At 37.9% G+C, this 144,179-nt stretch overlaps 9 protein-coding genes across 14 annotated transcripts in view; 4 read left to right on the forward strand and 5 right to left on the reverse strand.

Annotated features, from left to right (window-relative positions):
• Nucleotides 1–34,175: 34,175 nt before the first annotated feature.
• On the forward strand, nucleotides 34,176–37,399 carry LOC135627944 (ACT domain-containing protein ACR6-like). Of its 2 annotated transcripts, none has more exons than XM_065134412.1 (7): nucleotides 34,176–34,392; nucleotides 35,216–35,261; nucleotides 35,372–35,486; nucleotides 35,590–35,657; nucleotides 35,888–36,490; nucleotides 36,576–36,680; nucleotides 36,761–37,399. In XM_065134412.1, exons 1-7 carry the CDS (start codon nucleotides 34,319–34,321, stop codon nucleotides 37,088–37,090), a joined length of 1,341 nt encoding a protein of 446 aa, XP_064990484.1. In that variant the 5' UTR covers nucleotides 34,176–34,318; the 3' UTR covers nucleotides 37,091–37,399. The 2 variants fall into 2 exon arrangements, with proteins under 2 accessions (XP_064990484.1, XP_064990485.1); XM_065134413.1 differs by having other exon boundaries at nucleotides 34,179–34,392; nucleotides 35,888–36,484.
• Nucleotides 37,400–39,761: 2,362 nt separating this feature from the next.
• Nucleotides 39,762–41,576, forward strand: LOC103971171 (omega-hydroxypalmitate O-feruloyl transferase). Its single transcript, XM_009385130.3, has 3 exons — nucleotides 39,762–39,927; nucleotides 40,000–40,437; nucleotides 40,563–41,576. The coding sequence occupies exons 1-3, from the start codon at nucleotides 39,925–39,927 to the stop codon at nucleotides 41,418–41,420; spliced, it is 1,299 nt and encodes a 432-aa protein (XP_009383405.2). The 5' UTR covers nucleotides 39,762–39,924; the 3' UTR covers nucleotides 41,421–41,576.
• A 618-nt stretch (nucleotides 41,577–42,194) lies between these two features.
• On the reverse strand, nucleotides 42,195–42,644 carry LOC135626398 (protein SMALL AUXIN UP-REGULATED RNA 51-like). Its single transcript, XM_065131646.1, has one exon. It carries the CDS (start codon nucleotides 42,642–42,644, stop codon nucleotides 42,195–42,197), a length of 450 nt encoding a protein of 149 aa, XP_064987718.1.
• A 3,702-nt stretch (nucleotides 42,645–46,346) lies between these two features.
• Nucleotides 46,347–71,406, forward strand: LOC135627948 (protein MICRORCHIDIA 7-like). Of its 2 annotated transcripts, none has more exons than XM_065134416.1 (20): nucleotides 46,347–46,914; nucleotides 48,089–48,160; nucleotides 48,284–48,318; nucleotides 48,399–48,477; nucleotides 53,210–53,302; nucleotides 53,425–53,509; nucleotides 55,455–55,530; nucleotides 56,568–56,693; nucleotides 58,213–58,311; nucleotides 58,467–58,568; nucleotides 61,530–61,691; nucleotides 61,810–61,905; nucleotides 64,044–64,095; nucleotides 64,173–64,284; nucleotides 64,462–64,532; nucleotides 64,703–65,220; nucleotides 68,472–68,566; nucleotides 68,652–68,727; nucleotides 70,730–70,878; nucleotides 71,010–71,406. In XM_065134416.1, the coding sequence occupies exons 1-20, from the start codon at nucleotides 46,566–46,568 to the stop codon at nucleotides 71,083–71,085; spliced, it is 2,523 nt and encodes an 840-aa protein (XP_064990488.1). In that variant the 5' UTR covers nucleotides 46,347–46,565; the 3' UTR covers nucleotides 71,086–71,406. The 2 variants fall into 2 exon arrangements, with proteins under 2 accessions (XP_064990488.1, XP_064990489.1); XM_065134417.1 differs by having other exon boundaries at nucleotides 70,730–70,852.
• Nucleotides 71,407–74,109: 2,703 nt separating this feature from the next.
• On the reverse strand, nucleotides 74,110–89,229 carry LOC135627950 (membrane-anchored ubiquitin-fold protein 3-like). The gene is made up of 5 exons (XM_065134419.1): nucleotides 89,090–89,229; nucleotides 87,912–88,244; nucleotides 87,634–87,777; nucleotides 75,689–75,859; nucleotides 74,110–74,500 (listed from the first exon to the last, which is right to left on the reverse strand). The coding sequence occupies exons 3-5, from the start codon at nucleotides 87,761–87,763 to the stop codon at nucleotides 74,445–74,447; spliced, it is 357 nt and encodes a 118-aa protein (XP_064990491.1). The 5' UTR covers nucleotides 87,764–87,777; nucleotides 87,912–88,244; nucleotides 89,090–89,229; the 3' UTR covers nucleotides 74,110–74,444.
• LOC135627949 (uncharacterized) lies at nucleotides 88,860–95,574 on the reverse strand. The gene is made up of 8 exons (XM_065134418.1): nucleotides 95,131–95,574; nucleotides 92,369–92,531; nucleotides 91,839–92,039; nucleotides 90,991–91,239; nucleotides 90,552–90,702; nucleotides 90,296–90,364; nucleotides 89,674–89,839; nucleotides 88,860–89,605 (listed from the first exon to the last, which is right to left on the reverse strand). Exons 1-8 carry the CDS (start codon nucleotides 95,462–95,464, stop codon nucleotides 89,265–89,267), a joined length of 1,674 nt encoding a protein of 557 aa, XP_064990490.1. The 5' UTR covers nucleotides 95,465–95,574; the 3' UTR covers nucleotides 88,860–89,264.
• Nucleotides 95,575–110,341: 14,767 nt separating this feature from the next.
• On the reverse strand, nucleotides 110,342–115,837 carry LOC135627952 (uncharacterized). Its single transcript, XM_065134421.1, has 2 exons — nucleotides 114,336–115,837; nucleotides 110,342–112,943 (listed from the first exon to the last, which is right to left on the reverse strand). The coding sequence occupies exon 2, from the start codon at nucleotides 112,691–112,693 to the stop codon at nucleotides 110,813–110,815; it is 1,881 nt and encodes a 626-aa protein (XP_064990493.1). The 5' UTR covers nucleotides 112,694–112,943; nucleotides 114,336–115,837; the 3' UTR covers nucleotides 110,342–110,812.
• A 2,960-nt stretch (nucleotides 115,838–118,797) lies between these two features.
• On the reverse strand, nucleotides 118,798–120,339 carry LOC135585923 (protein PAL OF QUIRKY-like). Of its 2 annotated transcripts, XM_065134422.1 has the most exons (3): nucleotides 120,184–120,339; nucleotides 119,881–120,107; nucleotides 118,798–119,737 (listed from the first exon to the last, which is right to left on the reverse strand). In XM_065134422.1, exons 2-3 carry the CDS (start codon nucleotides 120,080–120,082, stop codon nucleotides 119,283–119,285), a joined length of 657 nt encoding a protein of 218 aa, XP_064990494.1. In that variant the 5' UTR covers nucleotides 120,083–120,107; nucleotides 120,184–120,339; the 3' UTR covers nucleotides 118,798–119,282. The 2 variants fall into 2 exon arrangements, with proteins under 2 accessions (XP_064990494.1, XP_009383548.2); XM_009385273.3 differs by having other exon boundaries at nucleotides 118,800–119,737; nucleotides 119,881–120,313.
• An 18,239-nt stretch (nucleotides 120,340–138,578) lies between these two features.
• Nucleotides 138,579–144,179, forward strand: part of LOC135626189 (ribosomal RNA-processing protein 8-like) — a 6,406-nt gene continuing 805 nt past the window's right edge. Inside the window, exons 1-5 of one of the 3 annotated variants that reach the window (XM_065131316.1) lie at nucleotides 138,579–138,842; nucleotides 139,229–139,290; nucleotides 141,244–141,317; nucleotides 142,620–142,721; nucleotides 142,863–142,957. In XM_065131316.1, the coding sequence (XP_064987388.1) occupies nucleotides 138,663–138,842; nucleotides 139,229–139,290; nucleotides 141,244–141,317; nucleotides 142,620–142,721; nucleotides 142,863–142,957 (513 nt within the window). In that variant the 5' untranslated portion in view covers nucleotides 138,579–138,662. Of the gene's footprint in view, nucleotides 138,843–139,228; nucleotides 139,291–141,243; nucleotides 141,318–142,609; nucleotides 142,722–142,862; nucleotides 142,958–144,179 lie in introns of all 3 variants that reach the window. The other 2 variants (XM_065131317.1, XM_065131318.1) reach the window with 2 other exon arrangements.

Consider the following 144,179-nt stretch of genomic DNA (forward strand, 5'->3'; position numbering starts at 1 on the left):
TTGGGCCAACATAATTAGGGGATAGTTGGGCCCAAGTTTAGGCTATGTTGGGCCAAGAGAAAGGCACAAACAATGACTAAACAAGTGAAACCGTCGTGGCACAATCTCCGAGACTATGTCAGGCTGTGGTATCGCTAGTCTAGAAGGTGGTACTACCTAGACACAGTCTTCTAGGTGGTGGTATCACCAAACTGGGCAGTGGTACTACTAGTCATAGGTGCCCAACAAGCCAATCACGTGAGTGATGGCATGTGTGACTTGATACAAAATCTTTTTGTTTATTATATTTTGGCATATATCACTTTATAACTATTGCATAAATGCATATATATATTGTGATGTCCTTGGATTTGTGCAATGAGAATCGGATCGTGATGAGATCATGATAATGAGATCGATTCACCTTTAAACACATATCCTAAATAATCCCGGTCATAGGTTACTCGAGAGGGACATCATGATAACCGGACAAACTGGTATGCTGTATACTCGTCCATATGATAGATGCAGCTGGTCTCATAGCTACTCGTGTAGGGACACTAGGGATACAGTATAGGTGCTCATTGGAGAATGAGTTCACTGATTGATTCGCTTATGAAGGGAAAGGGCAAGGGCAGACCAGGTAAAGCAAAGGTTGCTAAGAAAGACCCAGCAAAGGACAAAGGTCAGTGCTTCCACTATGGTAAAGATGGGCACTAGAAGAGGAACTGCAAAGAGTACCTTGCAGAAAGGGTGAAATAGAAGCTTGGAGAAGCTTAAGGTACATTCATGATCAATCTCCAATTGTCAGATTTTTGTGATAGTGCATTAGTATTGGACACCAATATTGCTTATCACATCTACAATTTATTGTAAATTCTAGCAAAGCCAAGGGGAGATTGGCGAGAGGAATATTGCATAAAGGTTTGTTTATGCAAGACACTACTCCACATATCATGAATGTAAGTGTCCAAAAGGAAACGAGATGAGATGAACAGTGCATACCTGTGGCATTGTAGGCTAGGTCACATCCATGAAAGAAGGATTCAAAAGTTGCTAAATGATGGATATCTAGATCCATTCGACTATGTGTCATATGCAACTTGTGAGCCTTGCATTCGTGGAAAACTAATCAACTCTCCATTTAGTGGAACTGGAGAGGGAGCCACTGAGCTGTTGGAACTCATACATAGTGATGTATGTGGACCCATGTCAACTCATGTCATTAGTGGTGGTTACTCTTACTTCATTACATTTACTAATGATTTCTCAAGGTATGGATATGTGTACTTAATGAAGTACAAGTCCGAGGCCTTTGAGAAATTCAGAGAGTATAAGAATGAGGTGGAGAACCAGACTGGAAAGAGTATCAAAACTCTTCGATCAGATCGAGGAGATGAGTACTTAAGTACAGAGTTTACTCAGTTCCTCAAGGACCATGGGATATTATCCCAATGGACACCTCCTTATATACCTCAGCTCAATAATGTCTCTGAAAGGAGGAATCGTACGTTATTAGACATGGTACGATCCATGATAAGTTTCGCTGACCTACCCATCTTATTCTAGGGATATGCCCTAGAGACCGCAGCTTACCTTCTGAACAGAGTTCCAACTAAGTCGGTAGTGTCTACACCATATGAGATATGGAAAGGGAAGAAGCCAGATCTTAAGGTTGTTAAGATTTGGGGCTGCCCTGCCCATGTTAAAAGACACAACCCCGATAAGTTAGAATCAAGGACAGAGTGATGCAAATTTGTGGGATACCCAAGGAAACTTGTGGGTATTATTTCTATCATCTCGAGGACCAAAAGGTCTTTGTAGCTAAGAGAGTAGTGTTCCTTAAGAAGGAACATATTCACTGATTGATTCGCTTACGAAGGGAAAGGGCAAGGGCAGACCAGGTAAAGCAAAGGTTGCTAAGAAAGACCCAGCAAAGGACAAAGGTTAGTGCTTCCACTGTGGTAAAGATGGGCACTGGAAGAGGAACTGCAAAGAGTACCTTGCAGAAAGGGCGAAATAGAAGCTTGGAGAAGCTTAAGGTATATTCATTATCAATCTCCAATTGTCAGATTTTTGTGATAGTGCATTAGTATTGGATACCAATATTGCTTATCACATCTACAATTTATTGTAAATTCTAGCAAAGCCGAGGGGAGATTGGCGAGAGGAATATTGCATAAAGGTTTGTTTATGCAAGACACTACTCCACATATCATGAATGTAAGTGTCCAAAAGGAAACGAGATGAGATGAACAGTGCATACCTATAGCATTGTAGGCTAGGTCACATCCATGAAAGAAGGATTCAAAAGTTGCTAAATGATGGATATCTAGATCCATTCGACTATGTGTCATATGCAACTTGTGAGCCTTGCATTCGTGGAAAACTAATCAACTCTCCATTTAGTGGAACTGGAGAGGGAGCCACTGAGCTGTTGGAACTCATACATAGTGATGTATGTGGACCAATGTCAACTCATGTCATTGGTGGTGGTTACTCTTACTTCATTACATTTACTGATGATTTCTCAAGGTATGGATATGTGTACTTAATGAAGTACAAGTCCGAGGCCTTTGAGAAATTCAAAGAGTGTAAGAATGAGGTGGAGAACCAGACTAGAAAGAGTATCAAAACTCTTCGATCAGATCGAGGAGATGAGTACTTAAGTACAGAGTTTACTCAGTTCCTCAAGGACCATGGGATATTATCCCAATGGACACCTCCTTATATACCTCAGCTCAATAATGTCTCTGAAAGGAGGAATCGTACGTTATTAGACATGGTACGATCCATGATAAGTTTCGCCGACCTACCCATCTTATTCTAGGGATATGCCCTAGAGACCGCAGCTTACCTTCTGAACAGAGTTCCAACTAAGTCGGTAGTGTCTACACCATATGAGATATGGAAAGGGAAGAAGCATGATCTTAAGGTTGTTAAGATTTGGGGCTGCCCTGCCCATGTTAAAAGACACAACCCCGATAAGTTAGAATCAAGGACAGAGTGATGCAAATTTGTGGGATACCCAAGGAAACTTGTGGGTATTATTTCTATCATCTTGAGGACCAAAAGGTCTTTATAGCTAAGAGAGCAGTGTTCCTTAAGAAGGAACATATTCTTGGCGGAGACAGTGGGAGAATGATAGAGTTGAGTGAGGTTGGAGAACCAAGCTCAAGCACCACTCTACAACCTGAGTCTGTTTAGGTACCTAATACACAAGTTTCAACTTTACATAGGTCTGATAGAGTATCTCATCCTCCTAAGAGATATGTGGGACATATTAGAGGAGAGGATGTTGAGGATATTGATCCTCAGACCTACGAGGAGGCTATTATGAGTATAGACTCCAGGAAGTGGCAAGAAGTCATGAATTCTGAGATGGATTCTATGTACTCCAATAAGGTTTGGAACCTAGTTGATGCGCCCGAAGGTATTGTACCCATCGGTTGCAAGTGGATCTTTAAGAAAAAGATCGGAGTAGATAGAAAGGTAGAGACCTATAAAGCAAGGCTAGTGGCTAAGGGTATCGTCAAAGGCAAGGTGTTGACTACGACGAAACCTTCTCACCCGTAGCAATGCTAAAATCCATCAGAATTCTATTGGCTATTGCAGCATACTATGATTATGAGATCTGGCAGATGGATGTGATTGCTTATACACATACTAGATATGTATATATATTTGCATGCGATGTAGATATATATTAAATATGTATATGTGTGACATGTCATATTAGGAGACCAAATTATAGAAACATCTCTCGATAATATTAAATCAGTAAACGTGAGGCAATTAGATTGACCCACGTGGCCTTCCATCGTTATGAGTAGGAACCGATTCCCGGTGTAGGTTGAGTTGGTCGAGTCCCTCGAGACTCACCTATATCGCGATTCGCTATCTTGCTTACGACATAGAGATGTTACCGGTGACCTGAGGGCATGGTATACTTGGTCGAGTCCCTCGAGGGTATATCATCAAATCAGACTCATCTTGTAACGAAGGCGTTGACTTAACCGAGCATCATGGTTGGTCGAGTCCCTCGAGGCAATGGTGATTCGGACGCCGAACAAGACGGGAATCACAAGGAGTTGTGATCGGCAAGAGTTGCCTACCTTATAGGCTTAGTGTGATTGGTCGAGTCCCTCGAGGTTACACTAAGACGCTGATTGGATCCTGATCCCCACTAGAAGTCTGTCGGAGACTTCCGTTTCACGTGCTGAGGGTGTCGCGTGACTCGTTAGTAAAATAGTGGGAGCATATTAAGATAGAAGTCCATATCTTGATAGTTTATTTCTTGTAAAATCTGCATGTTATTCATTTTTACTGCATCTTTATTTTCAGAAAATGTCGCTTTTAAATCCCTTACTGCATGGTATACTTGATGTCAACCGCCTCACTGGTCCAAATTATACGGATTGGCTCCGTAACTTGAGAATTGTTCTCACAGCGGAGAAAATCATATACGTCTTTGATACAGTGATACCTATGCCCGAAGAAGGGGCAAGCGAGGATGAGATCGCTCGTTACGTGAAGTAGATTGATGACTCCACTCTTGCTCAGTGCTATATGTTGGGCTCTATGACTCCTGAGTTACAGAGACAACATGAAAGGATGGATGCCAGATCCATTCTCCTACATGTCCGTAAATTGTTTGAGGAACAGGGAATGACTCAGCGATATGCGATATCTAAGAGCCTCTTCCGCGCTAGGATGACTGAGGGGACACTGGTTCAGAACCATGTCCTAAAGATGATTGAGTGGATAGAGAAACTCACAGGTCTAGGAATGGTCCTAGAGGATAACTTGTGTGTGGACATTGTACTTCAGTCCCTACCAGATTCCTTTTCATAGTTCATAATGGATTTTAATATAAACAAGCTTGAGGTGACTCTCCCAGAGCTCCTCAATATGTTGAGGGAGGCAGAGAGTACTATTAAGAAAGAGAAGCCAGTTCTCTACACTGGTGAGACCAGAAAGAAAAGAAAAGCGGAAAGGTCCCTTAAGAAGGGAAAGGGCAAGGGCAAACTAGGTAAAGCAAAGGTTGCTAAGAAAGACCCAGCAAAGGACAAAGGTCAGTGCTTCCACTATGGTAAAGATGGGCACTGGAAGAGGAACTGCAAAGAGTACCTTGCAGAAAGGGCGAAACAAGAAGCTTGGTGAAGCTTCAGGTATATTCATGATCAATCTCCAATTGGCAGATTTTTGTGATAATGCATTGGTATTGGATACCAATATTGCTTATCACATCTACAATTTATTGTAAATTCTAGCAAAGCCAAGGGGAGATTGACGAGAGGAATATTGCATAAAGGTTTGTTTATGCAAGACATTACTCCACATATCATGAATGTAAGTGTCCAAAAGGAAACGAGATGAGTTGAACAGTGCATACCTGTGGCATTGTAGGCTAGGTCACATCCATGAAAGAAGGATTCAAAAGTTGCTAAATAATGGATATCTAGATCCATTCGACTATGTGTCATATGCAACTTGCGAGCCTTACCTTGGTGAAAAACTGACCAACTCTCCATTTAGTGGAACTGGAGAGAGAGCCACTGAGTTGTTGGAACTCATACATAGTGATGTATGTGGACCCATGTCAACTCATGCCATTGGAGATTACTCCTACTTCATTACATTTACTGATGATTTCTCAAGGTATGGATATATGTACTTAATGAAGTACAAGTCCGAGGCATTTGAGAAATTCAGAGAGTATAAGAATGAGGTGGAGAACCAGACTGGAAAGAGTATCAAAACTCTTCGATCAGATCGAGGAGGTGAGTACTTAAGTACAGAGTTTACTCAGTTCCTCAAGGACCATGGGATATTATCCCAATGGACACCTCCTTACACACCTCAGCTCAATGGTGTCTCTGGAAAGAGGAATCGTACGCTATTAGATATGGTACGGTCCATGATGATTTTCGCTGACATACCCATCTCATTCTGGGGGTATGCCCTAGAAACCGCAGCTTACCTTCTGAACAGAATTCCAACTAAGTCGGTAGTGTCTACACCATATGAGATATTGAAAGGGAAGAAGCCTGATCTTAAGGTTGCTAAGATTTAGGGCTGCCCTGCCCACATTAAAAGACACAACCCCGACAAGTTAGAATCAAGGACAGAGCGATGCAAATTTGTGGGATACCCCAAGGAAACTTGTGGGTATTATTTCTATCATCTCGAGGACCAAAAGGTCTTTGTAGCTAAGAGAGCAGTGTTCCTTGAGAAGGAATACATTCTTGGCGAAGACAGTGGGAGAATGATAGAGTTAAGCAAGGTTGGAGAACCAAGCTCAAGCACTACTCTACAGCCCGAGTCTGTTCAGGTACCTAATACACAAGTATCAACTTTACGCAGGTCTGATAGAGTATCCCATCCTCCTGAGAGATATGTGGGACATATTAGAGGAGAGGATGTTGAGGATATTGATCCTCAGACCTACGAGGAGGCTATTATGAGTATAGACTCCGGGAAGTGGCAAGAAGCCATGAATTCTGAGATGGATTCTATGTACTCCAATAAGGTTTGGAACCTAGTTGATTCGCCCGAAGGTATTGTACCCATCGGTTGCAAGTGGATCTTTAAGAAAAAGATCGGAGTAGATGGAAAGGTAGAGACCTATAAAGCAAGGCTAGTGGCTAAGGGGTATCGTCAAAGGCAAGGTGTTGACTACGACGAAACCTTCTCACCCGTAGCAATGCTAAAATCCATCATAATTCTATTGCCTATTGCACCACACTATGATTATGAGATCTGGCAGATGGATGTGAAAACTGCATTCCTCAGTGGGAACCTCGAGGAGGAGGTGTATATGATGCAACCTGAGGAATTCGTGTCCAAGAACTGCCCAGATAAGGTGTGTAGGTTGCTTAGATCCATTTATGGACTAAAGCAAGCTTCCCGAAGTTGGAACATAAGATTTGATGAGGCAATCAGATCTTATGACTTCGTTAAGAACGAAGATGAGCCTTGTGTGTACAGAAAAGTAAGTGGGAGCGCTATCACCTTTTTGGTGTTATATGTGGATGACATCCTCATCATTGGGAATGACGTAGGAATGCTATCCACAGTAAAGGCTTGGTTATCTAGACACTTCTCCATGAAGGACTTAGGGGAAGCATCCTATATCTTGGGGATTAGAATCTATAGAGATAGATCCAAAAGGATGCTTGGCTTGTCCCAGTCCAGGTACATAGAAACCATTGTCAAAAGGTTTGGCATGGAAAATTCCAAGAGAGGTCTCATACCGATGAGACATGGGATATCGCTTTCTACGAGTATGTCTCCAAAGACTCCATAAGAAAGGGCGAACATGATATGATACCTTATGCCTCAGCAATAGGATCTATCATGTATGCCATGCTATGTACTAGGCCTGATATAGCGCATGCTCTGAGTGTCACGAGCAGGTATCAGGCGGATCCAGGCTTGGAGCACTGGAAAGCAGTAAAGTGTATCCTTAAGTACTTGAGAAGGACTAAGGATCTTTTACTAGTATATGGAGGTAATAGCCTTAAGATTGAAGGCTACACTGACTCAAGTTTTCAGTCTGATGTCGATGATAGCAAGTCGAATTCAGGGTATGTGTACACCTTGAATGGAGGAGCAGTGTGCTGGAAGAGTTCCAAGCAAGATACCATTGCTGACTCGACCACAGAGGCGGAGTACATTGCTGCATCAGATGCAGCAAAGGAGGGAGTCTGGGTGAAGAAGTTCATCACAAATTTGGGAGTCGTGCCGGGTAAGCGAGGAGCCGACTTCCTTATATTGCGACAACTATGGGGCGATTACTCAAATAAGGGAACCCGGGTCTCATCAGAAGTGTTCTGAGGAGGTTCCAATTTATCAGAGAGATCGTGACCCGAGGAGATGTAGCAGTGGAAAGAGTTTCATCCGAAGATAACATTGCAGATCCACTGACAAAGTCGTTGTCTCAGATTGTCTTTGAGCGTCACAGGGGTCTGATGGGGATCAGACACATAGGTGATTGGCTTTAGGTCAAGTGGGAGATTGCTAGTCATAGGTGCCCAGCAAGCCAATCACGTGAGTGATGGCACGTGTGACTTGATACAGAATCTTTTTGCTTATTATATTTTGGCGTATATCACTTTATAACTATTGCATAAATGCATACATATATTGTGATGTCCTTGGATTTGTGCAATGGGAATCGGATCGTGATGAGATCACGATAATGAGATCGATTCACCTTTAAACACATATCCTAAATAATCCCGGTCATAGGTTACTCGAGAGGGATATCGTGATAACCGGATAGACTGGTGTGCTGTATACCCGTCCATATGATGGATGCAGCTGGTCTCATAGCTGCTCGTGTAGGGACACTAGGGATACAGTACAGGTGCTCATTGGAGAATGAGTTCACTGATTGATCCGCTTACGGAATGCTGGATGGTTGATGATGCCTTATTGTCAGACAGCGATTCCGTAGTCCTAGTGGTGTATCTGGTCCTTAGACTTGAGACACCAAGGATGTCCTGTATGAGTGCTCCACTCTTTGATACCAGACTTATAGGTTTGGCTGTCCCAGATCTAGTACAGCTGGTCATTGGGAGTGGTAGTCGACCTTACGAGGGCTATTGAGTGTCGATAGAGGATCATCCACTCTCGGCGTCATGAGAGGAATATCCCATGTGTTCTTGCTCAGACAAATCCCTGGCCAGGGTCATTCGGGTTGAGAGAGAAAGAGTTCTCGGGAGAATCCGATTAGAGCGAGACTCGAGTAGAAACCGTATGGGTCTGACAACACCATGCTCGATATACGGTCTCTAGGATATTAGATGGATGAGGGATTATAGGTACACGGTAACTGAGGACAGACAGGTCCAATGGATTGGATTCCCCTGTATCGTTTGGGGACTACGGCGTAGTGGCCTAGTACTTCCGTAGTCGATGAGTCAAGTGAATTATTACAGAGATAATAATTCACTGAGTTAGAAGGAGTTCTGACAGGTATGACTCACGGCCAGCTCGATATTGGGCCTAGAGGGTCACACACATATGGTAGGCATTGCGATGAGTAGAGGTTCGGATATGAGATATCCGACGGAGCCCTTGTCTTATTGGATGCAGATCCAATACCCACTAGGGGAGGACCCATTAGGGTTTGACAAGGGACCTCTATAAATAGGAGGGATTCAGAGCCTCATAGGCTAGAGCCTTTGCTTGTCTTTCCTATTCTCCTCTTCCTCTCCACCTCAGAGCAGGCCTGGAGTCTTGAGGAGCATCGTCGTAACCCTGCTGTGTGGATCACCGCTAGAGAGGAGGACGCTTGACCTCCTTCACCCTCTCCTAAGGATCTGCAAGGAAACAGGGATATACGATCTCCCTAGGTAATACAATCTACTCTATACGCAGTTTTATGTTTCGCGGATTTTTCGCACCAATCTTCGCACGACGACGAACATCTTTTTGGGAATCGGGGATTTTGTTTTCTTGTTCTTCCGCTGCGCATGTGATGTCGCCCCCAAGATTTCCCAACACCATCAACCCTCCACAACCATCCAAAGCAATTCCCACAATTGCTTAAAAGATCGTCACCGAATTTCGCCATCATCTCCACTACCGCGGATCATCCTTTGATCTCTCCGTGAATTGCAACAGGTTCTTGTTTCCTACCTTACTGCTGCTGCAATTTAGTTATCCTTATTCGAAAATCCAAAAAAAAAATTGTTCCTATATTGCTGCATAAACTTTTCGTCACAAAGTTTTCATCTCTACGACGAAAGATACATTGCAGAATTCCAGCCGCATAGCACCATCTGTTTGATCTTACTACTATGCTTTTTCTATCCAAATTTCTATGAAATTTTTATGACATCTTTGACACTTCCTAACAGTGGATTTCCCTTTGGTTTCATCAAAAAATTCTCAATATAAACTACTGATCTTTTATGTCCAATCTGCTGCACTTGAATTGCAGAATTCAAGCCGCATAGCACCATCTGTTTGATCTTGCTACTGTGTTTTTTCTATCCAAATTTCTACGAAATTTTTATGACATCTTTGACACTTCCTAACAGTAGATTTCTCTTTGGTTTCATCGAAAAATTCTCAATATAAATTACTGATCTTTTATGTCCAATCTGCTGCACTTGAAAATCTATGCTACAGAAAATTTCAGCTGTATATTGTTGCCTTAACCCATCTATTTGCAATCTTTTTTGAATGAAATTTCTGATACACTTCATAGATCATCTTGGCTTCTATCTAAGATTGATATATTAAGAAATTCATCTCTAAAAACGATTTTATATTGCTGCAAATTTTCGTCGTAACCCGCTGAAATTTTTCGACGAGAATTCTGCAATCGCAACTTGCACCAATTTCCTTGCTGTTATACTGCCGAAATTTTCTTGATTAAATTAGATATCCTTGCTGTCATATAAAATGTGATTTTGCTATCAATTCCCTCCTCAATTCTCTCAAGTTTTTGGTGGAAATTACGTTGAGAAACTGTTGTTTCTTCGACGACAATTCTACTCTTACAAGACAGCACATACTTGCTGCAACTTCCACGGATTTCTGTCAAACCTTTGCTACCATCTATCACAGATCTAAAACTTTCATCCACAGCCCTAATACTCTACCAAACCACACCCTCAAACTGCACCCAAAACAGCCACAAAACAAGCCTAAACCGCAGCCTACATCCACCAATCCACCAACCTTTTCAACCATCACTTCTTTCAACCTATACATGCCTTTAACCCAACAACAAAAGAGAGATTTGGGGGCATATACTACGGCATCTAAGGAGACAATCAATGCTAAATTCAAAGCCTTGGAGGTGCGAATGGAGGATAAGATTCGGATGCTCTTTACCGAACTCAGATTGGGCCGACCACTAAGCTCGAAGAAATCATATCAAGGAGAGAGCTTTGCCCAATCACACCAAGCCCGAATAGATGACTTCCAAGGGAGGGGAGGCTATATGACTGACCCCAACTATCCATGCATGAGAGTGGACTTCCCTAGATGGGAAGAAGGAGACCCGATTGGTTGGATCTCGCGTGCGGAGCGATATTTTCGGTACCACAAAACCGCGGATGTATCTATGGTAAAAATTGCAGCTATACATCTTGAAGGGGATGCTATACAGTGGTTTGACTGGTTTGAACATACTTATGGAGTCCTTTCATGGCGACAATTCAAAGAAGGACTGCTGATTCGCTTCAGACCAACCGATTACGAGAATATTGACGAACAACTAGCAAAGATCCGACAAACCTCCACCATTCAGGAGTACCAAACCAGGTTTGAAAGATTATCTAATCAAACTTGTGATTGGTCTCAAAAACAGCTATTGAGGACCTTCATTGAGGGCTTGAAGCCGGAGATCCGAGGAGAAGTTAAAGCGCGACAACCGTATACACTTATGGCAGCCATCTCTTTTGCACGACATCAAGAGGAGCAATTGAATCATGAAGCTCGGAGGACTAGGGTCGCTCCTCAACCAGTAATATTGAAGCCCTCAGCCCCCCTACTGTCGACCAAGTCCCTACACCAAAGAGGTTAACAAGAGAAGAGCTTCGGGAGCGATATGCGAAGGGGTTATGTTGGCATTGTGACGAGCCGTGGAGTCGTGAGCATCGCTGTAGTAAAGGGAGACTTCTTATGATTGAACCAATAGAAAAAGAGGTCATTGAACATCCAGAAGAGAGCCTTGAACATGAAGAAGAAGATGCAAAAGAAGAGCCACAACCAACTGAAGTTACGGTACATGCACTAGCCGACTACCCAAACCCGGAAACGATGAAAGTTGGAGGCCTTCTCAAACAACAACCGATCACTGTTCTCATCAACACGGGTAGTTCTAATAACTTTCTAAATAGTAAGGTTACTATCTAGATGGCCTTACCTATTGAGAATTGCAGCAGGTTTGATGTTAAGGTCGTCGACGGACGGATTTTGAATTGTGATCGTAGGCGCCCGCAGGAGAAACTATTGCTGCAGGACCAAGAGATAATTGCAGATTTCTTCCTTCTCCCTCTTGATGATCATGAGGCCATGCTCACAATTAAATGGTTGACGACATTATGTGATATTTCTTGGAATTTTATGCAACTAATTATGAAATTTTACAGTAAGGAGAAACAGGTGATACTGAACGGGAAACGTGAGGGTGACATAACGACGATTTACACACAACAAATGAAGAAGGTTTTGCATAAAGCATGCAGCGGCCTTTTGGTACAACTTAAGCAGCAAACTAAGGGAGAGCCAACAAAATTTGAAGATCCAAATCTACTTCCTTTGCTTGCTGAATTTTCAGATATATTTGACGAACCGTGCAACCTACCTCTTACACGTCGACATGATCATTGTATAACAATTCTTCCAAGCAAATCTGCAGAAAATGCTCAGCCATATCAGTATCCACATCTCCAGAAGGATGAAATAGAAAGGATTGTAAAAGAGATGCTCAAAACAGGAGTTATTCGGCCATGTTGCAACCCTTACTCTTCACCGGTGCTCATCATAAGAAAGAAGGATGGAATATGGCGATTATGTGTTGATTACCGAGCTCTCAATGGCATAACCATCAAGGATAAATACCCTATTCCAGTAGTAGATGAGTTGCTAAGGGAGCACAAATCTTCACAAAGCTGGACCTTCGATCCGGGTATCATCAAATACGAGTATGCGAAGAAGACATACCGAAAACCACCTTTTGAACACACAACAACCACTATGAATTTTTGCTTTCTTCAAAAGAAGGTGGAATATCTTGGGCATATCATATCAGAGAAAGGTGTGGCAGTAGACCCCTTCAAAATTGGAGCAATGCAAAACTGGTTGACCCCGAGGAACATAAAATTGCTACATGGCTTTCTGGGTTTAACAGGCTACTACTGCAAGTTCGTGAAAAACTATGGAGAGATTAGTGCACCACTTACTTCCTTACTAGAAAAATATGTCTTCCAATGGTCGGACAGAGCCTCCACTGCCTTCGACAAACTTAAGGTAGCCATAACGACGACGCCGGTGCTAGCGCTACCAGATTTCAACCGACCCTTCATCATTAAGGCCGATGCATCTAGAGACAGAATGGGGGACGTTCTCATGCAAGATGGTCAACCACTCACATACATTAGCAAGACATTGTCTCCCCCCTATCAAAACATGTTAACATATGATAAGGAGATGCTCGCCATTGTGCACGCAGCAACGAGGTGGAGATCGTACTTGATCAAGCGATACTTTCAAATCAAGACTGACCATAAAAGCCTAAAATATCTCTTGGAGCAGAAGATATCTTCCCCCGAGCAGCAAAAATGGGTAACAAAACTTCTTGGATTTGATTATGAAATAACTTACAAAAGGTGGAAAGAGAATGTTGTTGCAGATGCGCTTTCGCAGCTACCTGAGCAAGCTGAATTTTTGGTCATTTTACTTCCAACCAGCGACTTCCTTGAGGATATTAAGATGGAATGGCAGGAAGATTCGGAGACCAGTAAGATACAAAAAAAATTAGAGGAAGCACCAAGCTCTGTGGCTCATTACAATCGGGACTCAAAAGAATTATGCTATAAGGGACGCATTGTGCTTTTGACAAATTCTACTTGCATCTTCAAGAGCAGATTTTGGACAAAGTTATTCCATATGCAGGGCACTAAATTGAAAAGGAGTACGACATATCACCCACAAACCAACAGTTAGACGAAAGTTTTAAATATATGCTTGGAGACAGCCCAAAGCCACCCACCAAATATGACTACCCAAAGAGAACTCCAAACCCAGCCAAGTGCCATTATTGATCGACGGATCGTGACTCGACGATGACGACCCACTAATGAAGTGCTAATACAGTGGGCGAACCTACCAATAGAAGATGTCACTTGGGAGAACTATGACGACTTGAAGATCAAATTCCCAGAATTCATGAATCATCAGCCTCGAGGACAAGGCTGATTTGAAGAGGGCTGGTCTATTAGGACTCTAGCTTGGAGAGTCCTAATTGAGAGGGACATTCATGTAAAACTATTAGGACTCTAGTTATGAGAGTCCTAATTGAGAGGGACATTCTGTTAGGACTCTAGCTAGGAGAGTCCTAATTGAGAGGGGCATTCATATAGGAGGTTTATTCTTAGAGAAGAATTAGGAGTTATAAGGGAATAGGAGTCTTGAGTAGGAGTCCTATTATGAGTTGGTTAGAAGTAAGAGTCTTAAGTAGGAGTCCTATTAGGAGTTAGGGTTTAGAAGCCCTATAAATAGCCATGTATTCCTTCTCTTTTCTTAAGCAATAGATGAATCTTTTCTACAGCCTTTGAGCAGCAATTTGGAGGGAGGAACCCCTATAGAGTTCCAAGGAGGCCGATCCCCTAAAGAGATCAACCCCAAGTTTAGAATCTGCAAGGGTTCTAACATACACCTTGAATGGAGGAGCAATGTGCTGGAAGAGTTCCAAGCAAGATACTACTACTGACTCGACCACAGATGCGGAGTACATTGCTGCATCAGATGTAGCAAAGGAGGGAGTTTGGGTGAAGAAGTTCATCACAGATTTGAGAGTCGTGCCGGGTAGCGAGGAGCCGATCTCCTTATATTGCGACAACTATGGGGCGATTACTCAAATAAGGGAACCCGGGTCTCATCAGAAGTGTTCTGAGGAGGTTCCAGCTTATCAGAGAGATCGTAACCCGAGGAGATGTAGCAGTGAAAAGAGTTCCATCTGAAGATAACATTGCAGATCCACTAACAAAGTCGTTGTCTCATTTTGTCCTTGAGCGTCATAGGGGTCTGATGGGGATCAGACACATAGGTGATTGGCTTTAGGTCAAGTGGGAGATTGCTAGTCATAGGTGCCCAACAAGCCAATCACGTGAGTGATGGCATGTGTGACTTGATACAAAATTTTTTTGCTTATTATATTTTGGCATATAGCACTTTATAACTATTGCATAAATGCATATATATATTGTGATGTCCTTGGATTTGTGCAATGGGAATCGGATCGTGATGAGATCACGATAAGGAGATCGATTCACCTTTAAACACATATCCTAAATAATCCCGGTCATAGGTTACTCGAGAGGGACATCGTGATAACCAGACAGACTGGTGTGCTGTATACCCGTCCATATGATGGATGCAGCTGGTCTCATAGCTGCTCGTGTAGGGACACTAGGGATACAATACAGGTGCTCATTGGAGAATGAGTTCACTGATTGATCTGCTTACGGAATGCTGGATGGTTGATGATGCCTTATTGTCAAACAGCGATTCCGTAGTCCTAGTGGTATATCTGGTCCTTAGACTTGAGACACCAAGGATGTCCTGTATGAGTGCTCCACTCTTTGATACCAGACTTTTAGGTTTGGTTGTCCCAGATCTAGTATAGTTGGTCATTGGGAGTGGTAGTCGACCTTACGAGGGCTATTGAGTGTCGATAGAGGATCATCCACTCTCGGCGTCATGAGAGGAATATCCCATATGTTCTTGCTCAGACAAATCCCTAGTCATGGTCATTCAGGTTGAGAGAGAAAGAGTTCTCCGGGAGAATCCGATTAGAGCGAGACTCGAGTAGAAACCGTATGGGTCTGACAGCACCATGCTCGATATACGGTCTTTGGGATATTAGATGGATGAGGGATTATATGTACACGATAACTGAGGACAGACAGGTCCAATGGATTGGATTCCCCTATATCGTTTGGGGACTACGGCGTAGTGGCCTAGTACGTCCGTAGTCGATGAGTCAAGTGAATTATTACAGAGATAATAATTCACTGAGTTAGAAGGAGTTTTGACAGGTATGACTCACGGCCAGCTCGATATTGGGCCTAGAGGGTCACACACATATGGTAGGTATTGCGATGAGTAGAGGTTCTGATATGAGATATCCGACGGAGCCCTTGTCTTATTGGATGTAGATCTAATACCCACTAGGGGAGTACCCATTAGGGTTTGATAGGAGACCTCTATAAATAGGAGGGATTCAGAGCCTCATAGGCTAGAGCCTTTGCTTGCCTTTCCTATTCTCCTCTCCCTCTCCACCTCAGAGCAGGCCGGAGATTTGAGGAGCGTCGTCGCAACCCTGCTGTGTGGATCACCGCTAGAGAGGAGGACGCTTGACCTCCTTCACCCTCTCCTAAGGATCTGTAAGGAAACAAGGATATACGATCTCCCTAGGTAACACGATCTACTCTATACGCAGTTTTATGTTTCGCGGATTTTGCGCACCAATCTTTGCACGACGACGAACATCTCTTTGGGAATCGAGGATTTTGTTTTCTTGTTCTTCCGCTGCGCATGTGATGTCGCCTCCAAGATTTTCTAACAGGTACCGCTCAGTGTCATACTACAGGTGGTGGTATCGCCCGTACCCTAAAATTTCGGGGGATTTAAATTTTGGCTCCATTTTTTAAGCCATTTAGGGTCTATAAATACCCTAGCTATTCCTGCATGGAGAAGCAAGAAAAGTAAATAAAAACTCTATGTTTCTAGAGTTGAAAACCCTTGTAAAGTATAAAGTCCCTCCTTCTAAAGTTTAGAGACCATTCTAAGGGAGAGTGTGAGGGAAGCTTTATAAAAAGGGGGTGTAAAGGTTCTCTCTTGAGCTTGCAAAAGGAGAATAGAGTTATAAGAAGAATATTGATCTTTGCCTATTAAAAGAAGATCATTAGTGGATGTCGGTGACCTCGATGAAAAAGGAATCGGTGGAGTGGATGTAGGTCACGACAACCGAACTACTATAACTCAATTTGCATTTACTTCTTGCAATTTACATTTACTACAAATTGCCCTTCTTTGTGCTTGTGTGTGTTAACCAGGGATGAGAGGGGTATTTATAGGCCTCAAGTGGATTCAAGCTTGAAGCCTAAAAGCATCTTATCCCTGGTTTTCGGGGTACTGGCGGTACCACTGCTTGTGCTGGGCAGTACCACCGCCTGACACCCTACCATTGGGCGATACCACCGCCTGACATAGTCTAGGAGATTGTGCCACCGATGGTTTCATCTGTTGGGTCACTATTTGGGCCTTTCACTTGGTCGAACACAGCCCAAACTTGGGCCCAATTGGCCCCTAATTGAGTTGGCCCAATTTTAATCCAATTACGCCTAAAACCTACTTCGATCTAGACAATTATTATCAAGCTGAATCAAATATTGTCCGGCACGTCATTGGTTCATTGACGCCTCATCCTTTTCTTCGATGCATTATCCTATCTTGCGGCCTATTGCCCAATCGGCCAGTTGATCTTTGCAACTCCGATTTCCTTAGTACAATTTCTACTCTTCTTGTCCCAATGCCCGATCCCATGGCCCGAGGCCTTCTATCGATATGTCGACCGATCCTCCGACTTGACATTCAATCTTCTAACGTGTTCCACTCCAGCCCAACATGATTCTTCCTACTTTAATTATCTCTCCCTGATCAAAGCTTTCTACGTCACTCAAAATGCAGATTAGACAAACACTATCAATTGGTTTAATCATCAAAATCCGAGATTCAATAATCTCCCCCTTTTTGATGATGATAACTAATTGATAACGGAGTTAACCTTAACTCCCCCTATCAATATGTCATATTGATAGAACTTTTAAATTCAGAAATCCAAACAACATGTGATCATAAAATCATGCATAATCAAAATTTCAATACATCATCCTATGCATTGTACATCATCCTATCTTCTCCCCCTTTATCATCAATAAAAGGAGAAGTGCAACTAGCAAGTTTTTCATATATAACTTCATATCATTGTATTATAAACATAATCTCAAGGTTTATCATCATGCAAGCTAGTAATTTCTTTTTTCTCTTTTGAGAAGTGTAATTTTTCACTTCCTTTGCAAGTTAGCAAGTTATGCTTCTTGAGATAGCACTTTTGTTTCTCTTGAGATTGTAAGCTAGCAATTCTTTGTGATGTTCAAGATAGTAAGTTTTACATCATTTTAGAGCATGCAAGCTAACAAATTTTACTCCCCCTTTGTCATTGTCAAGTAGAAGGGAAGAATATAATTTTATAATTCTTTTCCCTTTACATCAATTTTTAAATCATGACAAAGATCAAGTATCATTCTTAATTCAATATGTTTGTGCATCATTATAGTTTCAAATTAAAACATGCACAATTTTAAAACCTTACATTTCATCCTTACTTCATGCATGATACCAAAAATAAATCAATCATCACTATGAGCATATCATATATGATACTTAAGCATTTATGATGCATCATTTTGGGCATAACATTCACATTAAAATTTTTAAGCATTTATCACTTCATGATTGTTGGTACCAAACATTCATCATTTATTTTCTCTCCCTTTGTCATAGGCAAAAAGAAGAATCATTCAACAATGCGAGTATTTGAAAGCATGTCAAGTAAGTTTTATACTAATTTATCTAAGCTAGCAAAATTATCTCCCTTAATGTGCAAAACTTTTCCCATTACATCATTTTTCAAATTATCACATAAAATATATGAAGACAAATTATGAATATCAAGAGACAAATTATGATTCTTTTGGATAGCAAAATAAAAATCATATTAAACAATCTTGATTCGTGAGAATCTCAAGTTGTCAAGATCATGATTTATATATTAAAGAAAAATCTCAAGTTATAATTCAAAAATCATGATTCATAAAAAATATCCTCTTAAATAATATGAGAACACATAATAAGAGATCTTGATTCATAAAAGATTTCAAGATATAATTCCGAGGAATCAAAATCACGATATAGGTAAAAACTCATTCAAATTCAAATAATCAAAATCATCAAAATCACTTTCAAGATATTCAAAATGGTATAAATAACTTTATCAATCTCTTAGTGAAAAATCGATAAGATGGAGAAAAAAAATTCCAAGAAAAATGCTTTCCTCTTTTTAGTTATTTCAATTTAAGTGATTTAATTCTTACAAACATGCTCAAGTTTTTATACTAAATCAAAACATGCATTATTGTCTAAAAGCAAAGTTCATTATCACAAAGATCATCATGCATAATTTTAAAATATAAACTCATTAAGCATGATTTCAAATCATCATTACATTATTTCATCATGATTTCTTTTTAATCAAAATCATTTTGTTTGTTGTAGTAATGTATTTTTCTTCTTTTGATCAATGATTCAATCATATTATGAGATATACAAATTATAAATACAAAGGAATCATATTATGAAAGATATAACATCAAAAGTGTAACACGTAATTCTAAAACATAAGATTTTAAATCATTATGCATCATTAAATCTACAAAATGATCATTTTCAATTAAAATGATTAAGTGAATCTATGCTAGGAGTTAATATGCAATTGTCATACTCAATTTTTTATTTTTTAAAATCACTAGAAAATAAGCATGATCCCAAAATTTTTAACATTTTCATTACATCATTAAACATGTAATTTTTTAAAAAAATTACATATAATTTTTCTAAACTAAATTAAAAATAACTCATGAAAGCATCAAGTAATTTCAAAGTAAACTAAGGAGATTTTGAGTACCTTGTCATCAAAAGTCATTAAGGCGTAATTTGTCACCTCGCCTTTGTTGGTTTTTTCTTCATCTTCAGATGAACTTGATTCGTCCTAAGCTACCTTGAGTGTTTTCTTCTTCTTTTGTAGCTTCTGTTTTTTAGGTTTATTTTTATTTTTTGATTCTTATTTTAAGAATTTTTTAAGCTTTATTATGAGGAGTTCAAGGTCAACATTATCATCACTTGAGTTATCACTCAAGTGGTATTCTATTGTTTGAAGTGTCAAATCCTTCATATTTTTTAGAAGGTAGTTCTCATATTTATCATATGTCATGCAACTCATTTCGTAGGTCATCAACGACCCAATCAGTTCTTCAATGGGAAAATGGTTTTAAGTCCTTTGTTTCTTGTATTGTCGTGATTTTAGGATCCCAACTTTTTAGAAGGGATCTTAATATCTTGTTAACAAGTTTAAAATTTAAAAAATATTTACCAAGAGCTTTTAAACTATTAATGATATCCGTAAAATGGGTATACATGTCAACAATAATTTCGCTTGGCTTCATACGAAACACTCAAAATTATGCATCAAAAGATTAACTTTAGAATCTTTTACCCTACTTGTGCCTTCGTGTATGATTTCGAGTATGTGCCAAATATCAAATGTTATTTCACAAATAGACACTCGATTGAACTCATTTTTATCTAAAGTACAAAATAGAACATTCATAGCTCTATCATTTAAAGAAAAAATTCTCTTCTCTAAATCATTTCATTCATTCATTGGATTATAAGACTTTTGAAAGTTATTTTCAATGATATTCCATATATTGAAATCTAAAGAAATTAAGAAAACTCTTATTCGAGTTTTTCAATATGTGTAGTCCGTCCCATTGAACATGGGAGGACGAATGATATAGTGACCCTCTTGAAAGCCGAAAAGAGTCATTACTCTTAGTTGTTAAACCAAATGAGAAAAACCATAGCTCTAATACCAACTGTTAGGATCGAGTCAACACTAAGAGGGGGGATGAATTAGTGTAGCAATAAAATTACGTTAAGTCAAAAATCTTCATACGATAAAAACGTATCGAAAAGATGCTTAACTTGAAAGCATATAGAAGCATAGGGAAAGTAAGAATTCAGTTTGTAATATAAGGAAAAGGTATGAAGGAAATACAAATCAGATTTTTATAGTGGTTCGATCGTCGTGACCTACATCCACTCCCGATTCATCTTCACTCAAAGCCATTGCTTCCACTACCGATCTTCTTTCAACGGGCGAAGATCAACTACCCTTTTATACCCCTCTTCTCCTTTTCACATGTTTAGGAGATAACCTTTTACAAGTACTCACTCTTTCCTAAGTAGAATTATAAACTTAGAACTAGAGGATGGGATCTCTCAAGTGATTGCTATAGTGTTTTCTCACTTTTAAGCTCTCTGTGCTTATGTGTGTTAACCAGGGATGAGAGAGGTATTTATAGGCCTCTAAGTGGATTCAAACTTGAAGCCTAAAAGTGTCTTATCCCCGATTTTTGAGGTACTGACGGTACCATCGCTTGTGTTGGTCAATACCATCGCCTGGCACCCTGTCACTAGGCAGTACCACTACCTAGTCTGGTGGTACCATCGCCTAATAGTCTCTCAGAGATTGAGTTTGGGCGGTACCATCACCTGACATAGTCTAGGTTACTGTGCCACCGATGGTTCCATCTATTTGGTTACTATTTAGGCCTTTCACTTAGCCCAACACTACTCAAACTTGAGCCCAATTGGCCCCTAATTGAGTTGATATAATTTCAACCCAATTACGCCTAAAACTTACTTCGATCTAGACAATTATTACGAAGCTGAACCAAATGTTATCCGACATGTCATTAGTTCATCGATGCCTTATCGGATTCTTCGGCACATTATCCTCTCTTGCGGCCTATTGCCCAATCAGCCAATTGACCCTCATAATTCCGATTTTTTTGACACAATTTTTGCTCTTCTTGGCCCGAGGCCTTCTGTAGATATATCAACAGATCCTCCGGCTTGACGTCCAATCTTTTGACATGTTCCGCTACAACCCAACATGATTCTTCATGCTTTAAGTGTCTCTCCCTGATCAAAGCTTCCTGCGTCACTCAAAATGCAGATCAGACAAACACTATCAATTGGTTTCATCATCAAAATCTGAGATTCAACACAGTGCTAATAAAGTAAGAGGAAGCACTCCTCGGGCATGGCTAACAATCTATAAAGTGTGCTATGGATGGCTGATGATGATTGGGATTTGGGAGTAGTAGTGCAGAGCTACTGAACGTCGGGGACGAAGGTCACGCCGATGGTGCTGCTCGAGGTAGAGCTACAAGAGGCAACAACGAAGGGAGATAAAGTGGCTCCTTTGTGGGTTTCTAGTGTGTGTTCCTCGGTCGGGGTGGCCTTAAAGGACTTGAGGAGTTTTACAAGCCCTGCTTCCCAAAGTCCAACAGTAGCAACAGTCAAGGTGGAGTTTGCCTCCTTGCCTTCTGACGCGGGTGCGGGGCCGTCCAAGTAAGTGATTGAGTAAGAGCGTCGAGGGAGAAAGGGAAGAGGCAGGAATAGACACACTAACGACGAACAACCTGTGAAAGTGGAAGATGGATGTGAAGGATCTCATCGGTCCACTCCTCGACATTAGCCTTGGAAGCGAGATGTTGTGTTGTTCGACGCTGTCGCTGGACAGCTAGGAAGGGAGGAAAAGAATCTTGCATAATGCAAGGGCTCTGATATCATGATTGAATAAACGTGAAGACAAAACTTAATTAAAGTTTATTGACATGTTCTCTGTTTACATGTTCTCTCTATTGCTGTTGGAAAGGTACATATAAATAGAATATAATCTATACAAGCCAGATCGAAGAATGTGTGTTAGTTCCGAATAATAGTTGAAACTTAAGTCTTGAAACTTAACGAAAATATTGTTCTTGACATTAACATGTGAGTAGAAGCCAAAGAGAAAGTTCTTAGCTGAATGGACTTCAATCTCTGAGAATCATACGTTGTAACGTTTGCTTCTGCAACCATGCAACTGCTCTAAGGAAGAAGTATTCTGTGAAAGGCTATCTACTCTTGGCATCCAAATTCAAGAACCTAAAAGGAAAAGAAAAAAAAGGTTCTACACGAAGTGCACACAACAGTTACTACATTTATTGATATTTACATGTAGTAGTAGACACAGACTGAACAAGTGAAGAAAAGAGACAGCACACTTTCCAGCCACACTTGAGGAGAGGGCATGACAATATTCTGAAGTGAAACACATGATGCACACCAAGCTAGAAGCTGAATTTACTTGAGCCAAATGAAGAAGGAACCAAGTACTGGTAGCATCTTGGCCGTACGTCCTCCCTCTTCATTTGAGCCTCTGGGCCGGCCCCGGCGGCGGCGGCTGAGGCTCAGGCTGGCTATTGACCTGTACTACAACTCTATTCATGCTCGATGGTAGATTTGGGTTTGGACCACATGAAACCAGGCGATGCATTGGAAGTAGACCTTGCATCTCATCTTTCTGTGTTCCTACGACAGTCACAGAAGCTGTTTGTGGATGGTTGTTGGCATTGTCCAACCCATGAACACTGTTGCTCAATCTCTTCACCAGGAAGTCTTCTTCCCACTGCATTGCCAGAAGTGAGAGCCAGCAGAAGCATTACTACAATGCAAAGCATTGATCTACTCTCCATGTCTGTGATATATATGTTGGAGTTTTTGATGCATTCATACGATTGAGTTGCTGGGTTTTTATAGGGCACTGAACGTGTGAGAGAATGACAAAATAGGCAACAGTTGCCAGGGCATAAGAATTTAGGAAGCCATGGATCTCTGACTTGTCTAGTCCCGGCAACTTTAATTAGGTATATATCCCTTTCCAAGTACTTTAGAAAGATCTTATTGTCCTTCTAATCAGGTTGGAAAGCACTTCAGGTGTCACTTAGTTGAATTTTCTTTATTAAGCATACCATGATATAATTTTTGTATATGGATAAATACTACCAGACCATAATATGCAGCAGAATTAAATAAAATTACAATCAAATAAAACACGAAGATATACGTGGAAAACCCCTCCAATGTGAAGGGTAAAAATCACGGGGCAAACTAGAGATAATCCACTATGAGAATAATGAATATACAAATCTCAATCTCTTGCCCTAAACCCTAGCAACAATCACAAGAGAATAACTGGAATACAAGGATCACGTCACTGTCCACGATATCTAAAACCTCCCCAAGTAATCACAGCAAGAGTCTATTGTAGATTTGATCCAACCTGAGATGAGAACACTACTAGATGATTCAGAACAATCTCCCTGTGTTGTCCTAGTTTTCTTCCCTTTCTTTCTCTTGTTATTTTACCTTTTTCTTTTCCTCTTTGCTGCTGCGAAGATCACCACGTTGCTGGCCTTTTCTTACTAAAAAACGCAGCCATCTTCTTGCCAAAACACAACCACCACACCCCCCTTATATTGATCTAGAGTTAGGTTAAGAGGGGGTGTGGGCTGTGGGCTGATAAAGCCCACATGGGCTGAATATGAGCTGTCAGCCCAACAACCTCCCCCTTCAGCCTATAAGGGAGGCTGTCCCATGACTCCTCAATATGAAGCCATGTCGACCAGCTATCGGCATATCTCCTATCTTTCGTTTGGTAAAGTCTTTGTCAACATGTCTGCTCCGTTGTCATCTGTGTGAATTTTCTGAAGCTGCAACTGCTTCTCTTCAAATACATTTCGAATTCAATGGTATCTGAAATATATATGCTTTGACTTGGAATGAAACATTTGTTGGGAAATCATTGGGGGGCGACATCATATGCGCAGCGGAAGAACAAGAAAACAAAAATCCCCAATTCCCAAAAAGATGTTCGTCATCGTGCGAAGATTGGTGCGCAAAAAATCCGCAAAACACAAAACTGCGTATAGAGATTGTGTTACCTAGGGAGATCGTATATCCCTGTGTTCTTGCAGATCCTTAGGAGAGGGTGAAGGAGGTCAAGCGTCCTCCTCTCTAGCGGTGATCCACACAGCAGGGTTGCGACGACGCTCCTCAAAACTCCAAGCCTACTCTAAGGTGGAGAGGGAGAGGAGAATAGGAAAGGCAAGCAAAGACTCTAGCCTATGAGGCTATGAATCCCTCCTATTTATAGAGATCCCGTGTCAAACCCTAATGGGTCCTTCCTTAGTGGGTATTGGATCTGCATCCAATAAGACAAGGGCTCTATCGGATATCTCATATCCGAACCTCTACTCATCGCAATGCCTACCATATGTGTGTGACCCTCTAGGCCCAATATCGAGCTGGCCGTGAGTCATACCTGTCAGAACTCCTTCTAACTCAGTGAATTATTATCTCTGTAATAATTCACTCGACTCATCGACTACGGACGTACTAGGCCACTACGCCGTAGTCCCGAGACGATACAGGGGAATCCAATCCATTGGACCTGTCTATCCTCAGTTACCATGTACCTATAGTCCCTCATCCATCTAATATCCCAGAGACCGTATATCGAGCATGGTGCTGTCAGACCCATACGGTTTCTACTCGAGTCTCGCTCTAATCGGATTCTCCCGGAGAACTCTTTCTCTCTCAACCCGAATGACCCTAGCCAGGGATTTGTCTGAGCAAGAACACATAGGATATTCCTCTCATGACGCCGAGAGTGGATGATCCTCTATTGACACTCAATAGCCCTCGTAAGGTCGACTACCACTCCCAATGACCAGCTGTACTAGATCTGGGGACAGCCAAACCTATAAGTCTGGTATCAAAGAGTGGAGCACTCATACAGGACATCCTTGGTGTCTCAAGTCTAAGGACCAGATACACCACTAGGACTACGGAATCACTGTCTGACAATAAGGCATCATCAACCATCCAGCATTCCGTAAGCGGATCAATCAGTGAACTCATTCTCCAATGAGCACCTGTACTGTACCCCTAGTGTCCCTACACGAGCAGCTATGAGACCAGCTGCATCCATCATATGGACGGGTATACAGCACACCAGTCTATCCGGTTATCACGATGTCCCTCTCGAGTAACCTATGACTGGGATTATTTAGGATATGTGTTTAAAGGTGAATCGATCTCATTATCGTGATCTCATCACGATCCGATTCCCATTGCACAAATCCAAGGACATCACAATATATATGCATTTATGCAATAGTTATAAAGTGATATACGCCAAAATATAATAAGCAAAAAGATTCTGTATCAAGTCACACGTGTCATCACTCACGTGATTGGCTTGCTGGGCACCTATGACTAGCAACATTGGGTTCTTACATAAATGAATGACACTCTAGCTGTCACAATGCACTACATAATTTTCCTATTTCAGCCCCAATTATTGTAAAAATTCTTTCATCCATAACATTTCTTTGCATACCTCTATAGCAGCAATATATTCTGCTTTTGTGGTGGAGAGAGCAATACACCTTTGCAACCTAGATTGTCATGACATAGCTTCCCCTACAAAAGTAAGTACATAACCTGAAGTAGACTTCCTCATATCTATATCTCTTGCCATATCAGCAACTGTGTAACCTGTCAACACATGTCGTCCACCTCCAAAGCTTAAACAAACCTTAGAGCTCCCTCTGAGATATCTCAAACTCCACTTCACTATTTCCCAATGCTTTTTGCCTGGATTTGCAAGAAATCTACTAGTAACACCAACTGCATATGCGATGTTTGGCCTCGTACATAGCATTACATACATTAAACTTTCAACTGCTGAAGCATAAGGAACCTTTTGCATTTTCTCCTTCTCCTCATCACTTGACGGACTCTGTTCTGAGCACAACTTGAAGTGATATATAAGAGGAGAACCAACTGGTTTTGCATTGCTCATACTGAATCTTTCCAATACCTTCTCGATGTATTTCTCCTGTGACAACCAAATCTTCTTATTTTTCCTATCACGGGAAATCTGCATATCCAGTATTTGCTTTGCTGGCTCCATGTCCTTCACTGCAAAAGACTCACTCAGCTCCTTCTTCAATCTGTCAATTTTAGACATATCTTTCCCAAGAATAAGCATATCATCAACATAAAGTAAAAGAATAATAAAATCCTCACCAAACCATTTGATGTACACACAATAATCTGAAGTCATTTTTTTGTATCCATTTTCTGTCATAAATGAATTAAACTTTCTATACCACTGTCTTGGAGCTTGCTTTAGCCCATACAAGTTCTTCTTCAATTTGCAGACAAAGTTCTCTTTACCTTTGACTTTGAAGCCTTCTGGTTGCTCCATATAAATTTCCTCCTCCAAATCCCCATGAAGGAAAGTTGTCTTCACGTCTAAATGTTCAACCTCCAAGTCCTGGCTAGCAGCAATACCAAGAGCAACATGAATAGAAGACAATTTAACAACAGGAGAAAAAATCTCTTCAAAGTCAATACCTTTATTTTGACCAAAGCCTTTCACAACCAATCTAGCTTTATACTTTGGTTGAGAACAATATTCTTGAGTCTTCAACCTGAAAACTCACTTGTTCTTCAAGGCCTTCATTCTATTTGGTAGTAGCACCAAATCATAAGTGTGGTTCTTCTGAAGAGCATCCATCTCTTCCTGCATAGCAACTAATCACTTCTCTTTTTGCTCACTTTCAATTGCTTCCTAGTAATTCTCCTAGTAATTCTCCGATTCACCTGCATTAGTAAGCATCACATACTCATCTGTAGAGTACCTTCTGGAAGGTTGACGTTGTCTAGAATATCTTCTCAACTGAGGCTCTGCGGGAAGTTGCTCTTCAACTTCTTATTGCTCAACATGTCCTGCAGGTAGATCAACATCAGGCTCTACACTATTTTTCTGCACATCTCCCTCATTACCCTGATATACTGGAGGAGTAATTGGGTCACAATTTGCTAATCCTCCTGTAGAAGTATTGGTTGATGCATTCTTCTTCAAATCTTCAAAAGTTTGATCCTCAAAGAAGACTACATCTCTGCTTCTAAACACCTTCTGCTTTTCTGGATCCCAAAGCCTGTAACCAAAATAATCATGTGAATAGCCAAGAAAAATATATTTTTTAGACTTAACATCCAGCTTGGACCTCTCATTGTCTGGAATATGTGCAAATGCATAACAACCAAACACTCTCAAATGTCTATAGGAAACATCTTTCCCTGACCATACATGCTCTACAACATCACCATCTAGGGCTGTACATGGTGATAAGTTGATCACATCAACTACAGTCCTCAAAGCCTCATACCAAAACCTTTTAGGTAGCTTAGCCTGTGAAAGCATACATTTGATCTTTTTCATGATGGTGCGGTTCATCCTCTCTGCAATTGCATTATGCTGAGGTGTACCAGGAACTATCATCTCTTGTTAGATCCCATGTGACCTACAATAATCATTAAATAATCCTGTATACTCACCACCATTATCTGATCTTATGCATTTCGGTTGCCTTTCTATCTCCCTTTCAACCCTGGTATGAAACTCTTTGAAGACATTAATAACCTGATATTTGGTCTTCAAAGTATAGGCTCAAACGTTTCTAGAAAAATCATCTATAAAAGTGACAAAATAAAGTGCACCACTTATACCAAAAACATCAACAGATCCACCAAGAGTTTTTGTCCTCAAATGACCACATACATCTGTATAAACACGGTCTAAGGCATCTATTTTTCTAGATAAAGCAGGACTAGCAAATGAAACTCTATGTTGTTTACCTGCTAAATAATCAATACAAGGGTTCAGATGTATACCTCTGAGGTCTGGTAATATCTCTCTCTTGGAAAGAGCTTGTAGCCCCTTCTCGCTCATGTGTCCCAGTCGCTTATGCCACAACTCCATGCTGAAGTCTTTTTCTGTAGCATTTAACTGCTCACCATAAGCTTTAGCCTGCAACCTGCATAAAGTATGGCATTTCTTTCCATTAGCTATAACAAGAGAACCCTTACTGAGCTTTCATTGCCCTCTATGAAATCTGCTATCATAGTCTTCATCATCTAGCCTTCCAACTGAAATTAAATTTAGCCTCAAGTCAACCACATACCTCACATCCTTAAGCACCAACTTACAGTCAATGTTGGTCTTTAAATGGATATCACCCATGCCTATGATGTCTGCTGTGTCATAGTTGCCCATCTTGACAACACTAAAATTTCCAGACCTGTATGTAGCAAAAAACTCTCTCTGTGGTGTAGCATAATAAGAAGCACCTATGTCAATCACCCACTCAAGATCCTGACATACACAAGAAAAAATATCATTAGAAGGAGACAAAATCAAATAATCATCACCCTGCACTGTAGCTGTGATATTATCTTTTGACTCTATAAACTCCACTTCTTTTCCCTTTTTCTTGCTCTTCTTAGGTTGCTTACATTGATTCTTGTAATGTCCTTTCTCACTATAGTTATAGCAAACAATATCTTTTCTTGATCTTGACTTGCTCCTACTCATGCGTGAATTGCTTCTAGACTTTGACCTTCCTCTGTTCTTTAAAATAAGTGCTTGTGAATCATTCTGAGATGTTGCTGAACTCTTTCTTCTCAACTCCTCATTCAACAAACTGCTTGTTACTTAACTCATAGTGATAACACCATCTGGCGCAGAATTACTGAGGGAAACCACTAGTGTCTCCCAACTTTCTAGTAATGAACTAAGAAATAACAATGCCTGTAACTCATCATCAAGAGACATTTTCAAGGATAACTAGTTAGTAATACTTTGCATTTCATTCAAATGCTCAGCAATAGAAGCACCCTCTCTATATTTTAGGTTCACAAGTTTTCTGATCAAAAAGGCTTTATTGCTAGCTGTTTTTCTTTCATAGTGACTTTCTAACTTTTTCTAAAGAGAATATGTAGAAATTTCATTAGAAACATAGTGAAAGACACTATCATCAAGCCACTGTCGAATAAACCCAATTGTTTTTCGATCTAACCTCTTCCACTCATCATATGTCATAGTTGTGGGTTTTGCACTATCCCCCTACAAAGGTTCATACAAATCTTTGCAATACAAAAGATCTTTCATTCTTGGTTTTCATATCATCCAATTGTTTCCATTTAAACTAATCATGCGAGAAACATTACTGGCCTTCATATTCAAATACAAAAATTAAATCACCAAAACCCTTGCTCTGATACCAATTGATGGGGATATAAAGCGGAATAACCTTTGTATATGAACAAATACTAGTAGGCCATGATATGCAGCGGAATTAAATGAAATTACAATCAAATAGAATACCAAGATATACGTGAAAAATCCCTCCAATGTGAAGGGTAAAAACCACGGGACAAACTAGAGATAATCAACTATGAGAATAATGAATATACAAATCTCAATCTCTTGCCCTAAACCCTAGCAACAATCACAAGAGAATAATTGGGATACAAGGATCACGTCACTGTCCACGATATCTAAAGCCTCCCCAAGTAATCACAGCAAGAGTCTACTGTAGATTTGATCTAACCTGAGATGAGAACACTGCTAGATGATTGAGAACAGTCTCTCTGCGTTGTCCTTGTTTTCTTCCCTTTCTTTCTCTTATTTTTCTGTCTTTTTCTTCTCCTCTTTGCTACTATGAAGATTACCATGTTGCTGTCCTTTTCTGCCCAAAAACGTAGCTACCTTCTTGTCAAAACGTAGCCAGCACCCCACCTTATATTAATCTAGAGTTAGATTAAGAAGGAGTGTGGACTTAGGACTGATAAAACTTACACGGGCTGAATATGGGCTGTAGCCCTACAACTCACACACATGATCTTCATATTGTGATTAATGGCCAATTCATATGCACACATCAATGGAGAAACCAGTATAAAATTCCTTTCACTCTTTTTTATTTCTTTTTTTTCCCTACTCTTGCCTCATATTAAATTTCTAACATTGTTTTCATTGGAAAGGTTTTCAAGAACTACCAAGGCACTTAATGCGATTGCCTCAGTTTCTAAACAGTGATGTTCCTCATTCCTTATAGTGAGCATCAAGTGCAGTTTGTCTAAAGCTTTTAATATGTATATCCTACCTGTTCTACCTTTTATCACCATGTACATGAGATGAAAACTGCAGCCACACAAGAAGAAGCACTTTGCATTGTCTAGATCAGAGTATACAAACAACCTCAGTTGATTTAATGGACGGCACTAAAAAAGATAATCTCCTAAACATGAATAATTCCAGTTTTTGAAGTGCAACAAACACTCAAAAGCATGAACTTTGTGCTGGTTTTATGCTCTTGCCAATCCCTTCTTGTTATGTCAATTAGGGTTTGGGCAACTGTTTCTCAGATGTAATTGCAAAGGTCTTGATTTTATTCATTTCAACTATGTGGCGATCAGACTAGTTGATAGATTTTAGCTCTTTGTTCTTTAGGGTTTGAGCTCTTTGATATTCAATTTCAAACATATATATATATATATATATATATATATATATATATATATATATATATATATATTACTGTTTTCTAATCATATCATCGGTTGCTTGATTCCAAACATCTTTGTCTAAATTTTCACCTATCAGAAAGCATAGAATTATATTTTCTATCATACTGAATAGTTAATCAAGGACATGGATACCAAATCCGTGATCAAATAATTAGAATTCATTAAAAAGTCCTCATCAATCAGAAGACCCTTACCTTCTTACACTTTCCTCCAAATTGCAGATGATATGACTTGAAGAACAATAGTCTAAGAACATGTGGTTGAGAACATAAAATTCCCTCTGAGTCATCTCAAGGGGCACAAAAATGAATCATGAACAACTCGTGGGAGCATCAGATTCATGACCATAGATTAGAAAGTTAAAGAAGCACAGGTGCTTGGTGATCCTCATGCACTAATCATGTCCAGCACTAAGGAAATACCCCCCCCAACCACCCGACGCAGCACACCAACTTCTAAAGCTCCAATCCAACTTACAATGTGGAACTCCTACTTCACAATAAATGTAGTTTAAGTTTGGCTAACCCAGTCTACCAAAACCTGCACTACATATTAAATGGCAGCCCATTTGTCCCCTCACATGAAGCCTCCTTTCTCTCCAAGACGAACACTTGAGGAGGTTCGTTCACAGCAAAAGGCTCTATTCCGCTTGTGCAATGACACCTGGCCAATGGCTTGATCTACTTACCTTCCCAACTTAAGATTGCAAGTGTGCATCATCAGATCCTGGATCCAGGTGTACGAGGTTAACTATTCCCTCCATGGGTACTTCTAGGAAGGAAATAGTTGGGGGACCTCAATGTGGCGTTTCATTCATCAAACAACACAAAGTATTTACCATGTTACCTTGGGCTCTCTCTCTCTCTCTCTCTCTCTCTCTCTCTCTGAGAATACACTCCATGGAGAAAATTCAAGACTTCTGATTTCCTCCCTCCAAGAAAAGAACTCGGGAATTTTGTCTTTGTCTATCATTTTCTTCTTATTTTTTATTTTCTTTCATACATTTTGTTTTTTGTTTTTTTTCTTTTTGGATTGCATTATTTCTCTGTCTTATTTTATTTTTATATGTGATTTTACATATTATTTTTAATTTAAATATTTTTTTCCTTTCCAAGGTTGGAATCATAATGCAACAAATTTGACCATCGTTTTTATTCTTCTTCTTTTTCTTTTTTGCTGGGTTATAGTATTACTCCAGCCAGCTGAAGATTCCATACTTGATTAAAGCAAGATGGAATTGGGCCAGGGCTTCTGTTGGACTCTCATTGTCTCAAGGTGGAGAGACTCAAGAGAGCACCAAATATGATGCATGAAGAACGAAGACATTGTACAAAGTCAGTCACACTTTATTAGCACAATCCGATTCAATCGATTCATTAACATATTGATTAACCATATTAAGATGAAAATATATTATCGATTCATCAAATCATCAATCAGTTCATGAGCAGGACAAGTGCTGGCAGGATGTGGAAAGCGCAGTGCAGAGGACAACTGTTGCATGCAGATAAGTTAGGGGAGACGATCGCAACATTAATTGCCACACAAATAAGTTGATTGAAAGTGTGAATGATGCAGATGAGGGACGGACGCTAATGCATGGCAATGATGTAGAGTCTTCAAGCTCTGGTGTCCATCATCATCATGCCTTAGGAAACCTCAAATCGTAAATGTGACCGATCGATGAGGTACTTGAATTTGAATCGATCTCAAACCATTGCCAAAGATCATTTTGAATCATCTTAATTTATCTTTTAAATCCGACATAAGAAAGATTAAATCGGAGCGTTACAGTGATTCTGAATTTTAATATTTTGTCAAAGATCAATATAATCATGAGATTAGCTCAACGAAGACTACACATAATTATATATTTATAGTCTTATCTATCAAATGTCGCGGAAGGACTTATCCATGGGGAAAATCTACGTGGCCCATATTGGATGACATGGTAAGTATGTTCTTATGTTACTCATGTAAATGTCGCAGCTGGATATATAGTAGTAGTATGTGGAGGTCCTGTGGCCGAACTTTAATAGTGTGTGTGTACTAACTATGGTGTATGCTTTTAGATTTGTGTCATTGTCTCCCCTATTCCAACCTTATCTTTGTCCCAAGGTAAGGTAAATTGCATGAGAGAAGGCAGCCTCGTTAGAATCCATTTCCTTGTTCCCATAGAATACGAATCAAGTGGTCCATCTCCATGATGCCTCTCCAAAATCCTCAACCTGGAACAATATTTTGCAAGACTAGGCAGGCTTCTTAGGCTCCACAATTATATTTCTTTTTTACATGGCCAAATAGTTCCCACCGAGACAAACGAATCTGGTTTCTTTTCAGATAATTTTTCCGAGAATATATATATATATATATATATATATATATATATATATATATATGGATGATTTAAAAAATATAGGTTTTTTTTTCTGAGAGTAATTTTTATTCTTAAATTTTTCTAATATATTTTGTCTAATATATGAGATATTTTAATTACTCATATTTTTTTGTCTTTTTTTCTATGAACCTATCCATAGGATTAATCGATTCAGTTACAATATTTTTATACTGTGTTACAGTATTTTTAATAATATTAAAAATATATTGTAATACAGTTAAAAAATATTATGTTATAATAGTTATGTTATAACTGGATCGATTCATCACTGATTCAAAGAGAAAAAAAAATTGATTGATTGTAAAATCAGAACTATTTCAAGTATTGAGAAAAAAATTGTTAAAAATTTCTGAAAATAAAATATATTTTTCACAAGAATTCACCTCGTATAAATATAAATATCATATATATATATATATATATATATACATCAAAATCACTGATTACCCTCATTGGGCCGGGCCGATTGAGGCGCGTGAACTGGTCGGGTCACCGGACGCGGGAACGCTACCCCATGTTTTACCCGCGCGCCGCCACTTGCGAACGCTGATCGGTATCCTCACCCGACCTTTTGATTTCCCCTAAAACTCGAACTATTGACCAGTGGAATGGGACAAATATCACCGCCCCGCACTCGTGCAGCCATCAGCCACTCAACCAGTGGCAAATAGCCACGTCAGAAGATTGTCCTCCCTTGTGAAATGACCGAAATTTCCTCCTATTAAGCTCAGATAACTTTTTGATTATAAGCATATTTTGGGGGTTTCTACGTAATTTGATATGGAGTAAATATAAATATTAGAATAGATAGGGAAAGATGTATAAAGCCTCGAACACTTTCAGTGGAATCTACCTGACTCCATATAAATATAGTCTTCTCTTATTTACTCTCCCAGTTAAGTTCTCAGATTCTCTTGTCCACATATATGTAAGGAGAAGAGAAGCTCTCTTTTCTCTTCAATTTGGACCTGTTTGCTTCTTTTGGTTCCAAGGAGAAGCCTGGCTTTGGGGAAGATGGGGAGTTATCCAGAGGAGGAGGTGGATGATGATGAGTTTGCGAAGCTCATTAGGAGGATGAACCCCCCAAGGTGATATGAGTTTGATTACCCCCTTTGTTTCTCTCTTTTTTTTTTTTTCCTTTTGCTTTGGTTTTACTTGCCATAGTTGTTTGATTTGGGGGCTTGTCGTGGGGGTACGTGGGTTATTTCAAGGATCGAATTGGAGTTTGCTTTGAGAAGGGATGAACAGATGTGATCATTTCTCTTCTGATTCAGTGGGTTGCTTTGAGTTTTGATTCCGGGGCTATGGAGTGGAATGGTTTGGAGTTTGTCTTCAATTAGGACCGGAAACTTTATACCTCTCCCCTGTGTTTCTGTTCTCTTCTTCCTTCTATGAACGTACACGAATGTTTTATTTGTTTCCATCCTTTCTTAGGTGTGCTCGATGTTTGAATGGATTGGTTTCCTTGGGTTTTGTTGTCAGCTAGCCTTTGCAACTACAGCTCTCTTTTTCTCTATACTTCAATTTTCTGATTTAGTTATCACTTCATTTTAGCATGCGTTGTTTGAATCTATTGGCTTCTTTCAAGAATCTGCTTGTCGTCTAGATATGTTGCAATAGATTGAATTACTTGGTGTAAATTGTTTGAGTAATCCACTTTTACCTTTGCTCGAGTTCTTACTGTTTCTTGGGTATTCTGTTCTTCGAAACATATTGTGATTGGAAGGAATCCCTCTTCTGAGGCTTTTGCCTCCATCATTTTAAGCATGGAACCTTCAAAACTACATGTACCTTATTGTTGTTTGTGTCTATTCTTTTGCCTTGCTTACCTTTCTTTGAAACTTTTAACCACATGAGGAATCACTTTTCCTTCGAAAGCTCATCTGTGACATCTTTGGTTCTGGAATGCAGGGTTGTGATAGATAATGACTCTCATCACGATGCCACAGTTATTAGAGTAAGTCTGACCATTCTTGAGAGATTGAAGCTTAATCACTATCTGTGGTGATAGATATTATTGTTTGTGCAGTAGTATCTCTTAAATACTGTGTTTGTTCATTGTTTTAGGTGGATAGTGTTAACAAGCATGGGATTCTACTCGAAGTAGTTCAAGTCCTTACTGACCTGGACCTTGTCATCAGCAAGGCCTACATCTCTTCTGATGGGAGTTGGTTCATGGATGGTATGCACTCCAAATTTCAATCAGATCAAAGTAACTTGAAAGGAATCATATTTAGTTCTTGTTCATATTTCTGTGCTGAATTTTTCGTACCCGGTGTTTTCAGTGTTTAACGTGACCGACCTAGATGGAAATAAAGTGTGGAACAAAGAGATTATTTCCTATATAACAAAGGTACTTGTCATTAGTCCTTATTCTAGTTGTTAACATGTCATTTCCATTATTTTTAGTGGAACTGAGTTCTCTCTGAATGGAGGGCTTCCTTTTATTCTTCTGAACGTTTATCTGTATCAATTTGAATCATCTAAGCTTTTGAGTTTCAGATAGGATGTTGTCACAAGTACAGATTACATTCATGGCATCAAATGTATTTATTTTATGATGGTTTGTTTACATTTGTGCAGTCCTTGGAATCAGATGCTTGCTTCTTTCCCAAACTACGGAGTTCAGTAGGTATAACACCTTCAAAAGAGCAAACATTGATCGAAGTAACAGGTTCCGACCGGCCTGGCTTACTGTCTGAAATATGTGCTGTGCTTGCAACCCAGTTGTGTCATGTGGACAAAGCAGAGCTATGGACACACAACACCAGAGTTGCAGCTGTGCTTCATGTTACAGACGAGTCCACCGGGGGTGCAATAGAGGACCCCGAAAGGCTCTCCGCAATCAAGAAGCTCCTATGCAATGTACTTAAAGGTTATAATGATTCGAGGACAGGTAAGATGACCGTATCGATGGGGCTTACCCACGTTGATAGGAGGTTGCATCAATTGATGTTTGATGATAGGGACTACGAGAGGGTTGGCATGAAAGCAGAGGTAAATGATAAATCTGCACCCCAAGTGACTGTGACGGATTGTTTGGAGAAGGATTATACTGTGGTCATTTTGAGGTCTAAGGACCGGCCTAAGCTTCTTTTTGATACTATCTGTACACTCACAGACATGCAGTATGTTGTGTTTCATGGAACCGTCAGCTCAGGGAAGGAAGGAGCTTATCAAGTAAATGTCAATCTAAATTACCATCACTACTGGTTTTTATGAAATCTACATTGTATGCCACTCTTGATCTTTCACTATTGTTAATCTTCAGGAATACTATATAAGACATGTCGATGGCCTTCCCATAAGCTCAGAAGGCGAGCGACAGCGTCTGATCCAGTGCCTTGAGGCAGCTATAGAGAGAAGAGCCTCAGAAGTAATATTTAGTCTCAAAAACTGTGATGGTTGTTCATTCTATTGCATTTGGTTACTTACATTGTCTTTGGTCATGCACAGGGTCTGGAATTGGAACTGAGGACAGAGGATAGATTCGGTTTTCTCTCAGAAATCACTAGAATATTCCGAGAAAATGGCTTAACCATCAGGAGAGCAGAGATTTCAACCGAGGAAGGCAAAGTAGTAGACACCTTCTATCTTTCTGAGATGTCAGGCAACCCTATAGATGCCAAGACAATCGATTCGATACGCAGACAGATCGGGCAGACAGTCCTAAGGGTGAAGCAGAACCCTCTACTCCCATCAAAGCCGCCCGACGTGGGCAGCACCGTCAGTCTCATCTTCGGTAATCTCTTCAGGGCCTCATTTCAAAACCTTCGATCGACCTGATCCTCTACTCATGAACTCTGATTCCTACTCATGGAAGAAGATAAGCATCCAATGGTGATAATACCAAAAGGTTAGCCTGATACATTGAGAATAATGATGCAGCAGCCCCACTAGTTTCAGTTCCCCTCTTGTGCACACGATGGATCAGGATTAGAATTATATTGAAACTGATAAAAAGATGCCGTGGTAGTCCTAAATTGTAGAATCGCTCAGCTGTAAATACACATTATTTGAGCTGTAGACAGATGTACATAAATTACATGCTTTTACTTCCTGATGATTCTAAGAAGTCCAAATTTTCACTTTAAATGGACATGATTATTATGGCTCTGTTCTATCGATAAAAATTGCTAGAATTTTAACTTGGTGGTTTAGTTATTGTCTTTATATCAGAATTTAATATAGTAAAATAACATTTTCCAATAACCTTTTTGAAGCATGATAAAATGGAACTTTTTCCTCCATTATTTCTGCCCATGGCTTCTGCAGAAGGGTAGACTTTGTTCCTCTCTCAGTTCCTTCCATCCATGCTAGCTAGCTTTTTGGTTCCAAAATTACAAGCATCTCCAAACACATCAAAAATAGATGCTGAAAGATTTATTTTCTTACGTCGAAGGTTCAAATCTAAGCTCAAAAGAGCCTTACACTGGATAAAACAAAAAACATAATTCCAGCCGAGTTCTCTTTCTTTTTCTTCTGTGAATGAGAAGTACGGGATTTTGAAGTACTCTTTCTAAAGAACTCAAAGATCGCCATAATTGACTCCTCCCACAGCTTCCAGTCGGCTCATCTCGGCCCTACTCCCCACCAACCGAAGCTTCGTCACCTCACACCATAGCCACCCTTCACTGACGAGAATAAACCTGGCATGGTGCTTGATGGAACGCGTTCATCGAGGTTGAAGTCAGAAGTTGACGAGTCAATGGTCACGTCGAAGTATCGTTTAACCATCTAAAGCAGCAAGAGTCTTCAACGAGTAGACCATCTGTTGTAGAAGAGTCTGGCGCAGAGCAGGAAGCGATAACAGTTCCATGAATCTATAATGATATATTTATCATCTGAAGCATGAAGCGACCAAAGAGGTGCTTAACATAACTCAGAGAGAACTCTTTAGTCGATGAATGTTTCTTTCCCCTGTCTTGACAGTAGATGGATCTCAGACTCTTTACACGACCTCAACATACTAGCCTGTATGCCTTCGTGGGCAACAGTATCCTCTTATCCATCATCAAACATCGTTTCATCGAGAGAAGTATTTATGTACAACTAAGTGGATGTTACTCGATTCCAATTCATAAAGTGTCTATATCTTATATCGTGTGCAGCACAACTCCTATTGAACTGAACAAAATCGATCGGGCTTTACTTTTACTAAAGTCGAATTAATTTGGCTCAATTATCACTGAATTGGACTCGATTGACTCTGAACCGGTCCAATTTAGCTCAATTGTCACGGAAACCGACTGAATTGGACTCAATTGTCGCTGAACCGGACTCTAGTTACCCCTGAGCCGACAACATCTGGGCTCAATTCCGGTTGAACCGCAGAAGAGAAGTCTGGACCGGCATGATTGGGCTCGGCTTGAATTGGACAAACCATTAGACCACGCTGAGCCGGACGCGCCAGGACGCATCACGCTCTGTCCCATGAGCCGCCGCTGGTCCAGGTTCCAACGGATCAGATCGAGCGAAACACGAACTGGGTCAAGACACCGGTCCGGCTAATTGGATCCGCTCGGCTGGACCCGACTCTCTGTGGCCCGAGTCTGAACTGGGCCAGCGCCCACACCGGTCCGAGTGCATACAAGGCTGGACCAAACCGGCCCGCCACTTTTTTTATTTTTTATTCTTTTCAAATTGTATATTTAATTCAAATAATTAAAAAAATCTATACAAAAATTTGACATCAAGAAACTTAAAATAATTAATAGAAATTCACACATCATCTTGCACATAATTTAATGGGCTCTTTGAACTATAAAGACCAAACAATTTGATAAGATCAACAGTGTTTAAATCCAATTAAATAGTGTTATATTCTTATCCAACCAACAAAAATATATTCTTTCTAAAATGTATGTCATACATAATTTAGCTAGCTTGATCTTCCACTAATCAAGTTCAAAGCCTGTTAAAGGCAGAAATCGGAAAAGGATCAGAGATTACCAATCACCTAGTTCTTGTCCAAACTCCGGGTGACGTGGTTCGAGGCCCTGATTCAGAATACCACCTTCAGCCATCTCATGTACCGGTGCAGAGCCCTCTTCGCTGGCAATAAATGCTTGTCAGAATCGAGGACATGTTACTTGAGTGCATTCGATTATTTAAATCGACCAAATCTTATCAAAATTAGGTCAAGCATACTCGATCAGGTCAACCGAGTTAGGTGAATTAGATCGTGAGTAGATCGTGTCATACTCGACTGGATTCTCAGAGTCTCAAGATCTCGTCAGGCATATGAACTCCATAGAGACACGATAATAACAGGAGTGAAGATATCATAACGTTATTAGGAGGCCAACTTCACCAACCCATGAGCAAGAAAAAGAGATGCAGCAAATGTCTTATGTTTTGTTGCAAGCTAGTAGCCAACCCCAACCATATGAGCCCATAGTGTGTGATAGATTTGGCTCAAAAGATGCCGACACAGACTGTCTTTCCTTAGATTAGGTTTTGAGCTCAAAACTTGCTTCAACAACATATCCTTTCATTCTTTTTAGCTGACCAATTCTGTTAGAGATTGGCTGGATCATCTTCCCTGCTCCCTATATAAACTGGGGGGCCATTTGCTTTCTGGTTTCTCAGACTTACCAGCGGTTTCCTCAGACATCAAAATGGTGAGATTCTATCTGGTTTTCTTCGAGATTTAGATAGAGTTTTGACATGCAGGTTGTGTGTTTGGTGTGCAGATTGCAGATCTCAGGGAGAAGTTTGAGCTTACTGTGAGGCAAGGGGAACCGACGCTTGTTCCTCCGGCAGAAGAGACAGAGAAGGGGTTCTACTTCCTCACCAACCTCGACCAGAACATTGCAGTCATAGTTCAGACCATATACTGCTTCAAGTCGGAGGAGAAGGGGAATGAGATGGCGGCAGAAGTGATCAAGGAGGCGCTGGCGCAGGTCCTCGTTCGCTACTACCCGCTCGCCGGCCGACTGACGATCAGCAACGAGGGGAAGCTCATCGTGGATTGCACCAGGGAAGGCGCGGTGTTCGTCGAGGCTGAAGCAGACTGCAAGATGGAAGATGTTGGGGACATCACAAAGCCTGATCCCGACACGCTTGGGAAGCTTGTTTATAGCGTCCCTGGTGCTAAGAACATACTGGAGATGCCTCTACTGGTAGCTCAGGTCTGAGACTTGCTCTGTTACGCTCCGGCTTAAGACTGATGTCTTACATTCTCATTTCTCTCTCTCTCTCTCTCTCTCTCTCTCTCTCTCTCTCTCTCTCTCTCTCTCTCTCTCTCTCTCTGCAGGTTACTAAGTTCAGTTGCGGGGGATTCATCCTTGGGCTAGCCATGAACCACTGTATGTTCGACGGGCTTGGTGCAATGGAGTTTGTGAACTCATGGGGGGAAACGGCACGAGGCCTACCGATATCGGTGCCGCCGTTCATCGACCGCAGTGTTCTGAGATCACGTGATCCTCCTGTCATCAACTTTCCCCACCGTGAATTCTCTGAGATCGAAGACGTCTCTGATGCCACAACCTTGTACCAAGAAGAAATGCTGTACCGATCCTTCTGCTTCGACACCGAGAAGCTGGAGCGCGTCAAGAAAAAGGCCATGGCGGACGGGACGCTCGACGGGTGCACCACGTTCGAAGCTCTCTCCGGGCTCGTCTGGCGAGCCCGGACGGAGGCGTTGAAGCTGCAGCCCGGGCAGAAGACGAAGCTCCTCTTCGCCGTCGACGGCAGGTCCCGATTCGACCCCCCGCTGCCGAAGGGCTACTTCGGCAATGGCATCGTCCTCACCAATTCGCTGTGCACAGCAGGAGAGCTCCTGGGCCGCCCACTGTCCTTTGCTGTTGGACTGGTCCAGGACGCAGTGAGGATGGTCACCGACGAGTACATGCGGTCGGCGATGGATTACTTCGAGGCGACAAGGGCTCGGCCTTCTCTGACTGCTACTCTTCTGATCACGACTTGGTCGAGGCTGTCCTTCCACATCACGGACTTCGGGTGGGGGGAGCCAGTTCAATCTGGGCCTGTGACTCTACCTGAGAAAGAGGTGATCTTGTTCCTATCCCATGGGAAGGAGAGTAAGAGCATTAATGTGCTTCTTGGGCTCCCAAGCTCAGCAATGGCAAGTTTCCAAAAGCTGATGGACATATAATATGGGGAAGATGAGCCTTTCCTTCAGTTTGAAGTCGCAGTTTGAGATTGATATTACTTGATTATACATTACATATCTGTATGATGGATTTGTTGTTGTAAGAACATGAAATAATGCGATAGGTTATAAATCGTTATTATGTTTGTTGAATCTGCAGCACTTGTTTCAGTCTTTCTCGTATTTATGACTCTCTCATGCATGATTGACAGCAAATAAATCAATTCGGGTTGAAGAAGACCAAGTAGCCGGAGAACTTTGAATTCCATTAGATTGACCAAGCAAGTAACTGGCTTTACTCGAGTCTTATGGGACTTTATATCCGTCGACAAAAGATCTACTTATAACTTCATACAACCCTAAGGTGTGGAACCCAAACTCAATATCGTATCAATAATAATAATAATAATAATAATATCTTATATAAGTATAATAAAATATAAAGATAGACTTTATAAGTTTTTAATAATTACGTAATAAAGTTTGTAATGATAATAAATCTTAGATAGGTACCGATATCACATGGATACTTATGGGTCGATGACTTTTGTATACTAATTATAACAACACCGGATCCAAAGGAACTTATACATACTTTTCGATCTCAAAAATCAAATAATCTATCCTAAAGGCAAAAAAAAAATTTATTTAGAGAGAGAAAAACTACTACTAAATCATTTTGTTAACGTCACAAACAAAGGATTACCTTCACCAGAAGATAAAGCACGGTATATGATACATGGAGATGATGAACCTTAGAAAAGAGCCTGAGAGTGCTTAGAGATGGTCGGAGACGATGAGCCTTGGAGGGCTGAGAAGACGATACCCGGTGCTGTAGCATTTGGCGAAGCTGCACGTGGGCGGGGCCATCATCTCCTGGTCCATCTCGCACAAGATCTTGTTGAACACGTCGACGTCGCATGGGAGCTGCAACGGGCCAGGGCTGGTGAAGCCGTACACCATCTCGGCCTCATCGAGGAGCATCCTGAAAAGAGGGTGGTTGACGCACTCCATCCTCACCACGAACCGCTCTTTGGTAGGCCCGACGTACACCGTGAAGCAGCCCTCAGGCGCCCGTTGCCTCCCGGTGGACTTGGAGCTGTCCCATGGCTTGCTCTTGGGCGTGGCCGCCGCAGCTGAGCTTCTCCGGTGCCCGAGGGAACGACATCGCTCGAATACCTTGACGATTATGCTCTTCTTCCCCTTCCTACTCCCTAGCCTTTCCATTTCAAAGCTTCTATCAGAACAAGCATCAAATTACCTGTTCATCTCTTTCAAGACAATCAAAGAACTACTTGTTATGCTTCAAAAGCCAAGCCATTTGCACCGCGAAGATGTAAATCATGTATCTCTTGGGAACTCAGAAGCGAGTATTTAGGGTCATTGCAAGGAGGAGAAAGAAAGAACTGCACTGCACTAGATGTATGCTTTCCTCTCTCTCTCTCTCTCTATCTCTCGTAGAGCTACACCATATCCACCCTCCTCATATACGCATGCCAAAGGCTTTGGGTCCGAAACATGGTTCCTTTTCAATGTGTAGTGGACTACGAAGTTTTCATGCCCTTATTAAATACTTGTCATAATGGCATGTAAAATATTAAAACGCAGGACACATCATATTAATTCATTTGTTAGCTTTTGAGGTGTCTTCGTGCAAAGCTTAATCGAATGTCTCTCGAGAAATAAAAAAGAGAAAATGTTAATAACGATTCCCTGCCAAGCCTTTAGAATAAAATGGAACTCCTTGATCCGAACAAAATAAACATAAACTAACAATGATGAGTCGCCTCTTAGTGCCTTGACTTAATTCAGGTCAGAGAAGTGTTTTAGAATTCTAATTTTCTTACTCCAAGTTTAATTCTCTGACCAAATAAGGATCAATATTTCTGCGTGTAATGGAGTAGGTTTTCTGCTTAGTAGGTTACGTTTCATTAAACGCAATTATTGTCATATGACAGCACGTAAGGAACATTATTTATTTATTAATTTATAAATCGAAAAGAGATCTGTTTACCAAACATTAGTCAATAAAAGCAGTTCAATTGCTTAGATGAGACTAGGTGATGATGAAGTGGACCTGTACACTAGTGATTCTTACATACAAATATGACCTATATTTTGGTTTCTACTATGTTTCTTAAACCCCAAATTATATATCAAATTTGATTTTATCATATTTTGTACATTAAATCAATCATTACTAAAACTTTGAAGTGTCCAAATAAATCTACATTAAGTGGCTAGTGGTTTACTTTTGTATATTTAGAGAAATTTATTTAGCTAAATTAGGTTCAGGCATCAGATAGCCTACATGACCATTAAACCAAATAGATAAACATTTTCAATTGACTACTTTATAATTGGAAGGTGAACTGTCATGGCTTCAATCTAGTACAACAATTTATTGACAATTTTGGAGTGGGTTTACAAAAGATATAAATAAATATTAAGCACAGATGAAACCTTCCCTTGAGATATATTAATTCTTTGTCCCCCGGATCAAGTGCAAGGTACGATGGACATAATAGAGGTTAAAATTGGTTTCATCAGCGGTTCAAAGTGTCGTCTTGCGACTGACCGGAATCTCAAGATCCTTCGTGTTTCTCGTGCGGCCTTGAAATGGAGCCGAGTTTCTTATGCGACGCGGACTAGATCCCGCATTGGTCGACATTTATGGGAGGCTTTGCTTGCACGTATGCAATTCGATCGCTTCTCGTCAGCATTTCAAATTTTGACTATTTCCCATGCAATATAAATTGGTGGGCGATTGGAATTCAAATGTGCACGCGTCGCTTTTTGATTGGCGTAGGGATTATTGGATCCGAAGTGAAAGGATGTTGATAATATCATGAACTAAAGAATTCATACTGCATTTTCTTTTACTTGCATCTCAGCATGAATGAAAGGATATATTTTTTTTCTCTTTTTAATGATGTAAAATAAGAGTTTATCATAAAACGTATTAAACAAACATGGCATTTAGGAACTTGAGTGAATAATTTCCTCTAAATTCCAAGAGGTTTAGGATATGTTCTCCTTATGGTTTTCTTTCCAAGGGAAGTTTTGATGTTATAAAAGGCATGGGGAAGTTATGATGTTATATGAAGGTATTGAAACAAAATATTCGAGACCTTATGATTGATCTATTACTTAATGTAAATATAATATTATATTTAGTTAATATTGGGATTTTTTTTTTTCGTTATTTAGGTTTGATTTTATATTCAAAACAAAATAATCATACTCAACTTGTTATAATATCTTATTTTCTATTAATGCTAATTCTAGCCATCAATCCAACTTATCAAGTTTAATCCAACTTGGTTTGCTTTTCAAACCAATTATCAAGTTCTAAACTTAAATAAAAGTTTCTCCGATCTCTTAGACATTAATAGAACTAAGTTCTTTCATCTTATGTCTTAATATATATTTGAGAGTTTATTTTAAGAATTATAATGGATTATATTTTATAAAAAAAAATATTTAAAAAATTATAATGAGTTATGTTAGGGAAAAATATCATTGACGTTTTGATTAATTCGACATGATCTAGATCCGAGTTATCTAAGATATCTTCAACATAAAAATGTCGAGCTTTTTATGTACCACCAACACGATGATCAAGATTGAAAAATATTTTCTAACTCAATCCCTCTAATGCTCAAGTTAGTAATATGAGGTATATGAATGTGAATAATCAAAAGAAATCAACTCATTCTTTATGTTAAATATGAGTTTTTATATTTAGTAGTAAAGGTAAAAATGAAGCATGCATTTGCAAATCATAAAAGATAAGAATGAAATATTTTGATTATCTTTTTATCATAAATGACCGTATAAAAACTTAAAGTATAATAAGAAAGTTCTTAATTATCTTTCTAGTAATAAATGGGAAGAAGAAAATTTATGATTGTGATCTTTAAAGTTTAAGAAGATAAAACTTAAGAAGAAAGTTTATGATTATCTTTTTAGTAATAAATGTCAAAAAGAAAATTTACGATGCTTGTTTACGTGTGGGTATGTAGAGGGATGACATCACATGATGATGATATATCCAATAATGATTAGTCAATAATATATCTCGTTTTAAGTTATATTATACAAAAAAAATTTTATGATTAAATTAATATTTAATATGAATAAATGATAAGAAAGTGGAAGCATCCAACATGGACCCAACTAATTGAGATCCATGTGTCAATTTTTTATGGCTAAAAGATGTTCATAGTATCGTCCAGTGATACAATTATTCATATATTTATTTTTCATAAAATTTATCTTAAATCTCGTCAAGAATGTCTTTCTATCTCAGAATTTTCATTCCCAATTATGAATATTCAAAGTGTTTTTATCCCCATAATACTCAGAAGTTGGTAATTATAAGATTTTTCATCATCGAGAAATCATTTCAAATTTGAATAATTTGTTAATCAAATAAGCTTGTTTACGAAGAAAAATCATGTTCTGTTCTTATTGATTGTTTATTATTCTTTGTTTATATATATATATACATAATATAATATAATATATCATATGTCTATATATATATATATATATATTTATTTATTTAAGTAAACATATTTCTAATTATGGACATCCAAAAGTGTATTTGTCATCCAACAAATAACAACGACACGTTATTGTTGTTTTTTTCTACTCAAGTTTTAGTATATTTTAATAAAATTTATACTAGTTTCAAACAACAAAAATCACTTACTTTTATCTATTTCAATAATTAGTTTTTATTTTTAGATTCAAGTAAAGTTAATGGCACACAAATTATTCGCATCTCTTATATCTGAATACCAATAGGAATCCAATTTTAATATTTGTTTTATATTAAGTTCATCTTAAATCCGACTGAAGAATATTGGAATACAATGCGAATACATAAAAAAGTATGTAGTCCAAGAGAATACGCCGTCAACTCAAAGCAATGCATGGTGTTTCCGCCCACTTCCGTTTTGGTTTCTTCCACCGCCATCGCGCTCCCTGGCTCGATCTTCTATAAATGGAGCCTCGTAGAAAACGGAGCCAGTTCGCGATGCCCTCCTCTTTTTGCCGTCGTAGTCTTTTATTAGTGGTGGTGTTTATCTTGTGCTCCCTCGAACCCTAATCTTGCCCTTTACCCCTTCGCCCGTGGTGCCGATGGATTCGATCGTCAAGAAGGAGATCGTCGTGGCTACGGAGCCGCTGGACGATTCCGTGATCGATCTGAGTAGCAGTGACAGCGATTGGGAGGCGGAGGGCGACGGGCCGGCCAAGCGGCTGAGGAAACCCGATGGGATGGGGGGCCCTCTCAAGAAGTCTCGGACTGTGGGAATTCTGCCCGCCGGCTTCCTCGACCCCCTCTCGCCCGAGGAACCGCTGCCGCTGCCGCTGCTGCTACCTCAGCCACCGCGTTCGCGGTCGCCGGTGGCATTGCTCCGGTGCAAGCAGTTCTGGAAGGCGGGGGACTTCGACGAGAGTTTGAACCCTAATCCGACGCCGCTCCCAGGTTGGTTTGTTTGATATTCTTGCTCTGTTTGTCTAACCCTAATTCGACACGGCTCACTTTTTGGCTTGTTTGATTTCCCTCTCTGCGTTGTTGATCATGCATGCTACAGCATCAGCAACAGCAAAATCTCTTTCTTTTCCTCCTAATGAAGTTATGATGCGCTAGTGTTTCTCGGATGGTCGTCACCAAGTTTTGGTTGCTAGAGATGCACAACTCACATTGCAACTTGAAGAGGCTAAGAATCGAGAAAGAAAAGATCATGGTTGTCATTTGTTGATATATTGTTGAAAGATTTGGTATGCCGCTGGATCCAATAAAGCGGAGAGATAACATTGATATTAAGATTGGGGTCAATGATGTCTGGCAAATGTCTGCTTCTCGATTGGAACAAGAAATTTCGCTCAATAAATCTTAAATACAATGGAACTTAAATCAATGGTTCGATCACTCAAAGAATTTCATAATGCAGTTCTTTAACGTAGATTCTTTTATAATTTTAGCAACATTAATCATCAAATTAGTACAAACTATGCCTGGATTTGTTGTTCCAATCAACACAATATTATTATGCTCAACATTTTCAGTCTCATCAAACGTGCCTTGCCATAATGTTCTTGAAGAAATGTAAGGTTGTAACTCTTTTTATTATTGTCTATCTTCAAAGCTAATTGCGTAGAATGTTCATTTACTGATTTTATAGAAATCAATATAGAGGTTGTTGTTCCCATGGCTCAATAGACTGGATGTCTTTCACGTATAGGAAGTTATCTAGACTTTTGTTTATTGACATTTGGCATTTGTCCGGTATGGTCTTTTTGTTTAAGCATACTCATGAATTTTGGATGTTCATTCTAATTAGGATACTTCTTAGTGCTTCTACCTTGTGCAGTTATATTTTTCATGTTTACCAATCATAAATCTCATCATCTTTCTTGAAGACATATATACGTTGATATACTGTTTGCAGTTTTACACTATGTATCTTTTGCATTTTCAACATTTAGATGATGCCTTGAGTAAGTTTAAGAAATTTTGACACCGAGAAAGCTTTTTTTATTTTTTTGTTTTTTTTAAAATTGCTTATCTACTCATGCGCCTTCAGTGTTTTTTCTTGTTATTCTTGCATAATTTTGCCACTTTGGATGTTGAAATATTCTATTGGTTTCATCTTCAGGGATGGATCATGTGCGAGTTCACCCTAAATTTTTGCATTCAAATGCCACAAGTCACAAGTGGGCACTTGGAGGTACTTGTGAAGCCATTGTCACATCTTTATTTGTTTGCCTTACTGATGAAAATACTTTCACATAGATAGTCGGAGTTCTGATAATTTGTATATTGATGGTCTCTTTGGTCACTTGATGAACAGCTTTGGCTGAGCTCTTGGACAATTCTTTGGATGAGGTAACCATTGTTATTTCCTCTGTGAGATACATCTTGATAATTTTTTTTATGTTGATTAAATTGTGATTCTACTTTTTAAGGTTTGCAATGGATCTACATTCGTGAATATTGATATGCTAATAAACAAGAAAAATGGAAGCAAAATGTTGTTGGTTGAAGGTATGTATTTTGTTTTCTCTTGATAAAGAAAAAGTGACATTTGTTTGCTTAACTTCCTTATCATTTTGTAATCTCTAACAAGTAATAGATAGAAAAAGCACTAATCTTAGGTCTAATATGTTAATTCATGTATTTGATATTATTTATTTTTTGTTAAATCATTAACTAGCTATCTTAAAGCTTGCCTTATCAAATTATCACTTTTCTCTCTTTACTAACAAAATGTTCTCCCTAGAAATCTTGAAAAGTATTTGTAAGTGTTGGATATGTTCCTCTAGAGTTTAGTTATGGACGACGATTTCATCCGTATAGACAATCATAGATTTATTTGGATACTGTTTAAACAATTGATGCATCTAAATATAGAATGTGGTCGGGGTGTTCGTTAAGCCAAAAAGGCATCACGAGGAATCAAATACACCAAACTTGGTTACACAGGTAGTTTTTACCAAGGTCTTCAATTTTGAATAATATCGCCCGTATCGGGTGATACATATCGGTCGGCCAACAGACCGATACACAGATCGCCCGCTACTAGGTGGTATTATATATATATATATATATATATATATATATATATATATATATATATATTATTGCCTCGATTTCGAGGTGACATCGCATATATTTTTTACTTGTATATATATTACTTATATTTATATATATTTATATATAAATAATTTTTTTACCTTATATATATATATATATATATATATATCGAGCAGTATATCGTTCAGTATATAGTACCGTACCATATCGAGTGAATCTCGAAACTCCGGTACGGTACGATATTTCAATACTTGGTTTTTACTTTCACCTTCAATAATTAACACCTACCGGCATCTCGAATGGTTGAATTTTAAGAAATACATTGCCTTGCATAGTTGATCAAACAAGTTCACAATAAGTGAGATTGAGTATTTGTTCTTTATCAATTTTTAGCATGCTAGTCTATAATTCTTATCTTGTTTCTTCTCGAAAAGAATTGGAGCTATAAAAGATGCATTAAAACTATGGGTAATATCTTTGTTGAGCGACTTATCTAGTTGCATTATAAACTCAACCAACTAAAGTGAGGATATGACGTAACGTCTTGTGGAGGCTTCACTCCGGCTCAGCTTAATGCAATGTTCCACGCCACTGTGTAGTGGCAAAGACTTTAACAATTATGGTGAACTTAGTGTTCTCAGGTATGAATTGAGTTCGTAGCTCATGCTTTAGATCCTCCCAAGTATTCACTCTGTAGTGCCTTGTTGGATCAAATCCCATCAGGTGTTTCACTCGAGATTTCAAGTACATGGATGTGATGTACACCTTTGTTTATTCAAAATTGTTGCCCTAAAGTAATGCTACATATTAAGTTTTTGAGTTCTTTTACATCTTTGGCATCTTTATAGCAATGTGGATCAAGGTTTGCCTTACCAGTTCATATTGGTATATCGGTGAGCTATCGATATGGTACATACCGAGGTGCATCGACGGTACAGTAAAATTATCAAAAATAGCTCCAAAAATACCTAAAAAGAGTTATATTGGGGTTTTTAAGTTAGAATTAAATATAAATTTAGTATATTTTAGTAAAAATAATCTAAATTAAGAGAAATAGTTATATCTTTTTTGGGCTTTGAGGAGTAGCTTTGTGGTATATTCTAGATCATTCTTTCGTTAATATTGAATTATTTATGAAGAAATGATTTGAGTTGTTAGATTATTTTTTAAAGAACTTAAATTTTAAGATTAAATTGAATCACGTAATCAATCGATGGATGTATCTGGTTCTACAATTAGAAAGAACGATGGGACTAAATGGGTGGTGGATCGGAGTACTTGATTTTATGTATATGTATATTAATTCGATACATTTGTTGAACCTAATCTTGAAAGTGATCTCATGATAATATTGATACATCGAATGTCACTAGTGCATTAATGTGGTGATGGTCGTAGTCTGATCATCGTGCATCACGTGTCTGAGGTGGCTCCTGAGGTAATAATGATCGTGGTATGTATTGGTGCAGAGCATGAAGAATATCAGAACTTTTACTTTTGTTATTGATCTACTGCTCTGTATTAAGATTGATCACTGTATTGTTGCCCGAAGAAGTATGACCAACTACTATCGTATTTTTATTGATCATAAGATTTTTCATAATATGACAATTGTGAATATGATGAGCTTTGCTCTGTGTTCACATCGTGTAGGTTTTGTCGCATATGCTCAAAATCATCTACCGTCTTCTCCTTTCACGTATAAACTTGAACGATACCTCGTCGAGTTCTATGATTTGAATCTTGGGTGTCATGTGTAAAATACTATTCCTCGGTCTATACACCACCCTTAAATTGTATAGACAAGGTTTATAACTCCTCGATGTCATCGCCATCATCGGTCGAGGCACTACTGTTCATGTTGTTGTAATGACTCTGGATTGAGTGGGTTGTTAAATGCAATTGAGAAGGTGTCTCGTCGCCCGACTCGATTCTTTTCAATGGTGTGGCTGATGTTACTGTCTTCCCCTTTGCCTTTGCCTTTGCACATTGGGCAAACGATTGGTTGTTTTTAGTTCCTCGAGCAGTCCGACCCGGTGTTGTCCAACTCAATGTTGTCCGACTCCTTCTGCCATGTACTAATCGAGGGTGATACTGCCATATTCTAATCGAGGGTGATCTTTCTCCAATTAGGGATGTGCTTCCACTTCTATTACCTAGGTGATAAATCGTGAAGGACGTGGAGGATCTCCCACCTCATCAAGTAGAGGATCCTCTTGGTTCTTCGCTACTTCGACCCACTTTAACATCAGCTTGGAATCTTCGTTGTAGATTTGGATGTCGATGGGATTAGTCTTTGTTTCCTCTGGCTTCTTGTCCAACTTGGAATCTTCGTCTATACGATAGTCTGTTGCGGATCTTTATGTGAATCAATGCGAACGTTGACTAATTGCGTTCGTAACCATTAGAAGTTATCGTCTGCGAAACTACACGGACGACAACCTTTCTTAAATTTGGTGCATCCTCTCCAAATTATAGCCACCACTCGTCTGTAAAAAGGTATAAATAGGATTTTATTAGCATAACAAATAATTAATGTCAAATATAAATTATAATCAATATATGTGTAACTTTTCTTCACTATGATCCATACTGTAACGAGACGATACAACTATAACGTTGCAGAATGAACCAATCGTTTCTTAAAATAATTGGTCCTCCATAATAGCATTGGTAGTGTTTGATAAGAGTTGATATATAACATTTCTTAGTGTCGATAATAAATCTAATCGTGTTCTAGGACTATATCGAAATTGAGTGGTCGGATTTAGATAATTCGTTGCAAGACAAATAATTTTGTTTGTAATTTTTTTTTAAATATTGAAAAATTATGAATGAGATTTTAATTAATATGTATTTACTTACATTATGGATGTCTTGGTCCATATGAACTTTGGTTCTACTATCGACGATTTGTAAGTATTGCACGACCTTAAAATCATCTTTGAATGTTATCTTGACCTCTTTTGCTGTTATTAGCATATGTTTAAGATAAGGCATTTGAGGATGCTTGTCTATATAGACTTTATGTAGGACAACGTAAAGCAAGGTTTGCGATTTTGAATCGTACCACCTGTATCGGGTGGTATGTACCAGTCGACTCATGAATCGGTACACGGGCGGTTTGCTCGATATATTGTTTCGTGTAGTAACGGTTGAAATTTCGATCATTATCGACCTGTTTGGGGTGGTATCGGCCTGGCTGCGACGAGGTTGAGGGAGAAGCGTCGAAGAAGGAAGAAGGAGAGGGCGTTCGAAGAAGAGGGAGAAACGGGAGAACCTTGGCGCGAACTTGTGATGTGGCCTAATTGCCTTTGAGGTGGTGGCTTCGGTCTGAGGTGACATTTATGCTATCAAAATTGTGGATGATGTGGCCTAACCACCTCTTGGGTGGTGGTTTGATCGCTTAGGTGGCATAATTGTTGTCGAAGTGGTGGTTGACATGAGGTAACCACCTTTGGGGTGGCAATTCAATTGTTGAGGTGGCATAACTGATGTGGAAGTCGATGATGTGGCAGACGATGCAGCCCCCAGTACAGCATTGAGGCCAATGCTACCACTTGCGCCTAAGTCCATGTGTCGACGTTGGGAGGTCATTTTTATCCTCTATCACCCTATTAAGCCCTGTGCCACTGATGGTTTCAGGTGTTGAGATGGCTGATGCTCTCTGTCGCATGGTTTCTTCCATTATCGGTGATTATAATCTATGGTTTGAACAAAATTAAAATTGAATATTGTAAGCAAAGGAAATATAAGTAGCATACTCTGTTATAAAATAAAAGGCTAGCTTGAAGTGATTTGTGGTGTAAATGGAGAAGATGGGCAGGTGGGCTTCATCAGCCATTAAGAGGAAAACAAGGGTTATGGAAAGTGGAACCAAAATAAACTTTATGTAGAGAATATCACACTATTGACCTTAGGAATTTATGGTAGTTCTAGAGAAGATATTCTTTGTTTCTAGCAAGCAACACTTCCCAATATATTAGCTAGTTTGTAATTTTTAGTTTCCAAGTTGAAGCGTGAGGTTTCAGGTATATGCTCGAGATAGTAATTGAGCTTTTAAATTTTAATGGGTTGTCATTTTCTTTATAACTTGCTATGGTAATGCTAACTCTGCAGTACGTTGTTGTTCTGTTAATCACACATTAATTGATGAAATCGCCGAATTTATGTTATTTTGCAGATAATGGTGGTGGGATGGACCCTGATAAAATGCGGCAATGCATGTCATTGGGGTATTCTGCCAAGTCCAAGATAGCAAACACTATTGGACAGTGTGAGTATCCACCATTAATAGGAAAAGGACACATTTACCTTTGATAAAAAAAAAACATTCTTTTATCTCCTTGGTAAATGAGGATCTTTTCTTTATTTACATTGTTTATTTGGTCTCCATAGATGGGAATGGCTTTAAAACCAGCACCATGCGACTTGGCGCAGATGTTATCGTGTTTTCTCGTAGTCATGGGATAGACGGAAGAAGGTTAGCATATTTTCTTAAATCTGCACCCACAATAAGCATATGCAGTAACATTGATGAACTCGTGTACTGTTTGGATATATGTGTAGAACAGATTCATACACACTTTTGTTGTACCTACATATGGGACAATTTATGTGCTTTTACCAGGTTTCTTGGTTGCTTTCTCAGTTCTGATTATGATACTCCTGCAAACTGTAAATTATATTGTCCTGGCTAGGAAATTTGTGTTATGATGTACTTATGGAAGGAATACTAATGTTATTTGTGCCTTGACACTTGAAATCTCAATACCCTAAGTTGAGAATGTGAACAAGATGGTTCTAAGATTCCATATGGTGGGTTTCTTTTTGTACGGAAACTTAAATTACCATATTGTTGGGTAATTTAAATTGCCCCAGTGGACACAAACATATTTAAGTGGTTCACAGGAATTATATTCTGGGATTGAAGATGAATTCAAAAAGTTCTAGATATATTATGGATGATTTGGCTGGTGCAAATAAATGTTTTAGGAAGAGAAAGTTTTGCCAAGTGCCATTGTAGAGTTGAACAATCAACTGATAATATTCTCTTCCATCAGGACAATAGGGAGAATTGAGCACATAAAATTCATTGTAGCTTCTTACCCTTTGGCGAAAAAGCTTTTACTGTAACTTGGGCTACAGAAGAAACGAAAAATTTATGAACAAAATTGCAGAAATAGAAGGAAAGAAATTTAAGAAATAAATGACAATAGAAAGAAGTCTGAGAGTGAGCAAAGGTGATTTCGTACATTTTAGGCTGAAGATGTTCATGAAACAATGAAAGGGAATATGTTCATCTTTTTCTCAAGTTGAGTTGATATAATGTTTATAGAGTTGGGGAGGTTGAAGAATATGGTTTTCATAGAACTAAACTGACATTGTTCAATTGGAGTGGAGCATTTGACCGTTATCTAGGACAATTACGAGGTTATCTGTGTTGGCTGGTTTGTTGGCGGTTCAAACAAAATATTTTAAAATTATAGAACTGGAGATGAGGATGTTGAGATGGATGTTTAGTTTTACATAAAGTATGACAAGAAATATATGTTTGTGGAAGAAATATTGAGATGGATTGTGCCAAATGTATGGTGAAATGAGGTCAGTCCTTTAAGGTGGCCTTGAACATTTAAGCTAATTCAATTTGTAATCGAGGTGTTGAAAGAGGTAGTGAAAATTTGGAGAAGACATGTTAGAAACAATAAAAAAAGATGCAATGGAATGTGGAACTCAGTGTCATAGTCCTCGATTGCAGAAGGATGGAGATGGTGCCTTGTTGTCAATGTAACACATGATATATCTATTTCAGTGACATTTACTTAATGATGATAGGTTGTAGTCGGCATTTAATGTATTTACATGACTCGTGGAGATCAATAGAATCCAGTATTAATTTTGCTTATTCATTGATGTGAAGCTTAATTGTCATGTTAGTTACGTAGGAATTAATTTCTTTCCTGTTGTATGACTGTTTATTATGTATGCATGTTGTTTATAAATATGGTGTAGAATATTTTATAAATATTTTTGTGAATAATCAAAAGATTTGGTAAATATGGCAATCTAATTATGTATGTATTTGTAAATGTGAGAAACACCTATTTAGTGTCAGCATTTTAGATACCTCTTGGACTGGCTTTCACCAAGTACCAGTTTGGGAATATATAACTTGATACTGGTACAATACCATTCATCTTTAAATTTTTTAATACTGTATTCGACATTGGTAATATCCCCAGTATGCTAGTACTATTCTGGTCCTATAGATTATCGAAACTGGTACCAGACTGAATGTAAATCCTTGTCTGGTGTCATTATTTTGGTATGATAATTGTGGTACATGGTGCTTCATTATATCTTTGTTTTTGTTTAACCTTTCCATTGCTGCCTCCAATGAGACTAACCTACCCTAACTTGGCATACAGGCCCACGCAGACCATTGGAATGCTGTCCTATACTTTTCTGAGGAACACTGGGAAAGAAGATATTGTAGTTCCAATGGTATATTTAATGATGTTATATAAACAATGATATTGTTTATGATATATGATTTTACCTACATCCCTTTGTTGATACTGATCTGTATGTCCATTGATGTTTAAAATAAATGTTCTGGACATAAATTTTCCTGCATACCGAATAGATTTTGTTTGTGTGATGTCAGCCTTTGTAGATTAAGAACATGTGCTAATGCCTTAATGATTTTCACTTAAATATTTCCAAAAGAATATTCACTACAATGGCAAATCTTCTACATGTATTGTTTTTTTCCTTTTTACACAATCCATTCTAAGGTTAGCAACAGATAGTTATCACTATGGGGATTATTGCAAGCCCTTCATGCATTTTTGAGAGAAGTTCATTAAAAGTTATACTCTTGTTTGCCTCAATGGTTAAATGATGCAATGTTAATACTGTAGATGAGATAATTTTTCATTTTGTAGCTGTTTCAAGAATCAGTTGACTTTGTATACTGATAAAGCAATGGACTATTCATCGATGAAGGCCTTAATCTCTTGTAGGGAGTATGAAGCATTAAATAAGTGAAATAGAGGATTAAAGGGATTCTTGTCTGATATGTAATGAGTCCTTTGTGCTTCTGTTTATGAAAAGTAAACAATAAAAGAGAACCCATATCAACTGAAGTCTGGGGAGAAATTCAAAATAGAGAAAAAGGTGAGGAACATACTTAAACAATAGATATCATTTTGGATTTCTGCTTACTGTTGTTGCAAAGTGAGTAGCTTGATATGAATTTATTTGGATAACACAATATTATTATGGCTATGCTATGTAGAAGAATGTGCTTGAGTTGAGATAAATCATTGATGACTTGGCCTTGTTTTGATTATTTTGTTATTGAGAGCCTACTTTATCACATAATGTTATTTTCTGATGTCTTAATATTGTCCCATGGTGTGTTGGGCTTTCTGACAAATGAGATGCCATGGGATAAATCCAATGTCTGTACTTTTTTTTATCCAAGATATATTTTAGGCTTCCTTTTCAAATTAACTCATTCTAGGTTTCTTTTGCAGCTTGATTATGAGAAAGAAAAAGTCTGGAGTAAGATGTTGAGATCATCCTTAGCTGATTGGAATACAAATTTAGAGACCATCATCCAATGGTCTCCATATTCTAGTGAAGCAGATCTTCTTCAGCAGGTAAGATATACTTTTAGGGTGCCTGGACATGCATGGTTGACAATAAATAGTTTTCCTGTCAATAAACTACACCATTCATGGTTATTCTAATAATTTAATTGTATTACAATTGTTTGCTTCAGTATTGTCTTCTAATTGTTTCATGTTAGTTCTTTAAAAGCTTTGTTGATTCTTCTATGGAGCTCTTTATTTGGAGTTTGCTTTATCAGTGATATTTTGGTTGCATGAGGCTTGATGATGATTCACTTTTCTGCAACCCTTTGTTTGTATGTGGTATGTTTGAACGTCTTTGACTTTACATGGTGAATTTACAGGGCACTTAATACATTGTTTTGGACTTAACTACAACAGTTTGTGACAGGCTAACTTAAAGACTTACTTTGAAACTGTAATTTAACTGCATGGTTCTTAGTGGTTTCCACTTGTGAACACACTCAAAACGCACCTTTTATATTCGAAGTATATATTATGTCAAGCATAAAAGATCAGTGAAACTTACTGTTGGTCTATGTTAACCATTTTGTGATTCTAGAAACCATCCAAAAGACGCTAGAACTTTCAAATCAAAACTATGACTAAATTACTTTCTCAACCCATTTTCTATCAAAAAATAAGTATGACTCATACAAGTATTTGTATCCTCAAATTGACAGCTAAAACAATGATGAAAAATTTAGATCTCATTGTGTTCTCTTAATCATGGAGCAGCTAATTTTTTTCCTGGTCTGGCAACGATCTAATCAGATATAACTTCCTAACTATCTTTTTGATCTTTATATATTTCTACCTTATAATTTGAAATAGAATATTATTTGTTATGATGGATATCCGGTATGATGTATGCCAGAGAAATTATTTTCTCAAAAATTATAGAGGTTATCGATAAATTATTTGCCATATAATAGCTGTTCAAATTGAAGAATTAATAGTATATAAAATATTTGATGACATTACTTGCAATATTGTCATCGAGTTATGTTTCTAACTATAATGACGTGCGTTCCATACCTGAATGATGACCATGGTTGAAGTTGCTAAAAACAAGTTATGCTACCTCGACATAGTTGGTCAAAGAGAAAATATATTATTAGTTTTCTTTTAATCACAACCTCTCAAGATGTATCATTTGATGGCATTTATCATACGATGACAATTTTATATTGTCGGCAGAATGTTCATGTAACATTATTAAGAAATGCCAACTTACTGTTTTTTACCACTTTGGTGCTGTGGTTTTTGCCGATGTATATATGTCATTCTGGCCTAATTTTTGTTCAAGGTCTTCATTTCTTGCTTTGAATTGCCAACATTTGAGAAACTTTTGTTGGAAAAATAATTAGGTTAGTCATCTATCCTTGTGTTATATTGTTGAATATATTTCTTTTTGGAAGATTGATCATTGTTGCATCTGCCAGTTTGTATTTTACTAGTTCTTATCCTTAACAACTATGTTTCACAAAAACAGTGTACTTGTCTTTTCTATACCATATCCATATACTTCATTATTATGATGTTTCAGTTCAGTTCTGTTAAAGATCAAGGGACTCGAATAGTCATATACAATTTGTGGGAGGATGACCAAGGAGAGTTGGAGCTTGATTTTGATGCTGATGAACATGTAAGTTCAAACTATAAACTCTCCTGTCATCTCTCTCTATACATCGGAACATGTTCTGTTGTTGGTACAAGTGCTTTCAAGAGTTAGTTATCCGAACAAGTCATTGTTGCCTATATTTAGAATTGTGCACTGAATTTGAGTATTTATGATGGCAGGACATTCAAGTTAGAGGTGTTAATCGTGATGAGAAGAAGATTGAAATGGCTATGAAGTTTCCAAACTCCAGGCATTTTTTAACATATCGACACTCATTAAGGGTATTTCATGTGTTTCGATGTTTTTCATTTTTTGTGCTAAAAATGGAATCAGCTCTTAATATAATATATATAAACAAGCTCTGTTAATTTGTAAAGCTATCGGTTGTTTGACAATTGTGAGATTGTTGAAGTCATCTCAGCTGGAGACCATGGACAAAGAGAGCATGAGATGATTGTTGGAAAGATGCTTGTTTTTTTTGCAGGATTGTATGGTAATATGTTTGAGAGGAATGTCCTTTTTTCCAAAAGCTTCACTGGGCAGTGATAACCTTGATATGGGCGGTGATAACCTTGATATGGGCGGTGATAACCTTGAATAGTTTAGTTTTCCATTTTTCTTGCATGGTCGGGTGACCCTGGAGCTTAACAACAACAAAAAACTGAACGAAAACTTTTATCATCATTATAATCATTTGACCTTTCTTGTTGATGAAAGAGAATGACCTGTCCATATGCTCTTTGCTTCTCTTCTTTGTTTGAAATTTTTTCACAATCTAGAATCCTTTGTCTGTATGATGCATGCAGCATGTGCTATTGGTGGTAGCTATAGCACTGAGTTTTGTAGTATACTAGAATAGGAAACCTAATTATTAGAAATTTTTTGAATCAAGATACATAAACTAGTTCATTACATTATAGTTTGTAAAAAAATAACTGTAGCTGAAAAGAAACACTAATATTATGTTCCCAAATATGTATTTTACAGCATTATTTCAAAATATGCTAGAATCTATTTTTTATTTTGTTCGTGAAGCTGTTCTTACGTATTAATCGACTGCTACTTTGCGGCTGCTACATTTTATTGTTGTAGCTTTCTTCACTTCATTTTGTGCTGCTGTTCATTGGAATCCAAGTGTCTAGAGCAAAATATTGAAGGGTCAACTTAAAACTCTGGAATGATTCTTAACCATATAAAAATTTTGCGGTTCTTCTGTTGTGTCACATGAATGTACTTATATTTAAGTATATGGAAGTCTTTTTGGATTGGCTTGTATGTTAAAGGCCACAAATCATTGAATATGTGTTTGTCTGTTGGCTAATTCCATTTGGAGTTTGTGTTTTATTAGGAGTGAGATTGCAATAATTTGTTACATTTTTTTCGTTGTTGTGATTATCATGGACATCATGTGGATGACAAATATCTAGAAAGACATCATGTGGATGACAAATATCCAGAAAATATTTTTTTCTGGTAACATTCCCAAATTTGGTTTGAATTTGGTGAATATAACTTAGTTGTTAGTGATATGTTCTTCTAACTGAGCTTGCATGTTTACTCATTTTTGGTAAAATAATTATCGAGTCATATGCATATTGAACATATCAGTTCCTATTTTTAGGATTTTTTGCATTTAAATATGTTTTGGACTTTAACTCTTAATAAATGTTGTTTCTTGTCGTTTGTCCTTTTCTCAACTTGCATGTAATGTTGATGTTTATTGGTTTTTATCATACACAATTGGTGCAACATGGACCCATTTCTTCAACCAATTTGGAACTGCTTCCTGTCAAGCTTAGTGGTTTTATGTACAAGAAATCTTTTCAAGCATTACATTTTTAACTTTATACATTACTGAAATGAACATTCTGCTTCACTAAAAGTGGTTTGCATAATTATTCTGTGATTTTAGGTGCAGAATTGGTGTATTGACATCTCTTTGCATTTCTGAATGTTGTTCTATTCTAAGTGTCTCATCCTAGATTGCCTAAGATTCAAAATTTTAGTTTCTTCATGGTTTATGACATATTAAGGTGGATTAATATATCTTCTTAATGTTTTAGTTCTTTGTAACTTTGGCAAATGAATTACAAATTAAGTCTGTGCAATGGATTGGCTTGGCTGGTACAAATAAACAATTCAGTGTTGGGGATCATGGTGTATTGGTCACTTTCAAGTCCTCAATCTGTATCAAGGAGTTTTCTAGAAGATTAACCTGTATAATAAGTTGCATCTGACAAGGTCAGCTCAAATATGGTCAAGTCTTGGTAGGTCCAAACTCATCTAAGGCTTTAAGAAATGTAAAATTGGTTGTTCATTGCTAAGTTGATAAGGTGATCTGAAGATATTGTTGCATGAATGTTACTAGTTTAATCATGGTGTCTACAATTTAAGTTTTATGGTGATTGTCTAAGTTAAGGTTTCAAATACCATTTAGGCTTAGTTTGCATTGATTGATATTTTCTGGTTTGAACAAGGACCACAGTGGACATATAGCTGGGTGCTAATCAATATTTAATTATTATTTTCATTGATACAAGGTGATACAGGTTGTATACTACCTGGTATTTTGATACTGTACAGACTAGTATTGGATCAAAATATTAAACCTTTGTCTCAATAAAGTTATGGGTTGTTTTATTTTGTTCTTAATGGCTATGAGGATAATGAGTGTCTGCAGCAGTACAATGATGATAATTGAATTATGATGATAGTAATCAGCAGTAGTTGTTTTACTCAAGAACTGTACAGACTAGTATTGTATCGAAATATTAAACCTTGGTCTCGATATAGTTATGGATTGTTTTATTTTGTTCTTAATATCTATGGGGATACTTGCATACACTTTGAGAGCACCACCTAATGGAAAAAAATGAGTGTCGGCAGCAACACAATGGTGAAAATTGCATTATGATGTTATAAATCAGCACTAGCTGTTTTACTCGAAAACTGCTGTGCTTCTTCATTCAGATATCCGACTGCTATTTTATGTGAAAAAATTTCTTATTTCTACATAGTAGTTGTATGTGAACCCCTTATTATCCATTATTGTATGTAGTTTGTTGTCGACAGTTATGGTGATGTTAATTCCATTCTTCACAGATCTTTTGACCAATTATCTAGTATGTACAACTGTTTTAATAGTTTATCTTATGTGGTATTTGGTTGGTTAGTCTTTGCATTTTAACAGTCTTCCTATATGAAATTTAATCTGATTATGATTAACTTTCCTTTGTATGTAGAGTTATGCCTCAATTCTGTATCTTAGGCTTCCAAATGTCTTCAGAATGATATTGCGTGGCAAAGAGATTGAACACCACAATATTGTGAATGATATGATGCTAAAACAAGAGGTCACATATAAGCCTCAATCAGTTGCTGAAGGTGTTCCTAAAGATCCTAATGTAAATTTCTCGTTTGCTTTATTCTATTGACTTTACGGCCTTTTTTCCTTATAACTTTGACTTTTTTTTTTGCATTTGCTAGACATTAGACATTAATTTTACTGGTACTTTGGATTAGATGGTTGCAGTTGTGACTATTGGCTTTGTAAAGGACGCAAAAGATCATATTGATGTTCAGGGGTTCAATGTTTATCACAAGAATCGGCTAATAAAGGTGCTTCTCATTCTACTCTCCCACAGTTTTCATTTTTTACACCTGCAGCCTTGTAGTTCTATGAATTTCTTTTCCGTTGTATTGTTTTGCTATGATTTATGGATTATTCTCTGTTTGACACTTGGGTTCCCTGAAAAATAAGAAATGGTTGAATTTAAAATCAAACCTATGAACTATCATTTCATCTTCGCTATGGGATACCGACCATATTGCCTAGTACATTATGGTTCCACTAGTTTCTTGGTCTTCCTGGATAACAACCAAATGAAGATATAAGATGTGTTATAAACTTTGGGTCTTATTACTGGAATAAAAAATTATGTTGACAGAGTAAATTCTCTCTGAAGAAAATTGAGGAGAAAAGGTTGTATGTGATGGTTGTCCTGTTATTAGACCAAAAATAAATCACAACAAGTTTAACTTGTTCCAGTAAAAAATGCATGAAAGATGAATATGATGCTGGAAATGCTCTTAGAAATTAAGTGACAATAGATGAAAGTGTATGTCCATCATTGAACTTTTTTATACATTTTATTATGATATTCAGGTAACGGCATTAGTTATTAAATTCTGTATGGATATGTTAATTGTTATTCAATTTTAAAATCAACTTGATGACCTTAGAAGAAAAAAGAAGGGGGAGCGAAGGAGATGGAGGAAGAGCTTATAAAAAAAGACCATGATTTTGATGATGAAATAGAGGAGATACTACCATCTATTGATATTTGTTACACACTTTCAGTATGCCACCATTGTTGCAACCACCACCATTTAACATAGAGAAAAGAATATAAAGAGAGAAACAGGATGATAGAGACTAGCTCTTAGCCTCTTAAAAAAATAAAGTCATAATGGAGAAGAAAGATGGCTTGGTTTTAATAACTGATTTCAAATCTCATGGATGCATTTCAGGTTTGATTTCGTAATATGTACTTGCATTCCCCAAAACCTGTTGGAAGTTGGGACATTGACTTATTTCATTGTTGTGACTTCACTTGCATGGTAATTGGAGGAGCTTCTATGTCTTCACTGCTTTTGAAATTGCAAGTGGATAAAGTTATCGGCCTTTTTTAATGACATATCTATAGTTGTAATTGAATATATCATACTTATTAATGTTTTATTCAATTTATTATCTTTTATAGTTCAATTTGGTTTTCGGAAGTTAGATATCTTATGAAATATGAAGGTAAAAGAATTTTTATGCATATAACAATTTTATTTTCTCAAATTTATTATATGTATACCTTAATTTTTCTTTCTTTGATGATTTTTTTTATAATTGCTTATTTGAATTCTTAATTTGCCTGACCCTTCTGACTCGATCTTACCGATTTTACTGATCTCAACCATGTCGTCTCTAGTTAACCTGGATTTTGTCATCAATCTTGCAAATTATGAATTAAATTATGAATATTTTTTGACAGTTGAAGTTGGTTGTTGTTTATAAGTTGATTCTAGTTCATTAGCCCATTCTAGGCATTATAATATGTGTTTTCACATACCAATAGGGGCATGCCTTGCCTTGATTTGCTCTCTTTTGTTCCTATGATTCATGAATTACTATCACAATAACTTGCATATGGAACTGAGAGAATTGTACAAGCAGATATGATCATCCAGAAGAATATATGCATATCAGTGATAGGGTTGGAAGTGTGGAAACAGTTATCTGAAGTTTCACTTTTCTTTCTTTCTTTCTTTTTGGTGCAAGCTTACATGAAGTTTCACTTTGACCACATTTTTCGTGTTATCTTCCTTCACTACAATCATTATAGTGCTGCCACTTGGTTTGTTTTAATGTCGTTTGATAAGTTTATGTCATTGATGTAATTTACGAATCATTCATGTTGCACTGCCTTTGCAATTTTAATTGCTTCTAGAGATAGTAATCAATAATTTGTATCCTTTTTATGCTACATAGCCAATGATTCTGACTAAAAAAAAGCACTTTGGTTGATGTGCATGATTACAGGCAAACTTCAGCTTTATATTCCTGTTACTGTAACTTTCACCAGAATGTTCTTTTCACAATCACAAGATGATCTATATCATGATCGGAGCATCAAACTTTTTTACTTAGGATATGAGCCACAATTTACGATTGTCTAATTAGCGTCGTTCTCAATATGTTTTAGCCTTTCTGGAGAGTATGGAGTGCTGCTGGTAGTGATGGGCGTGGAGTTATAGGTACTTCCTTCAGTTACCCTTTTTTTTTTTTTTCTCTTTTCTTCAATTGTTCCCCTGAACCAAATGTTTTCCTGCAGGTGTATTAGAGGCAAATTTTATTGAACCAGCACATGATAAGCAGGACTTTGAACGCACAACTATTCTTTCCAGACTTGAAGCAAGACTTGTTCAGATGCAGAAAACATACTGGTTAGTCTACTTAATTGAGTTTTTACAAATAATGTGGTCGGAGTTCTTTTTAAATTCTTATGGAGGCTTCTCAACTTTTTTGGCCCCATTGGTGACCACAATTATATGCCACAAGCGTTGCATAATGTTGTCACTGATTGCAATGTTTCTCTGACATCTTACTTGTGTTGCATTCAGGTCTAATAATTGTCATAGGATTGGCTATGCTCCCAGGGTGAACAAGAAAACTATTGAGCAAGACGATAAAGGTAATGAAAGCATCTTTATTAAGAGAACGATCATTTAATTGATGATTATGGTTCTCCCATTCTGCATATTAATTCAGTTCTCTCACTATATGCAAAGTAATACTTCAACTTGGTACCAGAATTCATGCTGTTTAGCATTATATCATCTGATTGCCGATCTTCTTTGACAGAGAGTTCTCCCGAAGCACCAGCTCATCAATTATCTCGGCATTCGCTGAAGTTTACTTCTCCAAGCAGCGGAACCCATGCCAGCAAGTCTAGTGCTCCAGATAAAGTTGGATATAAGTACTTGCCAAGTTCAAGTGGTAAAACAGGAAAGGCCAGTGCCTCAGCCTTTGTCTTGGGTAAATCTGGGAATCAGAAAAGTGGAAGTTTGGCCTCCTCCATGGACTGTGGAGTAAAAAGTGCTATGAAAGTTGGAAAGAACATAAGAGCTCAATCTAGGTCCAGTGGAATCCATGCTGTTGATGATGAGAGTGATTCTGAGACTGAGTGCACAGCTTCAGTTAAAAGAACACATGATTCAAATATTCCCAAGGCCATTTTCAGTTCAAGAACCTCTGATAAAATTGTTGCTCCTCCAACGTTGTCTCCACCTCCTTATTCTGCCCATAATGGAGCTCAAGGAGATCATACAACAAATGGAGTTGCAGGAATCGAGCGAGTTGCTACTAGATCACAAGGAAAGGTAAATATGGATCGATATTGAACTGATTGCCTTCTACAATTTACATAGTTAAGATTTTTTTAGATTTCACCCTATATTCCAAGTTCAGTAGCTATAAGAAGAGATGTTATCTTTGTATGTATTATACTAGATACATCTCTAAAAGTGATGTTATCGTCCATACTGCAATAGACTTCAATTCCTAGTCAAATAGAGGATTTTTTAGCCCCACCTGACATTATGATGCAAAACTAAGGACTGATGATCTCTCTGCCCAAATTAAGGAATCAGCTAAATTTGTTAAGGTTCAGACTGGGATCGGTCATTCCCATCAAAATTTACATCCATGTTATGTTTTTGCTAGTCTTGGTTTCTTCAGGGTTTTGATAGATCTTGATTTCTCAAGGGTTTTGACTTTAGTTGCAGTTGATTTGTTCAGTTGATCCATTTCAAACCATGGTCTGGCAATTCCTATCTCATCAAGTTACTTTGAGAGATCCCTGCACCATCATTGAAATTTTACTTGCACAAAAAGCTTCTTACACCTGGATTGTATATGTAAAAATCTGCCAGGTTTTATGTAGCATGTAATGCAGACCAGTTTAAGAAAATCTGTTTGTACTCATATCATTTATGCACAATTATTTGGTTCTTAGTAGTGTGTTAGATCATTTATGTTTCAGCATAGTTACAAAACATGTCAAAAGTTACATAAATTACAAAGGCAAAAATGCCCTTATTACTAACAAAGATTCCTTGCACTAGATTCTTGATCACAAATAATATAAGCTAAAAATTACTGAATTGGAGCCATTTAATCTTGAAAAGTTTTCATATCTTCTTGAGAACTTAGTTGGTAGTTACTATTTTCATAGAGTTCAGGCCTTCGAGACTAGTTGTTGGAATTGATTGTCTATTTAACCATCCTTCCTAAGAAGCTAGCAAATAATCTTCCCACTTGTGTACTTCAGTTTATCCAAATGATGTGTATTTCAAGATTCACCTTATCAGTCCATATCGATATACCGATAAGTTATCGGGGCGGTACGTATCGAGGCGTACCAACATACCATGCGTTGGTACAACCAAAATCATCAAAAATAGCTCAAAAAATACCTAAAAATTAGAAAAAAAAAGATTATGGTTTTTAAGTAGGAAATAAATATAAATTTAGTATAATTTTAGCAAAAATAATTTAAATTGGGAAAGAATAGTGACACACTTTTTTGGACTTTGAGGAATAGTTTTGTGGTATGTTTTGGATCATCTTTCCATTAATATTGTATTATCTACAAGAAAATGATTTAAATTGCTAGATTATTTTTTTAAACAATTTATATTTTATGATTCAAATGAATTAAGTAATCACTCAATATATATACTTGGTTTTATCATCAAAAAGAACGACGGGACTCCACGGGCGGTGGATTGGAGTCCTTGATCCTATGTATCTGTATATCAATTTGATATGTTTGTCAGACTCAATCCTGAAATTGATCTTACGACATAGTATACTGATACATCGTATGCTATTGGTGCATCAATACGGTGATGGTTGTAGTCTGATCGTCGTGGATCTCATTTGTTCGAGGCAACTATCGAGGCAAGGACGAATGTGACATGTATTGGTGCGGAGCATGGTGAATGTAAAATGTTCTACTTTCGCTATCGATCTACTACTTCGTATCGTAAGATCGTTCATCGTACTGTTGCTCAGAGAAGTATGACCAACTATTACTGTACTATTATTGGCCATAAGATTCTTCATAATATGATGGTTATGAATACGATCAGTATCACTTTGTATCTACGTCGTATAGGCTTTGTCGCATCTGTTTAAAATCATCCACTGCCTTCCCCTTGTATAAATTTAACCAGTCTCTCGTCGAGCTCCATGATCTGAATCTTGAGTGGTATGTGTAAAATATTGCTCCTCGGTCCAGGCACCATCCTTAAATTGTGTGGACGGGACCATTGACGCTTCGACGTCGTTGCCGTTATCAATCAAGACACTGTTATCCATATTGTTGTCATGTCTCTAGATCAAGCGGGTTGTTGAATGCGATTGCAAAGGTGTCTCGTCGCCAAACTCAATTCTTTCCAACAGTGCAACTGATGTTACTGTCTTCTCCTTTCCCTTTACCTTACATTGGGCGGACGACTGTGACAATTTGGTATCTAGTTCTTCTCGATTAGAGTGTTCTTCCTCTTAATCCTCCCAAATTAACCTCCCAATTTTGATCCAATCCACAAATTGCAACTTTGTTGAGTTTAAGAGAGAAAATGTGAGAATGAGAGAGAGATGCTAGTGATTGAGAGAGTGAAATAAATTGAAAGAGGGGAGAGAAAAGGATGTAAAAACCATTTCTTATGGTTCAAACGGTTAATTCGATCGTTTGAAATAGGGCAATCTCAGCCCTTGATCGATAATGGTCAAAATTTGATCTTTATCGATCGGTACATGTCAATAACAGTCGGATTCGATTGTTATCGCTCAGTACAAACCCTGTATTGCTCGATATGGGGTCATGTAATGATATCATCTGTAGAGGGCAGTCTGTGTACCTATCCCTTGTTGGATCGGTACGTACTGTCCGTACCAGACAGTACAGGTCGGCATGGCGAACTTTGGTGTATTTGACTCCCTCCCCTTCATGATTTAAGATGGGAAGTATTAAAGAAAATAATTATTGAAAGTTATTGAATTAGGTAAACAGACCTTTATAAACTTAAGTGTAAAGTTTATTTGGCCCAAGGACCTCCAAATTTTTAGACCAGATCAAATGAATATTTAAATGTTATCACTTCATGTCATTTTAAGAGCAATCTATAGCTGAAGATGAATTCTTTTAATTCTCATGATTTTTGGCAATCATGTAAGAAAACCTTTTTTCTCTGATCAAAATCTATGTATACGAGGAGCTGCCCTCTGGTTCCAACATGTACAGTTGTGAAATTATAGTTTATTAAATGTCATTATTTTTTTTTTCTGGTTGTAATTTATCAAACTTCATTGGTTCTAGTACCCATAATTATATCCACCATTTAATGTTGTGGGCCTTTTCCTACCAAAAATGTTGATCAGGAACCAAGAAACTAACCCAACATTTGCACAAAATGATACTTCCCACTGGCAGAATAAGCACTAATTTGTCTGACTATGCACACTTTATTTTCCTTTCTAACTACCTCTAGTATGATAAATTTTCATGTGAAATTGCTCCTAATACATAGCCTCATAAAGGACCATTGTACTTCAATCTGTTTTTCAGGCATCCAAAATTATCTCTGGTGAAAATGGTCCCAGTGCTGAGGACTCTGCCAATATCAAGCAGTTGAAAGATGAAAATGAAGAATTAAAGAAACGGTGTAGTAGAACATCAATTCATTACCAGACACGAATACTTTCTGTTGTCTCAAATGAGTTTCTGATTGTTGTGTGACACTGACAGAATCATAAATATGGAGGAATCAACAACTAAGGAATTGCAGTATGAGAGGGATCGTAATAAATCTTTACTTGAGCAAGTAAGTACAATCCATCCATATGTTTCTTATGTTTGGGTCACTTGCATACATGCATTGCTAAATTGCAACGTGTTCAAAGTATCATTAGGGTATATATCAAATTACTGCTAGTCATGCTCAGCTGGGTATCTTCCTTTGTTTTTTGGAAATGCTCGGACATACATTTCAATTGGCTGATATGGATGAGGAAATGCAAGCTATAGACTTAGGAAAATATTTTTGGATACAACAGGGACCCAAAGGCCAACTTAGGCAGCATGCGATATGCAATGCTTGACCAATGTGTTCCTTGACCAAACCTTCTCACCAAGCTATAGTTTTAGAGCTCAGTTTGTATGTCAGTTGAGTGGATTTGCTGTGCGAGAGAGAGAGAGAGAGAGAGAGAGCTAGGATGAGCCGTAAGGATCAATAGTTTAGATGTGCTATATATAGTATACATGTGTCAGCTTATCTCATTTCAATTACATGGGAACTTGGGTTGGATCAAGTTTCTCAATCCCTTGTTACATGTCTGACATAACTTCAGGTTGTGCAAAGATCGTTGAACTTGAATATCTTTTTCCATTTGCCCGTGTTTCCTCTTACTTTACCAATCCAACATAAATTCAGCTCAGGTAAACATCATCGAACCTGAATATCTTTTTCTAGTTGTCCCTATGTTCTCCAACTATCTCTCTCACTGTGAATCATTTGCCCAAATCAAATTGGCCACTAAAAAAAAAAAGGCTACCATATCTTTTCTTGGCAACCTCCCTCTTCTGCAAATCATTTGTCCTCCTTTTGTTTTTTTGCGATGGCTACCTATTTGGTCTATTACAAAGAGAAGATCAAAAGAACTTTATATTTTAATCAATTAAAGTGTTTATTTGTTTATTGTTGTACTAGCCTGCACTATAATCTCAGAACAGAACAAATCGTTGTAGTAGGTATCCTATAATTTTAGCATTCTAACCTTCTTTGAATTCTAACTAGCCCCGCATCTAAATTACTACAAGCAAGAGATTATTGAGGATGTTGAGTAGAAGTCTTGTTGCAGATTTTGATAAAAACTCCGTTGTTTAAGCGATTTTGACCATTGCAATATCTAATTGTTAACATTCATGTTTCTCCAAGAGAGAACAGCATAAATGAAGAAGGCAAGGCCTTTTGTTGCTTGCTAACACCTTTGTGGTCACATTGTTGAAACAGCATAACCTCCAGTTGTGATATCATTGAACTCGTATTTGCTGTTTCAATAAATGAAGAAGGCAAGGATTTTTAGATCGTTATTTGTTACCTTTAAAAGAAAAGACATGGTAGATCTGCCTTTGTATTTGCTGTTTCTACATAATAGTGGTATGGCTTTGAAGTGCACAAATTTTTTGTTTCTTTGATTTACTGACCATCAATTCAAATTTGTTTGCACAAAGAATTATGTTTCCATGTTTTGTCTGGATGGATTATTGGATTTATATTTTCTCCTATAGTATTTGACAGATTAGTGCAAGTTAGATGAATAGATACTGATGTACATACATGGTTGCATAAATATATATTATATACATATGACGATATGTGTTTAGGACCTTTGTGTCCATATCTGTGTCCATCTGCATGATGTTACTAATATTCAAGTCTCATGCAAGTTTGAAGTTCAGATCTCATTGTTTTTGTTTGATTCAAGGAAATCTTTTGGAATGCAGATCAGTATACTTGTCAAGGGTTCTGATATTCATGGGGAATTAATATGAGACACTCATGCAACATGTTTCGTTAACGAAATACAATTCTACATTATGCAATATAATCTGCACATCCATGTACTTATAAGATGCTTGGAATGACGATCATAAATATATATCTTAAGTCAAATGAGTATGACCATGTTATATGGTTTACCTTGTGTACTTGTAGAACAAAAATGTCCATTTGTATTTGTTAATATTGATCATTGTTTTAGCTTAAATGTTAAATATTGTCAATTATATTCTCAAATGTGTTTCTTTTTTCAATTTTGCACCAGCTTGAAGCAGCGCAGAAAAGTTTGGAGGAGGCAAACAAAGAACAAGAGGCTTTGATTGACATATTCTCAGAAGAAAGGAGCCGGAGGGACAAAGAAGAAGAGAATTTGAGGAAGAAACTGAAGGTGAGAAACTTGAACCTCTCACCAAGGTAGAAAAGGCTTGAAATACCTTATTATTCTCATGTCCTAACAAAATTTTCCTTTTCTGGTGCATAGTAAGCATTTGACTGTGAAACTAGTTGATTTTATTTGTTGCCTTTCTATTTTCTCTCTTGTGAAGGATGCCTCTCGCACTATACAAGAGTTGTTGGAGAAGTTGGCCAAGCGCCAAAATGATCTCAAATCATAGGGACTAGAGCAAACTGAATAGACCTCATTTTTGTCTGGTGACCATGTTTATATACCTTAAAAAGAACAAATATCATGTCACTGCTTGTTCAATTACCACAGTACTAAAATTTTGAAGAAAGCATCATTACTGGCTAAAGCACCAAGAAAGCGATGAACTACATTTTGTACTTTATCGTCCTATAGAACCCATCTTGTCAGAAGTCTTTCATATTCTGAGATTATGAAGGGGGATTAGTTGACTTTTACTATGTAAAGGTAAATATTCCTAGTGTGGGTTCAAATGTACAGTTTATCTCTGAGATAAGGTTTTGCATTAGTTACTTGTAGCTGGCATTTGTTTCATTTTTGATAATGAACAAGTGTTTCTAGTGATTTAAATTAGAAAATTATTTTTCTTTTCTTTCTTTTCAATTTTTTTTCTCCTGGTGATTCTGAATAAAATAGTTCTTCGTAGGCTATGGATTCTGATGGTCCTAATCTGATGGTCTTTATGCTCTCTGATATGGATTCTGATGCTATTTTGCTGTGGAATTCCCTTTAATAATATCGCAAGTGCAAGTGATCTGTTGCAACATCAAATTTTTGCCGAGGCGGGGATTACTGTTTGCGCAATGTACAGTAATCCTTGGTCAAAAAAGTTTTACAAGTACACAATGAAAAGAAAGCAAAGTGATAGCCAATTCGGTTACAATTTTTTTAAATCAGAATTGAATCGTCGAAGGATTGGTTGGTTTAGAATGGTGTTCCGGCGGTTTGGTCTTGAATTGTTAATTCTTGTACTATTTTTAAACAAAAAATAATATAAAACACAAAAAAATCATAGTTTTCTTTCTTAAATTTTTAAAAATGGATACAATTTTCTTTTAAAAAAAACTGATATAAAAATATTAAAATAATAAAACTTTTTCTTGCTTTCGGTGTTGGATGTTTGGATCGTTTATTTGGTTGATATATCCAAAATGAGTAGTTATCTTGGTGGTCGATCTCGATCAAGTTTCATTCGTTAAAGGCTTTCTCCGATGCTTTTGTTGATATCGGAGGTGTTGTTAGCATTTACTTTGCAATCATTATCAAAATTAAAAATATTATTATATATCGTGTCTATTATTCAAGAATGAAAAATTCTATACCTGTAATGTTGTTATCAAGCTCGAAAAAAGTAGTAAGACATATACCAAACAAAAAAAGTTATTAGATATATATTAAACTCAAAGTTTGAGCCTGATAATACCTTTGGTTTTTCATCTTTATAATAATAATTTTGTCCCCTTCTAATGTTAAACTCAAAAAAAGTCTTCTAATGTTGTTGACATAAATAAACAAACTTGTCTAGCATTATTTATAACAAAAGTGCAAAATAGTTTTTATACTCCAAAATATTCTTTAAGAAATTCATAGGTATATTTCAATCGGGTAGGAAGATTATTTGAAAATCTTTTAAAGTCTTTTATCATTTAATTTATAAAATCTAGGCCCCACTCTTTCTTACTTGTTAATGACTTTATAAGAAAGAAATTACTTGCTTAACTAGAGAGAAAAGTAAGTTTCAAGAAATCATAAATCTTTTTGTACACATAATTTTAAAATACGACGAGAACACTTAACATAAATAAATAAATAAATAAATAAATAATATATATATATATATATATATATATATATATATATATATATATATATATATATATATATATATATATATATATATCCAAAATAATCGTTATACGAATGTTGAGAGGGGCAAATTGGTCATTTAAATCAGGCACTAGATCATTGGGTCAACAACTAACGGCTTGAATCGGAATCGAAACCATCGGTTTCGATTTTCCGAGCCTGAGAATTAGAATTGAATTGCCCAAAGATGATATTAGTTTCCATCCGATTCGATTTCAGTTTGAACCAAACCTTGATTAGGGCTAATGATTATTATTACACACGCCAAAAATGCAGGATTCTTACTACAAATGCTATTTCTCATCCCATCTCTCTCTCTCTCTCTGTGACCCATAACAGCCCATCTCTTAAATAATATTTATTTAATACTATTGTTTGAGTTATATTTTTGTCTTAAAAACTCATTTACACTCAACCTTCTTATAACTTTGAAGAAAATTTTAACGTGCTTGATTTTGTTATGTAGATTTTAATTTATCTTTCGTAGCATCAATTTATTTATCAAAATTTATACTTTCGATAGTTTGTAGAAATAAAACTAGATCATCATTAATAGTCAAGTCAATTGTTGACTTTGGAAGATAAATTACGTAGTAATCAAGAATAGCAAGTCAATCGAGATATCTAGTGTTGTTCCTTATTGTATATTATTCGTTCCTCAATGATAAATCTCATCATGAGTTGGTTGATGATCTATTTGTTATTTTTGTACATTGTCAAACTATAGATTAATTGTGAGAATATAATTAGTTTCAGACATTCTTGGCCTATAAATAATTAGGATATAAAATCAACATGGATTGATTTTTTTTTTTGTATTATTAATATAAAAAAATTTATTAGTTATTCTAAAATTTAATTTCTTTTCATGTTGATTATAAATTTTTTACTTCTTGTTGGTAACCAGAGTTTCTGAAATGACTTTAATTCTTCACATAAACCATTATACAAGATTTCAAAACCAATAAAACTATTATTATTTTTTATTAGATCTATAATCTAACTTGAACTAAAGAAAATCTCAACATACCAAGTTTCGATAAAGAAACTATATTAGGGAAAAAGCGACTTCATAAAGATCCTAGACAAATACGAATAATGCCTAGTTTCTAGAATTACAGTCAGTTTAAATGTCTTCAAATAAAAGTTTGCCTTGGGGCTTTGATTTTGTGCAGTAAGTGCTCACTTATTGACTCCAATGGGGCATTAGTTTTGTAAAGCATTTCATGATATCCGTAGCATACTGTTTGACAAGAAAGTGAAGTTTACATGACCTGTTCAAAACTCACTGAAATGCTTCATCAATGTCCTTCATCCAGCCATTATCAACATGTCTGGATCAAAATAACACAGTATGGAGTATAACATCGGAACCATTGGTATTTATCTAAATAATTAGCAGCCAATGCAATCAATATACAAATATGTTTTAACCAAAACTCTAAATCTGTGATGAGATCTACAGGTACAATCTACTCCTTACATAGACCTTGAGCCACTCTCTCCCTCAACACAAATGGCACAACCATACAGCAAACCCGATTCTTCAACAGCTTACACCAAACAGATATGACAGTTCTTTCCCAGAAGACAGGCACGTCCACCTCTGATCTCTGCTCACCGCCAATAAAGCCCAACAGCAGATGACTTCGTTGCTGCTGGCCACAAGCACTGAAGTTCTCTCCTTGCTCTACAATATAGAGCAAGAACAGGTTGTCTTTTTCGGAAACTCGTCGACCTTCTTTTCTGGTGTTATATTAAGAGTTAGCATGCATCATGTATTTAAAAATGAAGAAAAAATGCATCATATAAGATTTTTTTGAAAAATAAAAAATCAATGGTATATAGGCAGACAAATAAGTAGACATTGTTGTGTGTGTGTTACTGTTACATCGACGAAAATGTTTTTCCAAACAAAAAAAAAGCTCAACATTGGCACCGGCGTTGCCTAGACCATTTGGCTACCCTCACCACCCTGCTGTTTTTTGAGTTGAAACAAAGAAGCAACCATTAATCTTAGGAAGGTTCATGTTAGCAAAGTACTGTTCAGTAGCCAGCCTATTGAAATCTGATCTTTTAATGCATATAAATGTTGTAGTTGCATGCTGGTCTGAGGAATGTACATGGACACTAATCAGGAGACTAAAGTGATGACCAGCCATTAATCTGAATCATACCTGTCAGCTAATTATTCCCTTGGAAGTTCAGTTTTAGATCACTAAACAAGTCACCTTAGAGCCACTTGGAAAAGGACTTAATAGCTTTCAAGACAATTTTATTCTGAAAAATCTTAAACCATGACAAAGTACTGTCTGCTCTTAAGCTGATTAACAGAGGCATATTCAAGTGTTGAGCCAAAAAGACAATAGTATCAACACTTGCAACTAATTGAAAGGAAAAAAGATTGCTTCTCTAGTATAGGCCTGCTTTGTCATTTTTTGTTGTTCTAACAATTCTTCTTCAGTTTACCTCCTTTCACTTGCATGTGTACTATTGGTATCCATCCAGTGGCAGATAATTCACTATGTTTGGTTTAAATCAGTTGCATACTCTCATTAACAAATCCTATAGGTGTAGTATCGGGTCTGTGAGTTCATTGCATCATCGTACCCATGAAAACTCAGCTCCCATCTGATTAGCAAAAAACCTAGAAATTTGGCTTAAAAAATACAAATATAGTGTATATTTTTATGCAGCATGTCTGCAACACTTTAAACTTCACAAATAAATTCTATCAGACCCCAGATAGACTTAATGAGTCATTCTTAATATTAGAACCAAGCTGCTGCCAGTCAATTGAAATCTACGCAATGCACCAAATGGCATGAAATTTCATATAAATATAATTGGACTTCAGAGAGTAAGAAAAGATACGATAGTTCCATAGCTTCCAAGAAGAAGTAACAAGATCCAAGTAAACAAGGTCAAGCTTACCAGTTTTAATTTTAGTCAATGATGGTTGCACAACAACATGCATGGTGATAACCCCTGCAGGAAGCTCACCAAATGGTGATCTACACTGGGCAATTGTTTTGTTGTTCTCTAATATTTTGCCCCCACTTATCAATTTGACATCATTAACGACCCTAGGAATAATCTTCTTATCTACAGAATAAAACAAAATGAAAGGACAGAATAAGAATAAGTCACTAACGAAATCAGCACAGACAAAAATCACAAAGCAGCAAAGCATATGCTGCAAATAACATGAATCTAAGAAAATAACAGCTAAAAAAAAACACAATAAAGAAATCCTGATTGTCAAATGTAACCGAATCACCAACTTGCAGATAAAACTTTTTAATACAGACAAAAGCAAACAGTTGTAGCATTGCATATATTTAAGATGTCCAGAACTAACATACACATACTGCAAGTCAAACCAAGTCATAAATACAGAACTAAAGAAAAAAGTTCAAATAACATATAAGAAAAAGTCCAGCGAGCTGAATACATGTAGAAGCCAGTAAAATAGAACCTTCAAGCAAGATAAAATAGAATCATGCAAAAATTAGTCAACAAAAAATATACAATTTGTTAAAAGAGCAAAGAGCTGATATGTATCCAGCTCTAGGATTTTTATTTTTTTTTACATTTATCTGGACAACTTAAGTAAAAAACTTTCCAAAGCAATTTGTACAATCTAGAAATTCATATTTTCAATGGCACTGAATTGTATAGCAGAGCACCAGGGCCTAGTATTATGTTTGGAACCTTGTTATTTGGTTGATCCCCATCTCACAATCGATGAACTCATCATATGCATATAGTTCATTTGAGATATCTACTTGAGTTAGTAGACAAGACACACTTCATTCGTTTTAGGTTGATGTCTGTCAAAGATAGAACAGCTTCACAACGCAACGTCATATACAGCTTCAAATAGATATCTCAAATATAGAAATTCATATTTTCAATAGCACTGAATTGTATGGCAGAGCACCAGGGCCTAGTATTATGTTCAGAACCCATTCTCTCAATTATGCACAGATGGTTATTTGGTTGATCCCCATCTCACAATCGAAGAACTCAACATCTGCCTATAGTTCATTTGAGATATCTATTTGAGTTAGTAGACAAGATACACTTCATATGTTTTAGGTTCGTGTATGTCAAAGCTAGAACAGCTTCACAATACAACGTCATATACAGCTTTAAATAGATATCTCAAATCTAGAAATTCATATTTTCAATAGCACAGAATTGTATGACAGAGCACCAGGGCCTAGTATTATGTTCGGACCCCTGCCTCCCAATGATGAAATGATGGTTATTTGGTTGATCCTCATCTCACAATCAATGAACTCATCATCTGCCAATAGTTCATTTGAGATATCTATTTGAGTTAGTAGACAAGACACACTTCATTCGTTTTAGGTTGCTGTCTGTCAAAGCTAGAACAGCTTCACAACGCAACGTCATATACAGCTTCAAATAGATATCTCAAATCTAGAAATTTATATTTTCAATACCACTGAATTGTATGGCAGAGCACAACGGCCTAGTATTATATTCGAAACCCTATCTCTCAATTATGCACTGATGGTTATTTAGTTGATCCCCATCTTACAATCGATGAACTCATCATCTGCCGATAGTTCATTTGAGATATCTATTTGAGTTAGTAGACAAGACACACTTCATTCGTTTTAGGTTGCTGTCTGTCAAAGCTAGAACAGCTTCACAACGCAACATCATATACAGCTTAAAATACATATCTCAAATCTAGAAATTCATCTTTTCAATAGCACTGAATTGTATGGCAGAGCACTAGGGCCAAGTATTATGTTCAGAACCCTATCTCTTAATTATGCACTGATAGTTATTTCGTTGATCCCCATCTCACGCTCGATGAACTTATAATCTGCCTGTAGTTCATTTGAGATATCTATTTGAGTTAATAAACAAGACACATTTCATTCGTTTTAGGTTGTTGTCTGTCAAAGCTAGAATAGCTTCACAATGTAATGTCATATACAGCTAGAAATAGATATCTCAAATCTAGAAAATCATATTTTCAATAGCACTGAATTGTATGGCAGAGCACCAAGGCCTAGTATTATTTTCGGAACCGTTTCTCTCAATTATGCAAAGATGGTTATTTGGTTGATCCCCATCTCATAATCGATGAACTCATCATCTACCTATAGTTCATTTAAGATATCTTTTGAGTTAATAGACAAGACACACTTCATTGGTTTTAGGTTGGTGTTTGTCAACGCTAGAAGAGCTTCACAACGCAACGTCATATACTACTTCTACTAGATATATCAAATCTAGAAATTCATATTTTTAATAAAACTGAATTGTATGGCAGATCACCAGGGCCTAGTATTATGTTCGGAACCCTGTCTCTCAATTATGCATTGATGGTTATTTGGCTGATCACCATCTCACAATCGATGAACTCATCATCTGCCTATAGCTCATTTGAGATACCTATTTGAGTTTGTAGACAAGACACACATCATTCATTTTAGGTTGGTGTCTGCCAAAGCTAGAACAGCTTCACAACGCAACGTCATATACAACTTCAAATAGATATCTCAAATCTAGAAATTCTTATTTTCAATAACACTGAATTGTATGGCAGAGCACAAGGGCCTAGTATTATGTTCGGAACCCTGTCCCTCAATTATGCATTGATGGTTATTTGGTTCATCACCATCTCACAATCGATGAACTCATTATCTGCCTAGTTCATTTGAGATATCTATTTGAGTTAGTAGACAAGACAGACTTCATTCGTTTTAGGTTGCTGTCTGTCAAAGCCAGAACAGCTTCACAACGCAACGTCATTTACAACTTCTAATAGATATCACAAATCTAGAAATTCATATTTTCAATAGCACTGAATTGTATGGCAGAGCACTAGGGCCTAATATTATGATCGGAAATCTGTCTCTTAATTATGCACTGATGGTTATTTGGTAGATCCCCATCTCACATTCGATGAACTCATCATCTGCCTATAGTTCATTTGAGATAGCTATTTGAGTTAGTAGACAAGACACACTTCATTCGTTTTAGGTTGCTATCTGTCAAAGCTAGAGCAGCTTCACAATGCAACGTCATATACAGCTTCAAAAAGATATCTCAAATCTAGAAATTCATATTTTCAATAGCACTGAATTGTATGGCAGAACACCAGGGCCTAGTATTATGTTCGGAACCATGTCTCTCAATTATGCACTAATGGTTATTTGGTTGATCCCCATCTCACAATCGATGAACTCATCATCTGCCTATAGTTCATTTGAGATATCTATTTGAGTTAGTAGACAAGACACACTTCATTCGTTTTAGGTTGCTGTCTGTCAAAGCTAGAACAGCTTCACAAAGCAACCTCATATATAGCTTAAAATAGATATCTCAAATCTAGAAATTCATCTTTTCAATAGCACTGAATTGTATGGCAGAGCACCAGGGCCAAGTAATATGTTCGGAACACTGTCTCTCAATTATGCACTGATAGTTATTTGGTTGATCCCCATCTCACAATCGATGTACTCATCATCTGCCTAGAGTTCATTTGAGATACCTATTTGAGATAGTAGACAAGACATACTTATTCGTTTTAGGTTGCTGTCTGTCAAAGCCAGAACAGCTTCACAACGCAACTTAATTTACAACTTCTAAAAGATATAACAAATCTAGAAATTCATATTTTCAATAGCCCTGAATTGTATGGCAGAGCACCAGGGCCTAGTATTATGTTCGGAAATCTGTCTCTCAATTATGCACTGATGGTTATTTGGTAGATCCCTATCTCACATTCGCTGAACTCATCATCTGCCGATAATTCATTTGAGATAGCTATTTAAGTTAGTATACAAGACACACTTCATTGATTTGAGGTTGCTATCTGTCAAAGCTAGAACAGCTTCACAATGCAACCTCATATACAACTTCAAATAGATATCTCAAATCTAGAAATTCATATTCACAATAGCACTGAATTGAATGGCAGAGCACCAGGGCCTAGTATTATGTTTGGAACCATGTCTCTCAATTATGCACTGATGGTAATTTGGTTGATCCCCATCTCACAATCGATGAACTCATCATCTGGCTATAGTTCATTTGAGATATCTATTTGAGTTAGTAGACAAGACACACTTCATTCGTTTTAGGTTGCTGTCTGTCAAAGCTAGAACAACTTCACAACGCAACCCCATATACAGCTTCAAATAGATATCTCAAATCTAGAAATTCATATTTTCAATAGCACTGAATTGTATGGCAGAACACAAGGGCCTAGTATTATGTTCAGAACCCTATATCTCAATTATGCACTGATATTTATTTGGTTGATCCCCATCTCACAATCGATGAACTCATCATCTGCCGAGAGTTCATTTCAGATACCTATTTGAGTTAGTAGACAAGACACACTTCATTCGTTTTAGGTTGCCGTCTATCAAAGCTAGAACAGCTTCACAACGCAACGTCATATACAGCTTCTAATAGATATCTCATATCTAGAAATTCATATTTTCGATAGCACTGAATTGTATGGCAGAGCACCAGGGCCTAGTATTATGTTTGGAACCCTGTCTCTCAATTATGCACTGATGGTTATTTGGTTGATCCCCATCTCACAATCGATGAACTCATCATCTGGCTATAGTTCATTTGAGATATCTATTTGAGTTAGTAGACAAGACACACTTCATTCGTTTTAGGTTTCTGTCTGTCATAGCTAGAACTGCTTCACAACGCAATATCATATACAGCTTCAAATAGATATCTCAAATCTAAAAACTCATATTTTCAATAGCACTGAATTGTATGGCAGAGCACCAAGGCCTAGTATTATTTTCGGAACCCTATCGCTCAATTATGCACTGATGGTTACTTGGTTGATCACCATCTCACAATCGATGAACTCATCATCTGCCTATTATTAATTTGAGATATCTATTTGAGTTAGTAGACAAGAAACACTTCATTCGTTTTAGGTTGTTGTCTGTCAAAGCTAGAACAACTTCACAACGCAAAGTCATATACAGCTTCAAATAGATATCTCAAATCTAGTAATTCATATTTTGAATAGCACTGAATTGTATGGCAGAGCACCTGGGCCTAGTATTATATTCGGAACCCTGTCTCTCAATTATGCACTGATAGTAATTTGGTTAATCCCCATCTCATATTCGATGAACTCATCATCTGTCTATAGTTTATTTAAGATATCTATTTGAGTTAGTAGACAAGACACACTTAATTCATTTTCGGTTGTTGTCTATCAAATCTAGAACAGCTTCACAACGCAGCGTCATATACAGCTTCAAATAGTTATCTCAAATTTAGAAATTCATATTTTCAAAAGCACAAAATTTTATGGCAGAGCAATAGGGCCTAGAATTATGTTCGGAAACCTGTCTCTCAATTATGGACTGATGGTTATTTGGTTGATCCCCATCTCCCAATCGATGAACTCATCATCTGCCTATAGTTCATTTAAGATATCTATTTGAGTTAGTAGACAAGACACACTTCATTTGCTTTAGGTTGGTGTTTGTCAAAGCTAGAACAACTTCACATCGCAACGTCATATACAGCTTCAAATAGATATCTCAAATCTAGAAATTCTTATTTTCAATAGCACTGAATTGTATAGCAGAACACCACGGCCTAGTAATATGTTCGGAACTCTGTCTCTCAATTATGCACTGATGGTTATTTGGTTGATCCCCATCTCACAATCGATGAACTCATCATCTGCCTATAGTTCATTTGATATATCTATTTGAGTTAGTAGACAAGACACACTTCATTCGTTTTAGGTTGCTGTCTGTCAAAGCTAGAACATCTTCACAACGGCATGTCATATATAGCTTCAAATAAATATCTCAAATCTAGAAAATTCATATTTTTTATAGCACTGAATTGTATGGCAGAGCACCAGGGCCTACTATTATTTTCGGAACCATGTCTCTCAATTATATACTAATGGTTATTTGATTGATCCCCATTTCACAATCGATGAATTTATCATCTGCCTATAGTTAATTTGAGATATCTATTTGAGTTAGTAGACAAGACACACTTCATTCGTTTTAGGTTGCTGTCTGTCAAAGCTAGAACAACTTCATATTGTAATGTCATATATAGCTTGAAATAGATATCTCAAATTTATAAAATCATATTTTCAATAGCAATGAAATGTATGGCAGAGCACCAAGGCCTAGTATTATTTTCGGAACCCTTTCTCTCAATTATACACTGATAGTTATTTGATTGATCCCCATCTCACAATCGATGAACTCATCATCTCCCTATAGTTCAATTGAGATATCTTTTGAGTTAGTAGAAAAGACACACTTCATTCGTTTTAGGTTGGTGTCTGTCAAAGCTAGAACAGCTTCACAACGCAACGTCATATATAGCTTCAAATAGATATCTCAAATCTAGAAATTCTTATTTTCAATAGCACTGAATTGTATAGCAGAACACCACGGCCTAGTAATATGTTCGGAACCCTGTCACTCAATTATGCACTGATGGTTATTTGGTTGATCCCAATCTCACAATCGATGAACTCATCATCTGCCTATAGTTCATTTGATATATCTATTTGAGTTAGTAGACAAGACACACTTCATTCGTTCTAGGTTGCTGTCTGTCAAAGCTAGAACATCTTCACAACGTCATGTCATATATAGCTTCAAATAAATATCTCAAATCTAGAAAATTCATATTTTCAATAGCACTGAATTGTATGGCAGAGCACCAGGGCCTACTATTATTTTCGGAACCCTGTCTCTCAATTATGCAGCGATGGTTATTTGGTTGATCCCCATTTCACAATTGATGAATTCATCATCTGCCTATAGTTTATTTGAGATATCTATTTGAGTTAGTAGACAAGACACACTTCATTTGCTTTAGGTTGGTGTTTGTCAAAGCTAGAACAGCTTCACAACGCAATGTCATATACAACTTCAAATAGATATCTCGATTCTAGAAATTCATATTTTCAATAGCACTGAATTGTATGGCAGAGCACCGAGGCCTAGTATTATTTTCGAAACCCTTTCTCTCAATTATGCACTGATGGTTATTAGGTTTATCCCCATCTCACAATCGATGAACTCATCATCTACATATAGTTAATTTGAGATATCTATTTGAGTTAGTAGATTGGACACACTTCATTCGTTTTAGGTTGGTGTCTGTCAAAGCTAGAACAGCTTCACAACGCAACATCATATACAACTTCTAATAAATATTTCAAAACTAGAAATTCATATTTTCAATAGCACTGGATTGTATGGCAGAGCACCAGGGCCTAGTATTACTTTCGGATCCCTGTCTCCCAATTATGCACTGATGGTTATTTGGTTGATCTCAGTCTCAAAATCGATGGCTCATCATCTGCCTATAGTTCATTTGAGATATCTATTTTAGTTAGTAGACAAGACACACTTCATTCGTTTTAGGTTTCTGTCTGTCATAGCTAGAACTGCTTCACAACGCAAGGTCATATACAGCTTCAAATAGATATCTCAAATCTAAAAATTCATATTTTCAATAGCACTAAATTGTATGACAGAGCACTCGGGCCTAGTATTATGTTGGGAACCTTGTCTCTCAATTATGCACTGATGGTTATTTGGTTGATACCTATCTCACAATCGATGAACTCATCATCTGCCTATAGTTCATTTGAGATATCTATTTGAGTTAGTAGACAAGACACACTTCATTCGTTTTAGGTTGCTATCTATCAAAGCTAGAACAGCTTCACAACGCAACGTCATATACAACTTCAACTAGATATCTCAAATCTAAAAATTCATATTTTCAATATCACTGAATTGTATGGCAAAGCACCAGGGCCAAGTTTTATGTTCGGAGCCCTGTCTCTCAATTATGCACTGATGGTTATTTGGTTGATCCCCGTCTCACAATCGATGAACTCATCATATGCCTATAGTTCATTTGAGATACCTACTTAAGTTAGTTGACAAGACACACTTCATTCGTTTTAGGTTCCTGTATGTCAAAGCTAGAACAACTTCACAACGCAACGTCATATACAGCCTAAATAGATATCTCAAATATAGAAATTCATATTTTCATTAGCACTGAATTGTATTGGAGAGCACCAGGGCCTAGTATTATGTTCGAAACCCTGTCTCTCAATTATGCACTGATGGTTATTTGGTTGATCCCCATCTCACAATCGATGAACTCATCATTTGCCTATAGTTCATTTGAGATACCTATTTGAGTTTGTAGACAAGACACACTTCATTCGTTTTAGGTTGCTGTCTGTCAAAGCTAGAACAACTTCAAAACGTCATGTCATATATAGCTTCAAATAGATATCTCAAATCTAGAAATTCATATTTTCAATAGCACTGAATTGTATGGCAGAGCACCAGGGCCTACTATTATTTTTGGAACCCTGTCTCTCAATTATGCACGGATGGATATTTGGTTGATCCCCTTTTCACAATCAATGAATTTATCATCTGCCTATAGTTAATTTGAGATATCTATTTGAGTTAGTAGACAAGACACACTTCATTCGTTTTAGGTTGCTGTATGTCAAAGCTAGAATAGCTTCACAATGTAATGTCATATACAGCTTGAAATAGATATCTCAAATCTAGAAAATCATATTTTCAATAGCACTGAATTGTATGGCAGAGCACTAAGGCCTAGTATTATTTTCGGAAACCTTTCTCTCAATTATGCACTGATGGTTATTTGGTTGATCCCCATCTCACAATAGATGAACTCATCATCTACCTATAGTTCATTTGAGATATCTTTTAAGTTAGTAAACAAGACACACTTCATTCGTTTTAGGTTGGTGTCTATCAAAGCTAGAACAGCTTCACAACGAAACGTCATATACAGCTTCGAATAGATATCTCAAATCTAGAAATTCTTATTTTCAAAAGCACTGAATTGTATGGCAGAACACCAAGGCCTAGTAATATGTTCGGAACCCTGTCTATCAATTATGCACTGATGGTTATTTGGTTGATCCCCATCTCACAATCGATGAACTCATCATCTGTCTATAGTTCATTTGAGATATTTATTTGAGTTAGTAGACAAGACAAACTTTATTCGTTTTAGGTTGCTGTCTGTCAATGTTAGAACAGCTTCACAATGCAACGTCATATATAGCATCAAATAGATATCTCAAATTTAGAAATTCATATTTTCAATAGCATTGCATTGTGTGGCAGAGCACCAGGGCCTAGTATTATTTTCGGAACCCTGTCTCTTAATTATACACCGATGGTTATTTGGTTGATCCCCATTTCACAATCAATGAATTCATCATCAGCCTATAGTTTATTTGAGATATCTTTTTGAGTTAGTAGATAAGACACACTTCATTTGTTTTAGGTTGGTGTTTCTGTCAAAGCTAGAACAGCTTCACAACGCAACGTCATATATAGCTTCAAAAAGATATATCAATTCTAGAAATTCATATTTTCAATAGCACTGAATTGTATGGCAGAGCACCAAGGCCTAGTATTATTTTCGGAACCCTTTATCTCAATTATGCACTGATGGTTATTTGGTTGATCCCCATCTCACAATCGATGAACTCATCATCTACCTATAGTTAATTTTAGATATCTATTTGAGTTAGTAGACAGGACACACTTCATTCGTTTTAGGTTGCTGTCTGTCAAAGCTAGAACAACTTCACAACTTAACGTCATATACAGCTTCAAATAGATATTTCAAATCTAGAAATTCATATTTTCAATAGCACTGAATTGTATGGCTGAGCACCAGGGCCTAGTATTATGTTCGGATCCCTGTCTCTCAATTATGCCCTTATGGTTATTTGGTTGATCCCCATCTCACAATCGATGAACTCATCATCTGCCTATAGTTCATTTGAGATATCTATTTGAGTTAGTAGACAAGACACACTTCACTCGTTTTAGGTTGTTGTCTGTCAAAGCTAGAACAGCTTCACAACGCAATGTCATATACAACTTCAAATAGATATCTCAAATCTAAAAATTCATATTTTCAATAGCACTGAATTGTATGACAGAGAACCAAGGCCTAGTATTATTTTCGGAACCCTGTCGCTCAATTATGCACTGATTGTTATTTGGTTGATCCCCATTTCACAATCGATGAATTCATCATCTGTCTATAGTTATTTGAGATATCTATTTGAGTTAGTAGACAAGACACACTTCATTCGTTTTAGGTTGCTATCTGTCAAAGCTAGAGCAGCTTCACAACGCAACGTCATATACAGCTTCAAATAGATATCTCAAATCTAGAAATTCATATTTTCAATAGCACTGAATTGTATGGCAAAGCACCAGGGCCTAGTATTATGTTCGGAGCCCTGTCTCTCAATTATGCATTGATGATTATTTGGTTGATCCCCGTCTCACAATCGATAAACTCATCATCTGCCTATAGTTCATTTGAGATATCTATTTGAGTTAGTTGACAAGACACACTTCATTCGTTTAAGGTTCTTGTCTGTTAAAGCCAGAACAGCTTCACAACGCAACGTCATATACAGCCTTAAATAGATATCTCAAATATAGAAATTCATATTTTCAATAGCACTGAATTGTATGGCAGAGCACCGGGGCCTAGTATTATGTTCGAAACCCTGTCTCTCAAGTATGCACTGATGGTTATTTGGTTGATCCCCTTCTCACAATCGATGAACTCATCATCTGCTTATAGTTCATTTGAGATATCTATTTGAGTTTGTAGACAAGACACACTTCATTCATTTTAGGTTGGTGTCTGTCAAAGCTAAAACAGCTTCACAACGCAACGTAATATACAGCTTCAAATAGATATCTCAAATCTAGAAATTCATATTTTCAATAGCACTGAATTGTATGGCAGAGCACCAGGGCCTAATATTATGTTCGGATCCCTATCTCTCAATTATGCACCGATGGTTATTTGGTTGATCCCCATCTCATAATCGATGAACTCATCATCTGCCTATAGTTCATTTGAATATCTATTTGAGTTAGTAGACAAGACACACTTCATTCGTTTTAGGTTGCTGTCTATCAAAGCTAGAACAGTTTCACAACGCAACGTCATATACAGCTTCTAATAGATATCTCAAATCTAGAAATTCATATTTTCGATAGCACTGAATTGTATGGCAGAGCACCAGGGCCTAGTATTATGTTTGGAACCCTGTCTCTCAATTATGCACTGATGGTTATTTAGTTGATCCCCATCTCACAATCGATGAACTCATCATCTGGCTATAGTTCATTTGAGATATCTATTTGAGTTAGTAGACAAGACACACTTCATTCGTTTTAGGTTTCTGTCTGTCATCGCTAGAACTGCTTCACAACGCAAGGTCATATACAGCTTCAAATAGATATCTCAAATCTAAAAATTCATATTTTCAATAGCACTAAATTGTATGACAGAGCACCCGGGCCTAGTATTATGTTCGGAACCTTGTCTCTCAATTATGCACTGATGGTTATTTGGTTGATCCCTATCTGACAATCGATGAACTCATCATCTGCCTATTGTTCATTTGAGATATCTATTTGAGTTAATAGACATGACACGCTTCATTCGTTTTAGGTTGCCATCTGTCAAAGCTAGAACAGCTTCACAACTCAACGTCATATACAGCACCTGAAATCCAACCAAACAACAGAAGTGATATCCGAGCTAAGTTTGCAAAATCTTCTACACGGAGGCAACAAGCTCGACACAGAAAAGAAGCAAAACAGCGGATTCACCAGAAAAAGATCTCGACTTAACGAAAGATACAGGAAGCCGAGGGTAAACAAAGACGGAAATTTCTTTTCAAGAGATTCACAGTAAAAAAGAGATTTTGACCAATGGATGTAATAAAGAGAAACAGGAAGTCGTACCTCGCGGCCATTCCGAGATAATCCTTTCCTTGAGCATGGCAACGGTGGAGGAAGAAGAGTAGCGTATCGGACCGATGTCGGATCCATCACACAGCCGGAACTTGAGCTCGACCAAATCCTCTTCTGGCATTTGTCCTCTCCAATCTATTACCAATCAAATCCAAAACAAGAAATGGAAAAAAGGGCAATCAAATAATGACCTATTAGTTCATCCACCAGCAAGAATTCCCGTGCTAGAACAAAATACAAGTCGGCAAACAAAGAAAAAGAAGCCGTACCTTCTGTAGCGGAATCGAGAAGGAACGGCGAGGCCTAGAAGCGAAAGAGATCGGATGGGTGGGGGGGGGGGGGTTGCGGGGGTGCAGGATCCGCGAACCAGGAGTGGATCGAAGGGAATACCTTGTGGAAGAAATCCTCAGATGGATTTCCACAATAAATTATCAGGATTAGGGTTAAAGAGCGGAAGCGCTTGATCCGAAGAAGGAAAGTGGGAATCAACGAATATATGAACGATTGATACACTGTACGTAATACTTTCACGTGCTGTGACCGGGAGATGGTGGGCCCACAGGGTATGCTCCACTGACAAGGCAGTCAACTCCGACGGGTTTCTGTACAATATTGTCGGCATCATTCACAGTACGATTATTATATTCCTGCAAACTGAAAAATTTACGGAAAGCTTGCGTGACTGACTGGTCAACGTAATATTGACCGAGACCCTTTTTTTTCTGTCATTTAGCCTCTTTTTACTTGACAGTTTAAAAAGTTGTCATTCTATTTTCGCTGAAAACATGCAGGGAGAAGAGAAAATAAACAAACTTATGCATATAGCATTGCTTTTTTACTTTTTTAGATTAAATCAGTTGCTAAGTCTATGTACTTTTAAGTGATAATATATGCTACATTAAAGTAAAAGGATATCTTTGTAGCAGCCCATCGGTATCGGTATCAGTATCGGTATCGGTGCTGGGCGTTTGACCACAGAAGAAAACAGAAACGTAGAATGGTCAATAAAGCATGTAGTCTGAGGCACGACGTGGGGCCTCGTCGCCAACCATTTTGTAAGACATAAAAGTAGAGCCACACAATGCTTAGCGTAGTCTGAGGCTGCTCTGCTGTCGCGGAGACCACCGCAGAACCCTTTAAAGTCTCTTTTATATTCGTGCGACTCACCCTCTTTCATTATGAGAAAAAACATAATCTCATTTCTCGATCACACGATCTAAAAAACACTAGATTAATTTTTTATAAAAAAATCCAAAGAAAATTTTCTGATGGTTAAGATACACCGTACTCACTACTGCAGGTAAGAAGATTGTTTCTACGATCTGTATTTTGATCACTTAGATCATGATTAGGCCACTGCAACATATGAATCATATATCCAACGTGATGTGAACGAAATTGGTTCTTAGGAAACAAGCTATGAGTTGAAAAGGCAATGGCAAGTTACCTATGACGTTGCGTATGAGTTGAACCGAGTAACAGCCTCTGTAAAATGGCCCTTGATGCATGCAGCAAGCATTCACACACCAGGAACATAACCCTCTGTGGATGATAGATGGTGCTCGTGGCAAGTCCGCAAGCATGCTGACAACAGTTTGGTCTCCACAGGCATCGGAATTCTTTCACTGGCTAATGATTTTTAGGGTTTTGACACGATCTTCCCTGGATCTACAGAAGGCCTGCAGGTGGCTTTCGACGACATCGCCATTCTCCGTTAGAGTAACACCATAGGATTTTAGTCTCTGGATATCTCGAGGAATGGGGCTTTGCCACTCACCATCCCACCAGGCCGGTGGGAGGAGCGGCGTCAGGGCACACTGGTGGGACTGGTGGCGACAGCTCAGAGGACCAGCAAATCTGTTCCAGATGTGGCCCCATCCAATCTGGTTTCTGAGACCATCAACCAACAGGTTACTCTGGAAGCTGCTGAAGAACTTAAAGTTGGTGCCCGAGGGATCTTTACCTGTGAAGCCAGAGAGCTGACCATTACTCACAAGACAGGGGATCGAGATGAAGTTGTGGGGAGCATACCATGTCGATTTGCTGCTGCCAGTGCTGCAATCAGCTGTGCATAAGTTGTACCAACACGACGGTGTGCTCCAGAAACCACAGCATGTTTGGCTCGCGATGCTAGGAAGAAATCCACAAATGCCACCCATCTGGGTGCAGGGCCCCAGTCCTTGACTCTAAAATCAGACTGAAGACAAAAAAAAGAGTCAACTTGTAACTGTTATTGGTTTCTAAATGAATGCAGTAGGTGAGTCAATAGAAAGGGGAATCAGGTAACAAGTTTCAGACAACAGGTCAAACTTGTCAATTCGGACAAGATTTCGGTAGAACACAAAAGAGTACCGGACAATCCTAACCACAAAAATGTGATACTCCAGAAGTGATGACAAAAATCCATCTTTTCACCAGAAAGGGACCAAGTTGTAAAAATACAGAAGAAACCCAATCACCATCCGAATGGTAGATTATTTCTGATGAACAATAGAGTTTACTTCCAGCAAGAAAAGATAAGGAACCAGAGTCAAAGACTACAAACATGGTTTTAGATATAAATCGAAGATTAAAGGAAACAAGGGATGTATGATGCTGCTTTTGCATTGCTGTCAATATGATCTTGTAAAACCATTCAAATTAGGCATGATACCTGCTTTAGTGTGCCCATGTTCCCAACAGAACTATTCCCCTGGAAGAACTTGTAATTAAAATGAAGTACCTGTTCAAAGTGAAAGTTAGTCAAAATGCATCTTTTATTGAAATAAAGAACTGGTAATGAAAGTATACATGTTTGCATTGTGTTCGTGTTGTGTTCCATTTCGACAGAATATCAAGTCAAACCTTCATGAAAGGGGAACTAATGACCATCCATTGCCAAAAAAAAAAACAAAAGAAGAGATTTTTACTTCTGCAAATTCAGCCAGGTAGGGAGTAATCTCCGTGATGAACGATGGTGTATCAGAGACCAAAACCACCCTAGGTTTTGCAATCTGCTGCTGAAAGCTGATTAGTGCCCTCTTGATGCATTGTACTGCAGCCTGTATTGCTCGTATAGACCTTAGAACAGCATCCAAGATATTTTTAGTAAGTCATTGTAAGTTTGAGACTTCAATTAAACCATCTACATGATTTTTTTCAATTGCAGATTAATTACAGTTGCTGATGTTGTCACCAAATATGGCAAGTTGTTCAACAAGTATCATAACAAGGAATTATTAGGGCATTGTTCTGAAACCAGAGAGATACTGCTTGCTCAAAGGCCAAGGAGTAAAGTTTCAAGACCAGTGATTATAGTCATACTGCCCAATTAACGAAGCATCAGAGGTTTAAGGCAAAACCAGTTACCTGTTAGTCATCATCCGCATGTGAAGCACAACATCAGGATCCGCACCTTGCAAAACCCAATCAACAGCTTCTTCAATCGCTTGTGTAGGAGATAGAATTACATGCATCAGCTCACCAAACACATTAGGCCTAGATTCTAGTGAGTCTTCCCGCCCAAAGAGAACTAAAGCAGCATTTTTCATTTGAGGATGTACATTCTTCAAAAAAAACTGAATGGCCACTGCATCTGTGGTGCCTTGGAACCTGTAGCTAACAGAATCTACAGTCAGATCCGGTCCACACCATTAAAATCGATTGTTTTATGAGTATTCAGAAAAAAATATCAAAATTGACCAAAAAATTAAAGCCTCGGGTGGCTCTCATGCTATGGCTCAGAGGAAAAAAATTAGATAGAGCAGCACACAAGTGCTTAAAGTAAACCACAAATAATAACCAATTTAGCATAAAACAACGATGAAGCTGGCAGATAATGTGTTTCATATTTTTGTCTTTTTTTTTCTTCCATGTCAAAACATGATACAAAATTATTTTTCAGGAGGGAAAAACATGCGCTAGGTTTGACTTTCCCACTTAAGAAAAAACAAATTAAAAAGATGAGGCATTTAACTCAGAAAAGATAACCTAGAAAGTAAAAACAAGCCTTATTTGATATGGAGGGGTATGATTAACCATGGTCCTACAAGGGAAGAGTTTTGTATGTTTTGTCATTTCTTTAGTAGTGGATAAAAAACTTGTACCAATTTTTTATACAACATCCTGATAGCATAACAGAATCCTGAAATCTGTGAAGTCTGTAAACACAACCATTAGTATAATTTACCATACAAGTTACTTCAACATGGACTCACCAGATGATAGGATGCTTCCAGCTCTTCCAATCACTACAAAGAACATTTGTCTCTGCTGGATGTTCGAAGTTATCAATTCTCATTATTAATCTCCTCCCATATTTAACAGCACAATCATGCTTTCTCCATAAATGCTTGACTTCTTTCAGAGTAAATGAAATGTTGGTAAAAGAAATGTAATCCCCAAAAGGATACAGCTGCCTGTAAGAAAAAAATGAAGGCTCTCTACTGAGAACATTCTTCCAATTAATATAGCCTACTAATTCGTTCTTCAGTTATCACAAACATCAGGCAACATATTGATAAATTGTATACTGCATCATTTACACCAAAGAAGCAGAGTCCTAACAAGTGATGATAGGAGGTAGCAATATGCATGAATACTGAAAAAGGTGATTGATCAAACCAAGAGTAAAAATACAAACAGAATATTCAGAGAGTTATTCAAAAAACTTTTATATCCTTCCAATGTTAAGCATTCACAAAGCCACTTGCATAGAAGAACATAGCTGAAGGGAGTATTAATATGCCTGGTTTGCCCAATGATCAAGGATCGATTTAGCATAACACTTAAAGCTGCTGCAGTTAAAATCTTGTATATTTCATTTCCAAAACCCGCCTCTGATGCCTTGCCTATCACAAAACCTTGTCGACAAAACTGGTGTGCAGGTAGCTCTCGTACTCTAGCAGCCCCTGACAAGTTAAACAAGTAAAGCTTTCACTTTGAACCTATTTCTTGACTTACCTATTTAAAATTAGAGCAGATGGTGATTTTTGATATGATTAAAACAGTCAAAGCCTTCTCAACATTCTCATTTTTCAAGTATTTGGCAAAGTTAAGCTGAACTCAATTCAGTTAATATGCACAATTCAGTTGATTAATTGCAAACATATAAGTAACCAACTAAGCTCTAAAATATTAGTTTCTTCAGCACATTTTAATCATTACAAATGAGGCTGAAATTTAATCAGGTGACTTTCCCAACTCAAAATTTTGGCATTACTTTCCAGAAATTATTTTTAAAAAATAGTAGCTAAAGGTCTTAAATTTAAAAAGGAACAACAAAATTATATCAAACCCAGATATGCTGAAAGGTGAAAATCTACAAGGAAGCATCATAAACATTGAACAGCAAGTAGGTCCCATAAATAAAGAGACAAGTTGATTATCTTCCAAGAAGATTGAAGTGTTCAACATGTGGACACCTAAAAGTAAGACATCGGCTTAAGATAAATGTAAGAAAAAACATATAAAACTCAAGAGCATAAGCATATAAATGCAAGATATACAACAGTGTGACAACTTTAACCAATCATACGATACCTAGAAGATAGATGCATGAATTTGAAAAAGTTGTGAAGATTATTCAGCGAGTTTTTGTTATGTAACCATAGAATGTAATAATCAAACAAACTTTAATGACTGTTCACAGTTTTGCAACATGATCTTTATAACAGTACCAGAATCAACCATACTAGATTTGGTGGGAATATTTTGCATTCATTCTTCTGATTATTTTACTTGAGAAAGAGAAAAAACAAGACCACCTTATTTCCAGTTACCGAGAGTAAATTAGAAATACAAAGTCCAGATGATAGTGGACTTGAAGAAAGAAGGAAAATGAACAAAAGAGAAAATATTAATAAAAATCATCTAAAGTTCATTCCTTATAAAACATGGGAAAGTAACCAAGTAGAGACCCAGCTAGTTTGTAAAAACTGAACCAGCATAGCTAGCTATCCTACAGAAGTCATAATTGTGGTTGCAAGGTCTGTTACACTTAAACACTCTGGTTTCTCACCAGCAAGCATACGATGACCAGTAGATCTTCCCAAAAAACTACATATCAGGCATTATTGTTATTTCCTAAAATAAGATCAGACCAAGTCAGCTATGAAGTTTTGTGGTTTCTAAAATACATGCAAAAAAGCTCATTCTCTTCATGCACCAATCTCGTACCTGTCAAAACATCCCAGCTTCTCATTTGTTTTTCCAAAATGTGTCAAAATATTTTCATGTCCTAGATAGGGCTTCCTGTTGTAGATTATTCATTAAATTATACTAGTTCATAATAGATAAAACAATAAAAGCAAGTGAAAACACTTACCATTGCTGACTGAAAAGTATCAATATTTTGTCAAACTAGTAAAAATCAAGTCTCACATTTATTATTCCATTCTGATCTAGTATTGAGTGGTAACTTCATTAAATTATTTTTTTACATGTTTTCTTGTACAACTTTAAAGAAAGAAACCTGACATTTATCACAGTTCAAATAAATCCTCCGGTATAACTATGCATCCATGCCTTTGTAGCTGTAGACTCAACTGAAATTATTGATAGAAATTAGAATGTATTTACAACAACATAATTTTCTTTATCTAATAAAATGGATGATAATAATTTTAGAATGTGCAATGTAAATGTCAAACGCATCCACACTCCACAGATAACTGTAAAGTAGCCAAACCCATAAAAACTAAAAAGGGCAGCAAATTGCATGAGGTTCATGGTGGATCACAGACTTCTACTGAAATTCACTAATGATAAAGCTTAAGTCGTGGTTTGTACTGATATGAAAATTTGTTGGTTTACTGCATAACTATCCAAAATTGACCATCAGCATTTCCTCTGAAACTTGCACTGTATAAACTTAGCTTGATCAATGAGAGAATCATTATTTAATGATTAATCTGACTTGTTCTGGCATCTATTTTGTTGTTCATCACCTGCATAAAGCCCACTGCTAGAAAACTGATTATGGATGACTAATTGTTCCAAATTAATTCAAGAATACCTTTACCGTCGGTAGAACATATCAAACATAAATTAGTAATTCTAACTCATCCATGACCTACAATATACTTAAATGCTAGGGGCTTTTTCTACAATTTATTTAAAATACACGTAATCATTCCCTAAGTGTACTCAAAACGCTCAAAATTATCTCCTAAATTTGACTCTTAGATAACCAGATTTGGTTCTTGAAAGTCTCCATCTTACTTCGGTGATGAATATTAGCTAGCCCTGCTAAACAATCATTTATCTATCTTTCCCTTATCATGACAATTGCCCTTTAGCCCAAGTCACAAGACCTGAATCAAGATCATGATCTCAACCCACCTAACAATCTCGGTCATCCCATTTTGAAGGTGTCAGCTAGCTTCGAATCCCGCCTTCACCACTTACCCCTTTGCAAAGAATTGGAAAAAAAAATCGTGATAGAAACACAAGCAGTGTCTGTAAACAAAGTATATCTGAGAACAACTCGTGCTTGAATTTGTAATATACCATGGAGATCGAAGTGGCGTTTGATGACTTCCCTCACCCTTAAGCTCTCCATCTCGGAGCTGTCAGCGAAGGCCTCGCCCATCTTCTCCACAATAGCGCAGGAGGCTCTATCGGTTCCTCCCTCCACAACCTCCTCCTCCTCCTGTTGAGTCCCGATATCCTCCTCCCGATTGGGCCGATCGCCGACACGGGAGCCGAGGACGATGCCGTCGGAGGGCTCGACGGGCCTGGTGGAGATGAAGAGGAGGAAAAGAGCGGTGGAGACGACGGCCGCGAGGAGGAGGCGGCGGTGGCGCTTCCGGCGGGAGGGTGACGACCAGAGAGGATGCCGCATCTCGACCCGGTCGCAGTTCCAAGAAAGCGGTGTAGCTATCCCTTTCAGATCTAATACGGCGTAGTCCGAAGGGGTACTTCTAAATTGGTTCTTCGTAACGAAGCAGGTACTCACCCCGCGACAACCCGAGCTGGCACCTATAGTTGGGTTTAGCTCGGACACCAAATAAATAAATAAATATATATATAAATATAAATATAATATATATATATATATATATATATATATATATATATATATATATATGTGTGTATGAGAGAGAGAGAGAGAGAGAGAGAGAGAGAGAGAGTATAAAGTTGATGATTTTCATATTTCTTATGAAACTCAAATAATATATCTATATATATTTAATATTTCAAAAGATATATATATATATATATATATATATATATATGTATGTATGTATGTATGTATGTATATGTAGGTTTAGTTGGGACACCAAAGATATATATGTATATATGTGTGAGACTATAAAGATGATGATTTTTCATATTTCTTATAAAACTCAAATTATATATATATATATATATATATATATGATTTTAATATTTCAAATAATATATATTATATTAAAATTTAAAGGGCAAATATGCTTAAGGACTATTTTTTAAAAATCCATCTAAGTACAAAGAAACTCGATTGAGGAGCAAACACATGGACTTATACAGATTTAGCAAAATGGTCAAGAACTGTCACAGTAAATTGCCATGGACATATCATGAGAGCTAGAGGAAAGCACTGTCAAGAGAAGCCTGTATCAAGATATGTGTTGAACATCAAGCACATAGATTAACCATCAGGAAGAGTGAAACCCAATTCTTATACTTACTGATGCAAAAACAACAGCTCTTGTGAGCTAGGAAAAAAAATCTAAATTAGTACCAAAAGTATTGAAGAGAAATTGTGAAGCAACATTGCAAGTCGCGATGCAAGATCAATTGCAAAACAAAATCACAGACGGCACAATTAAACTGCAAACCTCATTGTACCAAAGATTTTGCACAAAGTCCATCCAACATTCCAGCAGAAGCAAGATGCAGAACAAGACTAGTGGCATAATCAGATAAGTTTCACATCAGAATGTGTGGATGAGAATTTGTTCTCACATCTTTCCAAAGGAACATCTGATTTCCTTTTCAAGCATTGATGTAGAAAATGTGTTCTCTATCATTTATGGCTGCAGACTCACACAGGAAAAAGAAGGCAAATATTGTTTTTGACAAAGATTATGTGCATATACAATTTAGAGTAGTGCCCATTCTATCAAAACAACAGTAGATGTCCACCTATCAAATCAAACAGACTTATTGACCATTTATTTAACTTCATGACTATTTGGTAGCAAGTTTCAGTAATCCATATGAAGCATGCCGGTTCTCTAGAACATTCATCAGTTTGAAGTTTAGTCTAAGAGAAACCAGTTTATAAAGTAGTCTTTTTTCTCTCTTTGAATGCATCAAACTCCACAATAATCAGGTTTGCAAGCACCAGCCCTTACAGGATAATGAGTTCATTTATCTCCGGCACTTACGATAATGGTTTACCCTTGGAAGGAACCTGCAGCTTTCTTGTTCTCTGTTTGACTCCAAAGCAATATAATAATACCCTAGCTATCTTAACTACTACAACATGCAAGACTGAGGCCAAAGCCTATCCACATATGGTGAGGGCAAAAAGAATGTGGTTTTACTGTCACCTCATCTGTTTATCACGTGTTTCTATCCATTCGGCAAGCCTCCTGTCACATCAATTACCAATCGAAACAAAAACAAAGAAGAAAAATACTAACTAAAACTAATCAACAAAAACTAGACCAAACCTGATTAAATCCCATTTCAACTACCAATCAATTGAATGCTAGATCTAAACCCACTCTGTATTACCTTTCAGCAGCCTCAGATACAATAGTGCAAGAAGGCTCTCTAACTTGCAACCCTTGAAACTCAAGCAAACGAGAGATGTTGTGCTCTGTCATAAAGATGGTCATGTTAGGCAAATGCTAAACATACATGCACATGCTTGTCTTGCCTGCCTAATCACAATGCTCACCACAAGGTTACCTGCTTTAATGTATGGGCCACCTTTCTGAGAGTCTGGGCCTCTTCTGCATTCAATAGTGCCTATGTTGATTTTGAGGCATGGGGCACGAGTAGGACACTTTTGCCTGCATGGCTAGTTTTGGCGGCAGTTCACTAAGATTATTTGTACTAGGCTTCGTATGACCATCAGACTCAACAATAAGTCATCACACTACAAATATCAGCTTTATGAAAAGGAATGCAACTGCAAAACATCTTGCCATGCTTTCTTAATGATGATTTCCCATTCTAATACTTCTAAGGTAATTTTGGAATGAGAATAGGGTTGTCTCACATTTTGAAGTCCTTCAATGTGGTATATAGCCTAAAAATATGTCATCTGTCACAAAATGCCATTTTGGTATAAGATCTCAGTTAAAGATGACATTAGAAACAATAATGTAGCTGCTCCACCATTGTTGTACATAGGTCTCAATCTATATCTCAAACCTTATCCTGTATAATTTACTAAATATTTCCTCCTTGCAAGAGTATGCCCTTTTAGTATATGAGATTCACTACACTACTATCAGTATCTACATCTTTAACCCATAATATAACCTTGTTCAATGGAGCCTCAAGTTCTTTCATTACGGGCATGCTATACGTTTATTAAGAAAAAGTTAGTTAATAGAAATGTCCATTGGTTGAAATCAGAAACTACTAGCCAGTTTACATCTGTCTTCATTGCTTCTTATTCGTCCTTCGAGCATTCTCTTTTTACCTCATGAGCACATAGACTTTGAGATTCATTGAGTTCATAATTTATCATATGCCAGCAGTCAACATCCAGAATGCCAAAATATCAGTTAAAGAACACAAAAAAAATCCATTACTTTTACGAGGAGGATAATTTAATATCTTCAACTATTGAAAACAGTAGTAAATTTCATCATGAGCCAATAAAGAGTGCTGTTCTTCCTCAAAATCATAACTTTACATCTTTCTAAGACTTAACAACATATTAGCAATAATTAGCTGCCGTCGTCCCGCACCTACAATAACTTCGTCAACAAACCGTTCATTGCTTTTGTGTACTTGTATAGATGTTTGATAGTGTGTTTTGCCTTAGTTTTGTGCTTTTGCTTGAAAACTATGAGCAAGAACAAATCATAGCACTGCAAAACAACTGCTCACTATAACGGGCAAAACTACCCCAAAATGGTCTTGTTTTCACATGCCATGACTTGTTTCTGCAGACTGTAATGCAGTGCAAAACGTCGATCATCTCAGCATCCTGGAACCCCCCAGGTGACACTTGCCTAGATAGTGGTTTGGGGTAGTGTTGAGCAATGATTGAATTTCACAAGTTCGCACGCTAAGTCTATGAGAACTTGTCATCGCGCCCGACACCCGGTGAGGAGTCGTTTGTGGACTTGCAACTATTCATTTGCCTTCTAAAGTCTTTGTTTACTCCTTCCTCTCCTTTCTCGTTTGCACACCGAGTGTTTGCTAAATTACTTGTAAAGCTATCCTCTTCGCGAGACGTCAGGACTTGTCCGTCGTTCGCTTTCAAACTAATCAATTACTTTTTTACAGGTCCTACGGGACCCGAGTGAGGTTGCATGTAGGTTGACTCTTTGCGAACAGATAACGGAAAGGTATCTCATGGCTTAGGCAATCCAAACTAAGTCCGTGACATTGGCGCAAGGGTGCTTCACAACTTAGACAATCCCAACTCATTTCGTGACACGGACGCAAAGGTGCCTTACAACATAGGTAATTTCAGCTAAATCCGTGACATTGCTGCAATGATACCTCATGATTTAGACAATTCCTACTAAGTTCGTGACAGTACCTTGTGAATTCTTGGTAAAAGGCTAATAGCGACTCCTTGCCGTAAGATACTTCTTGCACCATCCACTAATTGGCTTTTCCTATTTGAACTCGTTCTCGACATATCCATAATACTAGGTTAGAGCTGACATGAATTAGCAGTTTCTAACTATCAAGACTAGAAGACCAATTTGCATAGTAATTCAAACTTAACAGGCCAATGACCATATGGCCAAAATATTTAAACTTCTGCTAGTAACAGTGAATAGTTTAACATTATATTGCATCACAATTCTTCTCCCACTTCCAATATGGGAAAACTGAGGCATTTCATGTTTATGTCAAAAAAAAGGCTACACTGAAAATCCATCACAATCATAAATTAGTTGATTTTTCTTTATGTGCTAGCCTGATGTATAAAGGTCAAAGACATGATAGAATAAATCATAAGTAATATGCAAGCCACCTTTAAAGTAGGATAAGTTAAAATTGCTTGAACCAGCAAAATAATTTTGTTTGTAATACCTGCTTCTTCTTCTGTGTTCTTACTTTCTAACTTGCTACCTTGCAGTAAAACCATAGCACATCTTGCTTATAGACTGTACATAGTTGAAGTTGCAGTATGGCATATTGAAGTCTTTGGTACTGACCTTGGGTGGTAGAGAAAATGCATTAAAGAAGAAACAACCATGAGTTGTCGCACAATTGGCTTGTCAAAATGCTTGTACAGAGGTGAAAGCACCGGGGAGAATCGGTAATCAAGGTGAACTGTTGCATCAAACTGTCACTAGTACGCACAGCGGCAACTCTTTATCCAGTATAACAAATAATATTGTCAAATGACTTTGACCTCTGTTTCATATGTCCAGATACCCAGAAACCATCCACTGAAGCTGTCATAGCATCTTCAGATCCACAATCAGTTTCTCAATAAATGACGGAATAACATGATATCATACTTTGATAAATCATTTCAAGTTGAATCGATCCACGTAGATCATTCTAAATTGGCCTCATGTCACAGACTTAGCTGGTTTTGCCTAAGTCGTGCGACATCCTTGCGTGTCCGTCCACAAAGGTCAGCTTCCCCGAAGCCTCCCATGTCCCTTAGGACCCACAAAAGAGAGAACGGGTTAGAGGAAACGCGTCATTCGGGATCCACAAGCAAACATCTCCGAAAAACACTTTATAGATAATACAAATTACAAACAGACCTTACAAGCTCTGAACCGTTGCACAACAAAGGGTAAAATGGTCCATTATAGACCGAACTAAAATGGGACTAATAAGCCTTCGATTGTCCCTCTACATGCTAGTCAAAGTATGAACATACCAAAAGACACAGACATACATAAGCATTACATCAAACATCCTGTTTAGAAGTTTGTCCGTGACATTCTCCCCCACTTATTCCTTCGACGTCCTCGTTGAAGCCTTTGCTGACACTGCAACTCCTCGCCTTTGTTGAGTCTTCAATCTTCTGCTCCAGCTACAATACGCCTCTTGACTCCCAACTGCTCTCCGCTGCTGTTTTTGAGTAGTCGATCGTTTGATCCGCCATGCTGCTTCAACTCGCCAATGACTCTACCTCTAGTGTGGGGTTGGCTGAGTTGTGTTAATCCCTGTTGGTTCCTACGGATCCTCCAGATGAAGGAAAAGACCATCCTTACTGTGCCAGTCTCTCAAATGCCTCATGCTGCTTGAACTGGGTGGATGCTTGTTGGAGCTTTAACGAGCATCGCCTCGCAAACTTATGAAGTTTTGGGTCCTTCCTTCACAAAATTTGCTCATTGACTCTTCTTTCACTTAGTTATCACATCCAAGTAGGTTCGCATCACTTCCACTTTCGATTGGCATTTCGTTGGGAAATGAAGCGGACAATCTACTCTCAGTAACACTGATCACCGTTGGTGAGGATTTGACAACTATTGTCTTCCATTATCTTCAAAGGGTCTTTGAACATATGCAGAGCTCCTCTGCTGGATAGATAAGAGAATTGGGGTACTCGGTTTCGCCCATTCTCTTAAGAGTTGAGAAGGCAATGGTTACTTGACTTCGCCCGCCTCCTCGAGGTTGTACTCCATGCATCGAGCTGGTTACTGGCCTTCACCTGCTCTTTGCTTACACTTCTGAAGCACTTGAAGTGTTTGCACTCCTTACGCTGAGTTAGCTACTGTGATTCACCTTCTCAATGCCATCGAACTTCTGGAATGCAGGAAGTTTTCACCCCAACTTGGAGTAATTCTCTAATAGATGTGGTCGCCTCTGGGATTGTACCGTCTTCTCCATCAACCCTGCCGCCTACTCCCCTGAGTAGCGAAGGTACAACACCACGTACTGCCTGCTTCGTTCCTTGGTCGTGCACTCTTGCATGACCCGAAGTCCTTCACTTTCGGCTATCTTGATGAGAAGTTCATTGACACCGGTCTTACAAAGTTCCTCAGCCTCTGCCCTTTAGCCTTGTCTCGGTACTTGGAGATTGCTTCTGCATGCTCCACCTTCTCGGCCCCTTTCACGACCAAGCGCTCTCCCTCCATGAGAGCAAGGGATCAATGACTTTCACGGAAGTCCCGCCTCTGCGGTACCATGGCGCTGCCATGCCCATGACCCTACTATCCGTCGCCTCGCATCTGCATCCCTTTTCTTCACGATCAGTAGATATGTCTTCGTGGCACTCCTCTGAGTCCACCTCCATTCTAACCGATGCTTGATTTTGGGTAGCTAAGTCCCTCCGGACTCATCGTCGCTTCCTCGCCCTTTTCGACCCCCTGCTTCAACACCTCTGTGTTCTCCAAGCAGCTCCCTTTGGTCAATGGAAAGACAGACTGCAACTCCCATGCATGGCCTCTGCCATCGCATTATAGGGTTTGCACCGATTCTGTTCTCCTTAGCTTCCTTGGTAGTAACATTCGCTTACTCGACCTAGTCCTCTGACTTGCCGGGCTCCCTTAAGCGAATATGAGCTCTGGAGCAGTCTAACTCTCCAGCTGCTTCGATCATACCTCTGTATGATCAAGTCCCTCTCATAGGACTCACTAGTACTTGCATTTGAACTTTTCCCTTGGTGGAACACAGCCCCCATATGCTGATGACCAAGGTTTTCATCCGATGCAAAATTCGATGCAGGCACGGAAGACTCGCCTCTGCGGTACCATGGCCTTCACTCCTTGAATCCAAAGCCCTTCTTGCTGTCATGTTGTTCACCGAAGTGGAGCTTCCAGTAGCTCCCGATCATACCTCCGTATAATCTAGTCCCTCACGGGACTATGTCGTGTGTGTCGCATTGCCACGAACTATTCCACCACGATCCGCTGCACCATGTCGCCTCCTGGTGACATCTCTATTGTATTCTGATCCTTGCGGGAAGAACTCGAATTGTGAACCCTCCATGTGTGGCCTCTGCCAATACATCGCAGGGTCTCTTCCACCTTCGATTTTGTTCACTCTTTTGGCAATCGACCTTCATCCACCCACTCTTGGGTCACACCTAGATGAAGTAGGACAGTCCGTCGCCTAGTAGCTCCCGAAGTCCCCCGACTTCACTGCAATTAGTGCACCATTGTCTGGATCCTGGGCCTCTGCCCCTACCAACACAATCTCCGCTGCGCACCGCTTCCTTCATGGCAACTTGAATGGCAACACTATGGCATATTCTTCAAGAGTACCCACCTCTGAGTCCTCTTGTCCCGTGCTAAGGCCTTCTGAACCCAATTTCGCCTCCGCAAATTGAATCGCCTTAGTTTCTCCATCAAATGTTTTCCGAGATAAGGTGCATGTGCCCAGAAGCTCCCTTCGTCTTTGGCACCATGCAAGATGAGTCCACTCCGTCAGAATGAAGGACCCATGGAACAACATGATCCTACTCTTGTCTCTGCAAGAGTTCATGTCCTTGACCTCTGTCTAAGGAAAGCACTGTACCTCTGCTCCATGTTCCAACTTTTATGCTGGCTCCCTTCATGTGGCTTGGGTACTTCGCCAAGTTACACCCAAGTTACTCCGCTCCTCGTTTTTACGTTGAGTTGATGGTGGCCCTCGCGCCCACCATTCCACGGGTCAGCCCTCCTTTGAGTCTGATCTCCATATCGACTCCAAGTGTGCCTTCATTTGTGTTGCTTTGGGACGCTCCCCCACTTGATCTCGCAATGCATCCACCAATGCATTCTCTCAAGCGAGATCATGCGACGACTCCTCACCGCTTGCTCGGTCCATTGAGCTTCGTGGAGTTGTTGTTTGTTGAGGTACTCCTCCTCAACATGTGTGGTCCCACATGATTCTTCCTCTAGAGAGCCGGGACTTATCCCTCTTGGATAACTGTCCCGTTGGAGCAATATCTCTCTTCGTTTCGGATACCACCATCCCCTTGGACTACTCCGATCTGCTGAACAAACTGTGCATTGTTCTGCCTCCTGCAAACACACTTGCTAGATTGCGACTCCACGTCAATACAGCCCCCGCTGCACCACTCAAGGCCTAGCAACATGCTGAACTCGTTGCACACTTCAGCCTCCTATGGACATATCCTTCACATGCCGAAGAGAAAGTTTCAATGCTCCATGGCGCCGAGTTTCAGTCGCCTTGGGATGGCCACGAACATTCCATCGTCCGCATACAAGCCCATGCATGAGTACCGAATTATTTGAGTTAGCAATTCCCCTCACCTCTATGAGTTTTGCACAACTTTTTCGGTCGCTGAGCAACTCATTCCACCTTGGATGGTCTCATCCTTTACCAAGCGCCTCGCTTACCTTGAGCACCATCAAGTATAGTTGTCAACGTTGAGCCAAAGCTCAAACTCAGCCATCCCAACATTTGTGCGCTCTGCATTCTTCCAAGCTTGTCTGTTCTCGTGGTGCCTCTTGCGCGAAGGGTTGGCCATTCCTCTGAATGCCAATCTCAGATGCCCGCTCCTCGGAGCGACTCCTTTTCCCTACATCTCCATGCCCGTTTTCCCCCAAACGGTCGCGCGTGTGCTGACTGCCCTCAACGTAGGCCCGCTAAGTCCCCCACGTTTTGAATGCTAAATGTTTCTATGAGTGCTTGTCCCACTCTGATACCATCTATCACGAACTTAGCTAGTTTTGCCTAAGTAGTGCGACACCCTTGCGTGTCCGTCCGCAAAGGTCAGCCTCTTGGAAGCCTCCCATGTCTCTTAGGACCCACAAAAGAGAGAACGAGTTAGAGGAAACGTCTCATTCGGGATCCACAAGCAAACATCTCCGAAAAACACTTTATAGACAATACAAATTACAAACAGACCTTACAAGCTCTGAACCGTTGCACAACAAAGGGTAAAATAGTCCATTATAGACCGAACTAAAATGAGACTAATAAGCCTTCGGCTGTCCCTCTACATGCTAGTTGACACGGGAGTGTCTAATTTACTACAATCTGATTATATGAGCCTTGATTATGATCTAGTATCTTTTTCAGTCAATAATGATGCCTCATAATCTTTATCTCAGCACACAAAAAAAATGACAGCTCATCAGCATATTCTCTGCACAAAGTTAAAGCTGTTTCAAGGTGCTTTTCTTCAAGACAAAGGAATGCATTAAAGGAGTTGGTTGGCAGCTGTGAACATTTCTTCATTACCAATGAGGGCATTAAAATAGTTGGTTAGAAGCTGTAAACACTTAATTTCGAAATTCCCTATGCATGAAGGGTTGTTTCATGCACTAGTATTTATTTTGGTGTTTAGGACTTAGAAAGGACTTTTTAGAAAACTGAGGATATTGGCAGAAGCTCTCTTGGAGTGCTCTTTTGAACTCTGTATCTCTTGGATGCGTCCTTGAGTGGTGAGTCTTTCGCTTTCAGTTCTGTATCCTTGTTTATTATCATTAGGGTGGTGATCTTCTGTATCCCTTTTGATTTTTAAACTTGGTGGTGAGCTATATATCGTTTTATCGAAGTTTCTTCAAAAGTGCGTTCCTTGCCTTTTGTGACATTTTCTATCTGAACAACTGTTATATCGGTTTTCTATCGACATCCATTCTGCATTTTTACTCTCCCCGGTATCAGTTTGGTATCAGAGCTAAAGGCTAGAGATCATGGCAAGGCGGAATGGAAAAGATGTAGTTGGTGAAGGTAGCGATCACGAAGATGACGCTGAGTCGTTGAGGCTGCAGCTACGAAAATTGCTACGTAGCCTACAAGAAAAAAATGAGATAATCGATGAACTTCAGAGTAAACATAACAAATATGAAAATGAAGCTCGAGAGTTTACTTATGATGATGATACACTTCTTCCAAGGGAGTCGAGAAGATGTCGGAGCAGAAATGAAGTCCAAGACGAGTGGCAGAATAAATATAACCCCAGATTTGATATTCCTGAATTTGAAGGCAAAATAAATGTTGATGACTTTATCGATTGGCTTAATACAGTAGAAAGAATTTTTGATTTTCATGAACCACCGGAACAAAAGAAGGTCAAACTTGTGGCACTCAAACTCAGGCGGAATGCATCTTTTTGGTGGGAAAATCTGAAGAAACAAAGAGAACGTCAGGGGAAGAGTAAGATCGTTACATGGGAGAAAATGAAAAGGGAGCTAAAGAGAAAATATTTACCTGATAATTATAGACAAGAGATCTTTCTCAAAATACATGATTTCAAGCAAAAATATCTTAGTGTGGAGGAGTACACTGCAGAATTTGATAATTTGATGTTAAAAGGAGAGTTTGTGGAACCGGAAGAGCAAACAATTGCAAGATACTTAGGAGGTCTGAAGTATGAGATTGCTAAAGTTGTTCAGCTACAGCCATATTGGTCTTTAAATGATGTGAGCAAGCTGGCATTAAAAGTTGAAAAGCAACAGAAGTTTGAAAAGAGTTTTCGGTATGGCTCAAAAGAAGGCTACACAAAAGGATGAAGTTCCAAGCCTACTGTCCAAAGCAAGGTGATATCGAAGGTGCAAGAAAAGGGTGAAGAGTCTTTTGGCAACAAAAAAACACCTAATTCTTCTACCCCAAGTGGTCGAAAATGCTTCAAATGTCATGGTTTTGGGCATATTGCTTCGGATTGTCCAAATAGGAGGATTGTAACTTTGGTTGAAGATCATAGTGATGGAGGCGAAGATGAAGCTGACGACGAACCAAAATACGATGATGATGAGGAAGAGATTACTTATGCTGATCATGGTTTGTCTATTGTATTGCAACGTAGTTTACAAGTGTCATATGTGGCCGACGATGAAAGTTGGGTGAGAAAAAATGTGTTTCACACTAAATGCACTTCTCTTGGCAAGGTGTGCTTGGTGATCATCGACAGTGGCAGTTTTGAGAACGTGGTTTCTTTGGAGATGGTGCAGAAGCTGAAGTTGGATACGATCCCTCATCCACATCCATACCAATTATGTTGGTTGCAAAAAGGAAATGACATCAAGGTAACTAAAAGATGTTTCGTTTCATTTTCTATTGGCAAGTATTATAAAGATAAAGTGTGGTGTGATGTTGCCCCTATGGATGCTTGTCATTTACTATTGGGAAGACCTTGGCATTATGATAGAAGAGTATTGTACGATGGTTATAAACATACTTATTCTTTTAAAGTGAATGAAAAGAAGATTATCTTAGCTCCATTACAACCTTCTGAAATCAGTGCGCCAAAGAAGGAAGTTAGTGCTTTTATTTCTTATAGAGAATGCAGATATGAATTGGACAAGGGCGGTCATATTTTGGCCCTAATGGTAGTAGAGGAGAACGAACAACATAAGGAGACACCGAAAATCATGCAACCAATCCTAGAAGAATTTCAAGATGTTATACCGGAAGAGATTCCACATGGCCTTCCACCTTTGAGAGACATTCAACATCACATTGATCTTATTCCGGGGGCTGTTCTACCTAATAAGGCTGCGTACAGAATGAGTCCTAAAGAACATGAAGAACTTCAAAGGCAAGTTGATGAATTAGTGAAAATGGGGTTAATTCGGGAGAGCATGAGTCCTTGTGCAGTTCCAGCTTTGTTGGTGCCTAAGAAAGATGGTTCTTGGAGAATGTGCGTGGACAGTCGCACCATCAACAAAATCACAGTGGACTATCGCTTTCCTATTCCAAGGTTAGATGATTTACTTGATCAATTGTGTGGTGCTTATATTTTCTCTAAAATTGATTTGAGGAGTGGCTATCACCAAATAAGAATGAGGCCCGGAGATGAATGGAAAACAGCGTTTAAAACTAGAGAAGGCTTATATGAATGGTTGGTTATGTCATTTGGACTATCTAATGCTCCTAGCACATTCATGAGATTTATGAATCACATACTTAAGCCATGCATTGGAATATTTGTTGTTGTTTATTTTGACGATATATTGGTGTACAGCAAGAGTGAAGAGGAGCATATGAGTCATCTGAAAGAAATATTTCTTATTTTGAGGCAGCAAAAACTTTATGCTAATCTAAACAAATGTGATTTCTTTACTTCTAGTGTGGTATTTTTGGGGTATGTTGTTTCAAAAGATGGAATCATGATGGATCAAAGTAAGGTTGAAGCTATTCTCAATTGGCCAACACCTGCTTCATTACATGATGTGAGGAGTTTCCATGGCTTAACATCTTTTTATAGAAGATTCATCAAGAGTTTCAGCTCTATTGTCGCTCCAATCACCGAATGTCTGAAATGTGACAAATTCAAATGGACCAGTGAGGCTAACGATGCTTTTGAGCTTTTGAAAAGAAAGTAACACTGAGGCTCCTATCTTAGTTCTACCAAATTTTGATAATGTGTTTGAAGTTGAATGTGATGCATCTAATGTGGGAATTGGTGCTGTTTTGAGTCAAGACGGAAGGCCCATTGCATTTTTTAGTGAAAAGCTGAATGATACAAGAAAGAAATACTCTACTTATGATAAGGAGTTTTATGCGATTTATCGAGCTTTGTCTCATTGGGGTCAATATCTTCTCGCCAAGCCATTTGTTCTATATTCTGATCACGAGGCATTAAAGTTCATTAATCATCAGCACAAGCTAAACAAGAGGCATGCAGCTTGGGTGGAGTTCTTACAATCTTACAACTTTACAATCAAGCACAAATCTGGTGTTCAAAATGTAGTTGCTGATGCATTGAGCAGAAAGCATTCTTTATTATCAACAATGGAAGCCAAAGTGGTTGGATTTGAAACATTCAAAGATCTATATGAGAATGATGTGGATTTTGGCTCGATATGGCAGAATTATAAATCAGGTTCCTTTCAACAATTTTTTATCTTTGATGGTTTTCTTTTTCGAGCTAATGCGTTGTGTGTTCCATCTTGTTCTTTGAGACAAGTAATTCTAGCTGAAGCTCATGGTGGTGTTTTGGGAGGACATTTCGGTAGGGATAAGACTCTAGCTCTTGTTCAATCAAATTTCTACTGGCCTAAAATGTTCAGAGATGTGGATAGACATGTGAAGCAATGCCGAATGTGTCATTTGGCAAAAACAAGAAGTCAAAATTCTGGTTTGTACACTCCCTTGCCAGTGCCAAATGCTCCATGGGAGGATGTGAGTCTTGATTTCATTTTGGGACTGCCAAGAACTCAAAGGAACAAGGATTCTATCATGGTTGTTGTTGACAGATTTTCAAAAATGTCTCACTTTGTTCCATGCAATAAATCAAATGATGCATCTCATATTGCTGATTTATATTTTAAGGAGATTGTTAAATTGCATGGTATTCCAAGAACTATGGTGTCTGATCGAGATTCAAAATTTGTTAGTCATTTTTGGAGAACTCTTTGGAGGAAGCTGGGTACTTCTTTGAATTTCAGCAGCTCGCATCATCCACAAACCGATGGGCAAACTGAGGTAACAAACCGAAGCTTGGGAAATTTGCTTAGAAGCTATGTTGGCAAGAATATTAAGCAAATGGGATGTCATTCTTCCACAAATTGAGTTTGCTTACAATCGTTCTATGCATCATAGTATTGGTAAGAGTCCTTTTGAGGTAGTTTATGGTGCTAATCCTGCTGGTCCTTTGGACTTAATCCCTCACTCTATAACAAAGCAATTTAGTGGAGATGCTGATGAAAGAGCTAAGCAGATAAAGAAGCTGCATGAGGGTGTGAAAGCAACCATTGAGAAGCAAAATGAGAGGTACATGCATGCTGCCAACAAACACAGAAAACATGTGGAGTTTAATACAGGTGATTTGGTCTGGATTCATCTAAGGAAGGAGAGGTTTCCATCGGGCAAATTTGGAAAATTGAAACCAAAGGCTGATGGTCCATTCAAGGTGCTTAAGAGAATTGGCAGAAATGCTTATGAGATAGAGCTACCTGAAGATTACAGAGTATCCCCAACATTTAATGTGGCTGATTTGAGTCCTTTTTATAATCATGTTGATGAATCAAACGAAGACTTGAGGACAAGTCTCATTCAACCGGGGGAGATTGACACGGGAGTATCTAATTTACTACAATCTGATTATATGAGCCTTGATTATGATCTAGTATCTTTTTCAGTCAATAATGATGCCTCATAATCTTTATCTCAGCACACAAAAAAAATGACAGCTCATCAGCATATTCTCTGCACAAAGTTAAAGCTGTTTCAAGGTGCTTTTCTTCAAGACAAAGGAATGCATTAAAGGAGTTGGTTGGCAGCTGTGAACATTTCTTCATTACCAATGAGGGCATTAAAATAGTTGGTTAGAAGCTGTAAACACTTAATTTCGAAATTCCCTATGCATGAAGGGTTGTTTCATGCACTAGTATTTATTTTGGTGTTTAGGACTTAGAAAGGACTTTTTAGAAAACTGAGGATATTGGCAGAAGCTCTCTTGGAGTGCTCTTTTGAACTCTGTATCTCTTGGATGCGTCCTTGAGTGGTGAGTCTTTCGCTTTCAGTTCTGTATCCTTGTTTATTATCATTAGGGTGGTGATCTTCTGTATCCCTTTTGATTTTTAAACTTGGTGGTGAGCTATATATCGTTTTATCGAAGTTTCTTCAAAAGTGCGTTCCTTGCCTTTTGTGACATTTTCTATCTGAACAACTGTTATATCGGTTTTCTATCGACATCCATTCTGCATTTTTACTCTCCCCGGTATCACTAGTCAAAGTATGAACATACCAAAAGACACGGACATACATAAGCATTACATCAAACATCATGTTTAGAAGTTTGTCCGTGACACTCAGGTATAATGGATCTGTCTTGAGGGAGGAGGAAATGCCAATCAGTGATGGTAGAGCTCACGGTTCATACATTTGTCCGTGGGAATGCAATCCAACCTGAAAAAGCTCAAGTTGGTAGATAGCCCAAGGGAGCATATCTCTTAAAGAGGAATCCTGTGCCATGGACTCCTGGCAACTGATTGTAGAGCCCCCAAGACCTTTGCACGTTCCAGAGCTTCACTCTTAGGAATGTGAGATGCCAAGTAACTGAGCAGGATCACTGCAGGCAGTTGTGCCTTCTCACCTGAAAAAGCTCAATGGATCCATGTAGATCATTCTAAATTGGCCTCAGGTATAGTGGATCTGTCTTGAGGGAGGAGGAAATGCCAATCAGTGATGGTAGAGCTCACGGTTCATACATTTGTATGTGGGAATGCAATCCAACCTGAAAAAGCTCAAGTTGGTAGATAGCCCTAGGAAGCATATCTCTTATAGAGGAATCCTGTGCCAGTGGACTCCTGGCGACTGATTGTAGAGCCCCCAAGACCTTTGCGCGTTCCAGAGCTTCACTCTTAGGAATGTGCAATGCCAAGTAACTGAGCAGGATCACTGCAGGCAGCTGTGCCTTCTCCCCTGATCGGTGCAGCCGCATCAGCACTGGCACCCCAGCGAACTCTGTGATCGTCTTTGAGTGCTCCACACAGTTGAAATTCTCCGGGTTAGCAAACTTCCCCAAAGCCTTGGCTGCTTCAGCCGCCACCTCTGGGTTCCAATGTCCAAGTTGGAGAACGAGCGGGCATAAGACCTTGGTCTCTTTCGCAGGGAATGTCCTGGCCAAGCAGCCAATGGCCTTGATAGCTGAGATCTGAAGAACGACGCTGCTCCCCTGCTGGGACACTTGAATGAGGTGCTCCACCACCGACCTGGCAGCCGGGGAGTTCATCCTGAAGGCTGAGCGCCGGAGGTCGGCATCCATCTCGGCAGCGGCCGCAATTTCCATCACGGTCATCATGCAGTGCTGCTGCAGCTCGCCTTTCTCGAGTTCAATGATTTTGGATAGGCAGAGGAGGCCTTTGGTTTCGGTGATCTTGCGGCAGTTGGAGAGGCACCCTTTGGCGAGCATCCAGAGCGCGTCAGCGCAGGCAACCTTGAGCGCGAGCTTCGCTTCGGGGCTCTCATTCTCCCTGTCCTTGCGATGTTGATGGTAATAGTCCCGCAACAGAAATGAGCTCCTTCTGCTGCTGCCGCCGCCGCTGCCGCTGGCATTACTGTTGGATGAGGGTACGCCCATTCCCTGAACGAGAGAGTGGATGCTCGAGGGCTTCCTTTGCGTTGGTCTGATGTCATCGAGGGGCACCCCGATACAGAGAAGCGAGACGAGGGGGCGGATGCCATTCTCCCGGGCGAACTCATCCTGGGCAACGGGTTGGTGGGCGGCTAAACGGGACACGAGGCCGGCCACCTGGGTCTGGAGGCGCATCGGGGAATCCGAGAGGACATGGACGATAATGGGCACGGCGAGCTCCTCGAGGATGACGGAGACGTTGTCGGCGTCACTGGCAAGGTTGGACAGCGCGGTGGCCGCGGCGATCTGCGACTCGACGGAGGGACCGTCGCGGAGGAGGGCGAGGAGCGGCGGCACGCCGCCCTCCTCGAGGATGAGCTTCTTGTTGCGGTCGTTGTCGAGGGCGAGGGTGGCGAGGGCCTGGGCGGCGTGGGCGCGGTCGGCGGGGGCTCGGGCGGGAGACTGGACGGTGGTGGCGTAGCTCCAGACCCAGGCGAGGATGGGGTCGGTGCTGGCGATGGGGGGGAGACTGATGGCGAATCCGCCGCCGTCTTCGTCGGAGTAAATGGACAGGAGCCAGCGGAGGTCGGCAACGGAGGCGTCAAGGAGGGCGAGGGCCTTGCGGAAGTCGGTGGAGCCGGTGGTGATGGTGACGACGCGGCGGAGGAAGCCGGCGCGGCGGCAGCGGCGGACGAGGGCGAGGGCGCGCTCGAGGGCCTTAGCGGCCTCCGCGAGGACGCGGCGGAGGGGGCGGTCATAGGAGGGGGAGGGAGAGGCAGCGGCGACCCGGGCAGCGGAGCGGAGCATGGCGGCGAGGTGTTCCGCCTGCTTCCCCACGTCGGCGCACTCCAACTTGAACGACTCCGCCTCGCGGACGGCCTTGGCAACCCGCTCGGCCAGCAGGATCGGCAGCGACAGCTCCTGCTCCTCCATCGTCCCCGTTGCTCCTCCTCCTCTTCCACCTCCGCCGCCGACTCCTCCTCTCCCGCTGTTCAGCATCATCTCTCCGATCTCCGATTATTATCACTATAGGAAAAGAAGAGGGCCAAATGCAGTCCAACCTCGTCTCCGTTCCCACACCAGTCTCCTCGAGTAAGTACTCTGCGGGTTCCGTTCTCCTGCCTGTAGGTGGGTGAAGGGGAGCGGGCCCACCAGCGTGAGCGTCCTTTCGGTGCCGAGTATGACGTGGGTTGTTTGATTTGTTGTGTGAGCTGTCGTAGTCTATCGTAAGGATTACGTTGGTAGTCCGCGCCTACGTACATGTATTATTACTAGAATAAAATAAAAGGGTAAAAGTAGGAAAGATTGCAATCAATAAAAAATAATGTTCATGTGTAAGTGTTCTTCCGGTACGTATACGACAAGGCTGAGTGAGAAGGACGTCTTTTAAATATTTAAGAAAAAGAAAAGAGGGCATATTATAAACATTGGTTGGATGACGTGGAAAATAAAAATTCTTCAATTTATTCAACGTCACAAAAGATTTAGGAGTTTTATCGATCGGCTAATACTTCTATTCCATTTGAGTTGACTATTCCCTCTAATAATAACTAACGAAACATAGTTTTTGATGTCACTTTAAACCTCCAACAACCACAAACGCCTATAAATTTATTATCATGTCATTATAACCACCTACAAACGGTTAAAAATTTATTCATATGAAATTTTACATTCTCCCAACTCTGATATAATTATTCTTTACTTCTGTGATTGAGACTTGAAACAATATTGATAGTGTTATTTGACTGGATTATTTTTGGCTAATTATATATCACCTATTACGATTTTTCAACAAAATCTCCAAAGAAAATATGGAGCAATTGAATTCCCAACAAAATCCCTCTCTCTCCTGGTTTTTTTTTCCTTTTGGATGATAAAAATAACATTAGGAAATTACCTTTTTAATCATGTTTTAGTGTTATTTTTTACACGTGACAACACATGCAATATTTCCATATACAAAATCGATAGTACGAAAAAAAAAATAAGATTAAATATTTTACTTTCGTAAATATATAAATCATAATATAATCTTTAAAAATATAAAAATCAAAATATACATACAAATTTTAAACGAATGATGCACACTTATATGCGATGTGTGCTCCTTGAAGTGCTACAGTATAAAATATCATGACATTTCAGTTTATTTACTCATCAAGTGGTGCAATAAAAAAAAAATACTTTGAATGCCATGATTGATCACATAAGGATTACCTAAAAAGTTAGAGAGACTTCAATGGTCTGGATCTTCAATTTTGAATCTCCTATAGTTGTTTGATGCCTTTATCTGAATTGGTATTCATCAACCAGTAGTTGCAGAACATGAGTGTTTTCATATATTAGCTAATTTGTTTTCACATCTAATGCAAGGTTTCTACTTTCTTACATAATCATGTAATAATCCACAGGCGTCTACAGAGTGGAGCTGAAAGGTTCCCCCCAAGTCAAAGTCAAGTTCCTCATATGATGCATGCTTTCTTTAGTTGTTGAATTAGGCAGCATATTCCCCCAATAAAAAGTTGGGAGGGTCATGTTCACTCTCTTTCTCTGTCTAATTCTTTTGTCTAAGTCAGAATACATGATGCATTAAATTTCCCTCAGACTAAACTTGCAGCTGAAGCAAATCAGAAATCCTTACCCGGTTTTGTCACTTTCTCCAACTTTTCCATGAGCTACAGCCTCAATTTCCACAAGCAGAGGCCCCTCACAGAAATCCTAGTCAGCTTGTAAAGCTAGCAAGCTCATGCTGATGGCATCATCTTTATAACATGCTGTCATGATATCCACTTGAAGAAAGTTGAGAGCAGTACATGTGATCAAATGTTTCCAATCTAAAAAACCACTTGGAGAAGGGAAATACTGGGAACAAAATCCTCAGAGAACTATGTTAGACAGCATTCATTAGCAGAGGCACCATACAGATTCCAAGACCTGAAGCTTATTTATTTCATCAATTATCAAATCCCTTTCAGAAACATGACTGACTGATTCCAACATAACTTTGAGAATAGATGTTTTGTGAGAGAGATGAACAAACAATATTGTAGTTGCTTCATGTAAATGAATAAATAGAGAATGAAGCTCTAGAAGAAGGGTCAAATTAAAAACCTGAAAGAGCAGAAATTTCAGCAAAGCTTCCAAGGAAAGAGAAAGCTTGTACTTCGTCAGAACACCAACTGCTGAGGTAGGACTTGGAAAATCATACGCGAGGTTTAAATTTAACATCAACATTCTGTTTCAGTTATAAACCTACTAGTAGACTCCAATGCCACCAAACTCTTTCTTCAACTGGCAAACAATTTTCTTCTGATTTTGTTGTACCTGCCTTTGTTATCATAATGTGTTTATCAGCCTACCTTTATGAAGGAAGATAAGGTTCATCAGTTTAGTTCTGAAAGCTCATCAAACCTTCTAATGTTTGGTGGCCACTAATCTGTCGCTCCTTGAAGCACTCTACTACCATTGAACTTATGTGAACAAGAGATGCAAACATCTCTTGTTCTTTTGCTTCCCATACAAGTGAGCATTATCTCTTCATGCGTAGGGGGGCTAATAGAAAAATAAAGGACAGGTTGACAGCAAAGAAGTTGCATGTTCTCTGACTACAACTAGCACTAGCTGAATCTAAATCGAAAGTGACAAAGTAAAACATAGTCTTGCTCAACCTATATTTTGTTCTGCATAATTTGACCTTATGCTGTGAAATCAAGAAAAAAAAAAATCAAATTATTCCTCCGGTGTCTTACTGATAGCTTACCTTCATGCAATTGGATTAACCAGCTTGCTAGGAATGGGACTGATATCGCATTCATCATATTCCAACTCTAATTTCTTTCTCCTTTAAAAAAAGTTAAGAATTGTAAGTTAAAAGAAAAAAATCAAAATGAACGGAATAAGGATGTTAGTGAAGCTTGGCAATCCAAAAACCCAAAATGAAATCTCGGTTATGGATTGTCATCTTGGAACCAGTAAGCTAAACAGATGGAGCGCTGGTCTTGTATATGATTGGTAGTGTGTAGAAATGGAAAATCCAACTCGAGTTCAACACAAAGTCTTGGATAAAATTTTCATTCTAGATCTATGAGTTGATGAGACATGGATGTCGATTGTGCTCCAAATCAAGTCCAACAATGTGAAGGAAACCTCGCATATATATATGTATATATACATATGTATGTATATATGTATATACATATGTATGTATATACACACACACACACACACACACATATATATATATATATATATATATATATATATATATATATATATATATATATATATATATATATATATATATATATACACACACACAGATATATATATATATATACACACACACGTGTGATGGTGGGTTTTGGAACAACGGGAGCCTCACATACATTGACCCTCATCAGACCCCGCATTGGCGGAAGCCTTGTGCACTAGGTTTACTCTTTTTTAACTAAAAGCTTTATATTGACTGACTTATTTTTCTGACTTGTTCTCTCTTATAGTTTGTATATATACATATATAAATATATATATACATATATATATATATACATATATATATATATATACATACATATATATATATACATACATATATATATATATATACATATATGTATACACACGTGTGAGGGTGGGTTTTAGAACAACGAGAGCCTCACATACATTGACCCTCATTAGACCCCGCATTGGCGGGAGCCTCGTGCACTAGGTTTACTCTTTTTTAACTAAAAGCTTTATATTGACTGACTTTTTCTGACTTGTTGTCTCTTATAGTTTGTATACAGTGCTCCAAACTCTGAGCAGGCTGCATCTGCTGCTCAGCTTTTGTTTTCTGCATTGATGCATGAGGAGTAGATTTTAATTCTTCTAATCTCCTTTCTCCTATATTTGACTTGGAGCTAGATTACTTTCTTTGAGACTTCAAGAGAACCAATCAAGAGAATCCATGATTAACCCTGTGAGAGGAGAATTCTTCACCATCAAACAATCTAGTAACTTAATTGTTCTACAAATTTGTACCTACACAAGGTTAGCGCATGAGATTTTTTTCTTATTAAAATAACTAATGCATATATTAAAGTGCCAAATTTGTACTCACATGAAGATTTATGCATATGAACCATCAAGAACTGATCAAATCACAACCAACTAAGACCTCAGGCTTGCTAGTTTCTTGAGCAAAGATAACAACAAAGCTTGGTGGCATCCAGTTCTTTCTTCACCAACTTGCAGCATGTGCTGCGGGCAGATAGAAACAGCTGACAAAAGCATTGCATATCACACCATTGCCATCACTTTTTGATGGAAATGCTTCTCTTCCATTAGGTCATCCTCGCTTTAGGTGCTTCTAATCCCTAACTACTTGAAAGTATCTTTGAACACCACCATTCCATGAAGATGCTCCTCCATCAAGCTCTAAAAACCAGAGAATATCCCACCTATTCAAAATCTACAATTTCAGTTGCACCCAAAAAATAGAAAGAAAAGTAGTCACTGATGGTGCTGAATCTTGCAATTGCATCCTTCCTTTAGATAGTGAACAGGGACGATCAAACCCAGTTCAAGTCATATACTCCAATTTAACTCAACTAGAGTTCAAGTCAAACTCTAATTTAGCTCAACTAGAGTTCGAGTCAAACTCCAATTCGACACAACCAGAGTTTGAGTCGAACTCCAAATCAATCTCAATCTGACCAAATCAAGCTCAAGCCCAAATCCAAGCTCAAGGGCTCAATCCAATCAACTCAAAGATTCAACTCATTTCAACCCGATATGGACTTGGATTGGGCATCAAGTTGGGTGCCAGTTAGGAGTCCTAACTAGGTTAGGACTCTACCCTTCCAAGAAGGGTGACACAGCTTTCAAGAAACATCAATCAAGAATCAACCCTCTCAAAGTCCGAGTCGACCCTAGCCTTCCATCTTCTACCAAGAGTAAGAGAAGAGAAGAAAGGAGCAATCCCACGAGATGCTCCAAAGTACTTCCAGCTGCAGCCTTTTCTTCCTCAAGTTCCAACAGTCAAAGTCTTTCATCCTCAAGTTTCAACAGTCAAAGTCATTCATCAAAGCTCCATCCAGCTAGAAGTCTCAAAGCCCCGTTACTTGTTGTCCAAAGGAGGTTCCAACAACAAGAGAGAAAGAGAAGACTGGAACTGACAGTATGTCTTTTCTACTGAGAGCACCCAAGTGCTGTCCCGAAATAACCTGTGTTTTAATGCTTTCATTTGAGTATTTTATCTCTCTTTATTCTGTTGCTTAGCCACTTGTAGTTAATACTTCAATTTATAAGCAATAGAGGTTGTTTTCCTTCATTTTTAATTTATAGTCAAAACTTTCGAGGTGGTATGGGATCGACAGATTGTCAAACCCAAACCCCATACGAATAAGATAGAATGTAATCTAACCATCTATTATTATTTGTAATCCATCAGTTGAAATCCCTCATAAAGTTCAGTTTAACATCCTCCATCCTCCTAATCTGAATGCTACAAGTATTCCATTAGTAGAAAGCCAAATTGCATACAATGGAGAAAAGCACCAAAATCTATCGTTTTCTCCTTCAAAAAAAGAAATACAGCAATGAGTAGATACGGGCGTGAAAAATCTAGATAATAGCTATATCATAACATGCACAAAGCATCAACAAATTGATGCAAATTCTGTAATCATAAACCATATTTCAATGCTAGTTTCTACAGAAAAGGGCTATCAAAAAGTTCATAACTAGACAATTCCTAATTTTTTGACCTGTATGAGTATTCTCCAAGTAAAAAATGATCTGAGTGTTCTAGTACTATTCCTAAAGTTTATCCATGTGGTTAAAATGGTCGAAAACTGAATACAAAAAGAAGAAATCAAAAGAATTGACAGAAAGTATTGAAAACAAAATATTTTCTTACAAAAACACAAGCATGTATCTTGTGCATTACTTTGGCCAATATTTGAGTTATGTCACTCCTGTGTTCATGCTTTGCTGCAGCTGTATCTAATATCTACATCCCGCAGCTCTGACACGAATTAAGAAGGCACCAAAACAATTTCAACATTGATTAACCTGCAAGATGAAGACAGATAAAAGAAGAATCAGTAAAAGAAGAGCAAGAATAGATGGAAAGGAGAGGCAGATAAAAGACACCAAATAAAGCAGAAAGAATAGATGATAAAGAGCAAATACTAATGCGAAAGCCTGAAGCATAAGACCAAGAAGATGAACAGAGGCTTGAACCTAACGTGGAACACCTGAATGAAGAGTGAACGGGTTAAAGAGGTAGCAACACAAGAAACAAACGGGAGGCGCAGGCGGCAAAGGCATGGAAGACAAAACATGGAGCAGAATGGTGATCCAAACACAACAGAGAACGCAGAATGAAGAAGAAATCATCAGAGCAATCGACGTTTTAAGGACTTGTTTTCTTATTCTGTTGGTCTTCTTAATTCTTGAGTGTTCGTGTGATAAAATGGATAGGTACAATCCTTTCTTCCTCTGTTTACATTAATTTAGATGCTCGCTCCAATACTTCTCTGTCCCGTATCATTTGTTGTTCTCCTCCACCTTTACCTTGAACTGTTCTTTCTTCTTCCATAAGTACCTATTGCAAGTGGCTCCCGTTATGCACGAGATAGCTGCATGCTCTCGGGCTGCCATGGCTATGGTGGTGGTGGCTGTGGAAGCGAGTATGCCCCACGGTGGTCGATGCGGCGGGCATTCCGTACCGGCTATACAACTTTGCCGGCACGGAGACCCAGTGGACGCAGCGCTCGGTGGCGATGAACGGAGGCCGGCCTATGGAGATAGGGATGGTAGGACTAGTTTTGGGGGAAGGTTTGGAGGAGGAGGACGATGATGGCGGGGTGAGGAAAAGGAAGGCTCGGATCTTTAGAGGGGAAGGCCGGTCTCGGCTCGCGATGTCGTACTCCTCGACTAGGTTGGCGAGGTCCTCGTCGGAGGTGACGGAGATAAGGGCGTCGAGATCCTCCGTCGGCAGCTGGCACCGGAGGCTCACCGCACCCCACCCGCACAACTCCCTCAGCTTCACCTGCAGCTCTGTTCCAGGCAAAACTCACACCCTAATTACACATGATTCCAACCCTAATGTTTGTTCCGCTTCTCTCTCGCAGTCCATGATTCCATATCCACGGATCAGATGACCGATACGAACTGGTGATCAACAGAAATTGAGCTGATACCTGAGAAAGAGATGGATCTATCGACCGCGAGGAGGCGCGTGTGGCCGCCTACGTAACGGAGCTTGCCGTCGGGGTAACGTGGGAGGATCTTGCCGCCGTAGCTGCAGAGGAACTTGATGGCGCGCGTGGGCTTGACGGAGACGTCGTCGAGGGAGCCAAGTGAAGCGCAGGGGGAGGAAGAGTAGGATGAGGTCCCGGCCATGCCTGCCTCGCTTCGCTCCTTCCTCCTGCTACTTAGATTGCTGATTTCTCCAATGATGAAAAGGGAGGAGGAGGAAAGAGATGAAGAAGACGCTGACCGACCTCACAGATCAGAAGAGAGGGGAGAGGGAGATGCTGCTGGCTTCAAGCCTCACCTTGGCACACTCCATCCTTCATTTATAGAAGGAAGAAGGAGATGTCTGTGAAGAGGAAAAGTATATGCTGTGTGATGTAGTCGAGGAAGGAAGGCGTTAAAGAATAATTACAGCAATGTTAGTGATTTCCATATTTAATTTTCTGAAATATCTTTAAAAAATATATTCCTTCAAATTTGCTAGATTTATAGATTAATTATTATTGTTCATCTTCCTAAACACTTTAATTGACATTTGATGGATCAGATTTTGATCCTCCATCTGATATAGAGGGTATGGAGTCCACCAAATTCTCTTACACATCACCAAATATAGTTTAGTGGATTTTAGAAAAGATAACGAGAAAAATATATTTTTTATATTCGTTAGGAAATTTGGAGATGTCATAGTTAGAATAGATAAAATGATTAAGATTAATGATATAAACAAAAATAAAATTATTTTAATATAAATTATAAATAAATATTTAAGTATTTTTTTGACTTAATTAAACATATAATTTTTTTTATATAGAGTAAAAGATTTATGTAGTTGATCTCAAACCGTTGAGATTTACGGTTTTATCATTATTATTATTATTATTATTGTTATTATTATTATGCTCGGGATTGATTAATGTCTTGATATTCTTTCTTATAATACAAAGATAAATCTTTGTACTTAGTCATTATAAAATATAATCTATATATTGTTTAATGACAAATTATATGGTTTCGATTTTGTAGAATTGTTGAGGCAAAATAAGTTTATATTTAGAAGGATATAGTTAATCTCTTTTTATCATAATTGATTAGGCTAACATGACTTGATTATAAGCTGATGACCAAATCATAAGAACACAATCGGATTAGTATAGACTCAGACTTTGTTAAGACATTATAATACTTCTCGTCATATCGACGTTGGTGTAACAAAGTTATCTAAGCTAATTGGTGTGATCACATTTGATTGGCATAAAATATTATCTCATATTAATATTAATGAACTAAATTATACTATCACCGATAATTATCGATAGCTCCTTTGACTAGATTGTACTAATTTTAAATCCGTAATGGTTATTTTTTTCTTTCTTAACTAAAAATTAAACACGGTCTAAACTATGATTCCTCTTTTTGCATCACCCTAATTCAGAGTAGGAGACTGAAGTCATGCAAGAAAACAAAAGAAGAGCAAAAGAAAGGAGGAAAGGATGCATGCTGATGCAAACTTTGACCACATAATGCAATGGCACATTTTATTCATGCTTTAATTATGAGATAGTTCAAAAATGCTTCCTATCTAAACGATGAGTGATGAAGGAATCAATGTGGAAGAAGGAAAGATATCTTAGTCATCATAGTGGTCATCACAAGCACTCTCATTGATGATGCTAAGTTTGCAAGATGAAGGAATCAATGTCGAAGAAGTAAAGATATCTGAGTATTCATGGTTGTCATCACAAGGACTCTCGTTGATGATGCTAAGGTTTTGTCTTCTTTTTTGAGTGAATGAAAAAAAAAATCAGGAATTTAATATGATATCAAAATGAGAAGTGCTCGAAAGTATTCACCCATGCTCTTTAAATTGTCACCGGGTCTTATTCATCACATAATTTTCATTTAGGCTTTTCGAATTATTGATGTATGCTATTATATTACTCGTGATTTAAAATATTTATATTTTTAATATGCATTGGGAGAAGAAAGCTTAAGTAAATGTCTAGTTATAGAATTATTAAGTGTTTGATAAACAATACATGAAAATTATATTTTTAAATATATAAATTATTATTTATTAAAATTATATTTTAAAAGTTATAATAAATTTACTCTTATAATATTTTAAATATTTATTCAACAGTAAATATATTTTTTTTATTTAAATTAATAATATATATGTAATCTTGTAAAAAAAATCAATCGTATAAATCAATATAAAATAATCTTTAAAAATAAATAAATAATATTTTATATTACAGAAGATATAAATCATGTTGATAATTTTATGATTTTAGATAATGTAATAGGGTACTTTGTGAATTTAAAAAACATATTAGCATCTCACAAATATTGAAATACTAATATTGCATTTGAGTATTTGAAATACTAACATCCGGACCAAATGTGATTAAAAAAAAATATCAAATACCAAATCATATTTGAAATATGCATTTAACCCTCGATGTATATTTAAGTGTTCATAAACGGCACCCATAGTCTTACTTACAAGTTAAATTATAAACAAAAAAATCAAAGTTAGATATCAGATAATAAAAGATCTGTCAAACAAAAAAATATTTTCTATTATGTATAATTTAGATCAATTATAAAAAACAACCCAAGACACAATTATCATGTCTAACCCTTCTTATTTTAATACTCATCTTAATCCATCTTATATCTAAGATAGTATTAGATATCACCATCACACATTAATCATGAGTGAAGCCAAACCCCCTTATAAGAAGATATCGAAAACATGTCACACCAGTCGAGAGACTTTTAGCATAAGTCCCAACTGAGTCAGATTGGTCTAATATTCTACCGTCTGACGTGGATTTTCTCTTCGTCAGAACAAATATAAAAATTATATACATATATTTTTGGATATATATACATGCATTTAGTTATCTATTTAAACTTAGCATTAACTTGCTCTACAGATACCGGCCAACTCTCTTCTGGCAATTCTACAAACAGTGTCATGAAGGTGGGCTGCCTATTGTTTCTTGTGCTGATTCGATTCCTTCACCCTCCTTGCTTCCTTTTTCTTGTTCATTTCATCTTTTGTGCCGAGTATAATGCGAGTTGTGCAGAAAAGCTCTTCGCTACCCTCCGCGAAAAGAGTTGGCTACGTTGTACCCGATGTCGTCCGATGATTCCTCTCTCCAGGTTCCAACTTCTACTTGAGTCGGAGACGGACGGTGGATGTTGCTTTCAGAATCATCCGCTGGTAAAGGCAGGCGATCAGAGAGGTAAAGGTAAATCATTCTTACCGCGTCTTGTCAATAGAAAGAATTATGTGGAAAGAGAGAGAAAGATGAAGACTCTACTGTTCATAGTTTAGGACAGGGATGCGTGCATCTGAAGGCGATGGGGGCATGCCATGTGTTTGAATTAATGCTCGGTTGCAGTAGAGGTTATGAATTCTCCTTTGTCGCCTTCTCTGTACTCTCTCCTCTTCGTCTCGGTGGCGTTTCTTCTCCTCTTCATCTTGGGCAGCGTCTCCTCCTTCCCATCACTTCTTCCCCTTGAACCAGACCAGTCGCCATGAGTATGAACTTAAGCGGGTAAACATATATAGCCATTTACATACTTCGAGTTGGAATCGGGCATTAAATCAAACACATGGCCGGTGTTGGAGAATAAAATAAAAAAGATCAAGTTTAATGGATGCTTGTCTTCCCCCAACTTGGCCTCCATGGATTGAGAGCCAAAAAGCATCTTTAATTTCTGCATGTTTGTCATTCGATACTTTCGCAATGCCATATTTGTCACTGAAATTTTTGGAAAAGTATTGCATACTTTGACAGATCAATGTTTGGTTATGTCATCAAGTTATATTTTGAAGATAATATACTTGAGTATTTTACTAAATTGATGTGATCACCGATCAATCATTTAAATCAATTTGGATTGAAATAATTAGTATAGAAGTAATCTTTTAACTAGCTTTTCTTATCGATTTGGCAAACATAAAGCTAGGAAGACATAAAAAGTACAACAACAATAATAATAAGATGGACCGCTCTAATTATTTGAGGTGATTAGATGGATCTTTTATCATCGTTCAGATGTATAAATAACTATATGTTTAGTTAAATTTAGAGTACTTAAATTTTTATTTATAATTTCTAGTAAGATATTTTTAAGTTTTTCTCTATCTCTTGTTATACTATTAACATTAATCATTTCATTTTTTCTAATTAATACATTCATATGTCTACATATTCATATCATTTTAAATATTTTTTTTATTTTTATATCGAAAAGATACCTAGTTAATAAATAAATAATTTTTTTATTTTTCTCAATAACTTTATATATTTATCTCAATATTTTCATCGATAACAAAATATATATATATATATAACTAATAATTATATTTGTTAGTTATATGTATCATGTAAGTCAATCATGTGAGTGATGACACGTGTGACATGATATACACTCTTTTTTGCTTATTATTATTATGATATTTTTTTACTTTATATTGTTTGTTCATAAATATATATATTGTGATGTTTATGGATATGTGTAATGAGAAGTGATGAGATTATGATAATGAGATCGATTCATCTTTAAACATAGATACTAAATAATTCTGGTTATAGATTACTCGAGATGGACATCGAGATAATTGGTATATTCGTCTATATGATGGAGGCAGTTGGTCTCATAGCTGCTCGTGTAAGGACACTAGTGTTACAATGCAGGTGCTCATTGGAGAATGAGTTTACTGATTGATTCGCACACTGAATGTTGAATGATTGATGATACCTCATTATAAGACAATAATGCTATCGTCCTAGTGATGTACTTGGTCCTTAGACTTGAGATACCAATGATGAGTTCTTCACTATTTGATATCAGACTTATAGGTTTAGAAGTTTCAGATCTAGCACAATCAATCATCAGGAGTAAAAGCCAAACTTACGAGGGCTATTGAATGTCGATAGATGATCATGAGAGTAATATCTTATTTGTTTTTGCTTAGACAAATCCTTGTCAATGGTCATTTGGATTAAGAGAGAGAGAGAGAGAGTTCTATAAGAAAATCTGATTAGAGTGAGACTCGAGGAGAAACTATATGGGTCTGACAGTACCATGTCTGGTATATAATATCTGATATATTAGATGGATGAGGAACTATAAATACATGGTAATTGAGGGCAGATAAAGTTTAAAAGATTGGATTCCCCTGTATCGTCTAAGGACTGCGGCATAGTGGTATAGTACGTCCGCAGTTGATGAGTCGAGTGAATTATTATAGAGATAATAATTCATTGAGCCAGAAAGAATTCTGATATGTATAACTCATGACCAACTCGATATTGAGCTTAGAGAGTCACACACATATGGTAAATGTTGCGACAAGTAGATGTTCAGATATGAGATATCGGTCAGAGCTCATATCTTATTGGATATTCATTAAACCCATGAATTATTGGATCATATATATGAGATCCAATAAGAGCTAATAAGATATTATTGGGTAGAGATTCACTAATCTAAGATGCTTGAGTAATTGGATAAAGATTCAATACCTAATAGGGTAGGATCTATTATAATTAAGTTGACAAGTGATCTCTATAAATAGGAGGGAACCAAAGGGCCATAAGCTAGGTCTTTTTGGCTGCCACCTCATATTCTCATCATTAGCCAGCAGGTATGAATATTTGGGCAGCTATTTAAGGAGCGTCTTCGCAGCCCCTAACGTGTGGATCACGCTAGAGAGGATAGAGCTTGATATCCTTCATCATCTCCCACAGATCTATAGGATTTCAGGGATATACGATCTCCCTAGGTAACACAACTATCTCACACGTAATTTTTAGTTTTGTGAGTTTTTGCGCATCAATTTTCGGACAACGAGGAACATCTTTTTGGAAAATCTAAGAATTTTATTTTTTGTTCTTCCACTGTGTATGTGATGTCACCCCTAAATTTCCCTACAATATTATCACATGCTTTAATAACATCAATATAATTTATAGATTTTTTTTTCTAAAACCCACAATTACAATTCTCTAGAAACCCTATACATTTTCTATGTCAATAAAAACAATATGCAAATCCTTCTTTTTCTCTCAATAAATTTTATTAATTATCTTAATAAATAAATAATTTTTATAATGGATCTTTCATATATAAAATAAAATTAATTTTAAAAATATTTATTTCAAGCCTTATCCTATCATTCATTCTAAAAGTTCTATTGTATAACTCATGATTTTAATTTTTTATAATTTAAATAATTATATATATTATTTTTATTCTTATAAACATTATACTATTAACATTAACAATTTAAACATTATATTATTATCTCTCATTGTACTATTAACATTAATAATTTAAAGTTCTATTGTAACCTCAGGAATCCCATGTCTAAGGCCAAGCAAGGGGAAAGAACTTTTCTGACTAATACATTCATATGTCTCATAAGCATATATTCATATCATTTTAAATATTTTTTTATTTTTTATCGAAATGATACCTAGTTAATAAATAAGTAATTTTTTCTTATTTTTCTCAATGCCTTTATATATTCATCTCAATATTCTAATTGATAACATAAACTATATATATATATATATATATATATATATATATATATATATATAACTATATATATATATATAACTAATAATTATATTTGCTAGTTGTATGTAGTATATAAGTCAATCACGTGAGACATGATATACACTCTTTTTACTTATTATTATTATTATATTTTTTCACTTTATATTGCTTGTTACATAAATATATTGTGATGTTCATGAATGTGTGCAATCAGAAGTGATGAGATCATGATAATGAGATCGATTTGTCTTTAAACATACACTATAAATAATCCTGATAATAGATTACTCGAGATGGACATCGAGATAATTGGTATACCCGTCTATATGATAGATGCAGTTAGTCTTATAGCTACTCATGTAAGGGACACTAGGGTTAAAATGTAGGTACTCATTGGAGAATGAGTTTACTGATTGATTCGATCATGGAATGTTGGATGATTGATGATACCTCATCATAAGATAACGATTTCAGTGTCCTAGTGGTGTACTTGGTCTTTAGACTTGAGATACCAAGGATGAGTACTCCACTCTTTGATACCGGACTTATAGGTTTATAAGTTTCAGATCTATCACAACCGGTCATCGGGAGTGACAACCAACCTTACGAGGGTTATTGAGTGTCGATGGATGATCAGTCGCTCTCGGTATCATGAGAGGAATATCTCATTTGTTCTTCCTTAGACAAATCTTTATCCAAGGTCATTTGGATTGAGAGAGAAAGAGTTCTCTAAGATAATATGATTAGAGCGAGACTCGAGGAGAAACTATATGGGTCTTACAGCATCATGTCTGGTATACAATCTCTAGGATATTAGATGGATGAGGGACTATAGGTACATGGTAACTGAGGGCAGATAAAGTTCAAAAGATTGGATTCCCCTATATCGTTTGAGGACTACGGTGTAGTGGTATAGTACGTCCGTAGTTGATGAGTCGAGTGAATTATTATAGAGATAATAATTCATTGAGCTAGAAGGAGTTATGACAGGTATAACTCACGGCCAACTCGATATTGGGTTTAGAGATTCACACACATATAGTAAGTATTGCGACGAGTAGAGGTTCGGATATGAGATATCTATCGGTGCTCATATCTTATTGGATATCCATTAAGCCCATGAATTATTGGATCATATATATGAGATCCAATAAGAGCTAATTGTTGAATCTCGGATTTTGATGATGAAGTCAATTGTCATTTGTTATCTAATCTATATGTTGAGATAAGTGTGCAGGATTAACTACGATGAAAGTGAGACATGCAGCAGGAGTTGAGCCGGAGTCAAGACAATGATCACGTTAGGAGTTCGAGAGTTCGACGGAAGTTCGGACAGTCGTCGGAAGTTATGTGGGAACAAATCCGAGAAGTCCATAAGCTTGCCAAAGAAGCTCGTCGGAACTTGCCAAGTGAATCGTCGCAAGTCCAGGAGTTTGCCGGAAGTCCGCAGGAGCATCACCGAGGGTTCATCGGATGATTGACGGAAGTTCGCCGGAAGCTTGCCGGAAGAAGCGATTGACGCACCGGAGCAAGTTGCAGTAAATGTCTTAGGAAAAATCGTAGTTAGCACATTGATTAAGTTGGAGATGGGAGGTGATCCCATTAACTTAATCTTGGGGCAATTGGGCCCCTGAAAAACCCAAATTGGGCCGAATGGATCAACCCATTCGGACCCTGATTTCTGCCAGGCGGTTGAACCGCCCAAGGCAGGAGGTTGCACCGCTTGGGCTTAGTCTCCGAGCGAGACTGGGAGGTGCAACCGCTCCAGCCAGGCAGTGGCACCGCCTAGGGCTCAGTCTCCGAGCGAGACTGGGCGGTGCAACCTCCCCTGACAGGAGGTGGCACCGCCTGAGCTCGGTCTTCGAGCTCTGCCATGCGGTGCAACCGCCTCAGTCAAGAGGTGCAACCGCCTGAGCTCGGTCTTCGAGCTTTATTAGGAGGTGCAACCGCCCCTGACAGGAGGGAGCACCGCCCAAAGGCTCAGTCTTCGAGCTCTGCCAAGCGGTGCAACCGCTCCAGTCAGGAGGTGCAACCGCCTGATCTCGGAATTCCGGGAATTGACAGTTTTGAGCTCCAAATTTGAACTGGGTTGGGGCCTATAAATACCCCACCCATTCAGCACTGAAAGTGTATCAACTTACACCGAAATCTTGATCTTTTTCTGTGATTCTTAGAGCTCAAAATTATTGTAAAAGCCAAAAGTTCTTCTCCCTCTGTTCTTCCAAGTTCTGAGTTGTAAAGAGAGGAGAGAAAATTTCGTAAGGGTTGTCTCCTAAGCCCGTCAAAAGGAGTGAAACTGTAAAAGGGTGGTTGGCCTTCGCCTATTGAAGGAAGGCCTCCAGTTGACGTCGGTGACCTCGTCGGTGGAGGAAGCCAAAAGTGGAGTAGGTCAAGATTGACCGAACCACTCTAAATCTTGGTTTGCATTTACTTTGAGCATCTTATCTTTACTGCAAACCTCCTCAATAGCTTACTGCCTTCTGTGTTTTTACGAACGTGTTTCAAAGTTCAGTGCTTTCCGAATCGAGGTTTAAGACGCAAATCAGTTTTATCGTACGAACGTCGTATTTCAGTTTGCGCTTACATTCTTATTTCCATTATAACTGCAAACTGACTTTATATCTTTGCTTTAACTGCATCTCGCCTTATCTCAAGTTAAAGTGGTTTACGAATAAGCTTTTATACCGAAATCACTTTTATCGTACGAACGTCGTATTTCAGTTTGCGCTTATATTCTGATTTACATCATAACTGCAAACTGCGTTCATATCTTTGCTGCATCTCTCCTAGTCAAAAGTTGAAGTGATTTACGAATCGACTTTCTTACCAAAATTACTTCTATCGAACGAAAGCAGTTTTCGATTTTAATCGCAGAAGGTTTTCCGCTGCACTAATTTACCCCCCCCCCCCCTCTTAGTGCTCTTGATCCTAACAATTGGTATCAGAGCGGGGTTAACTCTCTAACGGATTAAAACCCAAGAGAGATGGCATACGCCGGAAACCAAGAGGGCCATTCTATTACACGTCCACCCATGTTCAGTGGGACGGACTACACCTATTGGAAGACCCGAATGAGGATCTTTCTTATTTCTATGGATTTTGAACTTTGGAATCTTGTCGAAAACGGATTTTCGAAGCCTTCTCTTCTAGTGATCGATTGGAATGAATTGGAGAAGAAGGCTTTCGCTCTTAATGCAAAGGCTATGAATGCCTTATTTTGTACACTTGATAAAAACGAGTTTAACCGTGTTTCGACTTGTGAAACCGCATTTGATATTTGGCACACACTCGAAGTGACTCACGAAGGCACAAGTAGAGTGAAAGAGTCAAAAATCAATCTTCTGTTACATTCTTTCGAACTTTTCAGGATGAAACCGAGTGAAACCATTGGCGACATGTTTACCCATTTCACGAATGTCGTCAACGGTCTAAAAGGACTCGGAAAAAGTTTTTCGAATTTTGAGCTCGTAAATAAGATTCTAAGATCCCTTCCTAAGAGTTGGGATCCTAAAGTCACTATTATTCAAGAGGTGAAAGATCTAAGCAACTTCCCTCTTGAAGAACTAATCGGGTCATTGATGACCTACGAGATGACTTGCAAAGCTAATGAAGAGCAAGAAGACATCCTTCCAAAGAACAGGAAGGATATGACACTTAAAACTTCAGAAGGCCACTTGAGAGAAAACTCAAGTGATGAGGACTGTGATGATGACTTGGCACTTCTAACAAGAAAATTTAAAAAATTCATTAAAAGAAACAAGTTTAAGAATGACGCAAAAAATAAACTTGAACCCAAGAAGGACCAAGTTATTTGCTATGAGTGCAAAAAGCCGGGACACTACAAGAGTGATTATCCCCAAGCCAAAAAGAGAAAATCAAAGAAGAAGACGCTCAAAGCAACGTGGGATGACTCGAGTGCGTCCGAAGAAGAGGAGTCCAACACCGAGCAAGTTGCTCACTACGCCTTAATGGCCATCGGAGAGGAGGTAACAAATTTAATAGATGCAGATTTATCATTTGATGAATTATTAAATGCCTTCCATGACTTATTTGATGAATGCAAGATTATTAGTAGAAAATATAAATTGCTAAAAAAGGAGCATGATAGTCTTACTTGTAATTTTGATAAGTTAAAAACTGAATATCATGATAGTTTAAGTTCATGCACAAAATGCCATGATCTAGAAACTCTCCAAAAGGAAAACTTGCTGCTTAAGGACACCTTGAAGAAATTCGAGATTGGTAGCAAGTCACTGAACATGATCCTTGTAAACAAGGGTCACGTTCCCAAAAGAAGTGGAATTGGATTTGTGAGAAGTCCTCACCAAAATCCAACCACCTTCATAAAAGGCCCCATCTTACATGTTCGACACCAAAGCAAATGCAACTTTTGTTACAAATTTGGACACAAAACGTATTATTGTCCATTTAAGAAAATTAGTCCAAACAAATTAATTTGGGTTCCTAAAGGAACCATAATAAATTCTATGCAACATGATAAACAATGTAGATCTATTTTTGAGGCACCCAAAAGCAAATGGGTTTCTAAAAATCATCCTTTCTTGTAGAAACCTATACCATCACAAGCTAGGAGCAAGAGATGGTACATTGATAGTGGATGCTCAAGGCATATGACCGGAGATCCATCTCAATTCTCTAAGCTCACTAGCATAGACGAAGGCTATGTCACCTTCGGAGACAACAACAAGGGTAAAATCATTGGTAAAGGAACCATAGGTAACAAATCCAACTTCTTTATTGAAGATGTTTTGTTAGTTAATGGTTTAAAACATAACCTCTTGAGCATTAGTCAACTATGTGATAAAGGATCCATTGTCAGATTCGAATCTAATGAAAAACCACACAAAAACATGTCTATGATTTCATTAAAGCAAAATAACGTATATACTATTGACATCAATGATTTGTGTAATGAAATGTGTTTTTCGGTTTTGAATGAGGATGCTTGGCTATGGCATAAAAGATTAGGTCATGCTAGCATGAAACTAATCACTCAAATATCATCTAAAGAACTTGTAAGAGGAATTCCTCATATCAAGTTCATCAAAGATAATGTATGTGATGCTTGCCAATTAGGTAAACAAATTAAGGGTAGTTTCAAATCTAAGAATCAAATAAGCACCTCTAGGCCCTTACAATTGATCCATATGGACTTGTTCGGACCAATCTCTACATCAAGCCTAGGAGGTAACAAATACACCTTCGTCATTGTGGATGACTATAGTAGATATACATGGACTTACTTCTTAAAACAGAAAAATGAATGCTTTAGATATTTTACCAAGTTTTGTAAACTTGTTCAAAATGAGAAGGGGTCTATGATTTCGTCAATTAGAAGTGATCACGGTGGAGAATTTCAAAACCATGATTTCCAAGAATTTTGTGAACTCAATGGATACAACCATAATTTCTCTACTCCAAGAAATCTTCAACAAAATGGAGTAGTAGAAAGAAAAAATCGAAATTTACAAGAAATGACAAGAACCATGTTGAATGAACATAGCCTACCCAAATATTTTTAGGCCGAAGCCGTAAACACCGCATGCTATATTTTGAATAGAGTTCTGGTAAGACTCTTACTCACCAAAACTCCTTATGAGTTATGGAACAACAAAAAACCCAATGTTTCATATTTTAAAGTCTTTGGGTGTAAGTGTTTTATCTTGAATGAAAAGGATAACTTAGGAAAATTTGATGCTAAATCCGATGAAGGAGTCTTTCTTGGTTATTCTTCGGTTTCTAAAGCTTTTCGTATCTTCAATAAAAGAACCTTAATTATTGAAGAATCCATTCATGTTGTTTTCAATGAGATTTCCGAAATCAGGAAAAACGATTTTGATGATGATGTTAATTTTGATTCCTTAAATTTAAATGAAACCCCATCTCCAACTAGCAACTTGGATGCATCCACTTCCGAAACATCCTTACCCAAGGATTGGAAGTATGTAGATGCTCATCCCAAGGAGCTAATCTTAGGAGACACATCAAAGGGGGTTCAAACACAATCTTCTCTTAAAAATTTTTGTGCGAACGCCGCTTTTCTCTCCCAAATTGAACCCAAATGTGTTGACGAAGCCATGAAAGATGATTCATGGATTATCGCAATGCAAGATGAATTGAATCAATTTGAGAATAATGAGGTGTGGAAGCTTGTTCCTAGGCCAAATGACCATTTAGTTATTGGTACTAAATGAGTCTTTAGAAACAAGCAAGATGAAAATGGTATCGTGGTTAGAAACAAGGCTAGATTAGTGGCCAAAGGTTTCAACCAAGAAGAAGGTATCGATTACGAAGAAACCTTCGCTCTTGTGGCTCGATTGGAAGCCATAAGGATGCTCCTTGCCTACGCTAGTAGTAATAATTTTAAGTTGTTTCAAATGGATGTTAAAAGCGCTTTTCTTAATGGCTTTATTTCCGAAGAAGTCTATGTTGAACAACCTCCTGGATTTGAAAATAATAACCTCCCTAATCATGTGTTTAGATTAACTAAAGCTCTCTATGGTTTAAAACAAGCCCCAAGGGCTTGGTATGAGAGACTTAGTTCTTTTCTTATTGAAAATAATTTCACAAAAGGCAATGTTGATACTACATTATTCATCAAGAATTTTGAAAATAATTTTCTCATTGTTCAGATTTATGTTGATGATATTATCTTTGGTTCCACGAATGAATCTCTTTGTGAATCGTTTGCTAAAACTATGAGTCTTGAATTCGAAATGAGTTTAATGGGAGAATTAACATTCTTCCTAGGCTTACAAATCAAACAACTAAGCAATGACATATTTATTAGTCAAACTAAATATGCTATGAATTTATTAAAAAAGTTTAATATGAATAACTCAAAGGCTATTAACACTCCTATGAACACCTCCACTAAGTTAGAAATTGATGAAAGTGGAGAAAGCTTCGATCAAAAGACTTATAGGGGTATGATAGGAAGTTTACTTTACCTCACTACAACCAGACCAGACATCATGTTCAGTGTAGGACTTTGTGCTAGATTTCAATCAAACCCTAAGATATCTCATCTCAAAGCAGTTAAAAGAATACTTAGATATATTAATGGTACCACAAATCTAGGATTATGGTACCCAAAATCAGAGAATCTTGAGTTAATTGCTTATGCTGATGCGGACTTTGCTGGCTGTAGACTAGATAGAAAAAGCACATCAGGATCATGTCAATTTTTAGGACATGCCCTTGTTTCCTGGTCATCTAAGAAACAAAACTCGGTTGTACTATCAACAACCGAAGCTGAATATATTGCAGCAAGTGCATGCTGTGCACAAGTTGTATGGATGAAAAACACCTTAGAAGATTACAAAGTTCATCTTAAAAATATTCCCATTAAATATGATAACACAAGTGCAATATGCTTAACTAAGAATCCTATACAACACTTAAGAACAAAACATATTGATATTAGACATCACTTTATACGAGATCATGTTACTAATCATGACATAACCATAGAGTTCATTGATACAAAACATCAACTAGCTGATATTTTTACAAAACCTCTGAGTGAAGAGCAATTTGATTTCATAAGAAGAGAATTAGGAATGTTGATGTGTCTGAATACATAAACTAGTTAAAAATTATTTTTCGGACTTTATTAAATGTTCAAATCACTTGATTGCCATTACATGCCTAAATAACATGTTGGAAATTATGTGTTGAATACAAAAATGTTTTGTCTTGTATTTGAAAATCTATAGCATAGTCTTGTCCGAATGCATGAAAGAGTTCATTTCATTTTTCGAATTCGCTTAACAATTGGAATGCTAAAAATCGAATTCTCTCATACACTCTTATGAAAAATATTTCTTTTCTGAAATGGATTTGATGAAATGATTCCTGCTTATGAATTCCATCTTGAAATATGGATGATAGTATTTTTACTTGCAAAAAGCTGTTTCACACACATATCTTGACTCAAAGTAAACTCACAAATAGCTGGTATCACAAATGGCTTTCCTCCTTCATGCAAAAAGGATTATAACAAAAAAAAGAGGAAGAAGTATTCAACGCAATCTACGTATCATGCCTTCCTTTATATGCTTGATAATTTGCTGGTATCACAACTACCATGCTTTCTGTTGATGACAAAGGGGGAGAAATATATGAATTGATGCTATAAATACTGATACTATGATTATGCCATGCTTGCATCACCAAGAGATATATGAACAGATGTCATGCATTAATTTGCATTATGCCTTGAGTTGATATCTTACCATGTGAAGAAATGCAATACTTGCTAAAATATTTGACATGTGTACATCATGTAATGATATCAAAATCTTACTTCACAGCTTTACATGTTGATATCTTACAATATGATGAATTGCTACTATTACCATCATTCAAACTTGTTATATTTGAAAATGAATGTCAAGCCTTGACATCATCTTCAGAGAGATACATCATGATGGGAATCATGATGGGAGTATTGATAAGTTCAAATGATTTTAACTTATCAATATGTCTCTTGAATTCTTAGGTTTTGAATTCAAGAATGACTTATCTCAAGTATGGCATATAGACAGGGGGAGTTAAGGTTAACTCCATTATCAATTGATTGTCATCATCAAAAAGGGGGAGATTGTTGAATCTCGGATTTTGATGATGAAGTCAATTGTCATTTGTTATCTAATCTATATGTTGAGATAAGTGTGCAGGATTAACTATGATGAAAGTGAGAAATGCAGCAGGAGTTGCGCCGGAGTCAAGACAATGATCACGTTGAGAGTTCGAGAGTTCGACGGAAGTTCGGACAGTCGTTGGAAGTTATGTGGGAACAAATCCGAGAAGTCCATAAGCTTGCCAAAGAAGCTCGTCGGAACTTGCCAAGTGAATCATCGCAAGTCCAGGAGTTTGCCGGAAGTCCGCAGGAGCATCACCGAGGGTTCATCGGATGATCGACGGAAGTTCGCCGGAAGCTCGCCGGAAGAAGCGATTGATGCACCGGAGCAAGTTGCAGTAAATGTCTTAGGAAAAATCGTAGTTAGCACATTGATTAAGTTGGAGATGGGAGGTGATCCCATTAACTTAATCTTGGGCAATTGGGCCCCTGAAAAACCCAAATTGGGCCAAATGGATCAACCCATTCGGACCTGATTTCTGCCAGGCGGTTGAACCGCCCAAGGCAGGAGGTTGCACCGCCTGGGCTCAGTCTCCGAGCGAGACTGGGAGGTGCAACCGCTCCAGCCAGGCGGTGGCACTGCTTGGGGCTCAGTCTCCGAGCGAGACTGGGCGGTGTAACCTTCCCTGACAAGAGGTGGCACCGCCTTAGTCAGGAGGTGCAACCACTTGAGCTCGGTCTTCGAGCTCTGTCAGGAGGTGCAACCGCCCCTGATAGGAGGTAGCACCGCCCAGAGGCTCAGTCTTCGAGCTCTGCCAGGCGATGCAACCGCTCCAGTCAGGAAGTGCAGCCGCCTAATCCCGGAATTCCGAGAATTGACAATTTTGAGCTCCAAATTTGAATTGGGTTGGGGCCTATAAATACCCCACCCATTCAGCACTGAAAGTGTATCAACTTACACCGAAATCTTGATCTTTTTCTGTGATTCTTAGAGCTCAAAATTGTTGTAAAGGCCAAAAGTTCTTCTCCCTCTGTTCTTCCAAGTTCTGAGTTGTAAAGAGAGGAGAGAAAATTTCGTAAGGGTTGTCTCCTAAGCCCGTCAAAAGGAGTGAAACTGTAAAAGGGTGGTTGGCCTTCGCCTATTGAAGGAAGGCCTCTAGTTGACGTCGGTGATCTCGTCGGTGGAGGAAGCTAAAAGTGGAGTAGGTCAAGATTGACCGAACCACTCTAAATCTCGGTTTGCATTTACTTTGAGCATCTTATCTTTACTGCAAACCTCCTCAATAGCTTACTGCCTTCTGTGTTTTTACGAACGTGTTTCAAAGTTCAGTGCTTTCCGAATCGAGGTTTAAGACGCAAATCAGTTTTATCGTACGAACGTCGTATTTCAGTTTGCGCTTACGTTCTTATTTCCATTATAACTGCAAACTGACTTTATATCTTTGCTTTAACTGCATCTCGCCTTATCTCAAGTTAAAGTGGTTTACGAATCAGCTTTTATACCGAAATCGCTTTTATCGTACGAACGTCGTATTTTAGTTTGCGCTTATATTCTGATTTCCATCATAACTGCAAACTGCGTTCATATCTTTGCTGCATCTCTCCTAGTCAAAAGTTGAAGTGATTTACGAATCGGCTTTCTTACCAAAATTACTTCTATCGAACGAAAGCAGTTTTCGATTTTAATCGCAGAAGGTTTTCCGCTGCACTAATTCACCCCCCCCTCTTAGTGCTCTTGAACCTAACACTAATAAGAGATTATTGGGTAGAGATCTACCAATCTAAGAGGCTTGGGTAATTGGATAGAGATTTAATACTCAATAGGGTAGGATCTATTATGGTTAAGTTCATAAGGAACCTCTATAAATAGGAAGGAACCAAAGGGTCATAAGCTGGGCCTTTTTGGCTGCCACATCATATTCTCATCCTTAGCCAACAGGTATGAATATTTAGGCAGCTATTGAGGAGCGTTTTTGCAGCCCCCTACCATATGAATCACCTTTAGAGATGATAGTGCTTGACCTCCTTCATCTTCTCCCATAGATATACATGATTTTAAGGATATACGATCTCCCTAAGTATCACAACTATCTCACACGTGATTTTTAGTTTTGTGAGTTTTTGCATACCAATTTTCGGACGATGATGAACACCTTTTTGGAAAATCTGAGAATTTTCTTTTCTGTTCTTCCGCTGTGTATGTGATGTTACCTCTAAATTTCCCTACAATATTATCATATGCTTTAATAACATCAATATAATTTATAGATTTTTTTTTCTAAAACCCACCGTTAAAATTCTCTAGAAACCCTATACTCTGAGTCAAAAAAAATAATATACAAATCCTTTTTTTTTCTCTCAATAAATTTTATTAATTATTTTAATAAATAAATAATTTTTCTAATGGATCTTTCATACATAAAATAAAATTAATTTTAAAAATATTTATTTCAAGTCTTATCCTATCATTCTTTCTAAAAGTTTTATTGCATGACTCAGGGTTTTAATTTTTTTATAATTTAAATAATTTTATATATTATTTTTATTCTTATAAATTGATATTAAACAGCTAGACATAAAAATTAACTATATTAAATAAACATAATAAACAAATCAATAATGATGAGTTTAATAATACAATAATCTATCGTATATTTTTTTCCCATGATATATATAATGTTACACTCAGCGTAATATATATATATATATATATATATATATATATATATATATATATATATATATATCAATAAAAAGATTTTATCTGTAATTACTTGGTGTAGCTCAGTTTGAATCGAAACTGAATCAGGTTTGGATAGAAATCAAATTGGTTTGATGATTCATTTGTTTCAAACTGAACCAGAATTAGACCTAGTGGTTCCTGATTTTTGGAACTAGAATTAGCATTTTTACGATTCCTAATCCTTACCCAATAGTTTAAGTTTCGATTCCAATTGATGATTTGTGATTTAAAAAAAATTAATTTAAACCGTGTTAGTTCAAATCAATTGATCAAACCGATTTAATGATTCATTGGTTTCAAATTAAAGCGGAACTGAACCCAAGTGGTTTGACTACGATTCTTAAATTTTGAAAACAGAATCTAACATTTTTGAACCTGTGATTCCGGAATCGAATCTAGCATTTTCGGTTTCGGTTGGAATTGATTGATGATTGATGATTGATGATTTTTTAAAAAAATTATAAATTGTTTATTTTTATTTATTTATAATTAAAAATTGATGATTCAAATCGGAATTGAAGTCGTCTAACTTGAGGTTGATACATGATTTTTTTTTTAAATTCTGAATATATAAAAAGAATAAATAAGATTTTTCAGGTTGAAGGAAAGGTCATCAAATTTACGTTTTATTTTTATTTTAAATCAAATTTGAAAAAAAAAATGTAAAATTTGTTTATTATTGGACCGACATAAAGAACCCTAGGGTAGAGAAAAGGTTCTGTTTGAACGGGCGGCTCTCTCTACTGCTCTCCCTTCTCCCGCAGCCATTCCTCTCCGTTCAAGCTTCGCAGATGACGGATGGTGGGAAACCCGACAATCCATCCCGGAAGCGGAGGAGGAAGAGACACAAGCCACAAAGCCGCTCGGAATCCGCTAACTCACCGCCTCCGCAGCTCCCGCTGCCACATCCGAAGCGGAGAAAGATCGAGGGTCCCTCCACCTCCAAGAACCAGCTCGGCTTCCTGCAGAAGGTACGATTCGTCGTGTCGCCCATTCCATCACCTTTCAAGATATTCGCTATTAGGGATTCCGAGACGGCAAGAACCTCCCCAAGGACCATATGCCTTCCAAGATTGCTGGGCCGAATTAACACCTCAAACCCTCATATCTTGTTCTCTCTTGTATTTCTTGATGTGGGTTATATTATCCTTTTATTTTCCTTAAAACTAAACCCGATCAACAACACTGTCTACACTTTTAGCCAGCTGATCGTTCTTGCTAGAATAGTTTCTTATCGTTGATGTCTTTATATGCAAGCCCTGCTGTTCTTAGCCTCTTTTTGTTATCCTTTAGTGGATAGTGACATTTCATCTCTATTCACATTGTATCGACCATAATGTCATCCATTGTCATGCAGATGCGAATGAGGTTATCTGGAGGCCATTTCAGAATGCTAAATGAGAAATTATACACTTGCAGGTGCATGTTGCTCTGACTATATATCATAATATTATTGGGATGGACATTCTAGCAAATATCTATCTAGCATCATCAGATGCTATACAAATAGGCAAAAATTTCTTCATACCCACTTTACTAGAATAAATAGCAATAGTTGAAGGCAAAGCTGGAATCGGGAATCGAATCTTTTAAAGAAACTTGAACAGACTACATGTTCAAACTATTAGCAACATCTGTTGTTCTATTTGATTTTGATATTACCAATCCCTTGTGGTTATGCCATGAAACTGAATCTTGCAGCCTGCTTACATGGATTAGAAGTATGTATCCATACATCAATTCTATGCATTTGGCATATGTAGCAGATTGTATAGTGTCCTGAGGTATTATTATTGGTGAAAGAAATGGGTCAGAGGGAAGGTTAGGTAGGTAGAATTTTGTAAGTGGGATGGTTAAAGTGAGACAGCAAGACAAAATCTTCCCCGGAGAGGGATAAATTACATGAAAGTTTGTTAAGTTACACAATTAAGGCAGGTTCTCATATGGCTTGACTAGGATTGTTGTCCAAGTGTTTATCTCTGTAAGCTATAACAGATTCAATTTAACTATCTGATAGAATGGTGCGGTTTGTTTTAAAGTTCTGCATTTAGTTGAGTTTGCAAACTATATGAATATGCTCTTTTAACCAAGATGGGCCTGACTTTGTTAGAGGTCAACACTCTTCAATTGGTGGTTTCATGAGTCTACTCCAAATTGATTTTGATCTAGATCTTTTCACCTATATGTCTCTACTTGTCCTGTTGGATATTCCTGGTCTTCAATGCAAAAGCTCAATATGCTGTTTAAAGTTATCATAACTTGTTGGCTGATGTATTTAGTCTCATTAAAAATAAGCCTATGAATATGTTTTTAAAATTTTGTTTAAAATTTTGGTTAAAAAGTTAGTCAATTTCGTTGAAACTCTGCTTAATTTGGTTTTGCATTGTTGAATTTGTTAGCAATCTGAATATGTTGTTTTCACCAAGTTGGGCCCGTCTTTGTTTTGGAGGTCAACACTAGTATGTTGGTGGTTTTTGGAGTCCAATCCTGATTGATTTTTATCTATTTCTTTTGACCTACATATCTCTACTTATCCTGTTAGATATATATGGTGTTTGACACTCAATTTCTCTTCAGAGGAATCTTTGGAAAAAAAAAGACCTCTTGACCATATTGTCATCCGAATGCTGTATAAAGTTATGTTGTATTGTTACTTGATGTCAATATCTTCCATTTAGAGTACTTAAGAATAAGCCTAATGGCTTGTAGGATGGTTACATGATTCATAACTTTTGTGCATGTTACAAATTCAGTCTGGCAATTTGTTTGATTAGTATAGCTATTGGTTATGATTTTCTTCTTATAAAACTAATTGTTGTACCTCTGATTAAAGTTAATAGGAAGACTTGATGTACGGACATGTTGGACAAAGAGTTTAAAATTGCTTTTTCGGCCTTGATTTAAAAATGAACTCCAGGGCATTTATCATTCTTTCAAGTGGTTTGATTATTGTACTTCATGTTCTCAGTATTACAGTAAAAGTCAAGAATATCCTAATCTTCTCACTAGCATGTGAATGAGCCCATCGAAATATTGATGTTATGTGCAAGTATTATGGTTCTTAAACATTCTTTTAAACAGTAATTGTGCCCTTTAGTAGTCCAACTGCTATGTTCTTGTAGTTACTCTTCTGTTCACCATTTTCTTTGTAGAGTTTGTTCTTCATCAGTAATGGATTTCTTCATCAGTGATATGCATGAACTCTACACTAGTTTGTGTTTTCTTTTTCTCGCATAGCTACAAAATGTTCCAATGCGTGTAGCTGTCAATTGGAAGTTGAAATTGCTATAGGATTTTGTTCTTTCAATTGTTTTTTAAATTTGGTACCTGTAGAAAACGAATCTCCTGATATACTTTTATCTTTCATCGCAGTGGTAGTGAGGCCTTCAATTTGTTTAAGAATGAACCAGAGCTATTTGATGTGGTATTTTTTTTTTGTTCCATCGGTATTTTCTGTTTCATCTTCATATATCAAATTTATTTTAATTGATTTGAACTGATAAAGTGGTTGCAAAGTTCAGCATATTTGAGATATGTTGCTATGATTGTTGTTATTTATAGGTTAGCTACTCTCTGTGAAGTTCTTATTGGATTAAGATATGTCCATGGATGCATCTAGCTTGAAACAAGACATAAGCCTCATGGGAAAGGGGTTTATTTAAGAGAGGTACTTCTTAAGGTAGAAAGGGTTGTAATCAAAGAAATTGTGATAATAGTCTTTGTCCAAGTTTTAAACGTTCTCTTTTCCCATCCTTCCAGAAAACCTTATATCATTATTTTCAAATTTTCACCGTCTATTTCTAGTGAAACTAGTTATTCTTTTCCTTTTTCATTTCCTAAAACATATATCTTATGTCATCATCTATGTTCATTTAGTCAAGCTTTCTTCAGGTATAACTTTACAATTGTTACATGTTATCTATCTAACTTTCTAGTGAGAAAAATATCTATTTGTCTAATACATTATGAGAAAATAAGAAGCTAAATCCAAAATCATGTTGTCTTCTTCATTCCTCTTCTAGTATCCAAAACCCCCAAGTATTTTAAAATTCTCCATGTTCTCTCCCTGCAACCTTTTAAATCTTCTTTATTGCTAAGTTTTTCAAGTAGAAGTATCCTTTGAGTTATCATATCTAAATTTTTCCAGAATTTCTTTATAATTTGAGGAGCATAAGCACTTAAAATCCATATCTGTTCTCCTAACACAATTTTCAAAGTTATATTTTTCCCAAAATCTTTTCACCTCTATGGCATTGTCCTTTAGACCTTTATCTACAATAACATTTACATCATTTTTATGTTTAACCTTTTTGTATATACTAAAAATTCTGAATCTTCTACTCTCAATCTCCCTACAATTTCCTCACACACACTAGATTTTGGTACTTAAATTATGCTACTTCTCTTCCTAAAAACTGTATCTCGTAGATACATTTTAACTTCCCGCATGTCTTTTCCCTAAAAGCGTACGTACCTCTACCGTGCTGGTCTGCAACAATGCATGGATGCTTTGCCTATTGTGTGTCATATCAGATCATTGATATGTTAGGTCGTTTTTGACGACTTTCTATCCTATCCTATACATTTTGGGAACTGAGGTGCTGAAGATGCATTGCATTCCTTGCAGTGATAACATAGTCTTACGTTGAAATTGGTTAAGATCATACTAATAAGATCTAACAGTACATGAAGTCGGTTAAGACATGTATTCTGTTATGATTTATGTTTCACTCTTTAGTATCATGCAGGATACCAAGAGCAAATGGTGCATTGGCCAGAGCAGCCAGTCAATGCAATTGCTAAATGGCTAAGGAATCAGAGTTCATTAAAAGTTGCTGATTTTGGTTGTGGTGAGGATTCAGAGAAAGAGACTTCTCTGATTGCATTATTGAATTTCTGACTCATAAGCTTTTTTGTTGGATATCATCTGATAATGCATGAAATATATTTCTCTTTTTAAAACTCTATTGATCAGTTGTGTGGTATTCCAGGGAATGCAACACTCGCGAAAAGTGTGAAGAATAAAGTCTTCTCCATTGACCTTGTTTCCAATGACCCATCAGTAATTGCTTGTGACATGGCTCATGTATGTATTTCCTGTGATAACATTCTTTAGTACGCCTTTAAATTCATAGTTTTAATATTACCCACCAGGGAATGCTGTCCTTGTATGTAATTTATTTGTTTTAACTTGTTTGATTTTCAGTTTGGCTAAGTTTCCATTGTAAGCCAAGTGTAGTTTTTTTTAGCTGCTATTTCTTGCAGGCTATAAGCACCAGCTATAGGTTTTTATTAACTTCTCTCAAACCAAAATTTTTGAGATACATCTTCTGCTATATGGCTGTAATTCTATGATTTATGATACTTAATTGCTGCCTGATACACCAATTTCAAATATGTACTGAGCAATGAAGGAAGACCTGCGATATATCCCTCTGTCAAAGACGATCATGTTTCTTGCCAAATAGTCTTGTAGGTCAGGCTATTATTGAAAAAAAGCAAGCCAAATAGTGTAGTTGTAAGCTAACTTCTCAATTTAATATTCATTACAAGAACAGAGTTCTGGTAGTTCAATGACCAACCAGGATATATTATATATTTCTTTTGATTGTTTACTGCATGGAGTGGTGGTGTACGCCTGCTGCCCTATTATCACCTATTGCTTTTATACGGTGAAGGAGCTCTGCAACTGGTGGAGGATGTTTGGCATCTTATTCAATATCTGCATCTTTATTGCTCACATTTGTTTCATATCAGTTATCTGTTACCATGTTGGCAGTCCGTCTTTCTTCTTGGCTATTCTGCTTTTGAACTTGTGTAGAGCAACCCATAGACTTGTAGGACTGTATTAGTGTTAAATACTCGCTATCCTACTTGAAAATTGCTCTTTCAGTGGGACACTCCAAAAACTGCTAGATGAACTTCTGGAAAGGACCTCTGACCTTTTCTCTCAATGTTTTTTTTGTTGTTGAGAATTTAGACTTTGAAATACTTTTTTTATTAATGCTTAATTGAGGTCAGGCATGTTATGAAAGATTTGTGGTATCAAAGACTATGAATTTTGATATCTTTTGAAAGAGAAGAGTGATGTAGATATAATTTTTTGTTCTGTTTGTACTAATAACATACTAAATTCTAAACTATGTTTTGCAGCTTGTAACTGATATTCCTTTTTAATCGACGTAATTAATTATTGGATGAGTTGTAATACATTTTACTGCATTTTCAATTTTTTTAAAAAAGCTAAGAAATGATTTTTGGGTTTCTGCTTTTGCTATGTATTTACCACTAGATATGGGCTAATTTAT

This window comes from Musa acuminata, chromosome BXJ2-11 (assembly GCF_036884655.1).
Source record: "Musa acuminata AAA Group cultivar baxijiao chromosome BXJ2-11, Cavendish_Baxijiao_AAA, whole genome shotgun sequence".
Taxonomy (NCBI): Eukaryota; Viridiplantae; Streptophyta; class Magnoliopsida; order Zingiberales; family Musaceae; genus Musa; species Musa acuminata.

What these genes read in the sequence shown, in the direction of transcription:
- LOC135626398 (XM_065131646.1), bottom strand. Translation starts at nt 42,644, where the DNA reads ATGGAAAGGCTAGGGAGTAGGAAGGGGAAGAAGAGCATAATCGTCAAG.
- LOC135627944 (XM_065134412.1), top strand. Translation starts at nt 34,319, where the DNA reads ATGGGGAGTTATCCAGAGGAGGAGGTGGATGATGATGAGTTTGCGAAG. An exon ending in TGGGAGTTGGTTCATGGATG is followed by an intron (nt 35,487 to 35,589) that starts GTATGCACTCCA and finishes CGGTGTTTTCAG; the next exon opens with TGTTTAACGTGACCGACCTA. An exon ending in TTATTTCCTATATAACAAAG is followed by an intron (nt 35,658 to 35,887) that starts GTACTTGTCATT and finishes ACATTTGTGCAG; the next exon opens with TCCTTGGAATCAGATGCTTG.
- LOC135627950 (XM_065134419.1), bottom strand. Translation starts at nt 87,763, where the DNA reads ATGCCAGAAGAGGATTTGGTCGAGCTCAAGTTCCGGCTGTGTGATGGA. An exon ending in TATCTCGGAATGGCCGCGAG is followed by an intron (nt 75,860 to 87,633) that starts GTACGACTTCCT and finishes TTTATTCTGTAG; the next exon opens with ATAAGAAGATTATTCCTAGG. An exon ending in ATTGACTAAAATTAAAACTG is followed by an intron (nt 74,501 to 75,688) that starts GTAAGCTTGACC and finishes ATATAACACCAG; the next exon opens with AAAAGAAGGTCGACGAGTTT.
- LOC135627948 (XM_065134416.1), top strand. Translation starts at nt 46,566, where the DNA reads ATGGATTCGATCGTCAAGAAGGAGATCGTCGTGGCTACGGAGCCGCTG. An exon ending in AAGATATTGTAGTTCCAATG is followed by an intron (nt 55,531 to 56,567) that starts GTATATTTAATG and finishes TTTCTTTTGCAG; the next exon opens with CTTGATTATGAGAAAGAAAA. An exon ending in ATTTTGATGCTGATGAACAT is followed by an intron (nt 58,312 to 58,466) that starts GTAAGTTCAAAC and finishes TTATGATGGCAG; the next exon opens with GACATTCAAGTTAGAGGTGT.
- LOC135627952 (XM_065134421.1), bottom strand. Translation starts at nt 112,693, where the DNA reads ATGATGCTGAACAGCGGGAGAGGAGGAGTCGGCGGCGGAGGTGGAAGA.
- LOC135585923 (XM_065134422.1), bottom strand. Translation starts at nt 120,082, where the DNA reads ATGGCCGGGACCTCATCCTACTCTTCCTCCCCCTGCGCTTCACTTGGC. An exon ending in TAGATCCATCTCTTTCTCAG is followed by an intron (nt 119,738 to 119,880) that starts GTATCAGCTCAA and finishes TGCCTGGAACAG; the next exon opens with AGCTGCAGGTGAAGCTGAGG.
- LOC103971171 (XM_009385130.3), top strand. An exon ending in TGCCTCTACTGGTAGCTCAG is followed by an intron (nt 40,438 to 40,562) that starts GTCTGAGACTTG and finishes CTCTCTCTGCAG; the next exon opens with GTTACTAAGTTCAGTTGCGG.
- LOC135627949 (XM_065134418.1), bottom strand. Translation starts at nt 95,464, where the DNA reads ATGCGGCATCCTCTCTGGTCGTCACCCTCCCGCCGGAAGCGCCACCGC. An exon ending in ACGCCACTTCGATCTCCATG is followed by an intron (nt 92,532 to 95,130) that starts GTATATTACAAA and finishes TTAACTTGTCAG; the next exon opens with GGGCTGCTAGAGTACGAGAG. An exon ending in ACATGGGCACACTAAAGCAG is followed by an intron (nt 89,840 to 90,295) that starts GTATCATGCCTA and finishes TTTTGTCTTCAG; the next exon opens with TCTGATTTTAGAGTCAAGGA.